Source organism: Schistocerca serialis, chromosome 9 (genome assembly GCF_023864345.2).
Source record: "Schistocerca serialis cubense isolate TAMUIC-IGC-003099 chromosome 9, iqSchSeri2.2, whole genome shotgun sequence".
In the NCBI taxonomy this organism is placed as follows: domain Eukaryota; kingdom Metazoa; phylum Arthropoda; class Insecta; order Orthoptera; family Acrididae; genus Schistocerca; species Schistocerca serialis.
In genome coordinates, this window is record NC_064646.1 from 90,400,056 (window position 1) to 90,529,567 (window position 129,512).

A 129,512-nucleotide genomic window follows, 5' to 3' on the forward strand; every position below is an offset into this window, starting at 1 on the left:
GACGCAGTTCTACTACTGCACACTCGTACATGATTTACGAAAGCACAGCAGCAAATTATACGTTACAGTTGTGTGAAATGATGCAGTTGTGTTACGTGTAAGCGTCAGCAGCCTTACTTACAGTTGTACGAAGGACAATCTACGAACTTGTGATTATGAGCCTTGTTGACATTAGCATGGCACAAATGAAGTGGGAACCTTGTTGTGTTGATTTATCCAGATTTTAACACATTAATTGTCTTGTGTTATTAATTTTTCATCTTATTCTCTAAAGTGGCTCACGGTTTTCCATTTCTCACTGTTAAATATGGTGATTTGTATGTAACGGAGTACTGTGTAGAATGACGAACGATTTGTTAGTAGGAAATAATAAAATACAGCTATGATACACGTGGGTAGTATAAATTGAAGACTTCACTAGTTTCTGGGACGAATTTCCACTATACAGAGGAAAGCAAGCTGATTTGAAACAATGTGGCTGTTTAAAACGTTGTGGCTGATGCCGGTTTGTACCTGGGGTTAGTCAACTGTTTCCAGAGTGAATTACCACTTTTCTTGTGAGTGTGTGCCGATTTAAAACTTTCAAATAGACTAAAACCATGCGGCGGTGCTGGGACTTCGGTTTCGAACTTTTACAGATGTCTCAGAATCGGATCCCGGTTCGGAACATCGGCTCAATCTACACGAAGGTTTCTGATCAGGGCTCATTTAGCTGTCTAGATCCGGGCTAAGCTACACTACGTGATCAAAAGTATCCGGACACATGGCTGAAAATGACTTAGAAGTTCGTGGTGCCCTTCATCGTTAACCCTAATATTCAATATTGTGTTAGCCCACCCTTAGACTTGATGACAGATTCCACTCTCGCAGGTGCATGTTCAATCAAGTGCTGGAAGGTTTCTCTGGGAATGGTAGCCCTTATTGAAGGAGTGCCGCACTGAGCAGAGGTATCGATGTCGGTCGGTGACGCCTGGCACGAAGTCGGCGTTCCAAAACATCCCATAGATATTCTGTAGGATTCAGGCCAGGACTCTTTTCAGGCCAGGCTATTTCAGGGATGTTTTTGTCCTGTAACCACTTCACCGCAGGCTAAGTATTATGATCAGGTGCTAGATAGTGTTGAAAGATGCAATCGCCATCCCCGAATTGCTCTTCAACAATGGGAAGCAAGAAGGTGCTTAAAACATCAGTGTAGGCCTTTGCTGTGGTAGTGCCATGAAAAACAACGAGGGGTGCAAGACCCCTCCGTGAAAAACACGACCACACCCTAACACCACAGCCTCCGAATTATACTGTTGGCTCTATACACGCTGGCAGATGACGTTCACCGGGTATTCGCCATGTTCACACCCCGCCAACGGATCGCCACATTCTGTACCATGATTCGTCAATCCACACAACGTTTTTCCGTTGTTAAATTGCCAAATGTCGCTAATTACACCAAGCGAGGCGTCGTTTGGCATTTACGGGTGTGATGTGTGGCTTATGAGCAGTCGCTCGACAATGAAATCTAAGTCTTCTTACCTCCCGCCTAACTGTCATAGTACTTGCAATGGATTCTGATGCACTTTGGAATACCTGTGTGATGGTCTGGATAGGTGTCTGCCTGTTACACATTACGACACTCTTCAACTGTCGGCGGTCCGTGTCAGTCAACAGACGAGATCGGCCTGTACGCTTTTGTGTTGTACGTGTCCCTTCACGTTTTCATTTCACAATCATATCGTAAACAGTGGACCTAGGGATGTTTAGGAGTGTGGAAATCGTATGACACAAGTGACATCCAAACAGGTGACCACGTTAAAAGTCTGTGAATTCCGCGGAACACCCCTTTCTGCTTTCTCACATGTCAAATGACTACTGAGGTCGCTGATATGGAGTGCCTGGCAGTAGGTGGCAGCACATTGCACCTATGAAAAACGTGTGTTTTTGTGGGTTTCAGGATACTTTTGATCACATAGTGTATTTCTGTACAATCTCCGTTCTTCTGGGAGTGGTGGTCCCGAAAGTTATGTGGACGTACTTCTATGAATTTTTTGAGGTAGGAGATGAAGCGCTGGGCGAAGTGACGCTTTGTTGGCCGGTTGTGAGTCATCCTTATCCAACTTAGCTGGTAGAGCAACATGCCGGAGAATTGCAAAGGTCATATGGTCGAATCACGGTCCAGCATTCCATACAGTTCCCAGGAAATTTCCGCCTCGTCAATGTTTGCAGTACATAAGGATAGCAGAATGAATGAATCTGTAATGACAACGTTAAAGAACGAAACGCCCCGTGTTCTGCACGACAGATAACATCAAATAAATGGAATCATTTGAAAATCAATACTTTCCCCATAGTTCCAAATGAAGCCCTTTCGCAAATGTTCCCATGTAATTATTGTGGAAATTTAAGTGTTTCTGAATAAAAAAAGAATTTATCTAATATCAAATGTTTATCTGAGTGGCATTTAGACTTGCAAAACAATGCGTTGGATATGTACACACGTATCAAACCATTAACAAGTAAGTAGATCTCTTGTTAGATGATACTGTAACCATTCGCATTATATTTGTATTTGCTTCTAACCGTACAACTAAAGAGTTATCATGTTCCCATCGACAAAGTGGTTGGAATATTTCAAAATTTTGGAATGGTAACGTAAAGGTTGAAGCTGAAATCAGTACCGAAACATGTTACTGACATCGAAAGGTCAACAACAATTTACATTAAGAATTGTTATTCTTGCAGCTTATGTAGCATCTACAAAGAGGAGGAAGGCACTGTATCGATTTCCCAACAACTTTCAACATCAGCTTTTGGTTTATATGCATTTAAATTTTAGTTACCCTTAATAATGTAAATTCACATGCCAAAAGAGATATTTTCGCATACTGCACTACGACAGTACAGAAAAAATGTGTGTATACAAGTAACTATTACTTCAGTCCAACAGGAAACTGTTTAGACTAACGAGACTTCATTAACAGGTTAAACATTATGTTAAAATTTTTTTCGCATAGTCTTCACTTCGAGTTTTACGTCAGACTGTGATAAACATACATGAAATATAGTCGCAGTTGCGAATACGGGACAACCATCAGTGCTTAAAGGAGTCTCGACACTGAAAAGTTGTACCAGGCCGGGACTCGAACCCAGATATTCCGCTGTGGACGAGTGGTTACGTCAAATGCTTTGGCTATCCGTGCATGACTTATGACCAAAGACAAACTCCCTATACTCGTACACACATTCAGTAATTCCCGTACGGGGGAGGACATTTTAGTTGAAAGTCTCCGCCTCGTATCGGTGGATAAATACGATACTACAATGCTTGTGTTGTTAAGAAGAATGGTGCATTGTTCGTTTGGACATGCATACAACCATGTCCGAAGGAACATTGCACAATTCTTCTTAACAACACAAGCACTGAATATAGTATAGTGTTAGGAATATCACTAAGACTAAAACGCACTTATCCTAAATGTACTGAAGCTCCCGCGTAGCTAAAGTACTATATCTTTGCTTGACAGGTATCGAAACTGGAAAGCATCTAAACCATGACGCTGATGACGGGCAGTTGGCTGCTGGACGCAGTCTTGCTGTTGGTACCCCTGCTGTACTGGTACATGACGCGGAACTTCGGCTACTGGAAAAAGCTGGGAATCCCTTACTGGAAGCCCACTCCCTTCGTAGGCAACATGGGCAGTGTGGTGCTCGGCCAGAAGCACATGGGGGAACCAGTGCTGGAGTGCTACCACATGGCTGGTGACGCCCGCTTCATGGGCATGTTCGCCTTCGACCAGCCGCTGCTGATGGTGAAGGACCCAGCGCTTGTGGGGCGCATCATGTCCACAGACTTCTCCACCTTCTACGCCACCAACGCGAAAATCGATCCTGTTGCCGACCCGGTCATTGGCATGTCGCTTTTTGGCCAACACGGTCCTGGGTGAGTTTCATCGGAAAATCTCTACTATGTTCACGTTGTCTCTATCATGGACTTGGTCGAGTGTCTGCAAACTGCCGGCAATATAATACAGTCTCTAATTTTTAGAATGGTGTTAATGTTAAGAGTAATACACAATCTGAAACCACAATCTTTTTTTTTCTTTTTAAACTGAGCTGATCAAAAGAATGACAACAGCGTTTGAGTATAGAGTGCACATCTGTCACACGGCTATAGCAATTTGTAATGGGCTCCGTCACGTTGAAAGTACCTGCTTAAAAGAGTAGCATTTAGTTGTAGCACCCTTACATGATCAACGTTATGGTCGATGTTACGTTTACTTTCTTTTAAATCAATGCCACTTGTTGCGTAACACTTCCAGGATTCAAAACGTTCAGTACTCGTAGCCTGTTAGGGACAAGTAGCACACAAACTCTAAAAAAAACTTCTGTGTGCACGAACTGCAACTAAAATTTTACAGTGAGTGAAAAAACATGGATCAGCTTTTTGCAAATGTAGGGATATCGGTAGTATCGCGTACGCAAGGTATAAAAGAGCAAAGTGTTGACGGAGCTGTCATTTCTACTCAGGTGATTCATGTGAAAAGACTTCCGACGTGATTATGGCCGATCGACGGGAGCTAACCGACCTTGAACGTGGAGTGGTAGTTAGAGCTAGGCGCAGGGGACAACATATTTCGGAAATCGTAAGGGAAATCATTATTCCGACATCCACAGTGTCAAGGCTGTGACGAGAACACAAAATTTCAGGCATTACCTTTCACCACCTACAACGCAGTGTCCGACGGCTTTCACTTAACGACCGATTGCAGCAGAGTTTGTATGGAATTGTCAGAGCTGACAGACAAGCAACACTGCATGAAGTAGCTGCAGACCTCGATATGCGACGTATAACGAACGTAGCGGTTACGACAGTGTGGCGAAATCTGACGTTAGTGGGCTATGGCAGCAAGCGACTGACGAGAGTGTCTTTGCTAATAGCTATACATCTCTTGCAGAATCTCTCCTGCGCCCGTGACAATATCATTTGGACCCTAGACGACTCTAAAGCCGTGCCCTCGTAGGATGTATCGACTTCAGTTGGTAAGAGCTGATGGTAGGGCCCCAATATTGCCTAGACCTCACGAAGCCAAGCTGTCAAGAAGGCTCCGTGAAAGCTTGTGGTGGCTCCATATTTGTGTGGGATGTGCTTACATGAAATGGATTGGGTCCTCTGGTCCAGCTGAGAAGATCATTGGGTGGAAATAGTTATGTTCCGCCTCTCGGAGGTCATTAGCAGCCATTAATGGACTTCAATGACAATGCTCCATGTCACAGTGCTACAACTGCTCGCGATTAGTTTGAAGGATGTGATTCTTGAGTTCCTCCCGGAGTATTTGATAAATATCCACGGGTGTACTGCCGGTCTACAGTGTCCAACGGGCACAATATTTCGGCGATCATACATGTCGCCATCATCAGGTGAACTGACGGACTGAGCTCCTGTGAACGTGCCGGTACAGAGATGTGTACGCTATGGCTGCTCAGGGGGAACTGGGTTCGGTCGCGGCGGCGGCCGATTTAAATACCCTCCGCCCGCAGCGCACTCCCTCCGCCGTCCGCGCCCCGAGCCGCGGTCGCGCGGTGGAACAGATGGTGACGGCGTCTGAGATGACGTCGGTGTGATGCTCTGTCCGCCGTGGTCGTCACAGCCATATGTTTGCTCGATTTACTCTTGATTAGCCCAATCGCTGGTTCCCAAGCCTTGCTAAGATTATAGCCACAGTCACGGTTTATGAGGTCGTCATTGGTGCGAAATGTTGTGCCCGTTGGACACTGTAGACCGGCGGTACACCCGTGATTGTTTTGATTAGTTTGAAGGATATTCTGAGCATTTCGAGCGAATGACTTGGCTACCCATATCACCGACAGGAATTCCATCGAACATTTATGGAACATAATCGAGAGATTGGTTCGTGCACTAAATCCCGCACCGGCAATATTTCCGTAATCATGGACGGCTATAGTGGCAGAACGGCTCCTTATTCCTGCAGGGGCATTCGAGTTAGTCCATGCCACGTGGGGTTGCGGCACTAAGCCCGGAAAAAGGAGGTCCGACACGATACAGCAAGTATCCCATGAATTTTGCCACCATAGTATACCTTAAAGACAAATTATTATTATTTAATGTCTTTTTTACATTAAAGCTCCGTGCTTTGAGAATGTCAACTATAGTGAGCAATGCTGTTAACTGCCAGGTGTCCTTAAGAAGTAACTATGACTACTGTACTGCTCATAGTAAATCAGTACTAGTTGCTCAATACATACTTATAGCTGCTTGTGTACATCTAAGTTGTCTTCAGAGATCTCTAGATTTATAAATCATCTTGTTCTAGAAAAGCATTTAGTAGCATAAACGATCTTTGTTTCTTTATAGATGGAAGAAATTACGTACTGTTCTAAGTCCAGCTTTCACCTCTGGCAAAATCAAACTCATGTTCCATCTTGTAAATGAAGTTGGACAGAACATGACTCGCCTTCTTGAAACCGAAGCCTCTAAAGGTAACGAACTCTTCTTTTCAGACTGAATAATTAAAACATTTCAAGCTAACAGAAGAAACTTTTGACGCATAATCGTCACTTTGTATTATGTTATTTCTTGTACTTCTTTAAAGACAGGAAAAAAATTAGAGAAATCTCCAGTAGCATTGTTATGAAGTTTCTGTCACAAGCTGTATTTTTTGGGAGTTTAGAAAGTGAACACTTCCAAATTCTCCCTCCCTCTTTGCTCCGAAGTGTTGTCATATCTACGGTGATAATGCCGATAAGTCTTACGAATAAATGACGATGGATTTTACCGAATATAGTAAATAGGTCACTTTCATAATTTAATATGGCAGTACATTCAGAAATTGCCAATAATACAACTTCAAATGGTGGAGAAACTACAGGGTTGACGACGACGCTACCTCTTCTCCCCACCCATACCCCTTCCCTTTACCCCTAAGGTGTAGGAGCTATATTGCAGTAAGCTATTTCACACAGGCTTTAATATAACATTAAGTGGAACATCTACATAACAGTCATTCAATGGCAGTTTTCATTAGCAGCTGTAATGTACATAGCATAGTAATATCTTATTCCCTGTTACTGACACCTCGCTGTAGCAGCCGTTGTTCTCAAATGTTCTACAGCAAACATTTTTTTTTTAATTAAATAGCAGTGGTGTAATAAAAGAGGCAATTTATAGCAAATGTAATGGTTGGTTCAGGGATGGTATCTTTTCGACCACAGACAGAGAACACGTCACACAAACGAAGCTACATACAGTGATTAGCGAAAACGTTATGATCGCTTGTTTAATAACATTTTTGCCAGTCTTTGGGACAAAATCCATCACTGATTCTGCGTGCCAGTGTCCCTACAGTTTGTTGATAGCTTTATGGACATATGTGGCGTTCTATATCTACCCTCAGGTCATGTTCGCGTAAATGACAGGCCGCTGATTTGCGGATAGCAACCCATATGCCCATAGGATTTATGTCAGGCGAATTTGGTCCCTGAGACATCAACGTGAGTTCACTACATGCTCATCAGACGACTGTAGTACGGTTCTGGCTCCGAGATACTGAAAGTTATACTGCTAAAAGATGACATCACCGCCAGGGAAGACGTCAAACGTGAAGAGCTGCAGGTGGTTCGCAGCTGTCAGAGTATCTTCGATTACTACCACAGGTCCCATGCAAGAGCAGAAGAATGTCTCCCGTAGTAAAATACTGCTCACACACCAGCCTGCCTCCGTGGGGCGCTGCACTTTTCGAGCGATTAGCCACATCGATGAAGGCATTTGTGGAGACGACCCTCGACCTAGTGTTGCAGAAATGTGATTCACTCCAAGACCCGACACGTTTCCACTGATCGACGGTCGGATCCCAATCGTCCCGTGCCCACTGCTATCCTAATGATGACGTCATTAGGTCAACACTTAAGGGTGGTGTGCTGAGAAGCTCCACGTTTAACAATGTCCCGAAACACTTGTGCGTGCGCCAGCACTGTGTTCTTTCGTCAGAGCTGCCACCGATCACCATCCAGCCTACTATACAGCGCAGACAAACCTCCGAATCCTACGATCAGTGAAGAGTCGTGGAAGTCCAACCATTTTGCCCCTAGCCCTTCTACCTCTTTTCATAGGTGCTCACGACAGTAGCACGTGAACGTACAAGCAGTTTCACCGTTTTCGAGATACTCGTTCACGGCTTCTGCATAATAATAACCTACTCTTCGTATTAATTCAAACATGTCATAATTTTTTCTATGAAGAACATAGTATTTTGCTGGAGGGTTGCCAGATAAGTGGATAATGATTAGTGATATGTGGTTAATTGTTGTAAGAACTCCATTTGCCTTTTAGCATGCAGCGTGCGTGTGAAGAAAACGTGATTTATATTTCCTGTTTCGTTTCCACGTGTCCCTCAGGCAGCGCAGTCGAGCTCAAGGACGTCATGGCGCGATACACGACGGACGTGGTCTGCTCCATCTTCATGGGCGTCAACGCTGGCTCGCTGGAGGACCCCAACTCTCTGCTTCGAGTAAATTTACGGGATATCCTCAGAGAGAATCTGGTGGGACGGACCATAACGACATTACTTTTCTTCGCTCCTAAGCTGATGTCCTTCCTCCATATCCGGGCTGGCAGCAAGAAAATAGAGGACTACTTTGTGCAGAACACAGGAAAGGTTCGTACTTACACACTACCAGTTTACTTAGATACGAGTATTTCCAGAAGGCAAAAACCTACATTTCTTTATTTCGGTATTTATCCTACTCTGATTTTGTCGTGCAAGAAAAGCCATTTCTTACACTAAACTATTCATTTCTTTTAACAAGTCCTGTAATTCTTCCCTCATTTCACTTTGAATTCAGCTTCTGGTCATTGTTTTCTTTTTTTGATTTTGATCGCTCGTTGTACGATGTAAAGGTTCATCATTAAAGGAGGAGGACTGTATCCCTGCGTTATGCCTCTTTGACTGAGAGCTGTATAACTGTCAGGCCTATTAAGCCCTCTCGGCTCTTGCACGTAATGTGTATTGTACATCATTCCATACATCGTAAACATCTTTTTCGTTTTGATATTTGAAACATTTTTTGGAGGCAACCGGTTGCACACAACTTTTTTAAAAACACATTAAGCAGGTTTCGATAGCTCTAACACTATCTTCAGCAGAATGATAAAAGTTGCATGCACTCACATAACAACTTTTAAGTTTAAAATTTTCAGCAACAGTGATCTCTATATATATATAAATATTTTCAGCAACATGTTCCGTGAGTCAAGAATATGATCATATATATATACGGAACATGTTGCTGAAAATCTAAAAGTTATCACGTGAATTCATGTAAAAGTTACAATTCTGATGAAGATAGTCTTAGAGCTATCGAAACCTGGTTAATATGTTTTTAAAATCGTCGTGTGCAACCGGTTGGCTCTTACATTTTACGAGGGCTGGAACATTAATAGTGGCAACTATTTATTTACAGCTTGTACAGAACAGATACGTGTTGCAAAGTTTTACTGACCTTTAATGTAGTCACCAGCATTGTCTATAACCCGTTGCCAGTGATGTGGATACTCTTAGCAATGCCAGTTGTGTTGAGAGTTCGAGCGGCACGGTCTATTACCCGACGAATTTGTAGCAGTTCTGAAGCGAATTCCGTGATGTTTCCTTCAGTTTAGAAATCGAGTTGAACTCACGAGGGCTTAAGTCAGGTGAGTGCAGTAGGTGATATAGCACTTAGCAGCCCCATCAGCCAAACAAATCAGTAACAGCTTGCACTGAACGTGCTTGAGCATTGTCCTGCAAAATGATGGTCAGGTCCTGCAGAAAGTGTCACCATTTCTGTCTCTACGCTGTTAATTTTTGGAACACAACCTGCGACCAGCTTAGAGACAGATGACTACCCCAGCACGTCTCCTTCCCCAGTCCAAATTTCTATTTACTCCTCAACCCACTTGGTATTCCCCCTAAACTCCAACACAATTGCTGGGGTTTTCCATCACCAATTTTTGAGAATTGAAAAGGTCACTGGAACCACTTAGCTTCATTTGATTAATGCACCAATTCCTGGTTGTCGAGCAGGACCCCCGTTTCGTCCAATGCTAAGATGCTATTTCGGCTCTGCTGCAGAACCTCTCAGATGGTATTCGAGTTTGGGGAGAATACCAAGTGGCATGAGGAATGGATGGGAATTTGGATTGAGGAGGAAGGAGTGATAGGGTAGCGCATCTGCCTAACGGGCGGGACACTTGGGTTAGAAACCTGGCTTACGCAGAAATCTTCATTCGTCGCTTCAGTCTGCATATATACACCAAAAGAGAGTCATATTTGGAATTACATGATTTCATTTGATTGCATCTTTGCTAGGTGAAGCAATGACCGGTGTTTTCATAGTTTTCCCTGTTGTGCACTATAAACGCACTACTTCTGTCCACAGCTCATCGAGCACAGGAAAGAACACGGCATCGTACGGAACGATGTGGTTGATCTGCTCTTGAAAATCAAGGAAGACAGACTTTCTGATGACGAGGACTCTAAGGAAGATATTGCAAACGAGAAAGCGAAGGCAGGAGACAAAAAACTCAGTAAGTTACAATTTTATAATTTAATAGCCTTGTTTTCGATTTACGATTACATTCATTTACGCAACATTTGAACTACCGTCAAGCCTTGTAAACAGTTTTATGTGAGATCCCTGAAGGGAACCTGACAGTTTAGAAAATTTTTCTTAACTTCTTGCAAGCTGTGTCTCATCACTTGCACGAAACACACTAAGATGGCATAAGCATGGGGTAGCGCCTAATATAACGTTTGACCTCTTTTTGCCCGGCATACTTCAGCATCTCCACGTGGCATGGACGCAATAAATCGTTGTAAATCCCCTGCAGAAATATGGAACAAGTTGCTTCTATAGCAGTCCATAATTACAAACGTAATGCTGGTGCACTATTTTCGCATTAACTGACCTATCGATAATGACCCATAAACGTTCGACGGGATTCATGTCGGGCGACTTACGTGACCGAATCATTCGCTCCAGTTGTCCAGAATGTTCTTCAAAACAACTCCGAACAGCTGTGGCACTGTGAAATGACACATTGGCATACATTAAAATTTCATCGTTGTTTGGGAACGTTAAGTCCATGAATGGCTGCAAATTGGCTCCAAGTAGCCGCAAATGACCGTTTACAATCTTTGATACGTTCTGTTCGACGGAGAACCCAGTCCATCCTACGTAACAAAGTCCACACCACTATCGAGCCACCACCACCTGGCATAGTGCCTTGTTGACACCTTGGGTCCTTGGTTTCGTGGAGTCTACGCCATGCTCGAGCCCGACCATCAGATGTTACCAACTACAATCAGGACTCATGTAATCAAGCCACCGTCTCCCGGTCGTCTAGGGCCCAACCGATATTGTCACGATTCCTGGAGAGGAGCTGTAGGCGATGTCGTACTGTTAGCAAAGGCACTCACATCGATTGTCTGCCGCCATAGCCCATTACCTCCCACATTTAGATGCACTGTCCTAACGGATATGTTCTTCTCACGTGCCACTGATTTCTGCAGTTATTTCAAGCAGTTTTGCTTGTATCTTAGCAATGACGATTCTAACAAACGCCACAGCTTTCGGTCACTAAGCGAAGGTCGTCGGCCACTGCGTACTCTGATGAATGATGATGATTATCATGATGACGGTCATCAGCGCACGTACAATGTCCCAATGATTATTCAGTCCATTTTTACACAGTCCAACCCAGCCAGTGTCACGAATGATGATGGTGATGATGAAATGATGAGGACAACACAAACACCCAGTCCCCGGACTGAGAAAATCTCCAACCCGGCCGGGAATCGAACCCGGGACCCCGTGATTTGATGAATGAGGAGGAAAGCCTGAGATTTGGTATTCTCGATAGACTCTTGATCCTGTGGATGTTGGGATATTGAATTCCGTAACGATTTCCGAAATGCGATGTCCCGAGCGTCTAACTTCGACAACAATTCCGTGTTCGAAGTCTATTAATTCTAATCATGCGGCAATAACCACACCGGAAAGTTTGTCTCGTGTATCACCTCGGTACAAATGAGAGATCCGTCAATGCACATTTTCTACCTTCTGTACACAATACTGCAGCCATCTGTATATGTTCATATTGCTATGACTTTTTTGTATATTAGTTTGGATCCATTAATGCGCATTACTGATTGCAGTGTACTTGCCTTGCAGCGTAACACAAATCTGGTGCTTTTTCCTGTAGAACTTACGAACGAGCTCATCGCAGGCCAGCTGATGTCTTTCCTCAACGCCGGGTTCGACACTTCGTCCTCGACTATGTCCTTCTGTCTGTACGAGCTGGCGCGGAACGCGGAGCTGCAGGAAGAGGTACGCCAGCACGTGCGGCTGGTGCTGAAGAGACACGGCGGTCAGCCCACGTACGAAGCCCTCAACGAAATGACGGACCTCACCAACGTCGTCAATGGTGAGTACTACAAAGTGGAATGCACCCACTGTAACTCTCATTATGCAATGTCGCCTCAGATACGCCAGTAGGCCTTTCGGTAAGAGTATTGGAGGATCAGTCATTCAGGGTACGTTGTCACCATTCCGAAGACGTCTGCACTGCAACATATCCTGCACTAGCCTCTTCATTTCTGTGTAACTACTCCAACCTGTACCCGATTGAAATCACTTGTTCGAATTTGACCCTTGCCGACAACAGGCAATAAAACACTTCCCATCCGTATTCACGCAGTTTTTGGGTTACAACACTGACGATATGCGGGTAAGCATGGAGAATGAGTGGCCAAGCCTCGAGCAACTGATATCGGGTTTTGTGCATTTTTATGCACAGATTTTGCATGAAGTTGCGATTATACGCCGCTGTGACACATGTTCCACTTGGGATTCTTACTTGTCGTGGTGATCCCTCGTTATTCATATGCAAAAATCATATGCCTGAGCTCTGACTGATTGCGTCGAAAATTTTTTTAATGTGGAGAAACACAAGCTCTCAACTCAATGGACTGTGATTTCAACTCGTAATCCATATGTAATGAATAGCATAAATTCGACACAAGAATCCTTGACCTTCATGATCTAATCGTTGTTTGAAAAAAGTTGCTATGTCCAGGCGTTTCTGCTTCTCTTCCGCAGTCAAACAGTGTGTGACCCATCGCTCACAAATATTTCTCTTCTTAAAATCATTGGTGAGAATGCGGAATACTGACGTTGCGGGAATTCCCGTGGTTTCAGAGAAGTTTCTCACAAGTCGCACTGCGATCTTCTTCGAGAATATTTACCACGAGTTTCACACGTCATTCATCTATTGACGTTTTTGGCCTTGCGGGTCTAGGATTATGGTCTACTCTCCTACGACCACCACGAAAACGATTAACCAATCGTGCGACATCGCTGCAATCCACTGTAAACACGCCACAAACTTCACTTAACACACTGTGGGGCTTTCGACGACGCGTGAAGTTTTGATTTTGGTGTATGATCTCTGATCTTCAACAGTCACACTACCGGAGGCCCCTGCAGGGTCCATTCTCTACCTCTCGCCAATTCTATGTTAGAGTGTTTCTTCCTCAAGCTCCCAACTACATCTGAAGTAATTTTGTCGTTGCATCAAACAATCCACAGTAATACTAACCTGCGCATCATTTATGAAATGTCCCTGGTAGTAGTTACACACGCGAGAGACAAGCATATGACGTATTTTCGCTGTCCAGATAACAGGTTGTGATTGGGAATAATAAACGAACAGCAATCAGTACTGAAAAGTTCATAGAAACTAGTCTCTCAGTGGTTGCCGGTGATTCGTTTGCTCAAGAAACATCTAAATGAAGAGAGTGTGACGGTCACATTTCATTTAATACGTTTACAGATTTACTGCAGTCAAATACCTGTTCAATCACACCCATTTCTTTCGGGAAACTAACTCGTAATTAGTATAAGTACAGAAATAGAAATATAAGTAACTCGAAGGTCAGAAAACAGAATCCTGTCCGGATATAGTCTTTCGACGGCTCAGGCAGTGTATGAGTAGAAAAAAAAAACATTTTTCTGGTTGCAGAGGCGCTGCGGATGTACCCACCTGTCAACTTCCATGACCGCGAGGCGTCCCGGGACTACAAGATCCCTGGTACGGACATCGTCCTTCCTAAGGGGACCGGTGTCATCTTCTCGGTCACTGGCCTACATAACGACCCACGGTACTGGAAGGAGCCCCACAGGTTCATGCCGGATCGCTTCAGAGAAGAAAACTCGAAGGACAGGCCGAGCTACACATTCTTGCCGTTCGGCGAGGGACCGAGGCTGTGTATAGGTAAGAACCAGATCGCAGTGTTTTCGTCTTATCTCCAGATCAGCCAGTCAGTTAACTCAGTGGTAAACCACTTTTATAGCAGTGGATAGCTTTCAGTGTCCACTTCTGTGGCGTTTTCAATGTCGTGAGGACGCAAATGCATGCAGGACACAACAACAGCAGGGAATCACTGGACTGTGTTCGTTCGCAGCTCCAGGACTGACTGAAAACGCTAAAGAAGTGACCGCGAACGTCTTTTCACTATAGCGCGTGCTACGTGACTCAGGGATAGTCACATTGTCCTAACTTACCTAGATACGTTACAAGATTTCCATGGTAATAACCTACAACAGATTGTGTGTAGAAAAACGAGACTCCGATATTACCGACTTTTTAAGTATTGATATTTTTGTTCGATACTATGGTATCGGTATTGGTAGCACGTAATGCAATAATTTAACAGTCTTAGAGAGTCGATATCAGAAGTATTGACATTGTATTGGAGTAAATAACAATTAAATGGATATATTTCAATATGTAAATGAGATGGAGATGTATTTTTCCATAGCTCACAAAAGACATCTTAGAAGCTGCAAAACTAATTAATAAGAATCTAAAGTGATTACTCTCAACCATATTATGGAGCAGATTCGTCTAAAAAAGTACGCAGACCGGGAAAACCACAAAATATTCAGTATCTAACCAAGCACAAGAAGGGTTTTGCTTTTGTAACACAATGTTTGTTGTAGGAGTGCGGGAAATGCCAGTGGCGAATGCCGTCGAGCGAATGTGACGTACCTTTCCTTGTACGTATCCACAGTGTACTGTCAATGGAAAAGCTGCCTGTATTTCGTAACGCACAGCGCACAAATTTGAAAGACATGGAGGTACACCTGACGCGGGTCTTTAGAGATCCACGAATGGCTTCTCGATACAATACATGTGACCTCTGAGCAGGTGCACACCGCTTATTTTGACGAGTACGTGTTTTACGTGAAATTTATTTTTATTGTCGCGACATGGTTGCCAAGTCCCGTTCAAACATCGCGAGAATTCTGTTAGTATGGTGTCACTCACCGAAGTCGAAATTGACTATACCAATGTTCGAGTATTCAACCTTTCACCGAAGGTTGATGACAACTTTCTAAAGGACATTTTGACCCCATATGGCAACGTGAAAAACCTACGTCGTGAACGTTGGTCTACTCAACACAGATTACAGTGTTATTGTGGAATTCGTTCCGTGGAAATGCATATCAGACGCTATACTCCATCACATTTTCTAGTGTGTGGTTCTCGTGTTCGTGTCCTGTATACTGTCAAGAGAGAACCTGCTTCCTATTCAATGAAACTACACACGTTCGGTCTAACTGCCCGCGGAGGGTTTTTGTATTAAAACCGTCATTAATGCAACGTCGCAAATTGACAGTTGCTGATCTTGTTCCTTCCACTCCCGAAGCCGGACCTACTTCTCCTTCAGATCATAATGCACAAAAAGTCAGTTCTAATAATCGTGTAATTGAATGTCCACCTTTACCTCCGCGACAGGTTCAGAATCCTATTGCCCCCAGGATAGAACCCGTAGCAGTGACAAACAAGCGACGTCACACTCAAGATGGTGAGTGAGGATATAGCTGTGCCTTCTGCCCCAAACTCCTCCGAAACGATGGTGTCCCATGCTCCTCTCGATGCTACGATGCCTCCCACACGTGGTACAGTGAGTGGCGAAGAAGTTACCTCCGGCATCCCTCCTGCTCGCGATGTAGCCTACTGAGCTGCCTCTGTGGAGAGGGAGCGGAGTCCCCCCTCCCCCCCCGTCTTAGTGTCCAACGTTACAGTATGCGACAGCACAATGTCCTCCTGATCCTTCGTCTTCAGACGTCAACGGTTTCCAGGATTTGCCCCCTACGACAACTCTTGAGAAGAATAAAATTAGGGACCAAGTATCACGTGTTGTATTGGTAGTTCCACAGAATGCTCCCCCCTCTCTACCTGCAGTACATGACCTTTGTTCTGTGGGCAAATTAGGATGCAGCCTTTCGCCCCTACTTCCAATCTGTACATCGCAGAAGCAATGATGGAAATAAAAGTAAGGTTAAAGAGTGGAATTACAATTTAAGGTGGAAGGATATCAATGATACCATTCGCTGATGACATTGTTACCCCGAGGGAAAGTGAAGAAGTATTACATGATCTGCTGAACGGAATGAACAGTCTCATGAGTATAGGGTATGGATTGAGAGTAAATCGAAGAAGGGTGAGGGTAATGAGAAGTAGTGGAAATGAGAACAGCGAGAAATTTAAGATCAGGATTGATGGTCACGAAGTAGATGAAGTTAGGGAATTCTGCTGCCTAGGCAGTAAAATAACCAATGACGGACGGAGCTAGTAGGACATCAAAAGCAGACTATCAATGGCAGAAAGGGCATTCCTGGCCAAGAGAAGTCTACTAATATCAAATATCGGTCTTGGGGAAGAAATTACTGAGAATGTACGTCTGGAATACAGCATTGTATGGTACTGAAACATGGACCGTGGGAAATCCGGAAAAGAAGAGCATCGAAGAATTTGGGATGTGGTGCTACAGACGAATGTTGAAAGTAAGCTGGACTGATAAGGAAAGGACTGAGGAAGCTCTACGCAGAATCGGAGATGAAGGGAATATGTGCAAAACACTGATATGGAGAAGGGACAGGGGTTAGATTATCTGTTAAGACATGAGGAAATGACTTCCATGGCAGTAGAAGGAGCTGTAGACGGCAAAAACTGTAGAGGAAGACAGAGATTGGAATACATCCAGCAAATAATTGCGGACGTAGGTTGCAAGTGCTCCTCTGAGATGAACAGGTCAGCAAAGGAGAGGAATTCGTTGCGGGCTGCATCAAACCAGTCAGAAGACTGATAACAAAAAAAAAAAAAAAAAAAAAAAAACCAACACGCGCTGCAATGTTGTAGAGGACAGTGTGGTGGTTACGAGACCGTTAGAATGGCACATACAGGCATCTAAAGTGTACAGTCCTGTATATGGTACAGCGCATATCAATCCCTATAACTTTCTTATCTTGTATGTAACTGTACTACCATTGCTGTTCATGTGAAACAGGCGAATGGACTATACTTCGTTTATATATGTTGTTGATAGTGAGGCATCTGGTGCCACCACTCAAATAAAAAATACGGATATGAAAATAAAAATATTTTTTAATGCAGGAACAAAATCATGATTGTTATTTGTGCGCTGTTTGCAGAAAATGACATTTGTTCCCTTGTTTCTAGGCATGAGGGTGGCATACCTGCAGATAAAACTGGGCCTCGTCCACATCCTCAACAACTTCGAGGTGCTTCCAGCGCCAGACACGCCCAGCAGTCTGCGGTACGAGCCCACCAAGTTCATTGGAACTCCAGCTGGGAAAGTGGCTCTGCGTTTCAGGAAAATCCCCGCTCCTTGAGGATCCTCCAATGTCTGCTGGCCTACAGTCGCCACACCGTTCACCATTAACAGAAAGAAACGGCAGTAACTGCGAAGACTGATGTGACTTTACGACGGCAGTTACTTGTGTTTCGATCTGTACGAGCTACCCTTCTGTACGTGTAGTACAGTAATACGAATACTGTGTTGTTTTTGTGTTGTTTATTATATGTCAATAAATTATATTAATAAAACTTTGTAATAAACAATTTTGTTTTATATTTGTTTCTGTTGTTGCACTCATCCTAGTAACAAATAACTGAAAAATCTTCAAGGTCGAAAAGCATGTCATAGAGAAAAATTCAGTTTAATATACACAGGGAAAACAGTACAACTTCTAGTCCAACGTGGCATCCAAGATACCCGTAACGTAGGTGTCCATAATTAAAATTACAGTTTCGAAAGGCTGTGAAAGGATACACACTGCTCAGAATGACGTCAAACTTGAACTGTATATTATCGACACACAGAGATCTGCATGGACCCGAAAAAAATAGGAAAATTTTACCAATAGACGACTCTGTAAGCGTCTTGACGTAAACTGGGTCGGCTACAAATGGCAGATGAATCGCAATACTACGATTATGGTTTTTTGTTGCACATTACACCATCCGTACTGGTGGATATGACATTACACCATCCACACTGTTGAATGTGCATGACTGCATAAGTTTGGCAGTCAACAGTTGTGGTTCTGTTAGTGGCGTACGCCCATACACCACGCCAGTAGTGCAACACATCCCTTGTAAAACATGGGTTTTTAACTATTCTGAGGCCAAAAATCGCATAAAAAGCAAAACTGAACCGTTTTCTAATTGTCCTGGGGCCAAAACTAACGTCAAACGTAACTTGGCATCGGCTTTAATTCTCCTGGGGCCAAAAACCGCACAAAAACCAAAATGAAATCTGTTTCTAATTGTCCTGAGGCCAAAAACAACATAAAATGCAACTTGGTATCGCTTATAATCGTCCTGGGGAAAGACATCGTATAAAAAGCAAACTGTCATCATTTTTAAATTGTCTTGCGCCGAAAATCCGCATGAAAATCAAAATTACGTCGGTTTCTATCGTTAGACTGACCGCAAGACATGTTCAATATGTTGTCCACCGTTTTCTGCCACATTCTGAAATCGAGAAACAGCATGTTCCACAACTGACAGGTGAGTCCGCCCCCGGTAGCTGAGTGGTTAGCGTGACAGAATGTTTTGAACCAATGAACATTTCTGAACAATTGAACGGAACACATCAATTTCGAGAAGAAGTGACTCAACATATTACCAGCGGGGCGCAGAATGCATCTGATCAATTACACAACAAAAATAAACAAAAAATAAAATAAAATTACACCAAAGCTCTAATGCTCTATTGATTTATTTTGCCTTTTGTTTTGGTTTAATGTTATAACATTGAGCTTATGTAAATGTGTTTGAATCGATATCACAAAAATGTATAATTCTTTCTTTGTAACAACTTTGATGTCATGATTTGATTCTATGTAATGTAGTGTATCTGTTATTTAAATTCTTTGTCCCAATTGGAGGGATACAAAACTTACTGTATATATTTGAAATTTGTTTAAATAATTTTGTTTACAACTACCTATATGTGCAAATGATATGTTTTGTTTAAAATGATTGTTTGCTGTTATGTAAACTGCTGACCTTCACTTAGAATTCTTAGTTATGTTGTTGTGTAAGAGGTAGTGGGGTCCCCACGGGAACGGAACTTAGTAGCGCACGCAAGTTGTGGTTGGCCTAGGCAGAAAAGGTGGAACAAGAGTCAGTCGGGGACGAGCTACCAAACTGTATACTGCCCATGTAAAAGTTGTGTATTGTGCTGGTTCCGAGAGAGGCTTTCCCTGCCGCTTACCAATGCCTCGGATGGATGGATAAATAGCTGGAACTATTCTGGAATTGGTATCTATCATCGCCACCAAGAAGGGACAGAGTCCAGCAATTCTGCGTGCAAATCCACCTACCAATATGCAGCTCCCACCACATTGCGCAATCATTATAATGGAGCACTATAGTAATGTACAGTGAAGGATTAGCTTATTGGATGTTTTAGTGTGCACAAATATAAGGTAACTGAATTCATGTACCTGCCTTGATTTTTTCCCTATCACAACACGTCTCAGGTTCCTCTCCATTTGAACTATGATTACCGAGTGTCCTAGTTTGAAAAAAAATGAAAGCCTCAAAGCCGATTATTTAATCAAATAATGTTGTTTGATCGTTGGTAAGAAGAGAGTATTCAGATTTACTGTGCATTTAGTGAAATTGTGGGAGGTAGTAAATGTAGTCTTGTGAAAGCCTCCCAGCAATGGAAACAGACCAATTTAAAGTTTTTTTTGAGTTTCAAAGTCACCTATTTAGTCATGTACACGAATGTAGAAGACTGTGGTAATAAGGACAATTTGCTGTTTGTTTTAAAGATTAAAAGTTCTTAAAAGTGATGCTTATAAAGTTTTGCTTAGTTAATGATCATAGTGCTGCTTGTAGTAAATTTTAAAAGGTGAGTCAGTTTCTTGTAAATTTGTCAACATTGTGTCTCACTGCAGTAAAAGTCGTGAATTTCAGTTGTGAAAAGTTGGATGCTTGTTAAGCACTTGTTTCTTTTGGGTACTGAAAGTGCATATTAATAGTGTAATAAGATCCACAGGTTATCCTTTACCACTATTTATGAAAACAATAATTTCTTTATTCAGAAGACAGTGAGAAGTAACCTGTTAGTGAATTCCATTTAACTTTCATTCTAAATAGAATAGTATTTAGTTGAGAGATATTTAACCTTTGACCAGTTGATAATTCTGCTGTCAACTACATTTATAATTTTATGTCTACTAGGGAAAAATTTGAACAATAATACTGAACCTATGTCCAATTAAAAATTCTGCAGTGAATATTAATAGTAATATTATAAAGACCATTTAGTTAGAATAAGCCCTGAAAGTAATAGTGTATTTCGTTATCTGCTATATTTATGCAAATAGTTTGTTCTACTCTGTTAGCTTCCCATCTTAACCGTGAACATATGCAGGTGTCAGAGTTCATTGCACTCGCGTGTGGCAAAATATGGGTTGTGTTTGTCCGTTAAGGTTACTCATACTTAATTTCTTGAACAAGAATGTCATTCATCCTCTTTCCTAATTTGGCTGGCCACCGTTTTCCTTGTTCTTTGAACAGTGTAGATAGGTAAAATACTGTTTGTACTGTTCAAATATTTACGTAACTCTGACTTTCATTTCCGATAAGCCACCCCGTTAGGTACAACATGATCAACGTAACAAACTTCCTCTCAGAGGGTAACACTGCTCTGTTGCTTTATACCATAATTGCTTTAACTAGATAGTTTTATTTCACGACCTGCCTCCTACATTAAAGTGATGGTATAGCAGTAGCATACAGTAGTGTTATACGTTCACCGGTGCATGCGCAGCGGCCAATTCTATTTTACATTAAGTTTTAAAATAAGCGCATTACTTTCAATCTCCAGTGCGGACTTGGTCCACTTGGTTCCAAAAAAATCTTCCCTGGGAGGCACCGAAACGCCGTTCCGGCGTGTTCAGGCCCAAATTAAGACCTGTACTCCGCTATTTTGTTCACATTTTCACGATCCTCCTATGTTCTGAAGGAATCCCGCCGGTGATGTTTAGAGCTTTTCGTGCGGCTCTGAAACATCAGTCAATTTCAGTTGCGCTGCAGCATCAGTTACGTCGTGTATATTTTATTGTTGGAATTATTGCTTTGGTGAGCGGGAAGTTGAATTTATGGTATTACTAGATGGGTGAAAACGTTTTCCTGTCGCAGTATCTATTACTTTTTCAACGCCTTAAGGTCACGTAACAGGATTGTATAAGTTTTAGAAGTACCGTATTTCAAATGTCAGTTTGTTCTCACTCATGAAGTTTCTGTGTCAGAACCGGCTTACTTTAATGTCACATTCTTTGGTAGAAAAATGTACAACGTATCAATATCAATGACTCTGCAAAGAAAGTGCTGCAACGAAATATCACTTGTCGAAACTCCACCATAGCACTCATGAAGCACGCCTGTAAAGTGGTGTGTGGGTAGGTGTGTACCCACCGTACCGTTGTTCATCCACCTTCTGCACTTCGCAAACCCCACACCGCAGCGATCTTAAGACTGCACAGCCCGATTTAACGTTGCACGTTATCAAGGAGCCCCGTGAAAAAATTTGGGTTCGCCGGACATGGATTAAAGGTTAATTATAAAAATTAAAGAATTGTTTAACGGTGTTTCAGTTAGAAGCATTGTTAGACAATGTACATCTAACAATGAAAGCTCACAGCAGCATATTAACGCTCTATCTTTAAATAAATGGTAACAAGGTAATACCACGGATACTTTACAGTGAAGTGAAATCAACAGTAACATTACTTTATGATGAGATGTATTGCATCGTGTTATTAATATCATAATTACTTTAGATTCATACAGTTTACCTTTAAAAGGACATAGTTCCGAATCTGGAAACTTCATGTCAAGTATACGTTTCCTATCGAATTATGATCCTATTTAAAAAGAAATTTATTTAAAGCCAAAAGGTGAAAGAAACTACTTAAGCCTCACGATTCAAAATGAGTTAGAAAAAATACTATTTTATAAATTAAAAAATCTACATTTCTGGCGATTATTTTAGTTACCCATCAAAAACTGAGCAACTTTTTGTAGTTTATCGACACGTCTCGATAGCAGAAAATGATAAAAATTGCGAGTCCTTTATGGTATTTGTATCAGTAGCTGATTATAGTGGAGAAGGACTTCAAGCCGAAATTTTTAATACTATGAAAGAATATGGAATTGATTTGTCAAAATGAAGAGGGCAGCGTTAAGATGGAGCAAACGTTACGTCGGGTGCGTATGTAGGATTACAATCCATTACAAAAGAATATGCATCAAATGCCGATTATATTTATTATGCGGCACACGAATTAAACTTAATTTTAAACGATGCTGCGAAACTTGTTCCAGAAGTGTCCATTTTTTTCGATAATTTGAAAAAATATACATTGCTTGGCAATAGTATAAAATGCTGAGTAACGATAAGTATTTAAAATATAAAATTACTCTTAAGAAGGTATGCCCCACTTGATGGTCTTCAAGACACTACACTTTAACGGCTCTAAAGAAAAATTATTGATCAATAATGAAATCTTTGTAAAAGATAAATTTCATTTCCACTAAAAAAAGACGAGCGTGACGAATATAAAAGTATAATTAATATTTTAGAGAACAGCGATTCTATAGTGCTTGTCGCACTTTTTAATTCATCATTTTAAGTTTATTAATCAAGTTTCTAGGGCTTCACACATTGAAAATAATGACTTACAGGAAGCTAGTATTTTACGAAGTAATGTTTTGAATAGGCTGAGCTAAATGAGAATTCAAAACTCATTCCATGGTTTGCAAACCCAGTGTAGAGACCGAGCAAAAGAGTGGGAGGTAACAACTGTTTTTAAAAATAAAAGACGGAAAATGACGAAGTGATATTTTGATGGCTTATCAGAATATGAAAGAACTTCAGACCCGAGATCGTACTTCAAAGTCAGTGTGTTATTATTGCTGTTTCGTTCTATTAATTTCTCAAACTAAACAAAGATTTCAAAGCCTGTGCAAACTTATTAATACACTGAAGCTTCACAATCGAAGTAACACTTATTATTTTGAAATGAAATAAGAAGTAGGAAAACTGACTGCTAAATACAGTACAGACATATCATTTGATTTGAACGAGCAATTATTTTTTTTGGAAGTATGCTTAAAAATAGAAATTCAGAAAATCCATTCCATTAGGGAACATACGAAATTATTACTGATTATATTCAGTAGCCTTGCATCCAGTTTCCAGGAGGTAATAATAGCATGCTTCCTACTTTTGACCCTTTCTGTAACGAGCCGAAGGGAGGTTTTCGGAATGAAAACTGATTAAAAACTGTCTTAGGACTTCTAAGGGCCAAGAACGGCTCAGACTTGTCAGTGCAGTCTATAGAGGCAGAAAAAAATCGGGGATGGAGGTAGAACATCTCGAAAAACTGAAGTCGTCTTAGGCTATGGACGATTTACACTCCTGGAAATTGAAATAAGAACACCGTGAATTCATTGTCCCAGGAAGGGGAAACTTTATTGACACATTCCTGGGGTCAGATACATCACATGATCACACTGACAGAACCACAGGCACATAGACACAGGCAACAGAGCATGCACAATGTCGACACTAGTACAGTGTATATCCACCTTTCGCAGCAATGCAGGCTGCTATTCTCCCATGGAGACGATCATAGAGATGCTGGATGTAGTCCTGTGGAACGGCTTGCCATGCCATTTCCACCTGGCGCCCCAGTTGGACCAGCGTTCGAGCTGGACGTGCAGACCGCGTGAGACGACGCTTCATCCAGTCCCAAACATGCTCAATGGGGTACAGATCCGGAGATCTTGCTGGCCAGGGTAGTTGACTTACACCTTCTAGAGCACGTTGGGTGGCACGGGATACATGCGGACGTGCATTGTCCTGTTGGAACAGCAAGTTCCCTTGCCGGTCTAGGAATGGTAGAACGATGGGTTCGATGACGGTTTGGATGTACCGTGCACTATTCAGTGTCCCCTCGACGATCACCAGTGGTGTACGGCCAGTGTAGGAGATCGCTCCCCACACCATGATGCCGGGTGTTGGCCCTGTGTGCCTCGGTCGTATGCAGTCCTGATTGTGGCGCTCACCTGCACGGCGCCAAACACGCATACGACCATCATTGGCACCAAGGCAGAAGCGACTCTCATCGCTGAAGACGACACGTCTCCATTCGTCCCTCCATTCACGCCTGTCGCGACACCACTGGAGGCGGGCTGCACGATGTTGGGGCGTGAGCGGAAGACGGCCTAACGGTGTGCGGGACCGTAGCCCAGCTTCATGGAGACGGTTGCGAATGGTCCTCGCCGATACCCCAGGAGCAATAGTGTCCCTAATTTGCTGGGAAGTGGCGGTGCGGTCCCCTACGGCACTGCGTAGGATCCTACGGTCTTGGCGTGCATCCGTGCGTCGCTGCGGTCCGGTCCCAGGTCGACGGGCACGTGCACCTTCCGCCGACCACTGGCGACAACATCGATGTACTGTGGAGACCTCACGCCCCACGTGTTGAGCAATTCGGCGGTACGTCCACCCAGCCTCCCGCATGCCCACTATACGCCCTCGCTCAAAGTCCATCAACTGCACATACGGTTCACGTCCACGCTGTCGCGGCATGCTACCAGTGATAAAGACTGCGATGGAGCTCCGTATGCCACGGCAAACTGGCTGACACTGACGGCGGCGGTGCACAAATGCTGCGCAGCTAGCGCCATTCGACGGCCAACACCGCGGTTCCTGGTGTGTCCGCTGTGCCGTGCGTGTGATCATTGCTTGTACAGCCCTCCCGCAGTGTCCGGAGCAAGTATGGTGGGTCTGACACACCGGTGTCAATGTGTTCTTTTTTCCATTTCCAGGAGTGTAATAAGTAAGGATGCCGAAAAAAGCGAGACAAGTATATATATGAATTGTTCGCCTAACTTGGCTCCTAGGAGCATTAATTGGCAAATAACTACTTACCTATGTAACCTATACCTAATCAACAAATATTCATTTTATTCCAAATGATTTTTCCTTCTTTTGCAAGCTATGCCACTGAACTGTGCCATGTTTCTGACGCCCGTACTCCTGTCTGTTTGAAGAGGGAAATAACTGCCCTCACGCAGTTATAGTAACAACATTTCTTCGATATTGGAAGACAATCTTCAGCTCTCTTTGTTCGAATATTGTCGGATTATTGGCCGCTCCCCCTAACCCCTTCCCACCCCCCCACCACCCAAAACTGCATAGACTACGTATGTACCTGTGGGCACATAGAGAGACTCAGCAGTTGTGTGAAATTTTCGTTTGTTTGCCGTTATAAAACTAGCCACGTATGAGGGCTTTACTAAGCTGGTTCCACTATTAACGAACTTTGCCACGGATTTAGTTTTATTTTTTCAGAGTGGTTAGAACTTCGTCGACGTTTTAGTAAAGAACGTTTCACAATTTCATTGAAAGTGCTTCTATGCATAAGCATACAACACATTGGAGATTAGGTTATCAGTGGTTTCTGTAATGGCCTTTACTGTAGAGTCAAATTGTAAGTAGCTCTCATCAAGCTTATGGTTAGTGGTCTGTTTATCTTTTCTAACTGCATCCTTGCAGGTAGACGAAGCTTCCTGGGTTAAAAAACGCTTTATGGTTGATTTAAGCACAATCATTTGTAAGTCACACAATAAAATCAGTAAACCGTTCATCTGCATCGAGTAACAAGTTCTGCAACGGCACACATTGGTACGCAGCATATGTTCGCAGCTGCACGAAAACTTTGGCATAACCACCGACAAGACCCGGTCAAAATATCACTAACGTGAAAATCATTCTCGCCCAAGGCAGGAGACGGGTGGAGGCCGTACAGTCCGACCCTGCGGTCTGCGTACAGTCCGAACGAAACATTCCGCGGTAAATCGATTTTCTGTAAGGTTAAACAAATGCTACTCTCAATCGTCAGTTTTGCACTATCATTCATCTTCAAAAATAAAATACCGTAACGGAAAAGAATAATCTTACTTATGTCAGTACGCGCTTTGTTTACTTCTACACATACCACCTGAAACGTTTTTGCGTGCCACTGTATGGGAATCCCTGGCCTACAGAAGAGAGTAGTGAACACATATTCACCTGGACAACTAGCTTACGATCGATCTGTGTTGTGTGAAGTACAGAAGTGTCGACGCTTTTATCTCTCTGTTCAGTATTTATTGCACTGGGAGAAATTAATTTTGGGTTATAATCGGATTGAACACAGCCACTATTAAAGCACTTCGTGGTTTGGCTTAATGAACCGATAACATGTCGATAATTTCTAAACATCCCACCACCAAATGCCCATCTGCGCCGCCCTGTTTCTGTTTCCTGATGTTGCTGTGGTTTTCTGTGTGTAAATTCCACTCCAAGCAACATGGTCTTTGTTTCAGAGAGCTCTTCAACACAATGTACTCTGTTTTATGTAGCCAGTTACCACTTAACATTTCTGTTCCAAGAATTAACCCCCCCCCCCCCTCCTATAAGTCTCACATAATTATTATGATAGCCGAGAGGCATCGATTATTTTTCAGTCACACAGAAGGAATTATTTAGATGTTGGTATGACGTGCAGTGCCATATACGACATTCTACAATGACTCAGAAGGAGCTTCCCATTAATATGAAACCACCAGTCCATAGGTTAAGAGCAAACTGCAGCAGCTGTAAGCTAACACTTGGAGAACGTGCCCTGCACCCTATAAGGTGAACCTCTAACTCTTTTTTCAGTCTCAATGTGTTACACACTGATAGCTTTGGAATCAGCACCGATAGTTTTGTAATTATTATAGGCAGAAACTTCATACTGCTTAAGAAAACTTACTAAAATTTTTTCATTGTGTTCCTTTTTTACAAAGTATAATTTCGTTGCTTTACGCCTTCTCAGTATGTTTTCTTTTCGGATTCAGTGCATTATTCCTTTGCACAGTTCACTTCAGTTATAAGTAACTTTTCATTATTAGTAGTTAAATGGAATTTCTCTGTAGTTTTAACATTTCGTAATAATTGCTGTGTTGCTGTCGGTTCCCTTCTGTTCCTCCATTTTACGGGTAGCTTCTATGACAATGTTCTTCAGTAAAACCACTGAACATGCTCCACAAAACTTCATGGTATCTGGTCAATGACTTTCTCAGTTTATAATATGGTTGAGACTGGAAACCTAAAATACTTTACGTAGTTATTAATTTATGATGTTACGCTTGCATCTGATGCATCTGCCGCAGCCTCTATGTCTATTTAAAAAATAGAAACTCATAAACTGATATTTTCTGTATTCTGGCTATTGGCATTCACAATCTCACTTCCGATTCCAGAAACGCAGTCTTACTGTCACAAGTACAAACTAGATATGACACCAACGCAGATTGGCAAATCTATAAGCAACGAGTTAGTTTCTGGGTGACACAGAATTATCGTGCTAAAATCTTTTGATATTCTCTTGAAATATGATGTGTGATATTAGGTCACCAATTTATCGTTGTGAGTTGAAGAAAGTCGTCCCATGCAGAAAATTCAGAAATTCGTCTTCTCAGATGTGAATTATCTTTCTTAGGCACCGCTGTGTCATTGAGTAAGTGACATATACGACCGCTCTTCACTGACTCTGAATCTCTGCACTGGGATAACCTATGAAACAGAAAAGCGACTGTTCCCAAACAGCTGTGTACTCTGATTAAAATTGTGGTTTTAGAGCACGATAGTGCTGGTTTACTAACCAGCTACATAGTTTGCACAGGCAGTTTTTGAAATGTCGTGTGAAGATGGTTATTGAGACTTAAATTTTTAAGACTTAACAGTCATTTGAGAGCGTTACATATACGGACATGGCCAAATACACAAGGTGCTTTTTGATAGTAAATGTTTTATTTCTGACAAAGTTTTGTACAATGCGCTATTTTTTATACACGAATATGAGAACTTGTCAAGAGGCTTTCTCTCACAATGAACATGTTTCGTAACAAAAATATTTGAAGACTAGAAGCTGACATCAATGTCTGTCGAAACAGGTTGTCGGAAATAAAGAAGTATCCATGTGATGTTGGTTATTAAAAGTTCTTTACCAAGTAAAACAGATCGTTTCTTCTCATTTATCAACATGAGAAAGTCAAAGTTAGGTTCATTGTTACAAGTTTTTTATTATATTTTAACTTCCCAACAAACTTTATTGGTAATTTGTACACTATAATTTTAAAATTAAAGTGCCAATTTTTCATAAGTATTAGTTTCAACTACTTGTTACTTTTTTAAACCATAATATAGTTATTCATAGCCACAATAACACACTGAGTTCAGTAGCTTAATTATTTCAGTGCTTTTATCATTTTTAGTATCATGACTTCATTACATTAATCGTTAATTATTTATGTAATGGTTTTGAAATTAATTAATAAACTTTAAATGTTGAGTACATGCTTTTCATTTAAAAATTGTTTCAATATGCACTTTTCCGTTTCATTTGTAACAAAATTACCCACAGTTTTAGCCTGTGTATCTATAGATCGTAAATAAAGCTCTGATTGCTGGAGTGCTAATTTTGATGTTATGTGCAGGGTGCAACGTGCATAAATGTACTCGTTAGCGAATGAAAACTACCACTATATCACCTCAGTGTGAAGGATAAGGCAAACATAACAGCTGGGAGCTACTCATAATATTGAACTTAATTCCGTTTCGTGCACTTCGGATGAAAAAGTTGTAGAGCGTTAGTTGACAATAACAAGAAGACATCGAATATAACATACAGGTACAATTCATGTTTACTGTCGTTACATTTTCTTGCAAGAAATACATGCTAGCTCCAATGGCCAAAACTGAAATAACGAATGATTCATCCACATAAACTATACAGGTGAAGTCCAAAGGTGAATGTTTGATGATAATTCACCATCAATTGCGCTCTCAAAGTCATCGTTTCTTGCACATTCTAATCTTTGCACGTAGGTTTTAGATAAAAGATAACGTGTACTTGTGCAAACGCTCACATAACAATGACACACTCAATTTCTATTTGCTTTATCATCAAAATGTGGCTTTTATCAGCATCTACATCTTATTTTCAAGTTCCTCTCTGTATCTACAACTCAAACTCCTCATCGCAATGATTACCTTTGCAGTTTGTTTTACGTCCTATTTTCTGTCACGTGAAAATCTGTTCAGCAACGAAGTTTCATTGCTTCAATAGCAAGCGGCACGCAGAACTGGCAACCGTATTTCTTAATGTGACTGAGAGTATTTTACTCTATGTAACTACCATTTCTTTCTTTTATGAACCCTCCGCTACATGCGCAATAATCCCTGACACTATCACTCTCGCTGGAGATAGGTGTCATCCACAATGTAAACAGTGTATTTGAACTCTTTGAAAGGTATACATGAATAATTTTAGCTGTATTTTACTAAAATCTAAACGTAATATACTTCATACAAAAATACATTAGTATATACACTAGATGATAAATAGTTTTGGCGACAGTTCGTAAAGAGTTCGAGTACCTCTCTGGTAGCACCCAACTTGTTATTCTCTCTGCAAACACCTCTATCAAGGATAGAATCAAACCTCAGACTGCTCAAGCACAGCCTGAATCGCTTTTCACTCATGCATAAGTAGCATGATTCAAATGCGTTGCCCTTTGACTTACCTCAGAAATGTGATAATCTCTTTCTTTCTAGACCATCTGAGAGATTCAAAAAGATACTGTAAACCAATGAAAGCTCAGATCTCTGTAACATCTATTTATTTAGGATTTGTTTCCTTAGAAACGTTGCTACGAACTTCGTTGATGTAAATATTTGCTAACGTTCCACTGATGGATATTATATTTTCACCTAAAGAAACTTTGTAATATCTATTTCTTTGTTATATGAGCTTCATTTCTCGGTCCAGGTAAATACGTAATAATATGACAAGATCTTATGCTGACATTGGTAGGATATTTATTTTTCTCCATTTAGCTATTCCATCCTTTCGTAAATGTGTTTCATATTCATTATTTTCTGAAAGTACTTGTTCAGTTCCACATCATGACCACATTCATTTACGCAATTCTTGGTCTCTGAGTAACATATATCACTTTCAGGACCTTCATCAAAACTCTGTGCTTGGTGTTCTGACCTTTGACGTTCATTTCACACACTGAAGGTGTATAGCACATTTACTTTTCGTAGGTAAGTATTGTAGGTAAAAACCAAACTGACTGTAATTGGTTTCGATGCGCCTAAAATTATGCACATGAAAGCTGGATTAAACCTAGGAAAGCAGTAAAGTATCATTCTTCATATGTGTGGCCGCAATGTTCGTACTTGCTTTAGAATTCCTGAGGGCGTTTTCGTTCTATCATTACAACAGGTAAATGTGTGTTTTTTTCGCCTGACACGTTTCGCTTTTTTGGGGTGAGGCATCGGTAGTCTGTGATTACAGATGTTTACAATTGGATTTGTTTTTAAGATCGAAAAATAGTTCTTTATCAATATGCCACTTTCTACGCATGGTGATTTTCGCTTGGTTTCTCGCCTACATCGGGGAAATCGTCTGCTAGCACATCTTTTGGGTTTTTCTTCATAGGAACTGACATTTGTTGTCTAATTTGTAGTTGCTCTGGAGGACTATGCATTTCTTATGTTTGACACTGCACACTTCTCGAGCATCATTGTTTTCTGTTTATTTTTATATTTCTAAGTGTATATTACGTTTGTATTTTGTAGTGTGGCCAACATAATATATAAACTACTTTGTCCTCGATCTACACATTTTTTAGCATTTTGGTTAACTGTATGTGTGTAATTCTACTTAATTACGATGCTGTCTATTTGCGTACTGTGTAAGAGTACCGAAAGAATAGTGATGGAACGCTTTTTTTTAATTTGGGGAGAATTCATAATGAGTGGTCATAAGCATATAGCAGTGTGATGGAGTTTGAGGTGGAGGATAAGGTGAGGAGCAAGAAGTGAAATGAAACTGAGAGACAACGGGTTGGGTGGGAGAAGGTGAAGAATGGAAAAGGCTCTTTTCCTTTTCCATGTAGTTTCTTCAGCCATTTTATGTAGTCTCGGATTTCGAATATTTATTTGGTCATTGAGCAACTGTTTATTTTGTTTTAATGCTTAGGACATGTGGAGATATTCTTGGAAAAGGAGGAGGTTTTTGTCTTTACTTACTCTTACGGTGTTCTTTTTCAATATAGCTTGGCCTGTGGTATTCTTGTTTAAAATTATCTCAAATAATTAATTTCAGTGTGGTGCAAACCATTCAATATTTGCTGATCATCTAAAATTATAATATTATAGATGAAGCAATAGTGAAAATGATATGAACATCACAAGAATCAGTAAAGACAGAAACCTCCACCCTTTTCAAGGAAATTTCACATACACAGAGGATTAAAACAAAATAAATAGATGCTCAATGACCAAATAAACCAAACACTATTAATTGAAGAAACTACGTGAATAAGAAAGGAGCCTTTTCCTTCCTTCACCCCCTCTCACTCTCCCACCCAGTCCCCTCCCCCTCCCAATATCATTTCACTTCTAGTTCCTCACCTTCTCCTCCAACTCACATTCAGTCACACTACTATACACTTACTACCACTCATAATGGCTTCTCCCCCTCACCTAAAAAATACACCCAATCACTGGTCCTTCGCTACTCTTATACAGTGTATAAATACACAGCATAAAAATGGCTCTGAGCACTATGGAACTTAACTTCTGGGACCATCAGTCCCCTAGAACTTAGAACTACTTAAACCGAACTAACCTAACGACATCACACACATCCATGCCCGAGGCAGGATTCGAACCTGCGACCGTAGCGGTCGCGCGGTTCCAGACTGTAGCGCCTAGAACCGCTCGGCCACCCCAGCCGGCTAAATACACAGCAACCAAATTAAATAGAATTTTGCACATACAGTTAAAAAAATACAAAAAATATGTAGGTTAAAGACAAACTAGTTTCATTATTATGTTGCCTGCACTGCAAAACACAAACGCAATATACACTTAGCAATACAAAAATAAACAGATAATAGTTTTGTGCGGAAAAGTGTGCTGCGACATACATAAGGAATGCATAGTTCTGCTGAGCAACTACAAATTAGACTAAAAGTGTCAGTGCCTATGAAGAAAAACCCGAAAGATGTGCTAGCAGATGGCATTACTCGATGTAGGAGGGAAACTAAGCGAAAGTAAAGTAAAAAGCATCATTATGTTAACGAACTGTTTTGCTATCTTAAAAACAAATCAAATTGTAAATATCTTAAATGACAGATCACTGATGATGCCTCACCTCAATAAAGCGAAATGCGTCTGGTGAAAAAAAAAAAAAAAAAAACAATTTTCTTGTAGTTGCATCGACTGAACTAAAATACCTTCAGGAAAGGTAGAGTCTCATACAATTACTTTGTTTCAAATTTTAGCATTAGAGCTCGCGAGGATGACAAGTGTCCTCCAAGCTATAACAATGTTTCATAAACAGTACAATCCTGTGTCGCTGAAAGCCAATAATTGGTGCGGGTAACGGATTGAGAGTTTAAAAATGAACAGTCAAGATAGCAAAAACATTTTTTATTAACAGGTTTCAGATTATCTACAAGCCATCCTCAGAATTTTTTTACCCTGCAAGGGTAGGAACAGCAAAGCTACAAACTGTACTATTACATATGGTCTTAAAATAAGGTACAGTAAAGGTGTAGTAAAAGTTAAGGACATTGCTGTTGTATATGGCGTTAAAAGTAGAGAAAGGCTATAGCGTTTACGCCTATGGCTGGTGCTGGCGGCTCCGCGGATTTTTCTTGATGCCACAATCGTACACTTACTGATGGCTGTGGAGGCACAGGTTAAATAGTGAGCAATTGGGGCGCCGACTATGACTTACGTCATCACCTGCCAATGACAGAAGTTTCACAAGAGCTGCGTGCAATTTGCACAGTGACTTTCTCGTAGCCCACGTACGAGTACATAAGATTTTAAAACGTTGTCAAGCATAAGGTAAGTAGTCATTTATGTTAAAATAAAATAAACAAACTTACAAAACAGCAGAAGAAGCAGTGTAATCTATTATCACTGGTGTGACAGGCAAACACGTCGTTCTTACAATGGGATGTCGATAAAACGAATAAATAAGAGAGTAGTAATTGTACGCAATGTAATTCTATTTATTACATAAATAGATAATGAGAGCTAAAAATATATTACAAGATAAAACCATTAAAATACACTACTGGCCATTAAAATTGCTACACCAAGAAGAAATGCAGATGATAAACGGGTATTCATTGGACAAATATATTACTACAACTGAAATGTTATTACATTTTCACGGAATTTGGGTGCATAGATCCTGAGAAATCAGTACCCAGAACTATCACCTCTGGCCGTAATAACGGCCTTGATACGCCTGGGCATTGAGTCAAACAGAGCTTGGATGGCGTGTACAGGTACAGCTGCCCATGCAGCTTGAACACGATACTACAGTTCATCAAGAGTAGTGACTGGCGTATTGTAACGAGCCGGTTGCTCGGCCACCATTGACCAGACGTTTTCAATTGATGAGAGATGTGGAGAACGTGCTGGCCAGGGTAGCAGTCGAACATCTTCTGTGTCCAGAAAGGCCCTTACAGGACCTGCAACATGCGGTCGTGCATTATCCGGCTGAGATGTAGGATTCGCAGGGATCGAATGAAGGGTAAAGCCACGGGTCGTAACATATCTCAAATGTAATCTCCACTGTTCAAAGTGCAGTCAATGCGAACAAGAGGTGACCGAGAAATGTAACCAATGGCACCCCATACCATCACGCCGGGTGATACGCCAGTATGGCGATGACGAATACACGCTTCCAATGTGCGTTCACCGCGATGTCGCCAAACACGGATGCGCTCCTGTCTGTGATGCAGCATCAAGGGTAACCGCAACCATGGTCTCCGAGCTGGTAGTCCATGCTGCTGCAAACGTCGTCGAACTGATCGTGTAGATGGTTGTTGTCTTGCAAACGTTCCCATCTGTTGACTAAGGGATCGAGACGTGGCTGCACGATCCGTTACGGCCATGCGGATAAGATGCCTGTCATCTCGACTGCTAGTGATACTAGGCCGTTGGGATGCTGCATGGCGTTCCGTATTACCCTCCTGAACAAACCGATTCCATATTCTGTTAACAGTCATTGGATCTCGACCAAAGCGAACAGCAATGTCACGATACGATAAACCGGAATCGCGATAGGCTACAATCCGACCTTTATCGAAGTCGGAAATACGAGGCATCACAACAACGTTTCGCCAGGCAACGCCGGTCAACTGCTGTTTGTGTATGAGAAATCGGTTGGAAACTTTCCTCATGTCAGCACGTTGTAGGTGTCGCCACAGGCGCCAACCTTGCGTGAATGCTGCGAAAAGCTAATCATTTGCATATCACAGCATCGTCTTCCTGTCGGTTAAATTTCCCGTCATTGGCAGTGCCCTCCGGTAGGAATTTAAAACGAAGGCGTTGCCTAGACAACGTGAAGGTTGAGATAGCTGCCGTGATATCTTAGAAGTGTGTACCAAAAAAGGACGCAGTTATCATGGTAACGTAACGGTCGTTGTGGTAGTCGAGAAACGAAAGAAGTACGCCTGGGGACGCCGACTATGATCAAGGTAACGATACAGGTCGATATCATCATAGACGTTTGTGCCGACGACCCATAAATAATCGCTGTAGAATAGCTAGTTATTGAGACTTAACGGAGAGGTACTGAAAATGGACCGAATTCAGTCGAGCCCACTGAGACAAAACAGAATGGGAAAATCACGTGGATGGCGAGTGCCATCTGCGAGGTTTAACAAGGTGAGGGGCTGACTGGGTTGCAAAGTTTCTGATGCTTGTGCCAGTGAACAGCGCGTTAGATATGAAACGGAAAGTGGTGAACAAGACGGTCAAACGGACCGGATGGGGCTAATAATTCGCCACACGGATGGTCAGTTCTCTGAATGGGGGCCAAAACATGCGTTCCGTGTGCGATGCACAGTCCAGTGTCCGGTCGGAGGTTAGTGCAGGAGATGCGGGGGCCTTTCCACGTTCTGCAGACTTCCTTTGAAGAAAGCCAACTACTGGTTGCAGAAAGCGTGGCCTACAGGAAGTGAAGTATATCCTAATAGGGGCTCTTGCTTTACTTCTCAAGCTCAGAGGTGCGAGGCTAACTGCATAGGCAGAGGAACGCAGAATTGGGGTAATAGCGTGTGACGTCAAAAGAGCTGTTCTGAGGACAAGGGTTTTTGATAGAGCAGATGTCATTGTAGTTTTGGCGAGATTTTACTGCTGGACAACTAGGAGGTACATCTCTCCCCAATGAACTCAGATACCATATTACGGAGTGTGCACCGCAGATTTAAGTGGCCCTACTAAATGAGCTCTGGGTGTTGTGATTCACGAAATTATTAATCAGACACTGCATGGAAAAGGGAGGCCCTAACCGCAGAACTAAAATATTGGTCCAAGTGAGTCGAAGTTCATTATAATCATTCTCATGGTGTACAAGTCAAATAATGAGGTAAACACTAAATTTAATTAGCCCCACAATACTAAGGGGAAGGGAGGAGGTGTACACTATGCCCACCGTTTGAAAATATTGTAATCTAATCAGTTTCTTGATACTGTAAAATTCTTAAAAACATAAATTACCGTTTTTAATGAGTTCATCTATCTGATTCCATATATATTTCAAATTTTTCAGTTAAAATTGACCCCAAAATTTTTGTTTTAGTAGTAGATGTAGATGCCAATTTCAGCGAACAATGTCATATTCAATATTTTTTGGTTCAGGAGCCTATTTATACATAATTAAATTTTTAAAAATTATATTGTGAATAAAAGTCATCTACATTGAAAGTATCAGGCCTTTTTAAAGTTTTGCTGGTGGTCATGAAGTTCCCACAGCTTATTGATAGAGATAATGTGTTGACATTACTAATAGTCTGTTAAAAGTAACCTTCAGTTTTTGGACAATATTTACACTCATAAACTCTTTAAACAAGTATTTTATTAATATAAGTCAACAGCCATTACGAGTTTGGTTTCTTTCCTCTTACCCCCCCCCCCCCCCACCCCTCGCCCCCCCACCTATCGTAAAGGCTGGTATGGATAATGTGTTGCTTTTGCTGGGGATAAACACACGAAAAGAACGAAATTTAACTATAAATGAGATTCAGATAGCACTGATTAATTAGTCAAAGTTTTCAGTAAAATAATTAGGGTTCAGATAAGTTAGTCATCCTAACAAGTTAACCGCGTGAAACATAGCAACACCTGAATACACAGTGATTGTAGGTCGTACAGTCTGGAGAAGAGAAAGAATAAAATAATGGCATGGACTTTTTGTCTGGGAGACCCTATGTGGTGTTATTCGTCCACGGGGTAAAAGTATCTTTATCCGACACCACTTCAGCGACTTGTCTAATGCTGATGGTGAGTGCAACACATCATCCAGACTCCGAGCACATAACATCTCTGAACCAGCCGTGCATCGAACGAAGGTCACCTTGTAACACGAAATGTCGAAATTCTCTACAATTACCTCGCATTGCTTATTTATATCCTTTTAGTTAACGTGACATCTGCATAACCATTTCTTTGATGTAACATCTATGTAAATGGCTTATTCGTTATATGTGCCTGTATGACAACGTAATTTGAGCAAGTATTGGGATGTTTTGGATATGGAGGCAGAATTGAAGAAGAGGAAAGACTCCTGGATTTGTGCCAGAGGAATGGAATGAAAATAGCAAACAGCTGGTTTATGAAGAGAGAAAGTCATGTTATCACCAGATACAGTTGGGATGAAAGAACGAAGAGTGTAATTGATTATATTCTAGTAGATAGGGAATGGGGAGAGAAAGTAACAAATGTGAAGGTAATTCCAAGTGTGAGTGCAGATGGAGACCATAGATTACTGGTGGGCCAATCGAAAATGAATTAGTGTGTGAAAAATAGAAAACAGAAGAAAGTGATGAGGATACAGGATTGGAAATTGAAGGAGAGCGAATGTGCTGAGAAGTACAGGGAATTAGTAAAACAAAAATTTCCAAAAGAAGTTTTCTGCGATGTAGAAAAAGAATGGAGTTTATTCAAAGACACTTTAGTCGAAGCAGCACAAAAAGTATGTGGCAGAACATCTGGAAAGTAAAAAATAAGACAGACAAGTTGGTGGGATGATACCACAATCCAAGCAGTTAGAAGAAAAAATGGAGCATGTAGAAAATGGTGGAAAACTAAAAATGATGAAGACCATAAAAGATATATAGAGGAAAAGAAGAAGTGCAAAGAGATAGTGGAAACAGCAAAGAAAAAGGCATGGGAAGAGTTTACAAAAAAACTTGAAGAAGATATGAAGAGCAGTAAGAAAATGTTCTATAAAATGATGAAAAATAAAAGGAAGGCTTCTGAAGTACCAGTAAAGATGGAAACAAAGGACGGTACCATTATTGAAGATCCAGGGAATATAAAAGATCTCTGGAAAGAACATTTTAAGAAGCTGTTAAACGCTGAGGAGCAGGTACATAAGGAAACAACAAATAATGAAGAAATTGAGAGAAGTTGGGAAGCAGAATTACACGGGAAGAAATGGAAAAAGCTGCGAAGAAGATGAATGGGGGGAAAGCCCCAGGACCTGATGAAGTATCAGTGGACATGATAAGAGCAGCAGCTCCAGTGGGAATGCAGTGGCTGTATAGAGTACTAACAAGCGTGTGGAGAAGTAGTAAAATACCTGACGACTGGAGAACAGGAGACATTGTTCCCATCTTCAAGAAAGGCAATAAAAGACTTTGTAAAAACTACAGAGGAATAACCCTCATGAGTCATACAGCCAAGATTTTTGAAAGAATTTTACTAAATCGAATAAGTGAAAAGATAGAAAAGGAGCTGAGTAAAGAACAGCATGGGTTTAGGAAAGGAAGGAGCACGATCGACCTGATATTTTCTATCCGTCAACTGATGGAAAAAAGTTGGGAGTATAACAAAAGGGTGATAATGGTTTTTATAGACATAGAAAAGGCATACGACTCAGTTGGCAGGGAAAGACTCTGGGAAGAGCTGAAGAAGATAGATATAGAAGATGGATACATTAATGTTATAAAGACAATGTACAGAGGCCAAAATTGTAGAATTAGAACACCATTGGGGAACTCTGAATACTTCGGAATAAGACAAAGACTTAAGCAAGGAAGTATTCTATCTCCTGCGCTTTTTAATGTTGTGATGGAGGGAATGAATAGGGCAGTTAAAGATATAGTAAAAGAAAAAGACAAAAAGATGATTTTTGCAGATGATATGGTAATATTGGGTGATAGAAAGGTAGATGTACAGTTACAGCTTGATGCGTGGAAGGAAATAATGAAAAGGTATGGATTAAAAATAAATAAAGATAAGAGGGAAGTAATGGTATTTGGAAGGGAGAAAGGAATCGACGGAAATATTACCTTGAATGGAGAACCCCTCAAAGTGGTAGAAAGTTTCACTTATTTAGGGAGTGAAATATCTAGGGATGGAAGAATAACTAACGAAATTAATAGGAGGTTACAGAAGGGAGGCAATTTCTACCAAACAATAAAACATCTGATTTGGAACAATGAAGTTTCAGGAAGAGCAAAACTCCATATGTATAAGAATTATTACATCCCTATTGTCACCTATGGTGGAGAAACATGGACAATGACAGAAAGGGATTGGAGCAGACTGCAAGCAGGGGAAATGAAATTTCTCAGAGCAATTAAGGGAAAAACAAGAACGGACAGAGTAAGGAATGTAGAGATTAGAAAGGACCTCAAACAAAAAAGTATGAGAGAAGAAATTGAAAAAAAGAGATTAAGATTGTATGGGCATGTTAAGAGGATGCATGGTTAGAGACTCCCCAAAATTATGGAAGAACTAAAGATGGATGGGAAAAGACCTAGAGGGCGCCCAAGAACACGGTGGAAAATGGGAGTGAGAATATCTGTTGAAAGGAGAGGTGTGACCTGGCAGCAAGTGGAGGAAGAAAAGTGGTGGGAGGACCGAGCCAAATGGAGACGACTCGTCAGCACCCAGACCCGGCAGTAGCTGGAGCGGGATTCGGATATAGATAGACAACGTAATTAATCTTTTGCTCAAATTTTAAACAAAATGTCCTGTAAAAGAATGGAAATGTTAAAACTTTAATTGTGATACTGGCTCATGCATAGGGTACTTACGCTTATAGCCGTTAAAACATGGAAGGAAGTCCCTCTGCAAAGAAATCGGCAAGGCGGGAATAGAAAAGGTGAATTCGGCTATCGAACTACAAGTCCCCCTTGTGGCAAGCGTTAGTCGTTGGCTAGCATGTCACACATTAGTTAGCTCTGTACCACTAAAATCCTTTTTCAGAGCTTGTTACACAGCATCAGCCATGGATACGCATGCCGCCTTTTTGAGTACCAACAGGAAATCGCGACAGTCACCATCTTCGTCTCAAGTAATCAGCTGAATAATGTATAGTAGCATGGACCAGTTATTTCGTTTCTTATCCAAATAATAATGCAATTTTGTTTAAACTTTGTGCCGAAGACCTATTTTAATCCCTTGCCATTTACCTAAACAGTATCAGTTCCCAGTTGCCGCAATGTTTCCAAATATACTATTTCACTGAACTGAAATGTAATTGAGTTCTTCTACTATATTAAATAAAATTTGTCGAATAGTCAATTTCATAATTATTCAGTAAGCCTTGTTTATGGAGTACTCTACGTGTTTTTCACAACAGGAAACTTAAAGTTTCAGCAAAGCGCAACTGCTAGGAAATGCTCTAAAATGTTTTGCTTAAATGTCCCTCTGTTTGACACGTTAGTACAGCATTTAAACTATTAGCATAAAACTGTGCACAATCAGACTGGTACAGACTAGTTACGTTGAAAGGTCAGTTTAAGGAACAGTTACTGTAAACGTCTGTAGTAAAATTTATATTTCAACTGTTGGAAGTTAACGGAGTTATTTTTTTTTGTGTCTTGGCAAAACTAATCAACCCCTGATCGAAATCTCCTGATAGATTTATGTCTATGTCCCCTTGCTAGCTGTTGACCCGGTTTTGTATTTTTGAGTCATCAGCCTACAGACTGGTTTGATGCAGTCCTCCACGAATTCCTCTCCTGTGCCAACCTCATCTCAGAATAGCCCATGCAACCTACTATCAAATATTTGCTGGATTTATTCCAATTTCTGTCTTCCTCTACAGGTTTTGCCCTCTACAGCTCCTCCTAGTAGCATGGAAATCATTTACCGATATCTTAGCAGGTGTCCTATCATGCTGTCCCCTCTACTAGAGAGTTTTTTCCACATATTTCTTTCCTATCCGAGTCTACGCAGAACATTCTCATTCCTTTCCGTATCAGTCCACCTAATTTTCCACATTCGTCGGTAGGACCACGTTTCGAATGCTTCAATTGACTTCTGTTCCTGTTTTCCCGCAGTCCATGTTCCACTACCATTCAATGCTCTTCTCCGAACGTCCATTCCTCAAATTAAGGCCTATGTTTGATACCAGTAGATCTCTCTTGGCCAGGTATGACCTTTTTGCCATTGCTATTCTGCATTTGTTGTTGTCCTTGCTCAATCTGTCTTTAATTATTTTGCTGCCTAGTTGTAGCAAAAAACTTCATCTACTTCGTGACCATCAATCCTGATGTTAAGCTTCTCGTTGTTCTCATTTCTGACCCTTCTCATTACTTTGGTCTTTATTCGATTTACTTATTCCGTTCGACAGATCAACTAATTCTTCTTCACTTTCACTTGGGATATCAATGTCATCAGCGAATCATATCAATGATATACTTTCGCTTGAATTTTAATTCCACCCATGAACCTTTCTTTTATTTCCATCATTGCTTCTTCGATGTACCGATTGAACAGTATGGGGGAGAGACTACATACCCATCTTCCACCTTGTTTAATCCGATCACTTGATTCTTGTTTGTCCACTCTTCTATACTGCGGATAGTAAAAGTATTAACGAAGTGAAATTGTCATTTTACAACATTTATATGCTATAATAAGTAACTGGTTACGACTATTCAGACTAATCAGGATTCAGGAATCACCTGCTTCCTTTGTGCTCTATGTGCGTTAAAGAAGTGAATGATCCTTGAGAAAACAAATACAGAATATAATTATCATAAAACCTTTCCAGTGACAGTACTTCCCTATAATCAAACTAATCAAACTGATAAAAGATACTCATGTCCAAGTTAGTAGTGTTACACCATTATTAATGTAAACATTATTAGTCATTTACCTGTAATTATCATTAACTTTCTACTTTTAGACACATATAGCAAAAGTTACTGAGAGACAGTTGTTGCAAAAACGGTTAATATTCCAGCTTCGTTATTCACGCCAAACCACTGTCACATAGCTTGCTTAAGTGGACAACTGTCTCATGTCATATAAGCAAAATGGAATTCCAGTAAAAAATAAATACCACTAGTCAACAGTGCCAGCATTCGGTACAGCGTTGCTAATTTAGGCTGACGGCCGTAATCCTTGCGTAATTATAAATTACTTGTAACTAAATGACATTGGTTCGAATGCCGTTTGTGCTGCTACTGTTTCCTTGCTACTCTAATCTTTCTATAAACTGAATTTAGTCCGATAGGTTACTCACAGCACAGAGTCATCGTCAAATTAAAATCCTTTCAGGGTGAAATGATATCGACAAATTGCTGATTTAGTTACAGCCAGTAGTGTTGTGCTCTGTAGAGCACTCAGTCCCACTGACCACACGTTCAGGATAAAAAGAAATTAAGTGAAACTAAAACTGCTTCACTGATCATGGACAACCCCGCAAGAAGTTTAAGGTTTGCAAAATGCCGAGCATCGCTCCACCCTAGCCAGATAGTTTTTTTTTTTTTTTTCATCAGTCTACTGACTGGTTTGATGCGGCCCGCCACGAATTCCTTTCCTGTGCTAACCTCTTCATCTCAGAGTAGCACTTGCAACCTACGTCCTCAATTATTTGCTTGACGTATTCCAATCTCTGTCTTCCTCTACAGTTTTTGCCCTCTACAGCTCCCTCTAGTACCATTGAAGTCATTCCCTCATGTCTTAACAGATGTCCTATCATCCTGTCCCTTCCCTTCATCAGTGTTTTCCAAATATTCCCTTCCCCTCCGATTCTGCGTAGAACCTCCTCATTCCTTACCTTATCAGTCCACCTAATTTTCAACATTCGTCTATAGCACCACATCTCAAATGCTTCGATTCTCTTCTGTTCCGGTTTTCCCCACAGTCCATGTTTCACTACCATACAATGCTGTACTCCAGACGTACATCCTCAGAAATTCCTTCCTCAAATTAAGGTCGGTATTTGATATTAGTAGACTTCTCTTGGCCAGAAATGCCTTTTTTGCCATAGCGAGTCTGCTTTTGATGTCCTCCTTGCTCCGTCCGTCATTGGTTATTTTATTGCCTAGGTAGCAGAATTCCTTAACTTCATTGACTTCGTGACCATCAATCCTGATGTTAAGTTTCTCGCTGTTCTCATTTCTACTACTTCTCCTTACCTTCGTCTTTCTCCGATTTACTCTCAAACCATACTGTGTACTCATTAGACTGTTCATTCCGTTCAGCAGATCATTTAATTCTTCTTCACTTTAACTCAGGATAGCAATGTCATCAGCGAATCGTATCATTGATATCCTTTCACCTTGTATTTTAATTCCACTCCTGAACCTTCCTTTTATTTCCATCATTGCTTCCTCGATGTATAGATTGAGGAGTAGGGGGAAAGGCAACAGCCTTGCCTTACACCCTTCTTAATACGAGCACGATTCTAGTCGTTCGATTTCAGTCACCAGAATGCCTTCCCTTATAAGAATGGCTGTACCGATAATGGCTTCCGTGGAAACATTAACAATTTCAATAAAGCCTCGGATCCGAAATTCCGTTATCGCAAACTTCTTGTAGCAACGCGATATATGTCCCAGACTGGTACAAGAATTCTTTTAGTGCTGACAATTTCAAGGGTGACTGTATTTTATTAATGTTAATAGTAGTAATGCTATGAGCTTGCATCACAGACATACCAGAAAAAGCTATTTGGGATGAGGATCGGTATGATTATAGCATCAACGTGCTTCTCTACAAATCACGATCTTTACAAGCTTTGTGCCCATTACATGTACTAACTTCCTAGAATAATTTTCACTGCTTTTAAACAAAGTGCTTGAGAAGAAAAGAATCCTGAAATCATGACAATGCACTGCTATGTCACTGTGGCCCTTCTCTTTCTCCTCTTCAGTGTTGGTCCATATTTAATATTCTTTTTCTTGATGTCTTTCTTCTCTGGTGTGGCTTTCGCTTGACGACGCGTGACAGCAAGACCCGGTTTCGGTCGCGGCCGCCGGCGGTGGCCGTCTGGCGCAACGGCGATGGCTTGCGAGTCCTCAATATTTGGTTCCGGCGTTGTGTCTGTTGTGTTGTCTTGCTGGCGAGGCGGTGATGCTTGTTTATTTCCTCCTTCGGCGCGGCGTTGCGCTTCGGAGTCAGCAGGTTGTTTACTTGGTACTTCCTGGTACTGTTCGCACTGTATGGGCTGTGCACTTCATGCGGTTATTGCAGTTGTGACCTCAGACTCAGGGTCACATTTCCGTGAAAGGTCACTACCAGCTGCGTCACTATCTGGTCGTGGGGGTATAAGTCCTTGTGTGGAAGTGCGAGCCACATCGATCTGCATTTAATCTCCTTTGTCCAGTTCCAACAGATCTTCAGGACTGGGCTTCGGCTTCCTGGCAACGGGTGTTTCACAGGAAGAGTCCTCATCAACATTTTTTTGAGTGTCCTCTAGAGGACGCTTTTTAGTGGGAATCTCGCTGTCACGGGACGGAATTTCAGCAGTTAATGAAGGTTTTAAAGGCTGAAAGTCATTAACATTAAGCGCAACATTTTCAGAGGTAGTAACGGGATCCACGACAGCCGCCGGCTCTGTTGTATTACTGGCTGGCAACAAATCGTTGAGTGTTAATTTCCGGCGTTGCGTAAGGTTATTTGTTAGCACAAAAACACGGCGAGGACAGTCTTGACGGAGGTGACCAGACTCGTTACATACATGACATGTAGGGGTTTGCTCTGAGTACATAACATGCACCTTGTGCCCGTCAACAAAGATGTGGGAGGGAATGTTTGCCTTCACTTCCATCTCCACGGAGCGAATGCCGTTAACGCACTGCAGCTTGAAATGCGAAGCCCACCTTTCATTGACTATTTGCCTGACAACCCCATTCTTTGAAAGGACATCTTTAATTTTCGAGTTTTCTACTTCTATCGGAATATTCAAAATCCTAACATTCCTAATTACAGACTCGGAATTCCGGAGTTTTACAGTACTTTTAGTACCATCACGGTGTATAAATTCCGTTTCATAACCAAATTTTTCCAGAAAGCGGTCGACACTCACGGAATCGTTAAACTTTACAAAAATGCAGTATTCATCAGAGTCTAGCTGCATGGTGTGAACAGATTCAGAATGAAGGCCAATTACCTCGGTAATCCAGTCTTGTATTCCAAGTGCAGAGGGCTGTACTCGACGGGTGTACTTGTCGAAGGAGAAAATCACGGTGTATCTTCTCACGGAGTTTGCCATGGTGTTCTGCAGCGAAGAAATCTCGGACAACGCCGAAGTCCCAACGGCACTACGTAGAAAGACGACACGAACGAAGACCAAATGCTCAATTGATAACGCTTAATTCACGTGCAAAACGCCAATAGACGATCACGAAACACGAAAACACTGGCGTAAACACTGAACGTTCACGGAGCAAACTTCAGGAGCGTGCGACCGCTTCAACAGATAAAGCCAGACTGTCACTCAGCTATCGGGGCGTACACTTGTAACGACAACTGTACATATAATAATTTTTTTTCTTTATGAATTTAGATAAATTAATGTAAGCAATGTTTTCAACCTTTTTTTCGGTTCGTATCGTTATGTTAAAGAGTCTGTGAGCAACTTTGAAATGAATATTATTATTTATGTGGGATTTCAAATAATGTGGTAATCAAAGGAAAGTGTATTTAATGTTAAAACTATTGTAAGATGTGAAAATTGTAATTTATACACTTGGTCCATACGTAGGTAACGCATTAGGATATGTGTAGTAGAAAACCTGTGGTGAATACCCTACCTGTAGGGGAGCGGGAGAAGGTGGAGGCAGGCGAGGCGGGAAAACGCACACTGGCGCGGTTCGGCACAACGGGCACAGTATTACAGTCGGAGGCGAGCATCAGTTGGAGTTGGGCATCGTTCGGAAGTACACGTACTGTACCGAGGAGGCTACCCAGGAAAAGTGGAGTCCATTGAGCCTCGGATGAACCGATTCCGACGACTACTTGGCATGGCTATATTCTGAGGCACGAAGTTGGAAAGATAACGACGCTAAGAAGAAGGAAAGTGCCGCTGCAGTGAGAGCCTTAGCCTATTTGCATGTGTGCCGTGCTTCTCGCTATCTCGCTGCCCGCCATCCGCCGCACCGACTTGCACAGGTCAAACATTTATTTTATCTTTAGAAGTGTATCTGTGTGGACCAGTGTCGAAAATGTTTCTGACTGTTCAATAATAACGTGACTTTTACCAGCATTGCCTTAGCCGTGACTTATCCTGATCACTGACCTAGACAGGGTCCGTACCTCGTATTGTGCAACCCGAGTATCCTGAACTGAAAGTTTAATGTTAGTGTTAATGAAAATTATCGGCAGATTAATCTATGCCATAAAGGAGTCTAAAGTTCTGTGTGTTATTGCAAATGTTGGTAAAGAACAAAAGCATGACTAAATTGGAAGAGAGTTTTTTGAATTGAGTTAGCGATGTTATTTAATTAACTTGAGACAGAAATGAAGACAGTTAAACTATTCAGAAGTAAGACAAAAGAGTAGTTACCCATAGATTGATAATTTTGAGTGTTAATTTGCCTTCAGTACTTAATAGTTTCAGTTTAACGAACATAACAGTTTCAGGGTCCCCCCCCCCCCCCTTCTCTTGTCCATTCTTTCAAACCTTGAAATGTGTTGATCAGATTTGACCAGTAAAGCTAAGTCTATATTAATCCTAAGTGTATTAGCGTTTTTCCATCATTAATAATGATATTGTATGTGTACTTTCAAGATTGTCGATGGTAGGGCAATCTATGTCCGATTTCAGTTTGCTCAACATACAAAATGCAGTTCGTAGTAATCATTACTGTGTGGTGTTGTGTAATTTTAGCTCGTCCAAATTAATACAAAAGGAGAAAACTTTAGTTTAGTGGGTTTTTTTTGGCTCCAAACTTTGCCATATAACGCAACGTTACTACGTGTAGTAATGCTTGTACATGCACCCACTTGTACAAGGAAAAACTCACTCATTGCCTAAGTAGGCTGGCGACCGAACTATAATTATAGGTAGCATCTACTGTGGGTACTTCTTGTCCATGCGAAAGAGTAATTATACTTTACATTTGCTTGATGCATCACTGTAGTTATTGACTGAGTATAAGTCCGATCTTGCTTCTATTAGGTACGCGCGGTCAACTAATGTACTAAAATCCTTGTTTATAAGTTGAAGCCCGTGAACTTATTACAGTACAGGCTTTATAGAGCTAACGTACGTCCGAGCAGGGCGGTAGCGTTACAAGTGGCTTCCCGGTGACAGGACATCCAGCTGTTGTCAGTTACAAATTAATGTAAAGATCGAACAGTGGATGTTCAGTGGCACGAATAGCAATAAAATTCAGTAAAATAAACTGCAGTGGGAGTCAAGTATAATAGTGTGGTGTAATTGGTATTCAATATGGACAGGAACGTAGGCAGGGTAGATGCGCCAAGCGAAATGGAGAATGCGGCTGGCAGTAGCCGGAGTTTACGCGGCCAGATAACAGATGGCGTTAGCGGAAGACAAATGGCGTACATACAATACCATGAACACGTCAACGAACAGATTGAAATGTCGAGATCGTCTCGAACACAGCAAGGGACAAAACAGAAAGAAGAGGGTGACTTTGTAGATGATAGTGGGTACGTGAACGAATCCACTGACATGTTTGATTCACCACAGATAAAGAAAGAACCGAAAGAAACTTCTGAAGTAGAATCGGAACAAATCGATCCTGTAGAACAAAACAGTATAAAAATTTTAAGTATGAACGACTTATTTGAACAATTAACCAAACAAATTGCAGGACAGATTGAACAACTTCAAAAACAAGTCGGCAATCAGGTTAATCAGCTCAAAACACACGTTGACGAGCAACTCAAAACACAGGGACGTCAGCTCAAAACACACGAGGATCAAATTAAAGCACAGGTCGAAGGACAGGGAATTAAAATTAGTAAACAAATAGAACAGGTAGAACAAAAAGTGGGTAATTTAAGTTCTGTGGTAAATACTCTGAAATTTGAAATTGATACCATTAACAAAAATATGGATACTATGCAGGAGGAAATTGGAAACATTAATAGTAGATTCGATGTTGAAATTCTCAACATCCAAGAGAAAGTAGAACCTCTGGTTGAAACTAAGGTAGACGAAAAAGTTTTCGGTCTTAAACTGAGATCGTAAACGAATGTCAACACGGGATATCGCAATTGAAAAAGGTAGTTTTAGACACTGAAAGGGATTTAAGTAAAAAAGTATCCGGATGTGTTCAAAATTGTGAACAAAATACTACGAAAATTCAAGGCAGAATTTTCGATCTGGAGAGCAAAATTAAAGATAGGCCTGGTGTTGTCTGTAATGGCACACCAATTACGAAGCTGTTAGAAGGCGAGGAACGCTTCGATCCAGCCAAGAAACATAACGGGTGGCATCCGTTAGATTTTGTTAAAAATTGCGAGAGAGTATTTCCTGAGCACTTGTCTGATCAAGAAAAGATAAACGTTGTAATTAGCGTCCTAGCGGGTGATGCTAAGCGCTGGGGAATAAATTTAAATACCGAACGAATGACGTTCGAAGAATTTAGGCAAAGATTTACGGAAGAATATTGGTCTGAACAAAAGCAGGACCATTTATGGCGGGAGTTCATCATGGCCAAACAGCATGATAACAGGGGCAGCAACTCTTTGAAAGATTTCTGCGAGCATTGGTACCGGAAATTAACGCATTTAAGAGGCCGTAGGTCAGATTCAGAAATTATCTGGGAGTTATATAAAAAGCTTCCAGAAGATTCAAAGAGGTATGTAGGAAGCAATCATCGCAGCTTCCAAGCATTTCTTGAAAGAGACGAAGACGAAGATCATTGGCGCGAAAGTCGTGCCAATTATCAAAATTTTGGTAACCGTAATAAACGAAACAATGACGAAAGAAATGACGGCGATGGATTTCGCGTCAATATAATACAGAGAGGAAGAGGCAGAGGAAGAGGCAGAGGAAATAATCCAGGTCGCGGTAAAGGGTATACCGCGCAAAATAATAACGACGCGGGAAACTAATTACCGCGAACGTTGCGGGCCAAACGGAAGCGGACAATACATACCGGCCCGATTTAAGAAAAGATACCGTACCGACCGTAATGTAATAAGACAGGCTAGGTACGGACATGAAACGCCGCAAAGTGTTGTGGCGAAACAAGCGTCGGGTGCGAGCCAGAATGAGTCATCTCTGCCGCACAGAGCGCTACATGTTAACAGGCGAGTGGAGCATCAGAGGGCAACGGCCCAGCCTAGCAGAACATCTGTTCGGAAAGAAGCCGCTAGTAATACGGCAGCAGTAGATACGAACATAGCCGTCAGAGCTAATGAAAATTTTACGAGTGATAATTCCGTGGCAAAGGAAACAATAAATGAGACTGTGAGTACACAGAGAGGGGCGGTTAGCAGTGTTTGCGATAAGATAAAAGGCGATAATGAATTAGCAGAAGTAACTGATTGGCGTGTGCAGATCGACGATCTGTACAAGGGCCTAAAGCAATGTGAGTGGGAGGATTTTAAAAGGGAGTATGAGGCGAAAAAATTAGTTAATAGGAAAGGAATTGTTAGGGACGTCAATAAGGTGACGTGGCCCGAATTGGAAGGGGAGAGAATAAATAGCGCCGCGCAAAGTACGCGTGCCGCCAATAGGACGCAGATTAATGATAGGAAGGATTTGGAGGATGAAATCCTCAGCATTGGCGAAGAAATAACTTCTGCTAACAGTCCGCCAATAGTACAAGCTGCTACCGAGAGGCACCGTGGAGAAGGGGTAGATGATTACCTGAAAGTAATTAAAGTCCACGAGGATTACACTGAATATGAAGTCACAGTAGATGTAAATAAAGCTGATGATGAGGCCGTTTTGCCAAAAGAGGAAATTGAATTAAAATCTAAGCCTGACGACAATACAGAGGAAGAACTTAGTGCCTGTCTCAGAAAAGCTTTTATGTTAGAATCTGAAAGCGATCCGGAATGGTCGGATTCCGACGATAGTTCAGATGAGGAAAGGTACGCAAATACAAACAAAATTGAATATTCTAACTTTACCTATTGTGCAAAAGTAGCGTACTTAAGTGAATCTGATGGTGAGGAAGAGAGTAGTGATAACTCTAGTGTAGATGAATTTTCAGGTGTAAAGGAAAATGAATATACTTTTACTGAAAGAGGATATGGGAAAATCAATGAAAATAAAGGGGATGCAGTTAATTGCGATATTGTACCTAATGATGAAGAAAGTTCAAACAAAATCCAGACGTTGAGACCGAACAAAGAAAGAAAGAACCACCAGACGACTCAGGGTTTATTTCGCAAAGAGTTCAGGTAATTAATAACTTTGAACTCCCGGAACCCAAGAAACCGCCAGATATATGTGAAGTGAATGTGAAAAGCATATCTTGGGACGATGTTATCGTCGACCCGGATTTGCTCAAGGAAGACCACAGTAATGAAAAACATTCGACTGTTAAACAAACTATAATACCAGTGGAAATTTATAACGTGAAATTGCAAGTACTTCTTGATACTGGGTCTCAGATAAGTGCAATTTCTCAGCCATTTTTCGAACACATTTGTGATAAGCCTGGGCTAGTAATTATGTCAGTAACAGGTGTAAAAATTGTTGGGGCGACTGGCAGGGCTAGCAAGCCGGTAAAGAACCAGATTTTGGTTGAATTTAGTATAAAAGGACAAAACTTTGAACACGATTTTTTGGTTGTGCCAGACTTGAGTACTGAAATGATATTGGGGATAGATTGGTTGGATAAAGAAAAGGTTATTATTGATTGTAGCCAGGGAGTGATCAAAATAAATAGTACATTTAGGAATTTGGAATTAAATTTTGAGGAAAGTGGGAAAGTGTTTGATTTAGAAATCGATTCTTTGTTGTTGGAGATCGACCAAGGGGATGATGGGTCGACAAACAAGTACGAGGTGTACCATGTCCAGAGAATATTAAATGAGAGTGACGAGCAGGGGCATGAATTTAAGGGAATGGTGGAAAATTTAGAGGGAATATCTCCCGAACAGAAAGCAGAATTGCTTGAAATTTTAGATAGTAACAGCCCCGTATTTTCGGACAAACCTGGCCTAGTTAAGAATTTTGAATACCAGATTGAGACCGTAGAGCATAAACCTTTCTTTGTAAGACCGTTTTCGATACCCATATCAAAGAGGCAGGCTGTTCAAGTGGAAATAGATAAAATGATAGAGTGGGGGGTAATCGAACGAAGTAGCAGCGAGTATAATAGTCCCCTTATCATAGTGAACAAAAGGGATGGGGGAGTGAGAGTAGTTATCGACGCCAGGACTTTGAACAAAATTGTAAAGAAGGAAGTAGATAGACCTGAAAATCTGGACGAAATGCTCCAAAAATTTTACAACGTGAAATATCTAACCAGTCTGGATATGACCGCCGAATACTGGCAAATCCCATTGAGTAAAGAATCCCGCAAATATACCGCTTTTCTATTCGCCGGGAAATGCTATCAGTATAAAGTAGTGCCGTTTGGGCTTAGCACTTCCGTGGTAGTATTTATTAGGGCACTGGACTTTGTGTTAGGGAGAGAACTGAGTTCCCGGCTAACCATTTATGTAGATGATTTACTGATTGCTACAGAAGAATGGCAAGAGCATTGTGAATTATTGCAAAAAGTTTTCGTTGCTCTACAAGTAGGTGGCATGACGCTTAAGTGGAAGAAATGTGAATTTGTGAAATCAGAAATAAAGTTTCTGGGGCACATTATTACTACGACCGGTATTGGCAAGGACCTGGAAAAGTTAAGTGCAATAGCAGAGTGTCCAGCTCCTAGAAATAGAAAACAGTTGAAAACCTTTTTAGGTTTATGTGGGTTCTATAGAAAATTCGTCAAGGGGCAAGTTTTAATAGTCCTCATTTGAATAATTTACTTAAGAAAAATAGTGCGTTTGTGTGGACTGAAGGGTGTATGAGAGATTTTGAAAAATTAAAAAACGAACTTTTGAATGACAATATTTTGCATCACCCCATACGGTCAGAACCTTTCCATATGAGTACTGACAGCAGTGCTTATGGAATTGGTATAGAAGTTTTCCAAGATATTTGTAATGAGAAAGGAATCGAACACAGGACTATCGCATTTGCAAGCAGAACTCTAACAAAATACGAGAGAAACTACACTATTTTGGAAAAGGATGCTTTAGCCATTATATTGGGGCTAAAGAAATTTAGAAATTATCTGTGGGGCCATAAGCTCATTATACATACCGACCACAAAGCTTTAACTTTTCTTAAAGATTGCCGTTTACTTAATGGTAGGCTGACTCGTTGGGCTTTGTACCTACAACAATTTGATTACGATATTTGCTATGTTAAAGGTACTGAGAATTATGTGGCAGATGCTTTATCTCGATTGCCTAATGGTATGAGTGAAGTGCCAAATGAAAATGGTGAAGAGGGTACTTTTCAGATAAGGTATATGAAAGAGGTTTCAGGAAAGAGGAAAATTGAGCAGATATGTAAAAATATGAGATACCATCAGAATGAGGATTCAACCTGGAAATCAGTGAAGGTAAATTTTGACAGTGTGCAGTATCCTCAAATTAAGAAGGACTACAAGATCTTTAAAGGCATTTTATATAGGAGGAAAGATTTAACCACTGAGGAATGGAGAGTATGTTGGCCACACCAGTTCGATACCGAGGTCATAGACTATTTTCATTTAGCATTGGGACATAGTGGGCCAAAGAAGTGTTTGGATAAATTGAATAATGTAGTAGTGATTGTTGGTAGTGTTAGTAAGAAGGTAAAGGAACGAATTAAGTCATGTGATGTCTGTCAAAAGGCCAAAGTGCCGTACAAAATTAGTAGGGGACCAATGCAAAGTACGTTGCCTGAAGACACCCTAGACTTATTATCGGTAGATTTATATGGTCCCCTCCCAAAGACTTCGGGAAATTGTGCATATATTTTGGTGATTTTGGAAGTATTTTCAAAATTTGTGAAATTATACCCCTTGAAAAAAGCAACAGCAAAAGCTGTATTTAATAGGATGGTCGAATACTTCAGGACCATCGGGAAACCCAAAGCAGTACTATCTGACAATGGACCCCAGTTCATATCCAAAATTTGGAAAGAAGGAATGGAGAGAAATGATGTGGAGGTTAAATATATTGCCGCCTACCATCCTGCTAGCAACCCGGTTGAAAGGTACATGCGAGAAATCGGGAGATTGTGTAGAACATACTGCAGTCACAATCATAGAGCCTGGGGCAGGTTTATATCGGATTTTGAGAATGTCATGAACACATTACATCATGAAACTACAGGATTTCCACCGGAAGAAATTTTGTTAGGCAGAAGTAGTAAAAGTTTAATTGAAGAAAAACTAGAGTTTCCACCTTGTACAAGTTTGGGATTGGATCAAAAGAATGAATTGGTGATAAAAAGGGCAAAGCAAAAAGCTGAATCTAGATCTAAAAGACACAATAAAAATTTAAAAGTTTCAAAATTTAAAATTGGAGATTATGTTCTTTTAAAAACCCACGAAAAGTCTAGTGAACTAAACCATGAAATTTCAAAATTTAAACATATTTATAATGGACTATATATAATACAGAATATTCCACACGACAGTGCTTACTACCTGATCTACCCAAAATCCAAAAGACCTTTAGGTGTAAGAAATATTGTGGACCTGAAACTGTATGTTCCTAGGAACGAGTAAATGTGCTGTATCTTATGCTGAACCCAAGTTATTCTAAATGTATCTAATCTTTGTAAATGTCTGTATACCCTTGAAAGTGTGCTAATGTAGTTATGTGACTTTCAGATTACCAATTGTACTGTAACTGTAAAAATGTATGGAGAAAAGGACTGAAAAGAAAGGATAAATGCTATCAGCCAGATAAAAGATGGGACTGCCAAAAATGAAAATGGGCAGTGTATGAACCATAATATGAAGGACTGCCAAATACCAATGAGGGCAGATAAATAATCGATGGAAAATTGTAAATGTGATCCAGGAGAGGTGACAATATGAAGTGAAAAGGACTACCCAAATCCGCATAATAGGCAGCAAATATGTGTAGTTAATTTTCTGAATATATGTGTGTGTGTTTTGTTTAGTAAGTAAGAAAATGGACTGCTATTCAAAGCAAGCAGCGACAAATTATCTTATAGTGTATACAAAATATGCAATTGTTTTGTAGTTAAATGTTTGTATTCCAGAATTTTAAATTATTTCTTTGAGAAATTTAGAAAAAATGATTAAATTGCTATTTTAGTGATGTTATGATGGGAAGTTGGACTGTGCAAAAGGCACTTGAGTAAATGACAAGTAATTATTCTTGATGTGTTAAAAAAGTGTAAACCTATATACAGTGAGTAAAAGGAAATATGTAGTGTAAATCTTTTTGGACAATTAAGTAAAGATTCGGAACCACTGTATAATTGTAAGATTTAGTGTTCCCAAAAAATTTGGACTTAAGAAAATTTTCTGGGAACAGGGGCATGTGTAACGACAACTGTACATATAATAATTTTTTTTCTTTATGAATTTAGATAAATTAATGTAAGCAATGTTTTCAACTTTTTTTTCGGTTCGTATCGTTATGTTAAAGAGACTGTGAGCAACTTTGAAATGAATATTATTATTTATGTTAGATTTCAAATAATGTGGTAATCAAAGGAAAGTGTATTTAATGTTAAAACTATTGTAAGATGTGAAAATTGTAATTTATACACTTGGTCCATACGTAGGTAACGCATTAGGATATGTATAGTAGAAAACCTGTGGTGAATACCCTACCTGTAGGGGAGCGGGAGAAGGTGGAGGCAGGCGAGGCGGGAAAACGCACTCTGGCGCGGTTCGGCACAACGGGCACAGTATTACAGTCGGAGGCGAGCAACAGTTGGAGTTGGGCATCGTTCGGAAGTACACGTACTGTACCGAGGAGGCTACCCAGGAAAAGTGGATTCCATTGAGCCTCGGATGAACCGATTCCGACGACTACTTGGCGTGGCTATATTCTGAGGCACAAAGTTGGAAAGATAACGACGCTAAGAAGAAGGAAAGTGCCGCTGCAGTGAGAGCCTTAGCCGTGCTTGCATGTGTGCCGTGCTTCTCGCTATCTCGCTGCCCGCCATCCGCCGCACCGACTTGCACAGGTCAAACATTTATTTCATCTTTAGAAGTGTATCTGTGTGGACCAGTGTCGAAAATGTTTCTGACTGTTCAATAATAACGTGACTTTTACCAGCATTGCCTTAGCCGTGACTTATCCTGATCACTGACCTAGACAGCGTCCTTACCTCGTATTGTGCAACCCGAGTATCCTGAACTGAAAGTTTAATGTTAGTGTTAATGAAAATTATCGGCAGATTAATCTATGCCATAAAGGAGTCTAAAGTTCTGTGTGTTATTGCAAATGTTGGTAAAGAACAAAAGCATGACTAAATTGGAAGAGAGTTTTTTGAATTGAGTTAGCGATGTTATTTAATTAACTTGAGACAGAAATAAAGACAGTTAAACTATTCAGAAGTAAGACAAAAGAGTAGTTACCCATAGATTGATAATTTTGAGTGTTAATTTGCCTTCAGTACTTAATAGTTTCAGTTTAACGAACATAACAGTTTCAGGGTCCCCCCCCCCCCCCCTTCTCTTGTCCATTCTTTCAAACCTTGAAATGTGTTGATCAGATTTGACCAGTAAAGCTAAGTCTATATTAATCCTAAGTGTATTAGCGTTTTTCCATCATTAATAGCGATATTGTGTGTGTACTTTCAAGATTGTCGATGCTAGGGCAATCTATGTCCGATTTCAGTTTGCTCAACATACAAAATGCAGTTCGTAGTAATCATTACTGTGTGGTGTTGTGTAATTTTAGCTCGTCCAAATTAATACAAAAGGAGAAAACTTTAGTTCAGTGGGTTTTTTTTGGTTCCAAACTTTGCCATATAACGCAACGTTACTACGTGTAGTTATGCTTGTACATGCACCCACTTGTACAAGGAAAAACTCACTCATTGCCTAAGTAGGCTGGCGACCGAACTATTAATTACAGGTAGCATCTACTGTGTGTACTTCTTGTCCATGCGAAAGAGTAATTATACTTTACATTTGCTTGATGCATCACTGTAGTTATTGACTGAGTGTAAGTCCGATCTTGCTTCTATTAGGTACGCGCGGTCAACTAATGTACTAAAATCCTTGTTTATAAGATGTAGCCCGTGAACTTATTACAGTACAGGCTTTATAGAGCTAACGTACGTCCGAGCAGGGCGGTAGCGTTACACACTGACTAGAAAAGGAGGGCTTAAATCACATGCAGCCTCTACCACATCCAGCATGTTAGTTCACGCACTTCGCGATTGCTAATATGCCAAACATCGCTGCCACCGAAGCAGTTAAGAAACTAATCTAACTCGCTCCCTTCAGGAGCTGAGTACGCGATCTGTAAGTAATTGCTTCCAGCTTGTTGCTCTCAGTGAACATTGGTGGCAGTCTTGCGGTGTTTGCATCCATCTCTCTGTGGGTTAACGACCTATGCTGTCGCTGGCCATGTTCTCGAATTATTAACGTAACAGTGTTTAATCCTTCCTGCCCACCCTTGCCGAGGTTATACATTGTGTTGAATCACCTTGTCCAGTTATTGGTTCAAATGGCTCTGAGCACTATACGACTTAACTTTTGAGGTCATCAGTCGCCTAGAACTTAGAACTAATTAAACCTAACTAATCTAAGGACATCACACACATCCATGCCCGAGGCAGGATTCGAACTGCGATCGTAGCGGTCGCTCGGTTCCGGACTGTAGCGCCTAGAACTGCACGGCCACTCCAGCCAGTTGTCCAGTTATTAATGATTGCTTTGAAGATGTCAGTGGGTAGCTTCAATGTTCAAAGTCAGTAAATTTATATGTTAAAATGTCCATTTGTGTACATTCATAGCTAGAATACGCCTCCTCTCATTGATATATCTATGTGGTTTGTGTGGTTCCCATTTGTTTCGTGCCAATCCAACTAATATTCATTTAAATAAGACGCTTTCCGTTGTATGATAGTATCCATGCTTCAATTAATTTCTATACTCATTTGGTGTGATTCCTCATTCTGTTGGACACCAGAATTTAGTTTCTTGCATTCTATATTTATGTTCCTACCACAGCCGACTCCCCAAAGTCAATTAATCACAATTACAGCCAGGTTTCGATACCTCGATTTATGCTTGTTGTTAATCACACTAATGATATCAGTAAAGATGAAGTTATCTTCCCCTTCTCTGCTATGATTGGGGAATTTTGCATATGGAATAATTAATAATCTTTTCTATGTCGGGATTACAGCCACTTCAGATTTTTTGGGGAAAGTGCTGTCCTGGTGGTAAAGAACCCAACACGTGTATACGTCACCAGTTGGCACAGTTCACATTAACTTTTTCGCTGTTCTTATTTCTTTTACTTCTTATTACTTTGCTCTTTCTTTGATTTACTCTGGCTGATGATTCAACAGATACTGTAACCCTTCACTTTCACAGGGGGACCAACGTCATTACCCAATCCTATCGTTGATACCCCTTCATCGTGAATTTTAATCCCAGTGTTGAATCTTTCATGTATATCCGCCATTGCTTCTTCGCTATACAGACTCAACACAGAGGGCAGAAGAGCACATCCCTGTCTTACACCCTTTTTAATCCGAGCACTTCCTTCTTGTTCTTATACGCCTATTGGTCCACTGTGATTCTTGTATATGTTGTGTACTACCCGTCTTTCTTTATAGGGCACCCTTGCACCCTTACTTTTCTCAGAATTCCGAACATCTTGCACCATTTTACATTGTTGAATCCTTTTTCCAAATTGACAAAGCCTTATATTATCAGCTGTAACATCAAAACTGTCTCTCTGGTGCTTTTGCTTTCCTAAAGCGAAACTGATCGTCATGTAACCCATCTTCAATTTTCTTTCCCATTCTGCTTTCATCCCCGTTCGTAACAGCAACATACTTCAGTATCGAAAGTTGCTTTTAATGTATTTTTTCCTGTGGTATGTCTCCAGTAGTCGAGTACAGTAAATCTTCTTGTGTGATTCTGGATGGCCTGAGCGTTTGCTTCAAAACTAAGAGAAGCCTATGCTGGTGAATGATTTCTCTCAGTGTAATAGTTTGTGAGCGAGGCATGGTCTGCCTGCCAGCACATGCTACCAAGTGGCTGCTGGCTAAAGTCCCTGCTGAGATGCCTTCTAAGGCTGCCTATTCACAGCTTGACAGGTTAGCTAAATCCCACCCTCCCTCTCCCTCCCTTTGGCTGAGTGGGTCGCCCATCTGTATGTATATGGGCGCACTACAATTGTGTGGCTGACCCTCCCTGCCTGCACTAACGGAGTGTGGCATGGCAGCGTGCAGTCGCGCAAGCAGGTAGATGTCCGCCAGCAAACCTATGGATATTGACCATGGTCCCGACCGTATAAAATCTCTGACACATAGGTGAACAGTTGGTGGCTGAGCGACTCGTTGGGAGGATTCTGCCGACTGGGGATCTTAAAGAACATGAACTGACTTCTGAGAAATCTGCCAATACTAGGAAGATTAGCGTCTCCAGTCAGCCAGGGTGCAGGTATTCAGCTGATTGACATTGCTATGACGGTCACTGTTCATGGTCACTGTTCCAGAGGCCACACAAATGTTTCCCATGAGTTCATGCAGCATGGGTTCAGAGAATAATGAGAATAATAAGTTACAGTGAGACTCGACCGCCGCGCGGGATTAGCCGAGCGGTCTAGGGCGCTGCAGTCGTGGACTGTGCGGCTTGTCCAGGCGGAGATTCGAGTCCTCCCTCGGGCATGGGTGTGTGTGTTTGTCCTTAGGATAATTTAGGTTAAGTAGTGTGTAAGCTTAGGGACTGATGACCTTAGCAGTTAAGTCCCATAAGATTTCACACATTTTTGAGACTCGACCAAAGCAAATAGCTAGTCCTTTTCCGACCAGATCCATCTCGATTGCAGTACTTCTGCTGAGGGCGTTATATTCATCCCAGTGACACCTTAGAACGTTTGTGAAGTGGGAACAAATTTGAAAGATCCCTATCCTCTGCACATGTAACGCAAGCCACTCTATTCAGTTTTGTTTACTGCATTTCGTGAATAACAGTGAGAGCGTTTAGTGTCAGCTAGACACCAGCTGTGGTACGATGAGGAATTATTCAACCAAATGTGGGAGATGTTGCCTTTCGTTGGGCATTCTTGAAAGATACTAGAGTGTGGAGGGCGGGGCTATAAGGTGATGTTCTAAAAATTTTGTGTATGGGAAAAGAATAGATTTTTGAGGTGAAACAGACATCAATGATGTAGGACAGCAATATACACTCTCCAGTCACAATAATGTGACTACCTGTCAAAAGTCTGGGCAAACCACCTTTTGCAGTGCGGTATGTGCGTAAGAGAGTCTATTTGGTTCTGGAGCCGTGCTGAGTTGAGCGCTTTGGTCAGCTGCACTAGGTTTCTCAGTTGAGGATCCATGGCGTTGAACAACCCGACGTGTTGATCCCACCGACTCTCGACTGGATTTAAATCTGGGGAGTCTGGTGGTCAGGTAAGTTAGGTAAATGCAGCCAGGTGTTCTTCGAATCACGCAAGTACACTGCTAGCTGTGTGGCACGTTGCATTGTAGATTCCATTGAGCCGAGGAAAAACAGACTACATGTGGGAGTGCTCCCCAAGAATATATCCATTGTGTCTATCACAAGGATGAGATTAGCCAGGACATACCACGAAGACATCTCCAGACCAAAGCTTACTCGTAGTTGCAGGGCATTTGCTTCAGGAGGTTCCATGCCATACACGCCAACGGCCTTCTGTCAGATGGAATAAAAAGTGTGATGCATCCTAGAAGGTGCAAATTCCAACATTCGCCGTCGCTGAACGGCAGTCAGCACACGTGTATGAACGAGGCGCCTGCTGCGAGGTCCAGTACCCAGCAGTGCTGACTGAACAGTCGTTGAAGACGCTGTCGGTATCCCCTCAGTTCCTCTGGGCTGTCAGTTGCTCAACAGTTGCACGTCCATTCGCCTATACATATCTCTGTAGCCGTCTTTCACCTCTGTCATCTATGGACCATCGTGCCGGATTTGGAGAGCGCCATTTTGCTATGCATGGTATATTAGAGTCAGACAAACTTAGGTGCTTCGGAAATTCTTCCAATCGTGACCTGAAATACAATGATCGTGCCCTTTTGGACTTCAGATAAATCGCAAGAAGCAGAAGTTCAGACCCGGAATACAGTCATGAGACGGAGCGCCAAACATTACAGATCGGATTCGACACACGTCAGATGACGAACACGACCCCAGAGGATGCCCCGTGCGCGGTCGGAACACCAGTGACCAAAGAGGACGACTGGAGCCGCGCCTTGTGGAAGCGGATCGCCCATGTAACACTCGGCGCGGACTGGTTACTGAGCACCCAGCACTTTCCAGGCATAAATCCCGGACTCGATCCACCCAAGGACCACTCTCGGGTATCACCTGAAGAAAACAGCTAGTTACTCTGTCGAAATAAAGTGCGAGAACGACTCGAACATCCGGCAGAAATGCTATACACTGTTGTTTAACCCTTTATTTGGCAGTGTTGCCCTCAAGTAACATCAAATTTACGTTGGTCTCATGGAACAACAAACACTTCCCGGTCTCTTTTACTGGCATTGTTGCCTCCAGGCAACGTTCCTTTACACACTGCGAATGCCAGTTGTCGTAATAGTTCAAGGCTTTCCACACGAGATGGCAGTTTGTGCAGTGGTGTTACAGAGATCTCCTCGTGTGAGCAACAGAGGTGTCTTATTTTGGTTCTGAAAGAGTGGATTTCAATAAATTGGCAGTAATCTTAGCAGATTTTCTTCCTGACATACCCAGAGGTGAGTTTACAGCAGAAATATTTCAATCTAATGTTTTTTGAATTACGTAAATAGTATAAAACTTTAATGTTGCCTGTGAGCAACATTGCCCATAGTTGGTACATGTGCCATTAGTAAATTACATATGCTTACGGCAGATATTCAAAACAATAAAATCGTGACACTTGAAAGCTCATTTTGTGGTGTCCAACCACTCTCAACAGTAAAATGATGGGACAGCAATGGAAAAAGAATAATTGATGTGCCCTGTCCCAGTATTGTACGTCAGTACAACAAGCATGTGGGAGGAGTTGATCTTGCTGTTATGCTGATAGAGCTCTACACAGTATCAATGAAAACTAGGTGTTGGTACATGCGACTAGTTGGATTTATGCTAGATCTGAGTGTTGTAAATGTCTGGCTGGTATTTCGAAAAGAATATCTGGACAAGAAGACCACACTGAAGTCATTCAGGGCAGATTTTGCCAATGGTTGGATGTTTTCAGGGAAAAGGAAAGTAGGAAGGCCCTCAATAGACATAACACCACCACAAAAGAAGAGGAGGAAGCCAACAGCTCCGACTGTTACACAAGATATCCGATTTGATAATATGGAGCATTGGCCTGTATACGGTCCCAAAGGTCGTTGTCATTATTGTCCCTCTGGATTTTCAAAATGCGTTCTAGTGTTGTGCTTCGTTCCAAAGAGGAACTGTTTCCAAAAATTCCATTGCAAGAAGAACTAGAAAGGCAAATGAAACAGGTCTATTACACAGCAGAAATGCATAAATGTGTTTATAAATTAAATTATTCATGTAAAGGAAACGTTTTGCTTGAAGTTATTGGAAAACACTTTTCTTTCTGTAATACGTATAAATGTGGTCTACTGCTGGCAATGTAGCTTGTAAGCAACATTTCATAATTTTCATCACTTTTGTCAAAAATTTCTAAAACTGTATGAATTGTATTTCTTTAAGCATAATAAATAAATATAAGTACTGAAAAAATTTTTTTGTTTTTATTTTCACCATTTGCCAAATAAAGGGATAAAGGGTTAAAGAAGTATACAGAAATGACCAAATATTTATTAAAATGTTGTCTTAAAATCTGAAGTAAACTGATCAACAATTTATCGATGTATTTGCTTTTATTGTTTCTCTATTATAAACATCTTTATCTTCATATCATATGTAATGGAAAAGATGTAGCCTTTTGCGAGTCCAAATGTTTGTTAGCGTTTAGTGTAAAAATATGAAGTAAATCGATGAAGAACTTCGCAAGACTTTTGCGTCCGAAAGTGCTTTAGAGTATTGTGTGAAGAAAATCGGTCAGGAGATGATAGAAATTATTGCCAAATGGAAAATATGTAGCATATGTTCGTCTGGACGTTAATTAGAGTATCGAGTAAAATTTGACACAAATCGGTTAATAAATTCTCGAGAGATTTGCTAAATAATTTTTCCACTATACTTAAAAGTGTGTAGCCTGTGTCTGCCAGAACACTTGTTACAGCAACGTGTAAAAATCTGAAGTATATAGGTCAACGACGTTTCGAGAGTTTAGGCAACAACGTTAAACTACGACGTCTTGTCTTTATATAGTAGCATAGATCCCTGAACTGGTGATTTTTCAGTCACTCCCATTTATCATACTTACGATACATCTACATGTAATAAGAGCTCATACCATTGTCAGATGTTGTAGAAAATGCACACAATCACATCAGCAGCAGATTATTACATGCACTTGGCCGTAGAAATATAATACAATTTCTACAATGACGTACGACGTTGCATCCAAGACACATATAACGTATATACTGTTGGGTGGTACTTAAGATAAGTAAATAAATTAGTGAAACCGATTTGAAGTAAAGTAGAAATTAGAAAATAAATGAAAAACTCAGTTCAGTTTAGAAGAGTTACCACTAGCAAATAGCGGGCAGAGCAGCAGAGGCAATGACCGTGAAGTCAGCACGTTCAGGAGAAGCCATCGCCCTCCCCACATAAGCGGAAGATGTCGATTCAGCCGTCATGGCATCGCCCGACCGGCTCACGTGTTTCTCAATTGTCACATGTGCTCAAAGGCCCTCGCCTACATTCCAACAGCCAATGACCGATATTAAGAAGATTCTTCAAGAAGCTTTTCAACGTGACAGAAGAGGCAATGACCGTGAAGTCGTTCACCTCCAGTGAACTGAAGTAAATAAATACGCGAGACGCAGTGGGCCCGTCAGAAGTTTTCAGAGTAGTTTTCAGTTCCAGTACAGTTCAGTCGGTGCTGAAGACCGTCTTCCAGGAAGAGACTACATCGTACACAGAAGCACCAAGTCAACCACTGTAATGGAATAGCAAGCAGCAGCCTCGCCGCCGGAAGACAGAAGGTATTTGAAGACTGGTTTTTACGTACCCGGGTGACTCGTGAGGATGGGAAGGAGACGGCCTCACATCAGTAGTCACCTGTGAGCTGATGATGAAGATCTGACAGCCGAAGACTGGCAAGCTGGCGTCCGTTGTTCGAGTCCGGGACACTGGCCTTCCCCCGCCACGCCGCTCCGCTGGCTGACGCACAAGACTGTCACACGCGGCCGCATAGAGATGAGAAACACTTGGACGCCACATGCAAGGTATCACCATCCGATTCACGACTTCGTTCTCAATAATTAAATGGACCATCTCACGATGCGCGTCTCCAGTCAACCGGGCGAAACAGCGACACGAGATATACACCGCCAGGCGTAATCAGACGCCGCCGCTCACGCATCAGAGGCTTCGCAAACGACACAGCTGCCGCTCTCCCAGCCAGAACAATCCAGTAAGGGAACCATTGTACAAAACTTTCAATAAAAGTTATTTTATGTAAAAATGCTGTTTCATTCTACCTCATATACGAGCCAAGGAAGAACCCACCCTGCCCAAATGTTGTTAAGATAGAAAAAGTAATTTATTTAGTGTTTTTTTCACCCTGACATAATGCTTTAGAATTAAATGCCCTTTGCAGTAATGCTCATCGTGACAACTGACTAGCCGGCCGGAGTGGCCGAGCGGTTAAAGGCGCTACAGTCTGGAACCGCACGACCGCTACGGTCGCAGGTTCGAATCCTGCCTCGGGTATGGATGTGTGTGATGTCCTTAGGTTAGTTAGGTTTGAGTAGTTCTAAGTTCTAGGGGACTTATGACCACAGCAGTTGAGTCCCATAGTGCTCAGAGCCTTTTGAACCATTTTGACAACTGACTAGCATCAAAAGAGGTTACCCAGTTACAATACGTCAGACGATTATTTCTGTATAATTTGCTATAAAAGGCTGCAGATATTTCTGTTAACTGTTAGCTGGATGAGTACAACACCATAAATAGATGTGAAACAAAATAATTTATTGGAAATTTTGAGGTACAGTTTAATGGCTCTTAATACATAACAACAAAGTAACACATCCTGGTATAAATATGTACATTAGTGAGCTACACGCACAGCTGTGTAGCTCATACAAATATAAAGATAATTAATTGCCTTTGTTAAGTCGTATCAATCGCCGTAAATACAGTTACTGTCTTTTCTTTCTGTAAATTGTAAACGTGATGGCGACTCTCTGCCTGCTGGCAATGGAGGACGCTCAGCACACAGGAATTTTTCTGAAACGCAGAGCCACTTTTCCAGCTGGAGTTCCAATTAACTTGGAAGGTTCGTACCGCAGACTGCTGGGCGTCTCCGGTGTTGGCAGCACCTCGAAGTTGTTGAGGATGTGGATGAGGGCGAGCTTCACCTGCAGGTACGCGACCCTCATACCTGGGAACATTGCAATAAATTACATTTTCTGCAGACGGGACACTAAAAATTTACGGTTAGATTCATTCATAAAAGAAATTACTCATAGCTTCCGTCAGACATTAGTTCCTGTTCAGATAGCTTGAGCGCAAGTGGAGTTGGCATGGGAGGACAGCTAACTTTCTGAGGGAAAACTGGAATCACGAACAATCAATACGTTCAAATAGTCCTGATTTTGTGCCATATTAGTGTTGCAGTATTCATTTACTGTTGACTGTAAGCAGTCACCCTAATTATTAGGTTGTCTAAACACTATGCCTGTTCTCAGTGAAACTTTCAATACCCTGATATTTTATCCATTGTTTCAGAACACTGCCTCTACACGTTCGCCTATGTGGAGATAAAGTAGCGCCCCTTGGGCTGGCGTGGAGGACTGTGCTTTAGCCTGGATCACCCACAACATTGCCCCCAGTGGTGCTATTCGCCAGATTTCCAAGGCAGTACGTCTGCTAGCAGTGATCAGTAACCATAGGCAGAAATAGTGATAATGAAAATTATAGCCAGGCCTGGTGGCAAGTTGAGAAAAGATAATGTTTAAACATCGCAAAATCAAATGAGAGGGGGGGCATGGTAATTAATGCCCACTTTTTGAAAGTAGTTGAGTGTACTCAGTTTTTTACATTTTAAAATTATTAAAAACTATTTGTTTGTTATGAAATCTTCAACCAGATTCCATATAGGTTTCAAATTGTTCATTTAACCTAGCCCAAAAATTTAATTCTCAGTATAAGATGTCACTTTCCACTAACGTGGCCGAATTCAATATTTACAGGTTCAGAGCCTTCGTTACACATCTACATCTATTGAAAATTATTGACGGTAAAAGTCAAGAACAATAAATGAAATGTACATTTCTTACATTTTCGGTGGTTATAGAGTCGGTAATAAATGTTATTGAAAGTGTACTGTGTAAGTAGGCTGTTTAGGTTTTTTATTGGTAACGCCACCTCTGTATGAAAATCACTGGCTGTGCTGTGTGCAGTCTGTGGGTAGTTTGCATTGTTGTCTGCCATTGTAGTGTTGGGCAGCGGCAGCTGGATGTTAACAGCGCGTAGCGTTGCGCAGTTGGAGGTGAGCCGCCAGCAGTGGTGGATGTGGAGAGAGAGATGGCGGAGTTTTGAAATTTGTCATGAACTGCTATATTTATATATGATGATATCAAGGTAAATACATTGTTTGTTCTCTATTAATATCTTTCATTTGCTAACTATCCCTATCAGTAGTTAGTGCCTTCCATAGTTTGAATCTTTTATTTAGCTGGCAGTAGTGGCGCTCGCTGTATTGCAGTAGCTTGAGCAGCGAAGATTTTTTGTGAGGTAAGTGATTTGTGAAAGGTATAGTTTAACGTTAGTCAGGGCCATTCTTTTGTAGGGAATTTTGAAAGTCAGATTGCGTTGCGCTAACAAAATATTGTGTGTCAGTTTAAGCACAGTCATGTAAAATTGTTCAAAGGGGACGTTTCAACTGTTATTTCTATGTCTGCGCTGAAGGGTACTTTCAGATGCCTGACCATTTCTTAAAAAGTATCCTGTTAACATAATTCAACAAGAATTAACGAATTTTGTTTTTCATGTGGGCACATAGTAGCCCCAGCCCCCCCAATTCTGGTAAGGCTTATTATGGAAATTGCCTTCATATTGCTGGTATTAAAGTGCCTGCTCGTGATAAGCAGTTAACTTGGATTCGTGTCCTAGACTGCGACATACTGTCTATTGACACAATCTCTTAATTACATTGACAATGAAAACTTGAGTAATACCTGGTCGCTTACTTAGCAGAGTAATAGTTATGGAACCTGCTCATGATAGGCGGCAAACCTGGGTTAACTGACTTCCAATCAACACAACCTGTTAATTACATTGCTGAGATCAGTGACAATGAAGATTTCAGTAAGGTCTGGGGTGTACTGAGAAAGGCTAATGGTTAAGGTATCTAATCATGATAGGCAGTAAACCTGGTTTACAGTCCACGGTTGGCACAAACTTTCAATCGACACGATCTGTTTATAACATTGTGGGGGCAGAATTCATATCAATTCGCGTTAATGCATCTTTTCTGATTTCATCTCCGTCGACCATTTATTTTATTTCTTTGCATCTAATTCTTTCCATGCAGAGGGACTGTGGTTTCAAAGATGAAACTGTGATCTCGTTGGAGACTATAATACTCTTGGATTGTGTAAATCGGAATACACAGGGGTATTTAAAAACTAACATGGAATAATTATAAACAATAAAGACATACACATGTAAGAAACTGAGCTACAGATGGGCGTTCTCGTCCACGAAGGCCAAGTCTGAACCGAGTGCCCTACTGAAGAATCTTACATGTGGCTGTGGCACCGCATAAGTGCAGCGTTAGCCGCCATAACTTGAACTATTCAGTGATTGAAAGGAAGATTTGTCTGTGAATAGGCTAAGGCTCCATTATTCATGATGCAATCTCTTTGCTGCTGCCTCCGCAAGTAACGATAGTTAGTTTATATCCAGAAGCTACCCAAAAATGTTTCGAAGCTAGTGAATGGAACCAAACAAATATGTCAGTATCTGTTTGGCTGGGACAGGAAATTAAGACATTTTTATCATTAACTCCCACACAACTCTTTCATGAAATTTATAAATTTAAATGTGTTCATTTAATTCTTAGTTACTCCATCATCATTCTATACTTATGATACTGACGCTCCATCATTCGATACTTCTGATACTTGCGGCGGCGCTGTTCTTTCCGTCCCTTTTACGACGTACCTGCACCTACCCGTGAACATTGTCTGAGCAGATCATCAGTAGTAAAGCCGAGTGAAACCTACTGTACTTCGACGTGAACCAGGCTGCATTTTAAGTCACTAATCTACGTTCCGGGAGAAAGTTTTCACACAAACGAAACTTTGGAAATTTTATCCTCAATTAATACATTCTGAAACTAGGTGAACAAGTATCACTACCAAGCCTGTGCTACTCTTAACATAGTCACTCACAATCCCTTTCACTCAACGTTAGCAACTTTATGGTGTTGCATTTCCCGAAAACGTAATAGCTACAAAAATACTGATTGTTTTTGATTGATAATGCTCGTCAAATATTAAGTCTGCCGGTACCAAATACAGCCACAGTTTTTAGCCACCGACCTGCTCAATACGCCACGCTGAGTATATGTCTTTTTTCGTCAAAAAATTCACTTAAAAATTCCGAAATTGCTACACACACATCGGAATAATTATGCCGTCACTTTCCAACACTTTTAATGTATGAAACACTGCTAGATCCGGCAACTTATCATTTCCATGGGAACTACTACTACACACGTCCGATCTGTTTCATGGCTAGGCTTCCACTCTTCTTCAGAATACTCTTTCTCTTACCAGCAGAGAAAGGCACGCGAAGAATATTGCTTTACCCTTGGTCAGTTTACTCAATAGCCAATAGTAAAACAACACTCTCACGCGTCAGTCTGCGCTTTCCATCCATAACCAATCGCAAAATAGTAAACCTAACGACTGCACTTTTTACCGACGTAATTATCTAATACGCTGAAGTTTTGCTTATGCAGAAAGTTATTTACTGTTGTTATTTATACCCTAATTAACTTTCCCTTTACCATAAACTTTCTTTACAAACCTATTCTACAAAAATCCCCTTTTTCCACATCCATACTTCTTCGAAATGTTCCCACACAAAATCCTACAACACACCTCGTTGAACAATTATTTTTATATTAACCTTAAACTACACTCACGCATCATTCATACTGCTAAAACACAATTATAACATTTTACATACACAAAAAGACATAATAACACATTATGAAAATACTAGGAACAGTTTATGAAAAACATTCTATTACTTTAGTGCACTCTAGTGGGCACAATGGCAACTAAGATCACGGTCCCCCTATCCAATATTGTCCTCTATCGTCTGATACATAAACTACGTGCGTGTCCAGTCTCGCGTCACCATCTGTCACTATCCAGCTCTGAGACACATCTCCCACTCAACCGCCTCAAAGACAGGATCGTTATACGGCGCTACGCCTCATTTTTTTTTTTTTTTTTTTTTTTTTTTTTTGTCATCAGTCTACTGACTGGTTCGATGCGGCCCGCCACGAATTCCTTTCCTGTGCTAACCTCTTCATCTCAGAGTAGCACTTGCAACCTACGTCCTCAATTATTTGCTTGACGTATTCAGATCTCTGTCTTCCTCTACAGTTTTTGCCCTCTACAGCTCCCTCTAGTACCATGGAAGTCATTCCCTCATGTCTTAGCAGATGTCCTATCATCCTGTCCCTTCTCCTTATCAGTGTTTTCGACATATTCCTTTCCTCTCCGATTCTGCGTAGAACCCCCTCATTCCTTACCTTATCAGTCCACCTAATTTTCAACATTCGTCTATATCACCACATCTCAAATGCTTCGATTCTCTTCTGTTCCGGTTTTCCCACAGTCCATGTTTCACTACCATACAATGCCGTACTCCAGACGTACATCCTCAGAAATTTTCTTCCTCAAATTAAGGCCGGTATTTGATATTAGTAGACTTCTCTTGGCCAGAAATGCCTTTTTTGCCATAGCGAGTCTGCTTTTGATGTCCTCCTTGCTCCGTCCGTCATTGGTTATATTACTGCCTAGGTAGCAGAATTCCTTAACTTCATTGACTTCGTGATCATCAATCCTGATGTTAAGTTTCTCGCTGTTCTCATTTCTATTACTACTCATTACCTTCGTCTTTCTCCGATTTACTCTCAAACCATACTGTGTGCTCATTAGACTGTTCATTCCCTTCAGCAGATCATTTAATTCTTCCTCACTTTCACTCAGGATAGCAATGGCATCAGCGAATCGTATCATTGATATCCTTTCACCTTGTATTTTAATTCCACTCCTGAACCTTTCTTCTATTTCCATCATTGCTTCCTCGATGTACAGATTGAAGAGTAGGGGCGAAAGGCTACAGCCTTGTCTTACACCCTTCTTAATACGAGCACTTCGTTCTTGATCGTCCACTCTTATTATTCCCTCTTGGTTGTTATACATATTGTATATGACCCGTCTTTCCCTACAGCTTACCCCTACTTTTTTCAGAATCTCGAACAGCTTGCACTATTTTATATCGTCGAACGCTATTTCCAGGTCGACAAATCCTATGAAAGTGTCTTGATTTTACTTTAGCCTTGCTTCCATTATTAGCCGTAACGTCAGAATTGCCTCTCTCGTCCCTTTACTTTTCCTAAAGCCAAACTGATCGTCACCTAGCGCATTCTCAATTTTCTTTTCCATTCTTCTGTATTATTCTTGTAAGCAGCTTCGATGCATGAGCTGTTAAGCTGATTGTACGATAATTGTCGCCCTTGTCAGCTCTTGCCGTCTTCGGAATTGTGTGGATGATGCTTTTCCGAAAGTCAGGTGGTATATCGCCAAACTCATATATTCTACACACCAACGTGAATAGTCGTTTTGTTGCCACTTCCCCCAATGATTTTAGAAATTCTGATGAAATGTTATCTATCCCTTCTGCCTGATTTGACCGTAAGTCCTCCAAAGCTCTTTTAAATTCCGATTCTAATACTGGATCCCCTATCTCTTCTAAATCGACTTCTGTTTCTTCTTCTATCACATCAGACAAATCTTCGCCCTCATAGAGGCTTTCAATGTATTCTTTCCACCTATCTACTCTCTCCTCTCATTTAACAGTGGAATTCCCGTTGCACTCTTAATGTTACCACCGTTGCTTTTAATGTCACCAAAGGTTGTTTTGACTTTCCCGTATGCTGTATCTGTCCTTCCGACAATCATATCTTTTTCGATGTCTTCACATTTTTCCTGCAGCCATTTCGGCTTAGCTTCCCTGCACGTCCTATTTATTTAATTCCTCAGCGACTTGTGTTTCTGTATTCCTGATTTTCCCGGAACATGTTTGTACTTTCTCCTTTCATCAATCAACTGAAGTATTTCTTCTGCTACCCGTGGTTTCTTCGCGGCTACCTCCTTTGTACCTATGTTTTCCTTCCCAACTTCTGTGACGGCCCTTTTTAGAAATGTCCATTCCTCTTCAACTGTACTGCCTACTGCGCTATTCCTTATTGCAGTATCTATAGCGTTAGAGAACTTCAAACGTATCTCGTCGTTCCTTAGTACTTCGGTATCCCACTTCTTTGTGTATTGATTCTTCCTGACTAATGTCTTGTACTTCAGCCTACTCTCCATCACTACTATATTGTGATCTGAGTCTATATCTGCTCTTGGGTACGCCTTACAATCCAGTATCTGATTTCGGAATCTATGTCTGACCATGATGTAATCTAATTGAAATCTTCCCGTATCTCCGGCCTTTTCCAAGTATACCTCCTCCTCTTGTGATTCTTGAACAGGGTATTCGCTATTACTAGCTGAAACTTGTTACAGAACTCAATTAGTCTTTCTCCTCTTTCATTCCTTGTCCCAAGCCAATATTCTCCTGTAACCTTTTCTTCTACTCCTTCCCCTACAACTGCATTCCAGTCGCCTCATACTGAAGCTCTAATACTTCTGATGTTACTACAAAAGTGTTGCATAGGTGTTGATTATACCGACTCCGCAGGGTTAGTATCAGAATGTCCATTTGCACGCTTGGCCTGTTGCACATTATTATCATGTATACCGTGCAACTGATCTAGGGAATGGGTTGACCTAGATACAAGAGGGAAACTCAGCGCTGTACTCACCTAGGCAGAGCCTGGGTCCCTCGCCGAACGGTAGGAAGGTGTAGCTCGGCCTGTCCTTGGAGTTTTCTTGTCTGAAGCGAGCCGGCATGAACCTCTGGGGCTCCTTCCAGTACCGTGGGTCATTATGCAGTCCAAGCACTGAGATAACGACACCGGTGCCCTTCGGGAGAACGATGTCCGCGCCCGGGATCTTGTAGTCGCGGGCGGCCTCGCGGTCGAGGAAGCTGACAGGTGGGTACATCCGCAGTGCCTCTGCAACAGGGGAAGCAGGGCACTGTATGTTTTGCTCATGCCGTGCCCGAATGGACGAGAAGGGCCTCGTCGACATATTCGGATCCTGGGGACCATATTTCACATCTGTTTGTATTATGAACAGTATTCTAATCTTTAAATTCCTAGACAATATCCGTGATGAAAGTAATCTATTCAATGAGAAGTAGCACGCATTTCCCGCCCGTAATCTCTTCTTCAGTTCAGATTCAATCTCATTTGTCGAAGTGATGTCCACGCGTAGATACTTAAATGTGTTCACTTTTTCAAAATGCATGTCTCCAACTCTTAACATTTCCTGATCTACTGCTGTTGGCATTCTAGTAGTAACCAGGTATTTAGTTTTGTCTTCACTTATCCTTAGACCTACATCTTCAGTAGCCTTGATTAACGCATTCGCATTTGCTGTTATAGATTCTTTCCTATCGCTAATGATGTTTACTTTATCTGCATACCCTAACATCTTAATAGGGATGTTTAGATCATCTGCATACCCTAACATCTTAATAGGGTATGCAGATGATCTAAACATCATTAGCGATAGGAAAGAATCTGTAACATCAAATGCGAATGCGTTAATCAAGGCTACTGAAGATGTAGGTCTAAGGATATGTGAAGACAAAACTAAATACCTGGTTACTACTAGAAAGCCAACAGCAGTAGATCAGGAAATGTTAAGAGTTGGAGACATACAGTTGGAAAAAGTGAACACATTTAAGTATCTAGGCGTGGACATCACTTCGACAAATGAGATTTAATCCGAACTGAAGATGAGTTTACGGGCGGGAAATGCGTGCTACTTCTCACTGAATAGATTACTTTCATCACGGAAATTATCTAGGAGTTTAAAGATTAGAATATACAAAACTATTAGTCTACCAGCTATGCTGTATGAGTGTGAGACTTGGTCTATCACTGTGGAATATGAAAAGCCGTTTCGAGTATTTGAAAACAAAATTTTGGGGAAACTTTTCGGGGCAAAAAGGGATGACATTAGCGGAGAGCGGCGAAAACTGCATAACGAAGAGGTTCACGAACTCTATTCAAGCCCTGACATAATCAGTATTATTAAATCACGTAGGCTGCGATGGGCGGGTCACGTAGCTCGAATGGATGAGGGCAGGACAGCGCGCAGAGTACTGGTAGGGCAGCTAGAAAGAAAACGTCCTGTGGGGAGACCGAGGCGTAGATGGAAGGACAATGTGAAGGCTGATTTGAGGAGCCTAGGTATTGAAGGTGAATGGTAGGAAATAGCCCAAGACAGGGACAGATGGCAAAAATACGTTGCTGCAGTAATGGACTCTCGGGTCCGGTATGACCAGTGAGTAAGTAAGTAAGTCATTCCAAGTGCGCACTGTTTCATAAGAAAGAGATCAGTTTACGCCACTTCTTTGCTTTTACAAATTACGAGTTAGTTTCCGTAACGACCGTGTGTGCTAAAGTAGCTATTTTCCTTGCGCAAATCTGGACACACATTAACGAAATGTGAGTAATAATCTCTCTTACTTCAGGCGTTCGATGTATTTCGTTATTTGGGCAAGAGAGGCACTTGGAACTTATGAGACACTATTTGCGAAGAGATATTTTTTAGTATTGACTGGTATTTTTTTATTTATTCATCTTCATTATAGCCTGTTATACGATAGCTAAAATAGGTTATTCTCAGATAAAGCATGTGTAACAGTTATGTGTATAATATGTACCACTATCTGCTACGTACTGGTACTGCAAAATGTGAAACAGACCAAGAAAAGAAAAATAGTAAAAACTAATTTCCTCTGAGAACAGTTGCTACGATTCGCAGATTTGTACGTCCATCGAGGTCACCGTATTGTGCACCTTATATACTGTGCTCCGCTTTGTTGCTAATCAGACAGCTACTTCTATGCCTTCAAAATAGAATCAGTGTAAGCAGTTTTATCACTATGTGTTGTAATTAAGAAAGCGGTTTTTGAGTTGTGTCCACTCTATCGTACCGGCACAGGAAGGGAGCCATTTTGCTCTTCACTTTCGTTTGTACCATCATTCGTGAGCGACAAGTGAAAATGACTCAACAGCGGAGATGTATTATATATATATATATATATAAAATGACTTTTGAACACTATTAAGGTAAATACATTGTTTGTTCTTTATCAAAATCTTTCATTTGCTAACTATGCCTATCAGTAGTTAGTCCCGTCAGTAGTTAGAATCTTTTATTTTGCTGGTAGTAGTGGCACTTGCTTTATTGCAGTAGTTCGAGTAACGAAGATTTTTGTGAGGTAAGTGTTTAATGAAAGGTATAGGTCATTGTTGGTCAGGGCCATTCTTTTGTAGGGATTTTTGAAAGTCAGATTGCGTCGCGCTAAATATATTGAGTGTCAGTTTAGTGTTGATCAGAATATGTAAAGAGCGAAATGTCTGAGTACGTTCAGTTCTGCTCTGCTGTTTGAAAATCAAATAACGTAAGGAGTATACCAGCACAGTAATTCACGAATTTTTCTAAGGGAACGTTTCAAAGCGAGCGCCTAAACTGCGGTATATCGCAGCAAGAGCAGCTGTGTAATATGAGAACCGTTTTTTTTTTTTTTTTTATCCAGCCATGAACTACTGATGGCTATTTTCTGCAATCGGATACACCCTCCAACTTTCCCGTTCAGCAGCCATTGTCTGCTGTATTGCTTGAATACAGGTCGGCGCGTCAGCAGCGTCCCCACTGTGACGTATCAGCTCAAACAGAACGACATCCCCCTTGTCGATGCTCGAAACATGTATGCATGTTTGCAGTGCACATCGTCAGTCAATAAATCGTTCATTTTATTCCCCGGATCTCGTTTCTTGTCGGCTTTTATATGCACAAAATTACTTTAAGGGAGAAGATATAAAGACTTCGAGGTTTGCCAGAGACATCGTTATTTGGCGTGAGACAGCAAAGGACTTGGAAGGACAGTTGCACGGAATGGACTTTATCTTGAACATACGTCGACAAAATCAAAACGGGAGTAACGATATGCCGTAGTATTAAATCAGGCGATGACTATGGAACTAGATTAGGAATTGAGACACTAATGATGATAGATAATTTTTAGCTATTTTGGCGGCAAAATAACTGATAGGGCTTAAGTAGGGATAGTACACAGTGTAGTCGGGAAAAAGAGAAGTCTGTTAACATACAATATAAATTTGATTGGTACAGAGTTTTTTCTGAAGCTATGTGTATGGAGCGTAGCTACGTACGTAAGCGTAATGTGAACGCTAAACAGTTCATACAAGAAAACAATAGAGAAATTTGACATACAGAACCACACAACTGAACTGGAGAAATACCAGGCGGTTATAATCAAACTGAAGGCGTTCCGACTGCTGCTATGCGGGATGTCATCCATAACATGACGCTGAAAAACTGTAGGAATATAAAAGAACGTAGGCTTCCGCGGCCGGTGTCATAGGGATTAAAATTCTTCTGGGTATTATGGCGCGTTATTGCTAAAAACTAACAAAAATAATAAACTAAAACCAACATTTCGGTCGAATTGCAACGGCCTTCCTCAGGGCACGACTGGTTTTTGCATGGGGAGAGGTGCTTCTATTTATTACAGACTATCGATGTCTGACGTCACTGTTGTAAAACTCTTATTTGGCCCTCTAATATGATTGACTAGTCTTGACGTAACGGAAGATAGAAGGAAAAAGGCTATTCATGGATGTCCATGTCGTCAACGATTGGTAGCTGTCCGCCAATCAGCTTTCGGCTTCTGGCCTGCAAGTTTTCCTCCTGGTGTGCGTGGAAGTGGACTGACAGTTGCTCTACAGCTGTTTGTGCAGATACGTCTGTGTCCCATGTAGCTTCTGCCCCGCGACCGCTCGCGGCCCGTTGGACTGGAATGGCCGGCAGCCAGGACGCCGGGAGTTTGAAGCCATCTTCTCTGTCGATATTGTCAGGCTGCTTAATAATTTCGATCGCCTCCCGTATTTTGCGTCCTCGCATCCACGATCCTTTCTCCAGTACTCGGGCTTCCTGGAACCTGATAGGTTGTCCACAGTCACGGTGGTGGTCCGCTATCGCCGATTTATTATGTTTTTGTAATCGTACATAGCGTTCGTGTTCTGCTACTCGTAATGTGACAGGTCTCCCTGTTTCCCCTATGTAGGCAGCTCAGCACTCACACCGTAGTTCGTAATCACCTGCAGTGTTAAGACTGTTGACCACAACCTCGGTGGAACCTATCATTTCGTGGATCCTGTGACCGCTTCGAAAAATCGGTTTGAAACCTCCTCGGCGGAGGACGTTGCCTAGCCGTTCACTGACGCATTTTACATATGGTAAGTGTACCAGTGGAAGCTTCTCTTCTTTGCCTTCTTCTCGTGTTCTGCTCCCTTTGGTTTTAGATACCTTTCTTATGATGTAGTCATCATAGTCGTTGGCGCGAAACGTGTGTTGTAGCTCCTTTAATTCTTCTTTGATGTTATTTTCATCGCTTATCCGGTAGGGTCGGGCAGTTAACCCTTTCGTGGGCAAAATTATTGAGCAGTTTTTTTTTTTTTTTTTTAATGAATGGAGAGCAGATAGTAGTTAACAGATAGGTATATTTATCATACAGAATATCAAATTTGCTCCAACTGTGAAAGTGAGGTCACACAAGGTGAGAAGTATTCTTCCCACTGCCCTGCCTTGGAGTCAAATGACAAAAACAACTTTTTCAATATATGTCATATTTATTTGATAAATTTACTTCTCTTGTTACAATGATTGTTCACAATTACTTGCCATGAAATTTTCTGAAACATGGGTCTATGCAAAGTGGTATTTGACAATATGTACAAACACAGCGAGTGCTCTTTTCCGCAACATTGGTACTACAATGACGGCACGTCCAGTAGGTTTCTCCTAAAATGGGTTGATGCTCTCCTACAGCAACATGACGAAAATCTTCAGGTACTTTAGCCCTTTTTGACAGAAAGACAGATTTTTGTCCACGCCTTTTTTGGGATGAGAAGCCATCGATCAACTGTCTGGCTAGATGGATCCTGTATGTGAGCTGATCGTGCTGTCCACTTTCTTTTTTACTTATTTTCCACAGATAAAACTGTTCACTGCAGCAACGTCCACGAGGAAATAAAATATTCTGTGCCACCATTTTACAGAACGTCTGCCAATGGCATAACTTTCTCGTAATTGATCAAAATTGCCGACACCACCCATTATTTTGTTGAATTCTTCCACAACTTCAAGACAAAAAATCTCTGTATTAGTACCATCCTTGTTTTTCCTTTTTACTCTTGCTGTTTCTCATGGGTCATGAATTGAGGACAGGAAAGTGACTGGACGGTTATCCATCCATTTTACTGTAGAAATGGCTCCTTTTGTTTCAAACTGGAATTCTCCTCGTTCCCATTTTACGTTTCCCTTCATAAATTTGGGTAAATCAAAAGTATTTACCTTATACTATGGCTTTGAGGAAAAAATCACAAAATGTCACGCAAACAGCAGTGAAAGGCTCCTCTACAGAGCAACACTCAGCTATACAATGCCTCTGCGCGAAGGTACAGCAAAAACGGCGGGAACTTCCGATTGGAAACAGTACCCTATACTGTTCACTGGGTGGTAGCACCGTACAGAGATGGGAACTGTGAATCCCACGGGACTAGGAGCGAGTTCATTGTAGTGGGAAGCATGTTTCCCAAGGCTCACGAAAGGTTTAACGTATGCCGAACAGAATACTTTTGAGCTGGGTGGTGGTGGCTCTCTGCGTCCAGGTACCGATTAGTGTGCATTGGTTTCCGGTACACTTTGTGTCCCAGTTTCCCTTCGGCAGCTCTGTATACTTCCACATCCAGAAATGGCAAGGTACCATTGTAGGTACGATCGCTAATCTGAGCGCACACGGAGTATGATATTGTGTAAATAGAAGGGGGAAGAGGAGGGAGGGAGAGTGAAGGGCAGGAACTCATGACGTCAGCTCCATCGTGATTTTATGCGGAGTCAGTGGAGCCGAGTAAAAATATGCGACGGGCTGGAATTCGAACCCGGGGGACTCCTGCTTACTGGGTAATTGCGTCAGCCACTGCGCCACCCAGACACAGTATTCATCGCCATTGCGCGGACTGCCTCAGCCGCCCCACATTCCCATCTAGCGCCCCTTACCCCCATCGCCGCTGGAAGTCGAACGTAATCGTGCATTCACACTGAAACTGCTGGAATTACAACCCATCGAGGCGACTCAATTACATGAATACGCTACGCCTCTCAAGCCGCAAGCAGTCACAATGCGAAATGTTTCACGTTTTGACATTAGTATGCTGTTTATCGCTTGGCGATGCGTGTTTGTTTCTTTTGCGTAGTGAACGATGGCGTAAAGCATTAAGGATGTTCAAGTTTTCCATCCGACATGCAATGGCTGTTGAGAAGAAAGGCCGTGCACTGTTGGTAAAGTTGTTTTATCTGAACAGCAGCAACGGTAGTGCTCCATTTCGGGAATGCTGCCGACAAAACAGCTGTGATGAGACCTCACGTCAATAAATAGTCTAAATAATATGATCAAGTATTTGAAGAAATTTCTGAATGAAGTGGTTGGGCAAGGAGACGGAGACGGCCTATTCTCATAGAAATTGTTGATGAAGTTGCTATAGCTATAGCTTCCCGTCCAGCACATGCTTCAAGCTGTGTAGCCAGTGGTCAAGCTGTGTCACGGGAACTGTCTTTCCCCGGATCAACAGCTCAAAACAGTTTGCGGGCCGTTTTACACTGGTGTCCCGACAAGATTCAGAACGTTCACCTAGTGAAACCTCAAGCTGAGAAACAACCACAGGGCTTTACCCTCCGCTTTTTGTCACGCATGTAAATGGATGACATGTTGCTGGGGAATATTCTTTGGACGGACGAGGCACATTTTACTCTACACGACATCGTGAATCCACATAACTATCATATGTGGGATTGTGAAGAGCATCCTCTGCACTCAGTTGGTTCAAATGGCCCTGAGCACTATGTGACTTAACTTCTGAGGTCATCAGTCGCCTAGAACTTAGAACTAATTAAACCTAACTAACATAAGGACATCACACACATCCATGCCCGAGGTATGATTCGAACCCGCGACCGTAGCGGTGGCTCAGCTCCAGACTGTAGCGCCCAGAACCGCACGGCCACTCCGGCCGGCTCCTCTGCACTCATCTCATGTGATTGTGTAGTGTGGTTCCACATCTTCCTTCATTTGTAATCCGTTTTTCTTCGAGGAGATGACACTTCGTGGACTTGTTATGTGTAGAGTGACATCTACACGTTATAAGGACCTCCGTGTGGAACGTATGCGTCGATCTTCGCAAATATGAAACAGTGTCTACAAAAATATTTTCATGGAAGATTGGGCAGCAATACATGTCACCAAGTGAAAGATTAGCTTCGAAAAACCTTCGGTAATAACTAAATAATCTCTACTCAATTTCAACAATCTCCCGACTTAAAGCCATTTGTTTACTGGTTGTGTGGGTATATGAAAGTTAGTTTCTATCAAGGACGTACCCGGTATCTTCCAGATTGAAGGACAGCGCTCTGATTACATTGGATATGCTACATAACATGGCATGTTATGGAAGCAGCATGTTGCTGAGTTGGGAGACCATACTCAACACATGTTGTAACTTGCGTCCATATCCTAATAAATGTGGCAGAACCACAGTTATCATGTATTTGATCGTTCCTCCTCTTTTCCTGCACCAAACACACATTCTGACACTTTACAGCGCCATTTTTTCACCTGGTGGCAGAAAGTGGAACACTTACTTTTTCGTCATACTCGGCGAGCGCTCCGATTGACGAACATACCTACGATGTTCCAGCGTCCTGCTATGTATACATCCAGCACTGCACCACTCGGAAAAGAGTTCAATTACGACCACCCAGTGTGGTTTTATGACACAACTTAAGTAAAATGAAAAAGAGAAAAAGAATAATAAAATTAAATTTTGTGACCGAGGGCTGTAATTGCTTTAACTTTAAATTAGAAAAGAAGAAGGATCAGTTCATAGAGCGCATCCTAAAGCGTTTGGACATCATCCGTACGCAACAGAGATAAGTGTGAGTGGTAAAAAGTTTTAGTGGAATGGTAAGGCTCGAACATACAAGCTGGTTGAAATGAGTGTAGGCTGCGGTGCTTATTTAGAGATGAAGATATTCGTACTGGACAGATTAGCGTGGAAAGGTGCATCAAATCAGACCTGGGAAGGTTCAAATTGCTCTGAGCACTATAGGACTCAACATCTGAGGTCATCAGTTCCCTAGAATTTAGAACTACTTAAACCTAACTAACCTAAGGCCATCACACACATCCATGCCCGAGGCAGGATTCAAACCTGCGACCGTAGCGGTCGCGCGGTTCCAGACTGAAGGGCCTAGAACCGCTCGGCTACACCGGCCGGCACTTGAGAAGGAAGGTAATATCAAAAACGAGAATGTGGGCAGGAAGACTGAACCTCGAATTGACCTACCTGACACAAAATCGTGTAGTGAAAGTTGCCGCGTGCTTTTCGTTTTGTGGTACTCACCGTTGACGACGTTGGTGAGGTCCGTCATCTCGTTGAGGGCTTCGTACGTCGGCTGACCGCCGTGCTTTCTCAGCACCTGCCGTACGTGCTGGCGTACCTCTTCCTGCAGCTCGACGTTACGCGCCAGCTCGTACAGACAGAAGGAAAGGGTCGAGGACGAGGTTTCGAAGCCGGCACCCAGGAAGGACATCAGCTGGCTGGCCAAGAGTTCATTCGTCAGCTCTGCAGGAAAGCGTATTACGTTACTGATTCAGCTTCTGAGAATATGGGCAAAGAAGACGTTTTCCGCACCGCCAAACGCTGCTGATAAAAAAAATGTTATTTACTACGGATTTAGATCTCCAGATGATCTTCAGGAACGGCACATGAAACAATTTACTACCTCTCGTGAGTACTTGAATACTACGTAAATAAAAACAGCCATAAATCGAAAAAGAACGCTACTAAAAGAGTGACTGTAACGAATGGCGAACTTACTGAGTGTTTTGTCTTCTGTCACCGCTTTTTGGTTTTCCATCTCTTGCTTAGAGTCCACGTCACCAGATAGTTGACTTTCCTTGATTTTCAAGAGGAGATCAACCGCATCATTCCGTACGATGCGCTTTTCCTTCCGGTCATCCATGAGCTGTTGATGAAAATAGCACACTTGTAATATAGAAATTATACGAGTATGAAAGCGTTCATCATTACTTCATCTAGCTGCAATAATAAAAATTCTTATTAACGAAAATACGCTCCATTTACTAAAATCTTCTCAATTTTGCCTACGATCGGTTTTAACATTCCTACTGGAGACAGTGATTTCAGTTCATAAATCGATATTGGCGGTCTCTCTCTTTCTCATTCCTGGAAAATACAAATACATACTTTTGTAACAATTATAGAAGTGTATTTTCTTAACTGAAAACTGGAGTCCCGACATAATCCTTTCCTTTTCACTCGAGTTACTGAGTTTCTGTTGCAGAAAATCTTTATTTGTTAGGTATATTGGCTACGTCTTGACAACTACGTTCCTGTCACAGTATTAATTGGCATTTTTAATTTATTAGGCATTTCTAATGCAGCAAATAAAGTCAGAGCTAGCTTTGCTAGATCATGTGTATCTATCATTAAACTAAGAGCATTATAGTTTACAGTAGGAAGGTCTTGCATGCCTTAGTAAAAGGAATGTTATGATCTGTGGCTACTTTAAGAATGCGTTGCGTAGAAATTTGGCTCTGACCCGTCTTTCTTCAGACGTAGAGGATTACTTAAATTTGTTTAATGGAGAAAGACACCTGATACTAGTATAAATATAAGAAGCTTCTGGTTGTCTCATCACCTTGGTTTCTGTTTCGAGTCATCAGTATTCTGGCTTGTTTGCTGCACATGGCTACTAGTTCCTCCCGTAAACCATCCTCTTCATCAAAGAGTATCGCTGGCATCCTACGCCCTGTGTTTTGCTCGATGTACTCCCATCTCTGTCTTTCCCTATTGTTATCACTCTCTACAGCATCCTCTAATACCACGGAAGTTATTTCCTATTAACTTACTACATGTCCCATCATCCTGTTCCTTCATCTTGTCAGTATTTTTCCCGCATTCCTTCGCCTATTCTGTAGGGAACAACCTCGTTTCTTATCTGATAAATCAACCTAATTTTCTACATTCGTCTACAACACCAGATCTGAAACATTTTTTTCTCATCTCTCCCGGTTTTCCCGCAGTTTGTGTTTAAATATCATACATATATTAGTTCCATACATACACTCTCAAATTTCTTCCTGAAAATACGGCCTTTGTTTGATACTAAGATCCAACAATTCGATGTTGTAACTTCTCATGCTGCATTGTACTTCTCCGTACTTAGTAATAATATTGCTGGTACTGTAGTTACGAGAGGAAAATTTTCGACAGAAGGAGCTAGAAGTTAGGTTGGAAAAATACTTGTATTAATGTGCTTACGCGAAGAAATGTAGGTGTGAAGTACGAAAATATTAAAAGCAAATGAAACCGGCTGTTTTAACGGGATATGTGTTATAAGACACCAGGAAGTAACTTCCATGGTAGCACAGATAGCCGTAGAGAGCAAAAACTGCAGAAGAAGAACAAACAATTTGTGATATTTTTTAGGCCAGATTTGACCAGTTAGAATATCTATTACCACAAAAAAATAAAATATCTGCTTTAATTTCGGATTGACCTGAGATTTTAGTGTGCGTGGGTGGGGGGATTTGGGGGGGCGGTAGCTGTAAGTTTTATTTTACACGTCGTCGCCTCATCCACAACAACGCGAAACAAAAATACGTTCACAAGTGAAGCAATCCAAAATTACCTGCATCACTGCCAGCGTGGCACTAGATCTTTTATGAGTAAACTACTTACATCCACTTTAATGTTAGTCCCTACAACGTTTATGGATTACAGCTACAATAACCCTTGCGTGATTTCAACATTGGATTATGGAACTGTCACATCACGTCAGACAATTAGTAGTACTTCATTTCTTGAAATAACAATAGCCCAGATTCGCTTCTCACCTTTCGTGTGTGTGAATAACAGCGATCGACAAAAATTTAATATCTGATACCAATAATCTTAAAAATATTACATCCGTGTTCCTCCTCCTCTCTTCCAATTTATTCTCTTTCATTATTCTCTAATAATAGCGGTACAATTATCATAATACTTGGTGCAATCATGTGTACCTCAATGGATTATTACGGGCCAGTGCGTGTATTTTCACTGTAACAAATGACATACCTCACACGACAACCTGAAGGCCGTAATCGGAGCGGTATAAGTACTCAAACAGTTAAATGTTTATACATTCTAGGGCAAACAAACACCCTCCGAAAAGGCCATGAAAGCCCGTCGGTACCGACCTGTCACCGTGTCATCCTCAGCCCTTAGGTGTCCAATGATGCGGATTCGGAGGGGTATGTGGTCAGCAATTCGCTCTCCCGGCCGTTGTCAGGTTTCGATAACGGTGCCGCCACCCCTCGATCAGGTAACTCGTAAACTGCCCTCGCGAGGGCTGAATGCACCCCGCTTACCGACAGCACTCGGCAGACTCAGAGTGTGACCCGCTTAAGTTGCAGCCAAACCCCTAAGCGCTTAAACGCTGTGATCTGACGCGAATAGGTGTTTTTTACCACTGCGGCAAGGCCGTTGGCTTATACCTTCTAACTCACGCATATTTAAGTAAATAAGCAGTGCGTTAAGTACAAACCTGTCCTATGTTTTGTACAAAGTAGTCTTCTAATTCCTTTCTGCCAAGCCGGACGTGGAGGAATGATATCAGTTTAGGAGCGAAGAAAAGTAATGTTGTTTTGATTCTTCCCACCAGATCCTCTCGACGGAGATCCCGTAAATTAACTCGCACCGTAGAGTTGGGGTCCTCCAGAGATCCAGCGTCGACACCCATGAAGATTGAGCAGACCACGTCGGTCGTGTAGCGAGCCATGGTGTCTTTCAGTTCCACGGCATCACCTGATGGATACGCAAAAAAGAAGACAGGAGAGACAAATCACATGTTATTCACTTGTAGGCTGTACACAAACCTGCAAACGGATTTGTTGGAACATTTAATCACACATCATCTTACTGGCAATTTTCCAAAAATTTTCGTGTTAAAACTAAATATAATCATGAGACGTTTGAAGAAATTTAACAATACAAAAGTTGACCAAAAACATAAACATTAAAAAGAATTTACAACATAATTCCCCACTTAAAGAAGTAACTCTAGCTCAAATTTTTTCTCTCTGGTCCGAAAGGGTAATAAACGATAAACAACACGTATCTGTCACTGCCCTCCAATTTGACAGCGCTACAGAGATGTGGAAATGAAACTTGGACGATAAATAGTTTAGACAAGAAGATTCAAATGGTTCAAATGGCTCTGAGCACTATGAGACTTAACATCTATGGTCATCAGTCCCCTAGAACTTAGAACTACTTAAACCTAACTAACCTAAGGACATCACACAACACCCAGTCATCACGAGGCAGAGAAAATCCCAGACCGTGCCGGGAATCGAACCCGGGAGGACAAGAAGAGAATAGAAGTTTTCGAAATGTGGTGCTGCAGAAGGATGCTGAAGATTAGATGGGTTGATCACATAACTAATGAGGAGGTTTTGAATAGAATTGGGGAGAAGAGGAGTTTGTAGCACAACTTAACTAGAAGAATGGATCGCTTGGTAGGACATGTTCTGAGGCGTCAAGGGATCACCAATTTAGTACTGGAGGGCAACGTGGAGGGTAAAAGTCGTAGAGGGAGACCAAGAGATGAATACACTAAGTAGATTCAGAAGGATGTAGGCTGCAGTAGGTGCTGGGAGATGAAGAAGCTTGCTCAGGATAGAGTAGCATGGAGAGCTGCATCAAACCAGTCTCAGAACTGAAGACCACAACAACAACAACAGAGATGTGGCAGTTATCAGAGCTATGCGTGACTACTCTATTGATGGGAAAGTAATGTCTTATTATACTGTGTATATTCTAGCGCCTGGATTTAATTTTCTGTTACATTATGCCGGCTGTGACTGCAGTGTTTGATACCATGGACTGATCTGATGTTAAACTAGTGATCTTAATCTGTATTTGTGGCTGAAAATAGGCAAAAATGCGATGGTAATCCCTTAATCTCTAATTTCTTTTTATCTTTTAACACAGTACTGATAATTGTATCATACCCCATAAGTGAAATGTCCACAATGTGGTTAATTGAAGTAGAAGTAATTTCTGCTCTGAAAACCTGGATAACCTTTTGTTTAACCTAATGCAACAGAAAGATCAGCGCAGTATGTCCCTATGGAGACAATCACAATTTTTAGCCGAACCTCATATATTACTAACTTTGTTGCCTGAGTAATCTGATAATGACCTAGGAGGCTCGAAGTAAAAGACTTAATACAAACATTAGGAATTACTAAAAGTTTCTTCTGCTTGAAGGGCATTTGAAGTGTGCGATAAGCAATGTTCTTAAATCCTAATGTCCCTTACGAATTGAAGACTTGGAAATAACTTACCAGATAAAATCATCAGCGTGGGTTATGCCTGCCTCTATGAGGAAAAGGGAAAGGATTTTATAACACTGTTATTTATCCAACGTGCTGCAACAGAGATAAGCGCTACTGAGGGTAAAGAACAAGAGATGTAGTTGCTATTATCGATTCGCAGAGGTTCACAGGACTGATAAAGGTACAGTTTCGTTAACTGATTTAACGGGACAAGAGCAGAGCAGGAGAAGAGTGGATATGATTTACAGTTACGGAAGCAAGAGAACGAATGTACTCGTCAACCTAAAACAGTGTGGTGTGCAGAATTTGATTTAGAACAAACGTGACAAGGATTTCAGCAATTGGGAAAGATTTTTATCTAAATAATTATGACAAGCTCTGATCGCGACCTAACTAATAGTACGCCAGCAAGCAGCTCCATGGCTTCGCACCGTCATGGCATCCTGGTACAGCTGCAGAGCGGGTCCCCATCGGCCAACGGCGTCTCCAGCGCGTCGAGGCTGTAACTCGACCCGTCTTCTGCTGCCACCTTTCGCTCCTCAACACCCCCGAGAGGACGCTCTAATTGGCGCGCAAATTAAGGCTAAACACTGGCCTAGCTTCCACGCTCAACACATCGGCTGAATCCGCTCGCGACAAAAAGAGCGCCCTATGGATCCCCTGTCGTTTTAACTAACTGAATTTCTAGAAACATCTCGAACTTTCTACCGCTAACTTCCAGCAAACAATGGAAATACTCGCTTACGAATTCAACGGGGAGGGTCGTTCCATCCTGTGCATTCCAACGGTTCAGACCGTTTCTAAGCTCCGTAAGGGCGAAAAATTCGATTTAGCCCACAGCCAAACTAACAGAATGGATTCCATGCAAGACATTGTCAATGAAATAGACGCTGATGATCATAAAGGGAGAGTCAGATCACGTGCTATAGGCGTTGATCCGAACAGAATGTGATGACAGGTAAAAATGATAAAATTCCGTACCTGGATGATAGGATGCAATCTAATGAAAGATGTACTCAAACACAGTACGTTCTTTTGTATAAATATTGATCCAGACCCCCACTAATCATTTCTGTACGAAAGTTCCACACTCGGTGTTGCTTAAATTCTTCGGTGAATGAAGTTGCATAAAACTGTAGCTTCTTTTGCCTGCAATTGAAATATTTACGAATTGTTATTCACGCTTCCGAAAAGATACCTTCTCGTAATTCCGAAATGCATTTGTTGAAAGTTGTTACTGCAATTGCATCATTGTCGTTTAACGTATACAGAGGTTTATACTAGAAGCTTTAAAGTTACGGGAGTTACAGGATGAGCCAGAAAGATGGGATGAATGTAGGATAATGCTACCTTTTGAACAGTACTGGTGGTTCATGAAAGTTCCTAGTGAGCGACTGATACATCTTCCCCTTCTCTTTACATTTAAACGCCTAGAAATAGTCTTCTGGACTGCAGTTTCAACACACTGTGGTAAGGGGTGGGGGGGAACAAGTGTGTCATCAGTCGTCTTGAAGTTATGGAACTGACTTATCTAATTTCGCCGTTGTGTTAAAATTGCAAATTAGACAATTTACGATGTGCAATAAAATCTCTCAACATTTATTCACAAGAGTATTGACACTATCTGTAATCCCCGTCGATGAGAAGATGAGGGACAGTAAGGAAGTGATCATATTTTCAAACTGCCTACAATATAGCTTACTCTAGAATTTTCATAACTATACTACGATAACACTGTGTCGAATTTTCCTCTTTAAGAAGTATAGTAAATAATGTTTCGATTAATGGGGTAATTACATTTTACTGTGTCCTTACCTGGCGTGAGTTTCAGCCACAAATATATTTTTGTGTTTAATTTTAAATGTATTAAAGATTTAATTCTGAGAAAAACAGTTTTGTACCTTTCGAGCCTTCGGTTTCAAGATGGCGAGCCAGGTTCTGACCAACTTCGTTTACTATGTGAAACATGAGTTTGATTTTTCCAGACGTGAAAGCTGGACTTAGCGCAGAACGTAATTTCTTCCACCTGAAAAGAAACAAATAACTTGTAATAGTGCCGAACGTTACACTATAGCAATATAATTCTGAAATCTAAAAATCAGTGAACGATATATAAAATCAGTCGTAAGTATGTGTTGGGCAGCTAGTCTGGATTCAATGCCACCAGTGTTCTTAGCCATAACTCGTTACTGATTCTAGGCAAAGATAATATTTCACAGAGTCGCTGCCGCGAGGAGTGGCCGCGGGTTTGGGGCGTCATGTCACGAATTGAGCGGCCCCTTCCGCCGGAGGCATGGGTGTATGTGTTGTTCTTAGCATAAGATAGTTTAAGTGGTGTGTAAGTCTAGGGACCGATGACCTTAGCAGTTTGGTCCCTTAGGAATGCATACACACACAGAGTCGTTAAGTAAGTAAGGTTTCTTTCTTAAACCAGTACAAGGCCCTGTCCATAGGTATATTGTAAGTGGGTACTGCTAAGTGTTTTTAATGTATACTAACTTGCGGCTCGGCAATACTTTCGGACTTCACGAACTTCATGTGCATTGGTCTATGAGTCTATCATTATTTAATGTTATCAATACTGAAAGAGGGAAAAAACTTGTGAGATAAATTTAAAACAAGGGAAACATCACAGGGATCATAATCTTGATTGTGTAGAGGGTGCTAGCTGATGCCGTTGCATGTAAATACACTGCTAGAAAAAAGTTAGTACACCTTTTTGGAGGTTTCCAATTCACTCGAGGGTTTATCTTTGCAACTGTGCATATGGAGTACTTGAAATGATTGCATTTACAGATCAATGGCACAAGCGGTTCTGAGGTGCCCGGTATAGACCCATGCTGAAACAATCCATATTAGTATGTGGGATGTAGCCTTCATGGGCGGCAATGCAAGCGCTCAGTCTGGTATCCAGACGATCGTGTGGGTGGCGATCACTGTCCTGGAATACGCTGCTCGACGTGTTTACATAGTTCTGTAAGAGCTGTTGGTTGTCGTGTAGCAAGAATCACTTCTCATCTCATCATATGCCACACTTGCTAAATTGTAGACAACCCGTGAGAACGTGCTGGTCAGTGAAGCCGCTGCACATCATGCAGAGCACGGGAATTGTGTGGACGAGCTTTTTCCTATTGGAACAGCACATCACCTTCCAGATGCAACAACAGCAAAAGAAAGGGTCCAACAACATTCCACGCGTATCGAGCGCTGGTTAGTGTCCCCTCCAGAAACAACAAAGTTAAGCGAGGGGTGTAGCTTACCGCATCCCAGTCCATAAAGCCTGGATTGCGGTCAGCGTGTCTTGTACAAATGCACCCTGCGAGACGGCTATCATCAGGTCTACATCATACGCGCCAATGATCTCTTTTGTGCAGGCAGACTCTGTTTTCTTCGCTGAATACAATGGCGTGTAACTCCAATGATCCTCTGACAGCACCATTCGTGCTGTGCACATCGATACTGTGATGTGAGTAGAATATGGGTGAGCCGTGGCGGCTCATATCGATAGTGCCACTCTGGTGGTTTATCTTTCCTGCCACGGTCAGGGCGGTAAGCAGCGCCCTCTAGGGCCTACGCGAGGGGTAACGAGGCGAGGTCCTGAGGGGGGGGGGGGGGGGGTCCTCCTGGACGTGGTGGTAGACGGTTGTCTGGTTGACGCAGCGAGTATGGGACCGGACTTATCGCATGGAGATATACAACTTGGCTCTGAACGAAAGGCGCCGTAGCAAGCAGCGGGAAGCGAGCGTCCTGTAATTTGTGTGAAGGAGTAACGATTTTTGCATTGGATGTCCCAGTGGTTCCCGAGAGTAACGGTGGCTGCTTTCTAAGAGAATTAGTAAGAGCTTGCGTCTACGCTCTTTTTCGTACGATGTTGCTGCCTGCCGTTATAAACGGGTGAAAATCAGGCGCATGTATAGACTATACGGGAACTGGTGATGAAAAATTATATTTGTGATTGAGTCTCACTTGTACTGTGACAATTTAGAGTTGAAAACTGTGGTGGTTTCATTAGGTCTGGTTCTTTGTTGTGCAACTAAGGGAGTCAGTTATTTGGGTAACTGAGGGAGCACCATTATGTTGGTCTAAGTGATACGTTCTCCACGTTTTGTCTGTGGCTTTGCGGATCGAAATCGTGGGGGAGTACACGTGTGAGTAATTTGCTATTGTATTGATGGTTATGTTGTAAAGACTGTTCTCTGGTGTGTTAAATCACGCGCTGATTTGCAGCCAATCTAAGCAGAAGTTACGATTGCTACTTGCTTATGTGCTACTGTCCGTATGATTGGTATTGTTTGTCTTTTGATTGTGGCAGTGATCACGTTTAAAAAAATTGTGGCTACTATTCATAAGGAAATTGCTTAAGCTTTTATGATATGTTGGTCTGTTTGCCTATCGCATTGGCTTTCTATGCAGTAACTGAAGGAATGTGTATGGTGGTTCAAGATTGTAGGCTGACTAGTATCTGAACTGGTGTTGAGGTTAAGGGCGAGATCAGCAACCCGCAAACCTGCACGCTGCGTGTGGTTAAATGTTCCGCTATTGGGGAGCCGGCTCTCTGTTCTTGGATTTTGTAAGGATACGTGATGAGTGCATCGCTGTAGTTTTTCGCGTGCTAAATTGCGGGGTGTCGGTGCCGTCCTAGGGCTAGACTTGTGATGTATGTTATGTTGAAAGGGAATTAACTGTACCAAACTTAAGAGAGCTTTTAGTTTCTTTTAGGTCTGTACATGGAATGATGTTGATATTTTGTCGATTGCGGCAATAACTTCCTGTGTGGGGAGATCCTCTGAGGGACTTGTATTGTACTGTTGCAGTGCAGTCCATTTGAAACGTGCTGCTTAAAACTTGGAACTGCAGCTCTCTGATGTTACATATTACTGTTTAATCTTAAATGTCTTGGATGTAATATAGTTGTTGAGGATTATGTAATTAATTTTGATCGCTGGTTCCTTAAAGGAAGTATTTAGTTTTAAAATATGCGCGCGGTCGGAGCTTATTTAAATATGATTTTAACTCACCATTCAAATTTTCTGCTCTTGCTTTCTTAAATGGCTTTCTGTTAAATGATTGCTAATTGCCTGTTTAAATGTTTGAGTGACTTAAAGGAAGAGAATATTATTTGTAATTGGTACTGATTGTTCCTTTTGGGTGATACCTGACTTACGTGTTCAATGAATGAGTGTATAGTCAATGGTGATGCACTGTTCTATTGCTAGCCTACCCCTTCCACTCCACAGCCTATTGAGCTGCTTTGTGTCGAAATTGTATTCAGAACACCCTTCTGACCTGACACCTCAATGGGTTAGAGGTGTGCGTGCACGTAGTCTCACTGCTAATAACCAGATTGCAATTGTTCGTGTTGGGCGTGTCTGGCCTCACAAGGCCTCTATCAGTGCTGAGGTAGTGGCTCTGAGCACTATGGGACTTAACTTCTGAGGTCATCAGTCCCCTAGAACTTAGAACTACTTAAATCTAACTAACCTAAGGACACCACACAACACCCAGTCATCACGAGGCAGAGAAAATCCCTCACCCCGCCGGGAATCGAACCTGGGAACTCGGGCGTGGGAAGCGAGAACGCTACCGCACGACCACGAGCTGCGGACCCTTCATTCGCTACCTGATGATATGACATTTCTGTGTCTTTATATACTGTAATTGTTTTACTATATATTTATGCATTTTATGTCGATCTATAATTGGTTTGTTTTGTAAATATTATTTGTATTTTTACGATGGGTCTGGCCTAGGGAAAACTATGCTATCGAACGATTACATCGATAGGTCGTGTGGAGAACCAAAGTGTTTAGGATCTTTGGTAGTGTTAACTCTGCCACGTGGAGCGCGGGAAGTGTGGGGTCTGGCGGGAGTAGGGCAGTGGAGCAGGTGTGTTGTGTGACGCTCCCGCGTGTTGCCGCGCTTTCGGGGTTTGGCAGCATGTAATTGCGCTCGACTTGCTATGTTAGTTTCTGACACGGTGTCGCGGACGGGAAGCGTTTGCTGGCACACATCAAGAGCCCGTTTCGGCTGGAGACCGTGTTGAGAAGAAGGCGCGCCAGCATCCAGCTTCTGCAACAGCGACGGCTGACAATGAGTGACTGTCGCCACCTCCTCGACCGACGACTTCAAACCTTCAATCAACCAACAAGGAAGACTAAAAGCACGTAAAGTTTTAGAACTGTACGGCAGACCTCAGCTTTTTAAATTGTTAAATTTTCCTCACTAAATTACAGCAACGTAGCATGAACCTTTGTTGCTCATTGTTCCAATTGCATTACCAATCAGGGTCCCTTCCTTTTCTGGAATGAACCCGAGTGTCATTGACAATCATACGCCAGCATTAAAGTAATATCATTCGATTTCACTGCTTTAATTTCAAAGTTCAGTCAAGGCATTCATAGCTGGCTACAATATTTAGGTTACACAAGCACAAGTTAAGAGTGAGAGTTTTGTTACCATATTTTAGCTTACCTGTGACTGCAGGTCAGCTTGGTACGTACTAAATTTTTCTATTGTTAATTGTTCTGAATCATTTAATTCAAGTTCAAAGTAAAAACTCTTGTTTCTTAATTGCGTAGATTCAAGTAGCTTTTGAAATGATTGTTGAGGTAGCCCAAGACTAACCTAATTATATTGAATTTCGTAGTGCTTCAGAAACAAAGTTCACTACTAATTTCAGTCACTAAATGAACTTTAAGTTTTCCGGTTTTATTAATTCTTTTGCTAAATTAAGTCAGAGTGTTGCGAAATTTATTACTTCTGACAGCCATTCAGTTTTCACACAATACAACAGTTTTTCACACAACAGTTTTCACACATCCTTCAGTTGCCACACTTTTAGTCCTAATTATATGTGCATTAATCTTTCATTTTCAGTTATTATACTAGTTGTCCATAGGACTGGCGACCGTAATTTCCCCCAAATCTAAAATATATAATTAACGCCAATTAATTGTTAACGTAACGACTGCACATTTACTTTCTTTATTAATTTTACCCTTTTCTCAAAATTAATTTCCACCAATTTCATTTGCATTTCTCCTTTCATTTAGATGTAACCCTTTCCTCCCTCTATCGACAAATTAACTTTGGTGACGACTGCTTTTCCCACATTTCCATTAGGTGCACGCGGTTTAATTTTTCATTATCATTAAGGTCGATAAGTGAGGGGGAGATTACAATACCACTATGTATCTGTTGGAGGACGACCTTGAAACCATTATCTGCTATTCCCTAAGTGGCACATGCCGACATCGGATCAAAATCGATGTCATCTTTGCTGGTGAAATTTTTTTTCCAGCGGTGTATTTGCAACTTTAGGGAGTGCATTAAAAATTGACGTTTTCGTCAGACAGACTGAAGCAGTCCAGGCCCTCTGAACCACACAGGTATTGCTAGGCAGGCACACTGACAACATTTTTGCAGAAAAAGCTTTTCACAGTCCCTTTCTCAACACAAACTTTTAGTGGCTGAATAAGTGCTTCAGAGAAGGAAAAAAATATGAACATGGTCTCTGCTTACTTACTATTGTGAAAGTAGGCAGTAGAAGGAGACAGATGGAGTGCTAGATAATGAAATGTTCAGCAGTGAACTTATTCTGTTTCGAACTGTATATAACTTCCTCAACTTATTGCAGGTGTTTGTATGCTATAAAGGGCTGCAGGTGTCATGCTATAGATCAGCTCAGGTAAAAAAAATTAGGGGTTTGCAAATTTTCTATTACTGAAAACATAAATGCCATTCTAAAGAACAGATACATTATTCTATTTTTAGGAGTACACAAACGCTTAAAAGTGTCATGTTCAGGTAAAATTGTAGACAGCGTGAACATTATCATTAAATTATCTCAAGAAACTCACCCAGGACCGTGCTGGCCAAAGAGAGACATGGCGAAGAGTGGGTCAGACACAGGGTCGAATTTTGCGTTGGTGGCGTAGAAGGTGGAGAAGTCTGTGGACATGACGCGCCCTACGAGCTCTGGGTCCTTCACCATTAAGAGCGGTTTGTCGAAGGCGATCATGCCCATAAAGCGGGCGTCACCGGCCCTGTGGTAGCACTCCAACACCGGCTCCCCCAAGTGCTTCCGTCCGATCAGCACGCTGCCCACGTTGCCGACGAAGGGAGTCGGCTTCCAGTAGGGGATTCCCAGCTTCTTCCAGTAGCCGAAGTTCCGCGTCATGTACCAGTACAGCAGGAGTACCAACAGCAAGACTGCATCGAGCAGCCAACTGCCCGTAACCAGTGTCATAGTTTGGATGCTTTACACTTTTGATAGCTGTCAAGCAAAGACATGGTATTTGTGTTAAACAAGAGCTTTTGGGCATTTTCGATAAGTAATATTAATCTTAGTGAGCTTCATATCAGTCTGAGGTAAACTTAAAAGTAAAACTATCACAAAAAATTTGTGTCAAATTAATGTAGGTTATTCTAAGGCATTGCCATACGGACTGAAATAAGAGTTACTTGTGTAGACCCATTTTGATTACGCCATCGTCATGGGCATGTGAAAATTTTTCATTTCAACGCTCAATTTACAAAATGAAAGATACTTTAAAAATGAAATCAGTTGTGAATGTAGTACGTCATTGGGAAATCGATACAGCTCCTTCCCTCCCTTTCATACGTGCTGTAACAAAAATTCTTTATGCAAAAATAAGGCGAAAAATTTGGAAAAGAACGATATTAATATCGAAAAAATCAGGATATATCAATATTTAACGAGTTCGACAATATTTACATCGTGCTGTTGCCTACAGGCTTCATAGCTATAAGTTCGTACATGGCCGTTCGTCTTACGGTACGCAGTTTGCACCACGGTGGGAGATCGTGGCAGAAAGAAGTGGTTCCACGTGCTGAGTTCTGATTTCATTTTGTAGCCTTCAAGCTCATATCGATATTCCTCTTAATGATTGCTACTCGAAATCACTGTGGGGTGATTTTTAATTAGTTTCATATTGATGTCTCGTCCATAAAGCATGGACTTTGCCGTTGGTGGGTGGCTAGCGTGCCTCACCGGTACAGATAGCCGTACCGTAGTCCAACGACAACAGAGGGGTTTCTGTTGAGAGGCCAGACAAGCGAGTCTTTCCTGAAAAGGGGTAGCAGCCTTTTCAGTAGCTGCAAGGGAAACAGTCTGGATTACTGACCTATCTGGCCTCGTACCACCAACCAAAACGGTCTTGCTTTACTGGTACTGCGAAAGGCTGGAAGCAAAGAAAAAATACAGCCGTAATTATTCCCGAAGACATGGAGCTTTACTGGACATCAAATCATAATGGAATCCTCTTGGGTAAAATATTCTAGACGTAAAATAGTCCCCATTCGGGTCGCCAGGCAGAGAATACTCAGGAGGATGTTGTCATCTGAAAAAACAAAATTGGCATTCTCTGGTGCAGAGAGTGGAACGTTAGATTCCTTTATCGGGCAGGTAGTTTAGAAAACTTAAAAAAGGGAAACTGATAGGTTGAAATTAGATGTAGTAGGAATTAGTAAAGTTCGGTAGCAGGACGGAAGGATTTCTGATCAGGTGACTCATGATCAGGTGATACAGGGTTATCAATACAAAATCAAAGAGGGGTAATACAGGAGTTGGTTTAATAATGAATAAGATGATGAGAGTGTGGGTAAGCTACTATGAACAACACAGTGAACGCATTATCGTAGCTAAGATAGATACGAAACCCATACCTACCATAGCAGTAGAAATTTATATGCCAACTGGCTTCGCAAATAATAAGAGACTGAAGAATTGTATGATGATATAAAAGAAATTATTCAGACAGTTACTGGAGCCGAAAATGTTGTTGTGATGGGGGACTGGAATTCGATAGTAGGAAAAAAAGAGAGTGAAAAATAGTTTGTGAATATGGACTGGGGGAAAGGAATGAAACAGGAAACCTCCTGGCAAACTTTTAAACAGAGCGTAATGTAATCATCGCTAACACTTGGTTTAAGAACTATAAAACAAGCCTAAAGAAAAATCAAGATTCGTTCATGGGATTTGCGGATCTAGAAAAAGCTTTCATAAGTGTAAAATAGTGCAAGATGTTCGAAGTAATGAGAAAAATAAGGATAACTATAGAGAGAGACGGGTTACACACAATGTGTACAAGAACTAAGAGGTAATAATAAGAGTGGACGATCAAGAATGAAATGCTCGGATTAAAATGGATGTAATACAGGGACGTAGTCTTTCACCCCTATTGTTCACTCTGTACATCGAAGAAACAATGATGGAAAGGAAAGAAAGGTTGAGAAGTGGAATTAAAATTCAAGGTGAAAGGATATAAATGATACGATTCGCTGATGACACTGCTGTTCTTAGGGAAAGTGAAGAAGAATTACATGATCTGCTGAATGGAATGGACAGTCCAACGACTATAGAATATGGATTGAGAGTAAATCGAATAAAGACGAAAGTAATGAGAAGTAGTAGAAATGAGAACAGCGAAAAACTTAACATCAGGATTGCCAATCACGAAGCAGATGAAGTTAAGGAGTTCTGCTCCCTAGGCAGTAAAATAACGTAGCAAGAAGGATATCAAAAACAGACTAGCAAAGGCAAAAAGGGCATTCCTGGCCAAGAGAAGTCTACTAATATCAAATATAAGCCTTAATTTGAGGAAAGGATTTCTGAGAATATACGTTTGGAGCGCAGCACTGTATGGCAGTGAAACATGGACTGTAGGAAAACTGGAACAGAAGAGAATCGAAGCATTTGAGATGTGGCACTACAGACGAATGTTGAAAATTAGGTTGACTGATAAGGAATGAGAAGGTTTTGCGCAGAATCGGAGAGGAAAGAAATATGTGGAGAACACTGACAGGGACCGGCCACGGTGGCCGAGCGGTTCTAGGCGCTCAGTCCGGAACTGCGCGACTGCTGCGGTCGCAGGTTCGAATCCTGCCTCGGGCATGGATGTGTGTGATGTCCTTGGGTTAGTTAGGTTTAAGTAGTTCTAAGTTCTAGGGAACTGATGACCACAGATGTTAAGTCCCATAGTGCTCAGAACCATTTGAACCATTTTTTGAACACTGACAGGGAGAAGGGAGAAGATGACAGAACATCTGTTAATTCATCAGGGACTGACTTCCATTGTACTAGAAGGAGCTGTAGAGGACAAAAACTGTAGAGAAAGACAAATAGTGGAATACATCCAGCAGATAACGGAGCACTTAGGTTGCGAGCGGTAGTCCGATATGAAGTGTTTGGCATAGGATCGAAATTCGTGACGGGTCACATCATTGCATCAAATCAGTTAGAAGGCTGATGACTGAAAAGAAAAAAATGTTCATGCGTGAAATAGATCCGGAGACACTGAAAGTTTTCGGATTTGTTACTTAATGGTAAGACCGCGATTTCGGAACCACATTCTAAATTCCGAGATGTTTCCTGGGATGATGTGGACCCTGAACACAATTTATTGATTATGAACTGTAGATTGAAGAAATTGCAAACAGGTAGGAAATTAAGGAAATGGGACCTTAATAAGTTGAAAGAACCAGAGACTGTTGAATGTTTCAGATGGGGCATTACAGAACGGTTGACTAGAACTGTGGAAAGGAACAAAGTGGAAGACGAATGGGTAGCTATAAGAGATGAAATACTGAAGGCAGCAGACGATCAAACAGGTAAAAAGGTAAGGCCTAACAGATATCCTCGGATAACAGGGGAGATAGTGATAAAAGGAGAAAATACGAAAATGCAACAAACGAAGCAGGCGAAACGGAATACAAAAGTCTAAAACATGAAGTTGACAGGAAGTGCAAAATGGCTAAGCAGGAATGTCTAGAGGACAAATGTAAGGATCTAGAAGCATGTTTCACTAGGGGAAAGATAGATAGCGCCTACAAATAATGACAGGAGTTTGGAGAAATGAGAAGTAGCTTTATGATTATCAGGAGCTCACCTGGGAAACTAGTCTTCAGCAAAGAAAGGAAAGCCGAAAGACTGAAGGAGAATATAGGGAGTCTGAAAACGGGAGACAAATCTGGAATGCAGTGTCATAGAAATGGAGGAGGTCGTAGACGATGATGAGGTGGGACATATGATACTGCAAGCAGAAATTGACATGGCACTGAAAGGTCTCAGTCGACACAAGGCCCCGGGAGTAGACGACGTGGATCACAACTACTGGTAGTCTTGGGAGAGCCATCCATGACAAAACCCTTACATGTGGCGTGCAAGACAGAGTGATTATCAAAAATGGTTCAAATGGCTCCGAGCACTATGGGACTTAACTTCTGAGGTCATCAGTCCCGTAGAACTTAGAACTACTTAAACCTAACTAACCTAAGGACATCACACACATCCATTCCCGAGGCAGGATTCGAACCTGCGACCGTAGCGGTCGCGCGGTTCCAGACTGAAGCGCCTAGAACCGCTCGGCCACCAATGGCCGGCCAGAGTAATTATCCTCGTGCATGAAGGAGACTGTAGTAAATCCAATTTCAAAGAAGCAGGTGATGACAGGTGTAAAAATTACCGATCTGTCAGTTTAATAAGACATGGCTGCAAAATATCGACACGAATTCTGTACAGAAGGATGGAAAAACTGGTAGAAGCTGACCTCGAGAGAAATTCCTTCAGCATCAATTGATGCTGAAGGAATTAGATTAGGAAAAGAGACACGTAAAATAGTATATGCGTTTTACTGTTTGGGCAGCAAAATAATGATATCCAAAGTAGAGTGGATCTAAAATGTAGACTGGCAACGGCATGAAATGCGTTTCTGATAAAGACAAATTTGTTATCAATGAATATACACTGAAGTGTTAGGAGTTCTTTCCTTAAGGTATTTGTCTGGAGTGTAGGCATGTATGGAAGTAAAACATGCACGATAAACGGTTTAGACAACTAGAGAATATAAGCATTTGAAATACGTTGCTACGGAAGAATGCTGAAGATTGGATCACTTAATTAATGAGGAGCTACTGAATGTAATTCGGGAGAGAAGAAATTTATCGCACAACCTGACTGGGAGAAGGGACCCTTTGGTAAGGACACATTCTGAGACACCAAGCGACCATCAGTTTAGTATTGGAGGGAAGTTTTGGGTGTAAATATCGTAGACAGACCAAGAGATGAATATAGTAAACAGATTCAGAAAGACGTAAGTTGTAGCGGTTATTGGCTGCTGAATAGGCTTGCACAGGACAGAGTATCGTGGCGAGCTGCATAAAACCAGTCTTTGGACTGAAGACAACCACAACCCCAACCTGTTGAGGTATTGCCACGAGCACAGAATACCACTGTCCGAGTACGCCAATTGCCGCCGCACGTAACGCGATTTTAGCGTCCCACATTGCTCTAACGTGTGAACTACTCTAGTTATCTCTTAACTCACCTACGAGCATACAGAAGCAGTGTTGCGTTCAAAGTCCATAAAAGAAGCTGAACGCCGCTTTGAAATTATATACTGTGGGCAACAGTTAAACACGGCAGGAATCCATCATAATACAAAAAATTTTAGCACGATGTTTAAGAAAGAGCGCCCAATCTAAATCAGGCACTAAAGAGAGCGTGAAACCTCAGCAAGAAGTAACGGAAAACGTTTCTTACTGTACAAGATGCAATGCCCAAGGGCTTCACTACTTGTTGCAGTAAAATCGTAGTGTAGAGTGTCCATCTCAAAACCTCAAGTATTTTGTTGTAACTTGAAGTAGTCTTTTGTTGTACCGTCTCGGCTTAGGAAACGCATCAAATGCAGTTGACACTCTGGTACAACAATAAGTTTCCTACTCTTATATGAAACACAAAAACAGGAACAAATGTGAAAACGAATGTAAAAGTCCTCTCACAACTAAATGCACATATAACTGCTAAGAAAAATGAAAGGGCGGGGAGATCCCTAAAGCTCGACAGCTGCTTGGCAACGACCGAATACTAACAGGTTTAGATACAGAATTAATAAGTGAGACTAAATGGAAGCTTAACCGTACCTCTTGCGGGGACTCTGAAGACTTATAGGTCTCTTCCATTTGCCGGAAAACCGTTAGAACTGATTCACGAAACTGCAGTCCCATCGGACTAGTCTCGCTCTCTGCAGGTGAATTCCCGAACTAAGTCAGTCGTAATGATATAAATAAAATAAAATTAAGTTCCTAAGGACAAACAACACATATACCACGGAGACTTCCTGGTGAACTTAGCACATGGTGCCATGGATTGGGGTAGCCATGAATACTGAAGAGAATGTACATCCACAGAAACAGATATAACTTTGCGTCCTCCACAATCAACTCTGGTAGGACAACTAGCATTCGTGTTAGCCGCGCGGGGCAGCCGCGTGGTCTAGGGCGTCTTGTCACGGTTCGGGCCGCTCCCCCCCGTCGGAGGTTCGAGTCCTCCCTTGGGCATGGGTGTGTGTGTTGTCCTTAGCGTATGTTAGTTAAAGTTAGATTTCGTAGTGTGTAAGCTTAGGGACCGATGACCTCAGGAGATTGGTTCCGTAAGACCTTACCACAAATACCCAATATTCGTGTTATCAATGATTGTTACGTGCATCTTCAGTCAAGTAGGAGATGAGTCCTCAAGTGACCCTACCCCCCCCCCCCCCCAAATAAAAAGGAAGTAAAATCGAATCAGAATTTTACGAAATCTGGTACAATTATTAACAGCTAACTCCTAATAAAGAGAAAATTGTGCTCTCCATGAAACGTAGAAACGTCATGTCCTTTTAACTACATACTTTTTCAATTACATTCGACAATCGATAATGTAGTTTAGGTATTTGACAGCTACGAGGGTATGCTGAGAAATAATGCCTCCGAATTTTTTTTTTTTTTGTGAAAGCTGTTTGAATAAAGCAAACATTATTAATATTCTGCGTCTTTATTCTTCCTGTCTACATATTAATTGTCTTTATTCTTCCTGTCTACATATTAATTTCATTTTTTTTTGTTTTGTGAAAGCTGTTTGAATAAAGCAAACATTATTAATATTCTGCGTCTTTATTCTTCCTGTCTACATATTAATTTCTGAGCATAGCCACCCTGGCGGCAAACACTTTTCTCTCAACGAGAGGCCAGTTTGCTGACACCGTCACTGTAGAATGGTTGACTATGTTGAAAGAGCAACAATCTCAATCTCTGCATGCACCGCTATCGAAGTGAAGCCCTCGCAGGTGTTCATTAAGTTTTGTAAGCAAATGAAAGTCGGATGGGACCAACTCGGAAGTGTACAGGGGATGATCGATGACAGTGAATCCAACGGTTCGAATTGTTGCAAGTGTAACAGCGCTGGTGTGCGATCTGGTGTTGTCATACTGAAGGACAGGGTGCCCCACTTGCGGGTGAACGCTTCGAATACGAAGCTCGAATGCAACGCTGTTTCTCACGCACCGACGTAGTGTCTTACCTTCAGAGCAGTAGGAAATCCTAAATATGTCTACGAAGTAGAATGATTACCAATCATTTGTATGGGCTGCAGTGGAATATTGTTAATGTATGTTGGAAGCGTATCAGACTGAAACAACGTTGACGGAGAACTAATAACAGAAGGGCAACGCGAGTGAGTCGTAAGTATGATCGACTCGCAGTACCGTGTAAGAGAAATTACGTTGTTAGCATTCGGAGATTTATTTTCGTCACTTACGAAACATGTTTCACATGATAATTTTAAACCTTCTCACTCCTCTATAAAGCAAATGGTGCTAATCATTTTCTTAACAACGTAAATAAGGTTAATTTCAGGTCAACCTAAAATGCTGCTATGAAGCACTATGTGTCGCAAAACTAAATATTTATGGATAAGCAAACAAATTTTTTTCAATATCTCTGTAGACCGCTGAAGATGCCTAAAGCAATTAGGGACAATTCTTGGTAACAAAAAAAGAAAAAAATATCTTGAACGGTCTCTGTTGGATTCCTTTCATGCTAGAATCTTAAAACTGTTGTCATTTACGGCATACATTTAAAAAAAATGGTTCAAATGGCTCTGAGCACTATGGGACTTAACATGTGAGGTCATCAGTCTCCTAGAACTTAGAACTACTTACACCTAACTAACCTAAGGACATCACACACATCCATGCCCGAGGCAGGATTCGAACCTGCGACTGTAGCAGTCGCGCGGTTCCAGACTGTAGCGAATAGAACCGCTCGGCCATCCCTGCCGGCGCATACATTCAACTTCTAAATTTACTGTGGTGTTTCTGACTATCTGGGAGGAGACTGAGCGGTGGAACGTCTTACTTTTCCACATAAAGAAGAACGATCTGTCACACTACTACACATTAAAACACAGTTTATATGTAATTCATGTCACACCGTCTCATATGAAACCTACATCCGCTTTTTTTTATATACTGTATATGATAAGATACTGTCATCTCCCTTCCCTTCTGTGTGAAAGGATGAATGAGCAAATGTATTTCTAGCTGCATGCTCGATGGTAGCAGACAAACCTGCCTGCTACAGAACAGTAGGACCAACGTCGGAACAGGTAGCTACGCTTTCTAAAAGCAAAGAGGTTTCTATCCTTAGTATGGTCCTGTCCGTCCCTTGTCATGTTGGTATAGGAAGCTGCCTCTATGGGCACTTCCGTTTGTACCTGTGACGTACCCTCGGTTGGGGCCCAGGCCAGTTTGTCCATGGCGCGCTTCTGAAGTGGTAAGATCTCCAGCTAAGCGCGTCTCTGCTAAGTCCATAGGACAATGGATTTCTTAAGTTCAGCCTAACTGAAAATTTAATCACCTTTATTTCAGGTTTAGATCTAAAATATCTAATGTTATCTAAAATTGCAACGCAGTGTAATTCGAGTGTGAAATTCAGAATATCTTCCAGTAGTTGCTTTGTCACTACTTTGTGAGTAAAGTGGAATCACGTGTTGATGATCCGTAACTCTAACTAAGATCATCAATCTTAAGTGCGAATGAGTATGAGATTAAAACGTCTCGTCTTGACAATGTTTTTCAATATAGCAACTTTTCTTTATGTTCAACCCACGTGGGATGTACTTTGTGAGACCAGTACCGCGTGCTCATACAATTGTTTGGCCCATCAGGTTAATAGTAAGACGATAGTAACCAGTTCGAGATTTTTCTTTTGTAAATTGCGTTTCGATGTAATTTCTTTTAATTATCAAAATTATTGTGGAGTTACACTCTTTGTGTAAACCAAATTGACCACGTGAAGCATGTGGTGTAATCATCAAAGTAGCTCTCAGCTATTCTTTTCGGGAAGATATCACAGAGAGTTAGTATGAATTTAGTATACCAGTGTGTGGTAATTTCATGATAGACAGGATTGCGCTACGAACCTAACTTCTTTGGGTGAAAATTAAATCGGTTGATTGTGGTTAATTTCCTGTTGCATATGTTTCAACGTTCTTCGTGTGTAATTTTGTGAATGCAGTGTTGTATGCAGTCTCCCAAGCTTGGCTCCATATTTGATGTGTTCCGTAAGATTACAAACTCACATTTTCACAATCCTAAATAAGGCACTAGTTTAGTTATGAATCAAGTTTATTATGCTGAAATTTTAACGGAACAATGATCAATGTTAAAGTAAATGTCCAAATATAAAAAGATTTATTTATTTTTTTTACATTCTCTTTTTATATATATGTATATCACCGGTTGTCATAAGATGACTATTAAAATATTATAATTAATGTTAGTCTGGTTGGGAATTTTGTAAGCTAGACTGGATACCTGGTGAAACAGTTCCTCAGTAATGCAAGTTTAACTTCCCCTGATAGCTCACAGGTTTTAACCCGCCTTTTGTTGTCTTGAATGTCAGCACCGCTTTCAGAACAACTTAATGCATCAACATTACAATCTTGCAAAGGACGAGTAATACTTGGGCTTATATAGGAGGTAAACAGTTCTGTAGTTAAAATGTGGAACTGTTTCTTGTAAGACAGTCAAATGAAGACGTAGAACATTTCGAGAAAACGTACTTACACAGTCGCAAGCAATGGCTTCCAGGTAGGAGTGAACATTGTTCTGCTCCTATGTATCGCTTCTGTAGCATCCGGGAGGGTAAAATTACGCTAATAACAGGCAAAGTCATAAGGCACTTAAGCGGCACTCTCCGGCCGTAAATAACATTACAGCCATTTTCAGAATATAGGTGTGGTTATAAATTGCAAAAGACTTCGAAAAGTTAAAACAGTGCTGAGGTATTGTGGCAGACCCACAAATTACATTGAGAGGTAAAATGCAACATAGACGCGTACTACGTACCACAGCTATAGAATGACGAAGCAGCACCGCATTTGTTATTAAGAAAAAACTTATTTCTGTACTTCAAACTTAGGACACAAACATGCAACACACACACACACACACACACACACACACACACACACACACTAACACACTCACACACACACACACACACACACACACACACACACACACTAACACACACACACACAGAGTATTGTCCCGACAGAGGAATGAGAAGTACCGGTACGAAGACTTCTATACATTTGCTTCTAAAGAGAACAGAGTTGAATATGAGTTGTTATAGATTCATCTACTTTCTGCCAGACATGAAATACCATCAGCGCGTTCTTTGTAGACAACAGAAGAATTATACGAGGAGACTTACCGCTACTGGCAGCTCGTGCGAGAGATTCGCTGTGTTGTTGCAGTCCACTGCGCTTGTCTTATATACGATTCAGCAGTAGCTGATAACCTTGCCAGTTACGTAGTAATGACCGTGTGTCCACGCCCTCAGGGACAACAGTGACGAAGCTTTTCAGGGACTCAGTTGCAATTTACAATTTGACTTTCGAACTGAAGAGCATTTCCTTATCAACAAAATTAGGGCAGAGACCACGAGAGAATTTTGGACAAAATCCCCTTCATAAGACGTAAGAGGTGTTTACCTTGCAGAATCAAGGCACATAATGGGATATTCTTATTCTGTGTAGTTTTTTTCTCTTAGAACAAACTGTTTTTACACAAAAATGTATCGTAAACCTTAATTTTATTCCGTCCCGAAAGTGAAAGGTCAATATTCAGGCTGAGACAGATTTCTCCTGAGTGAAGAGGTCGACGAAAAAAACTGTTTATCGACGAGAGGGTTTTTGAAGTTCGGTTAGATTATAAAACAAGGACATAAACGCAATAAGACAAAAAATATGTGAAAGCACTTTTTATCGCTGCAGACCCAAAGTTTTTCAATAGTGGGAAGCACTTTCTACAGGTGCATATAATGAAAGAAGGCTGTATGCTACTGGTTATCGGATATACTGTGAAGAGCTAAATAAACTGGTACACCTGACAACTTTCGTGAAGGGCGCACACGAGCACGCTGAAGCGCCACAAAACGACGTGGCATGGACTCCGTTGATGTCTGAAGCAATGCTGGACGGGAATGGCACCATGAATTCTGCAGGGCTGTCCATAAATCCGTAAGAGTACGAGCTGGTAAACATCTCTCCTGAACAGCACGTTGCAAGACATCCCAATAATGTTCATGTCTGGGGAGCATGGTGGCCAGCTGAAGCAGTAAAAGGAAATATTAAAAAAGATAGGAAAATTTTTCTGTTTAGCAAAAGTAACAAAGAACAGATTTCAGAGTACTTGACGGCTCATCACCAAAGTTTTATCTCAAGTACAGATAGTGTTGAGGATCAGTGGACAAAGTTCAAAACCATTGTACATTTTGCATTAGATGAGTATGTGCCAAGCAAGATTGCAAAAGTGGGAAAAGAGTCACCGTGGTACAACAAACTTGTTAAAAAACTGCTACAGAAGCAAAGGGAACTTCACAGCAAACATAAATATAGCCAAAGCCTTGCAGACTACGAAAAATTACACGAAGCGAAATGTAGTGTGAGGAGGACTATGCGAAAGTAAATTCTATGTACTGAATTGGCAGAAATCCTAAGAAATTTTGGGCTTATGTCAAAGCGGTAGGTGGATCAAAACAAAATGTCCAGACACTCAGCGACCAAAATGGTACTGAAACAGTGGATGACAGACAAAAGGCCGAAATACTAAATGTCTTCTTCCAAAGCTGTTTCACAGAGGAAGACTGCACTATAGTTCACTCTCTAAATTGTCGAACATATGACAAAATGGTAGATATCGATATAGAGGGATAGAGAAACAATTAAAATCACTCTAAAGAGGAAAGGCCGCTGGACCTGATGGGATACCAGTTCGATTTTACACAGAGTACGCGAAGGAACTTGCCCTCCTACTTGCGATGGTGTACCGTAGGTCTCTAGAAGAGCATAGTGCTCCAAAAGATTGGAATAGGGCAAAGGTCATTCCCGTTTTCAAGAAGGGACGTCGAACATATGTGCAGAACTATAGACCTATATCTCTAACGACGATCAGTTGTAGAATTTTGGAACACGTATTATGTTCGAGTATAATGAATTTTCTGGAGACTAGAAATCTACTCTGTGGAATCAGCAGGGGTTTGGAAAAAGACGATCGTGTGAAACCCAGCTCTCGCTATTCATCCACGAGACTCAGACACGGGTTCCCAGGTAGATGCCGTGTTTCTTAACTTCCGCAAGGGGTTTGATACAGTTTCCCACAGTCGTTTAATGAACAAAGTAAGAGCATATGGACTATGAGACCAATTGTGCGATTGGATTGAAGAGTTCCTAGATAACAGAACGCAGCATGTCATTCTCAACGGAGAGAAGTCTTCCGAAGTTAGAGTGATTTTGGGTGAGCCGCAGGGGAGTGTCGTAGGGCCGTTGCTGTTCACAATATATATAAATGACCTTGTGGATAACATCGGAAGTTCACTGAGGCTTTTTGCGGATGATGCTGTACCATATCGAGAGGTTTTAGCAATGGAAAATTGTACTGAAATGCACGATGATCGGCAACGTATTGAAACATGGTGCAGGGAATGGCAATTGAATCACAATGTAGACAAGTGCAGTGTGCTGCGAATACATAGAAAGGAAGACCCTTTATCATTTAGCTACAACATAGCAAGTCAGCAACTGGATGCAGTTAATTCCATAAATTATCTGGGAGTAGGCATTAGGTCTGATTTAAAATGGGATGATCATATAAAATTTATCTTCGCTAAAGCAGATGCCAGACTGAGATTCATTGGAAGAATCCTGAGGAAATGCAGTCCGAAAACAAAGGAAATAGGTTACAGCAAACTTGTTCGCTCACTGCTTAAATACTGCTCACCGGTGTGGGATCCGTACCAGACAGGGTTGATCGAAGAGATAGGGAAGATCCAACAGAGAGCAGCGCGCTTCTTACAGGATCACTTACTATTCGCGAAAACGTTACGGAGATGATAAATAAACTCCAGTAGAAGACTCTGCATGAGAGAGGCTCAGTAGCTCGGTACGGGCTTTTGTTGAAGTTTCGAGAACATACCTTCACCGAGGAGTCAATCAGTATATTGCTCCCTCCTACGTATACCTCGCGAAGAGACCATGAGGATAAATTCAGAGAGATTAGAGCCCACACAGTGGCATACCGACAATCTTTCTTTCGACAAACAATACGAGACTGGAATAGAAGGGATAACCGATAGAGGTACTCAAGGTACCCTCCGCCACACACCGTCAGGTGGGTTGCGGAGTATGGATTTAGATGTAGATATAGAAGAGTGATCCTGGAGCCAGTCTGTAGCAATTCCGGACGTTAGACGTATCGGGGTCCTATATCACTCCAACAGCACACTCCCCACACCATTACAGAGCCTGTAACACATAGAAAAACCCCTGCTGATATGCAGATCTATGGATTCTTGAGGTTGTCTCCATACCCGTACAAGTCCATCCGCTCGATACAATCTGTAGCGAAATCATCCATTCCATTTTCCCAACGTGAACATTTCGCGAGATATATGTTGGACGAAGTGATATGTTGCCCGACTCTTCCAGGAAAGTGCTCTTTCGAAATTTCGACAGTAAATGCCTCCGTGAGGCACACGTCTTTCTTGAAACGTTTGCCATTAGTTTGCCGGGCACCTTGGTAACGCTCTCGCACCGACTAAATGATCCCGTGGCAAAATGAGCCCTTCGTTGGATGTTGTCTGTATCTTATATCAGTCTTATCCTTGTAAGGAACTCAGACAGATGTACAATACTTTGTCCTACTGGGGGACAAATTCACTATCTTTAGTCATACGTCAAGGATTTGCAGCATTCAATTTTAATTTACATGACGGAAACGCAACATTAGTTTATTTGAGTTTTGGCCAAATGCGTTTTACATTAATAGCATCTGAATGACAGTGTGGGAATTGCTTGAAAAGTAGAGACATAGGGTTTGCTTAAGATATCACGAATCAAATTTATTTTCAATTCCAACAGAAATGGAAATTTTCATGTGAACTCAATACTGGTAAGGCAATAATGTGCAGTCATAATAAGATTAAACATAGACGTGGAATTATGGGGAATGTCCTCCGGTTTATTTCAAATGGAAACTGGAACCACTGAATTCTCACGTGAGGGCGGGGAAGAGAACTCAAGGATTCATAAGGAAAACGATTAAGTACGATATCAAACACCTGATCGTTCCCACAAAAATAGGTCAAACAAGAGAGAAGTTTGCACACCACTGTATCAAGTGAAACTACTGCTGACTGGGCAGGGAAGCAAGTCATCATAACGAACGGGTTTAAACGTCTAGAAAATTGGTCACATTGAAAAATAAAATAAAATTAAATAGAATCCCACTACACATAAAGGTTCTCATAGTGCATCAATGATAGAGAGCAATCAATTACCGAAATCTTTAGCCAGTCACAGTGTAATCTGACTAGCACATGGGCACGCACAAACAATCACCTAAAAATGACGGAAATAAGGAAAGGTAATATTTAACTACACGAATTGTTATTCATTTTATAAAGGCGATGTGGCACAGTTTAATAGTGTATACGAATAAGCATTTCTATATAGTCTAGAGAACAAACACATGGTTGAACTCTGCCAAAATATGCGGACTATGAAACACCATTACTTAGGCAGAAACACCACATCTTAATGGAATATTGCGTGAATTCCAGACAAGCAACAAAAGTGCGAATACTGACGAAGGACTACTAAAGCAAAATACAGTGATTAGCGAAAACTTGAGTGAAACAATGATGTAATTAAAAGTCCATTTAAAAAATCTGAAAGTTATTAATTCGAAAGCCTCACCAAGCGCAAGTAGAACCCTTCAATTTATCTATAGCACTGAGGCTGAAATAATTTCATGAAATACCTAACTAAGTATGGTTCCTTCGTGTTACCAACCCTCTTGGTAGGCAAACGGCCTAGTGACAAAGTACCATTCATGAAAAAACCTGAAACACTCGACTACATACTAAATTTTACTCTAAAAAATAAGGTGAAGTTTCTTTTAGCATTTTTTGCCCGAAACCCCACTATAAAACGAAGTATACCAGCACCATTCCAATACCTGTACTCACTTCTCAGAGTATCTACAACAGACACAACCTGACTAACCAAGAAGTTGAACAAGAGTCAAGCGACTGTTGTGACCACCTGACACGCAAGCGAGAGAGGGGAAGAGCTCTCAGCTGAAAACCATTGCTATCCGATACCAACCCTCGTGTAAAATCTCATACGGAAACAACAGTCCCAACCTGCTAGTAAACCTCTTCTAACTTCTATGTAACCAAGCTACATTTTGAGGACTGTCTTCGCAGGCAACAAGTGCTTTTCATACAAGAGAAAACACTCGTCTCGCGCACTCAAACCAGACGCACCGAATCAAAACACAACAAATGGGAAAAAAATGATTAGAATAACAAAATATATAGGCAATGATTGAAAGACCTGACTGATTCCTGTCGACGAAACCACAGGTTACTATCAGTATGACAGATGAACTGATTATTCCAACTGCATCTGAACTGAGGCTTATTACTTACTTCCACCGACCCCAGGAATTCAAAAATATACTCTCAGACAAGAAAAAAGGACGCACCACGTGTAGATTAACCAAATGGGACGGAAATCGGTATGTGTGATGAGGGCAATTTCAGAACAAATATATGATTTATACTTGAGGAGGAGCTTAACAATCGTTATGCAAGCAGTTATTAGGCTTGGCATTCATTGATAGAGTTTTTGAATGTCATTCTCGCGGATATCTGTCATATTATGCCCAACTGCGGCGTTATATCGTCAAAAACTCGAGCTTGTTCGAGGGCCCTGTCGATATTGCTCCAAACGTCCTCAACTGGAGAGAGATCCGGGGAATTCGGTGGCCAAGATAGGGATAGCAAGCACGAAGACATACTGCAGAAACTCTGGCCATGGTGAACTGTACGACTAGGATGACAACAAACCAAGGCATAGAACGTCGCCGACATATAGCTGCGCTAGCATTGGCAGTCGAATCCACCCTGCCTAAGAAGTCGCCGTCATTCTGCCAACGGCCTTGTCACAGAGAGCAGCGGATCGGACAGAGGTTCACGGCACTCTCTAGTCCTTGCGGTGGGAAACTGCCCCTAAAGGTACAAGAATCAGCAATGAACAACGGCGTGAGGATTCAGAAGGCAATGGAAACCACTGCATTAAAGACACATAATGTGTATCCACAAGACATGCGGCCTGTAACTGGAAAGGTATCGTGATGATCTCCCCATTGGCAAAAGTTTCCGTGATAGTCCCCCATTCGGATCTCCGGGAGAGTAGTGGGGGACTGCCAAGGGCCTCGTGACTACAAGAAAAAGACTGAATAACAAACGAAAAGATAACGTTCTACGTGTTGGGGCTTGGAATGTCGGAAGTCTGAACGTAGTAGGGAAGCTAGAAAATCTGAAACAGAGAAATTCGAAGGCTGAAGCTGGATGTATTAGGGTTCAATCAAGTGAAGTGGAAAGAAGACAAGGATTTCTATATGTAACTCCATATTCTGGTGGAGTATGGGACTAAGGCTGTTCAATGTTCAATTGAAACAACACCAATCACCGTTATATAGATTTAATTCTAGGCAAGCAATTTCGACGTTACACTAAGTCATCTTCAGGCCAAAACTGTTCCAATCCAGTAACCTTAGAGTTAAAGGCACTGCTATATTTGTAGCACGAAGGTTACTGTGTTGGAGCAGTTTTTGCATGAAGATGACGTAGTGAAAAGTCGAAACTGGTTGCCTCGAAATAAACCTGTATAACGGCAATTGATATTGTCTTTGTTGCTTGGTACTAGGATGATAGAGTCGAAAGACTAATTGAGTTCTGTAATAAATTTCAGGAAGTAGTAGCCAGTACTCTGCTCAAAAATCACAAGAAGATCAAGTACCTGCAAAAGACCGGAAGATACTGGGAGACTTCAGTTAGATTACATCACGTAGAGACTGGATTGTAAGTCGTTCCCAGGAGCAGATAGAGAGTCTGATCACAAAGTAGTAGTCATGAAGAGTAGACTGAAGAGAACAGTTAAGAAAAATCAGTGTATAAAGAAGTGGGATACGAAGGTACTAAGAAATGAGGAGATATGCCTGGAATTCGCTGAGGCTGTATATACTTTGATGAGAAATATCTAAGTCGACAGTTTAGTTGAAGAGAAATGGACATCACGAAAGGCAACAATCACAGAAACTGGAAAGACCAACACAAGTAGAAAGAAGATATCTGCGAAGAAAATACGAGTAACAGAAGAAATACTTCAGCGATCGATGGAAGAAGTACGTACAAAAATTCAGGAATACATAACTAGATTTCAGTTAGGATTGATATAAATAGCAATTGCAGGGAACCTAAGGCGAAATAGATTTAGAAAAAATGTGAAGAAATCGAAAAAGAAATGATTGTCGGAAGCACTGACTCAGCAAATAGAAAAGTCAAAAGAACCTTCGGTGAACTGAAAAGTAAGAGTGGTAATATTAACGTGAAATGGGAATTCCACAGTTAAATACAGAGGACAGAGTAAATAGGTGGTAAGAGTACATTAAATACCTCTACGAGGGGGAAGATTTGTCTGATGTGATAGAGGAAGGAACATGGTACGGTTTAGAAGAGATAGGGGAGCCAGTATTAAAGTAAGAGTTGGAAAGAGCTTTAGAAGGCTTAAGATCAAATAACACAGTAACATTCAATCAGAGTTTCTAAAATCATTTGGGAAAATGAGAACAGAACGCTTATTCACGTTGGTGTGAAGACTCTAAGACTCCAGCTGTATACTGTCCGACTTTTTGAAAAATTCCGAAGACTGCGAGAGCTGACATGTGCGGGGAGGACTCTGATGACGACTGGTTTGGCTTTAGGAAAGATAAAGGCAATTCTGACATTGCGGCTCATAATGGAAGAAAGGCAAATGAAAAGTCAAGGCACGTTTGTAGGAATTGTCGACCTGGAAATGCGTGCGACAATCCTAAATGGTGCAAGATGTCCGAAATTTTGAGAAAAACAGGGATGAGTTACAGGAAGGTATGGGTAATATACAACATGTACAAGAGACGAGAGGGAGTAATAAGAGTGGAAGACCAAGAACGAAGTGTCCCGATCAAAAACGAGGTAAAACAGGGATGTAGCCTTTCGCCACGCTGTTCAATCTGTACATCGAAGAAACAATGACGGAAATAAAAGACAGGTCAGGAGTGGAATTAAAATTCATGGTGAAGAGATATAAAGATATGATTCGCTGATGACATTGCATCCTTAGTGAAAGTGAATGGAATGAATAATCTAATGAGTACAGAATATGGATTGAAAGTAAATCGTCGGAATACGAAAATAATAACAAGTAGAATAATTGACACCGGGTTCCCGGGTTCGATTCCCGGCGGGGTCAGGGATTTTCTCTGCCTCGTGATGGCTGGGTGTTGTGTGATGTCCTTAGGTTAGTTAGGTTTAAGTAGTTCTAAGTTCTAGGGGACTGATGACCATAGATGTTAAGTCTCATAGTGCTCAGAGCCATTTGAACCATTTTGAGAATAATTGACAACAGCGAGGTACTTAATATCAGGTTTGATGGTCACGAAATAAATGGAGTTAAGGAATACCTCTACCTATTCAGCAAAACAACGAACGACTGACAGAGAAAAGAGGAATCAAAAGCCCACTAACACTGAGATCAAGGGCATTCCTGGCTACGGCACGTCTACTAGTATCAAACATACGCCTTAATTTGAGGAAGAAATTTCTAAGAATTTACGTTTGTAACACAGCACTTTATGGTAGTGAAATATGATCTGTGGAAAAACCTGGACTGGCGAGAATCGAAGCCTTTGAGATGTGATGCTATAGACAAATGTCGAAAATTAAGGTAATGAATGAGGAGGCTCTTTGCGGAAACGCAGAGGAAGGGTATATGTGGAAAACCCTGACAAGGAGAAAGGTCATGATCATAGGGCATCCTTTAAAATATCAGGGAATAACGTCCATGGTACTAGAGAGAGCTGTAAAAGGTAAAAAGTGTAGAGGAAGACAGAGATTGGAATACGTTTAGCAAAAAATTGAGGACCTGGGTTGCAAGTGCTACGCTGAGATGAAGAGGTACGACAGGACTTATTGGTTAGCCACATCAAACCAGTCAGAAGACTGATGACTCAAAAAAATGGCAGCAGTATGCCATTTTCGTCACTCGCTTTTAGTTGAAGAAGAGAGACAGTAACGTCACTCAGAATCAATCACTGCTGACTCAGCTACACCATTGTGAGCGACTTTACTACTCGAACAGCCGAAAGTAGTTTACTAAGGACACAAAGGAGATGAGAATTAAATTTACCTCCAAAAACATTCTTTCAGTGCGATGAATCCTCTTTTCCTTTACAACATTTTACAGATACACGAAGTCGAAACAGAGTAACAGCTGCTGTCATCTTTCACTAAACAATCACTGGAAGACATCCGGCTGAAAATCAGAAATCCCAAAATATTCAAAAGTAACTAAAAGAATACCTTACCAGCCACTCCCATATTTTATCAGCACCTTTGGATTTAGGAGTGTAACTTCCAGTACACACTATTACTGATATTAATTAGTCAATTACTCGTATTCCAGAGTGTAGACAGATGATGATGGTTTCTAAAGTGAGTAGAGTTGCCTAAATACTTAGTGTGAAGTAGTAAATGAAAACGGCAGCTGGATATTACGAAAGTAATCCAGTGACTTTCCTTCTTTTCAAAGCAGCTACCCTTCTACTGCCATTATTTGATATTTGTGAATAGCCTACAGTGCCTCCACCTGGTTGTTAATGTATTCCTGACTTGTTCAGCAGAATGAGACTTATGGAAGATGATGTATCAATGAATGAATTAAGACAATAACACGAAAACTACCTAAAACTCAGCAATGTAAGAAACCCACTCATGAAGTACAATTATACCTTCCAGAATCAGTTTTCATCACAGCAAAATATGTAGCAGCGGTAAGTGACCCGGTGAAGTCTCATTAGGTATAGAATATTACACAAAAAGAGTCAATAATCAGTCTGTCGTTTCTTGGCATTCCAATTATATACCCACAAAAAGGGTTATAATTAACGAAACATTAAGTGCTTTTCAAACAGCAGAAGAATGGGAGCGGGATTACAGGAAATGATAGCAGCTGCTGAGTTTCAAGGGTTCTTCCAGACCATTAAAACCAAATACGACTGTATCTATCCACGGAAATGTCTTGCAAGCATGTCGTAACACAGGTCAAACTACTGCAAGAGTAAACGTGGCGTACTAATGAACTGAAAACTTGAAATGTATTTTATGGCAATTACATGAACACTTCAATGCACAATCGGGTCCCCCTCAAAGGAAATGTTTTATAGAAAGAGAAAATACGGGACCACTTAAGCAGTTCACAAACCACAGTAAGCAGTCAAATGGTTCAAATGGCTCTGAGCACTATGGGACTCAACTGCTGTGGTCATCAGTCCCCTAGAACTTAGAACTACTTAAACCTAACTAACCTAAGGACATCACACACATCCATGCCCGAGGCAGGATTCGAACCTGCGACCGTAGCGGTCTCGCGGTTCCAGACTGTAGCGCCGAGAACCGCACGGCCACTCCGACCGGCACGAAGCAGTCAGACCTGTAGCTGTATTATTGGAGAGGCAGGTAAAAAGGAAATGTACTTGGATGAGCCATTAACAAGTTTCCACATTCCATCACGAATCGATAAGTAGGGTGGAGAACTAATTTGCACAAGAGAGAAAAACAGCAAGCCCTGTGATTTGTATCTTTGTGTCTGAGGCCTTACAAACTGAAAAATAGCCATTATTATGAGTGTCTTCTGTAAGCATATCTAGAATATCTAATAACTTATGTTTATCTTCAAAATCTGAAAATGAACAGTCTTCAACAGACTTCAGTATACTTTCAAGTATTATGAAAATTGAAATAGAAAATTTGTATATGATTCATTGTATACACGAGTTCCCTTAAAGAAACTGGAATTTTCAATTTTCCAGTAGTAGCCATAGAGTAATACAGCTGAGTTACAGATCTTGGTTTGTATATGTTAAAAAACTTATGCTGTCTGTCTTTCTGATGACGGTCCAGAACAAAGAAAACTTGATTAAATGCCGCCGCCCACCCCCTCTCCCCCCCCTCCCCCCCCCCCAACCTCTACAGAGCTATACTCGAAATTTTATTTTCACTTCCACACTTCTCAGCTCATTTCACACTTTCATTCACAGCTTGCTGAAGATGTGCTGCTCCCAGAACACGTTTAATTTTCATCAGGCGGTTCCCGGAAAGCAAACTGCGAAGAGAAGTAGGACGTACAATCAGAAAATGTCGATGGAACTAGGTCTTCCTTGTCCTCGCTCATTCGAGGTTTACATTTAAAATTAATCCTGTTTCGTCGTAAGGGTAGCTTGCTGTCCCAACAATACTTTTCAGATAGGAATATTTGTGATAAATCTGTAACAGTACAACGAAAATCAATACTCCTATACTTTGTTGGTTCACCTACGTTAATGACCAACATTCTACAGCCAACTTCGTACTAATCTTGTCAGCTACAGTGTTGGATTAAGAAACAAATCACCCTTCTACTTCATATAAAATCGCTTTTAGAAACACCTGACAAATATGGAGCAATGTAGACAAATAAGCCTTTACAAATTTATCATCATCTACTTACACGATGTATAGGTGCCAGATCATATCTGGGTATTGCAGCGAAGCTGTGATTGCTCAGGTTCTTGTTTTTATAAAATCGTAACATTGCAGATTCATCTCTTCTTGGGATTTATAATTCCCTTGGCTACAGGAAACACAGCCATTGTATTTCACGTTTTAAATAAGAATTACAGGCGTATACTGTAGGAGATATACCATTCGGAAGTGGCGCACGCTTACCGTATCACACACTCGTCAAATGAAAATTCAAATAACAAGCAGTCCACAGCTGGAGACGTCAATATGGCCGCTGTACGTAGGCCTGTTTCTCTCGAAGGGGTTGGTTTGACGCGGGTTGCCACAGATTTCTTTCCAAGTCAGAGTAGCGCTAGCACCCCACTCCCTCCATTGTTTGTTGGATGTATTTCAATCTCTGCCTTCCCTACTGTTTTAACCCTCTACAGTTTCCTCTAGTAATAAAGAAATTATTCCTTGACGTCTGTACATTCCTTATCATCGTGCCTCGTCTTCTTGTCAGAGTTTTCAACATCTTTTTTCGCCTATTCCTCTGGAACCTCTTCATTCCTTACCTTATCAGTGAACATAATTTTCAATCTCCTACAGCACCACACCTTAAACGCTTCGATTCTCTTCTTCCTTGGTTTCCAGAATAGTCCCTAATTGTCATACAATGCTTTATTCCAAATGTTCTTTCCATTTATTTTTTCACGCGGTTCTCTTAAACTTCAATCTACTCTTGATCATTACTTAATTGTGATCCCAGGCTGTATTTGATCCTGCAGAGCCTGTGAATGACATTAATGCGAGAACTTATTTTATGGGATACATATTCAAAATGTCTTTGAAGGATAACTTTCTATCTATAATAACTGTAAAATACTTTGGATTTGTTCAAAGGGACTTCAGTGTTTTTCATATATATCTTCAGCTCCTATCCTGCCATTTTGTAGTTCGAATGAAAACAGCTGATATCAGTCTTGGTGGAATTTGGTGTTAGCTTCCTTTTAGTGAAATACCCGAGCATTTTGTGTAGGTCAAGAGTGAGATTGTTTTTAGAATCTTCGAACTGCTTGTTTTGGATAGATAGCAAGAGCCATATCTTCAGCATAGCTGAACTTTCTTCACACGGTTTCAGGTAGGTCAGGGATGTAGAGGTTAATAAACACCGACTGTAACGCTGATCCTTGAGGCAGTCCGTTATTCAGTTTCCTCTGTTTGCTTATGTTATTACCCTGCGTCACCTGGAAGTGCGTATGCGAAAGCATGATGCTGGTAAGCCTCAGTGTCGCTTGGCACGGGATTATTTTTATCAGTTTTGTGTACAAGCCTTATCTTTCAGACAGTGTCATAGGCAGGTGTTAGGTTTGTGAGAACTACCACTGTATATTTTTGTTTTTGAAAACTGGCCTCATTTTATACGTTTAGTCTCAAAAGCTCGTCTCTACAACTTCTATTTCGCTGAAATCAGCCTGCTGTTGTTGGAAGGCTTCTAGGATTCGTGGACCCATCTTATTCAAAGCAATCTTTGAAAAAGTATGTTTCAGCAGCTGAGAAGATCTATCGTGCCATAACATTCAGCTTTATTCACTGGTTTGTTTGATTTTAGGACTGCAATTACTTAAGTAGTTTTAAAAGCTTTTGGCAAACTACCCGATGCAAGACTAGAATTTGGTCAGCCATTTTTTAGTTCTCTTCTAAAGCCTCGTGAGGAATTCAGGGTGTATCCCATCAAAACTAAGCGCCTTACCCGTTTTAACATCACTGAGAGCCGTTTCTAGTTCTTCAGTAGTGAAGCTCCGAGAGTACTCAGTTTCCTCTCGTGTTACTCGTTGTGTACATCTGTATTCCCTCTTTACTACTTCTGTGTGATTTTTGTCTTGTGGTGGTCTGGTTAGTGATACAGTTTTACTTGCTATCTGTGATACTGGTGATACTGAACGGATGTTTCCCCTCAACTGCTTCCGTAAACTCCATGCTTGCCTGCTAGACTTCTTAAAACCCATTTCATTACTTGTCTAAATCAATCTGTTTCTTCGTGCTTCGTCCAATTTCTGTAGTCGCCATTCTTTGTGTAGGTTTCTAAAAGTTACTCACAACTTTGTTCCATCCCGGTATGTATTCTTTACGGTATCCGAGTGATACCTTTTTATGTTGTAATCACTGCACCTATGAATTCCTTGTAATTTTCAGATGTCGCTGAGAACCATCTTATAAAACTGTCAACCTTTTGAGAAAATTTTTCCCTATTTCTATTTTTGAAATTCCGTCTGGATATTGAATTGGATTTCATATAATATATGTTGATGTTGACTGCGTGGAAAATCAGACAGGTGATTTCTGGATATGCTTACCGATTTCCAGTTTTCATTATGGATTGAGAAGCAGAGATTCGGACTGGAGCTCTGTCCCGTGCTGCTTAAGTGGAAGTTCCCTTGTTCTCTGCAATAAATATGAGTTTTGGGCTCTTTTCCTACATACAGTGTGTAAGTACAAGGCCATTATGTTCATTGGTGTCGTATTTCCACGTTGTATGATGACTGTTGAAATTTACAATCTTGAGATGTGGGTATGTAGCTGGCAGTAGTAGCTCGAAAGGCCATTGGGTAAGTCATGGCTTGTAAACATTACTTATTGAAACCTCTTCGACTTTTATGGTCACACTGAGAATGTCATTGTCAATGCCAGATGACAGTGTTTGAGCGTTTTCTGCCGATAATATAAGTGGCACAGTCGTGTGCATGGTAGAATGTAGAACCTGGTATCTCTTGTCCTGGTGTACTGCATTTTGCCTTAAGATCACTCGCATTATTTATGTGCGTCTCTTGTAGAGAATTAAATGCGAAGTTTCGCATTTTGATCTAGTTAGTCTTTCAGTAATCAGTCGGCGACTACGGAGGCTATGTCCGATATATCTTGCCATACAGCTCTCAGGAGAGTGATTGTTTGGTAGGTTTGATTCAACGTGCGCGAAGTCAGGAGATCCTCTCGAGAAGGTATGTCTTGCGCCAGCTACCGTTCTTTGGCAGAGATATTACTTAACAGCTCAGCTCCATTTTTAAGTTATTAACGAATAAAGATTACCTCTGGGAAATGAGGCTATTAGAAAAGAGTGACGTCTAAAATTGAAGCTTCTTAATTTTATATCTACCTGGACTAGAGAATTGTGTATGAATGACGTGAACAACGGTATTTAACAAAACTTGTTAGGAGAAGTCACGAAACGAACGTGTAGATTCCTATCCAAGCTGAGACCTAATTCGAAGATGTTCTATCACATTCCACATAGAATAACACCAAGAAAAGACAGTCTCTTGCTCTCTTGCATCAAGTAAAAATATACGAGAGATAATTTCATTCTAAACTTGGACAAATACGTTTTCAGTTCCTGAAAATAACTGGTCAGTACTCAACCAGACAATCCGAAACTTCTTTCTACAGACACCAAAAAAGTTGTGCATCATCTCGGTTTCGAGAGTTCCATAACCTGTACAGAAAATTGGAATAGAGATCAGCATAAACATCATTTCCGCCCTTTTTATTGCTCATGAAAACCACACATTTCATGTTGTACCACCTTACAGAGAGAACTTCAGACGAGGTGGTCCAGATTGCTGTACACACCGGTTCCTCTAACACCCAGCAGCACGTCCTCTTGCATTGATGCATTCCTGTGTTCGTCGTGGCATACTATCCACAAGTTCATCAAGGCACTGTTGGTCCAGATTGTCCCACTCCTCAACGGCGATTGGGAATAGATCCCTCAGAGTGGTTAGTGTGTGACGTCGTCCATAAATAGCCCTTTTCAGTCTATCCCAGGCGTGTTCGATAGGGTTCATGTCTACAGACCATGCTGGCCACGCTAGTCGAGCGATGTCGTTATCCTGAAGGAAGTCATTCACAAGATGTGCACGATGGGGGCGCGAATTATCGTCCGTGAAGACGAATGCCTCGCCAATATGCTGCCGTTATGGTTGCACTATCGGTCGGAGGATGGCATTCACGTATAGTACAGCCTTTACGGAGCCTTCGATGACCACCAGCGGCGTACGATGGTTCCGCATAATGCCACCCTAAAACATCAGGGAACTTCCACCTTGCTGCACTCGCTGGACGGTCTGTCTAAGGCGTTCAGCCTGTCTGGGTTGCCTCGAAACTCGTCTCCGACGATTGTCTGGTTGAAGGCATATGCGACACTCATCGGTGAAGAGAACGTGATGCCAATTCTGTGCGGTCCATTCGGCATGTTGTCGGGCCCATCTGTATCGCGCTACCTGGTGTCGTGGTTGCCATGATGGACCTCGCCATGGACGTAGGGAGTGAAGTTGCGCATCATGCAGCCTATTGTGCACAGTTTGAGTCGTGACACGACGTTCAAATGGTTCAAATGGCTCTGAGCACTATGGGACTCAACTGCTGAGGTCATTAGTCCCCTAGAACTTAGAACTAGTTAAACCTAACTAACCTAAGGACATCACAAACATCCATGCCCGAGGCAGGATTCTAACCTGCGACCGTAGTGGTCTTGCGGTTCCAGACTGCAGCGCCTTTAACCGCACGGCCACTTCGGCCGGCTCGTGACACGACGTCCTGTGGCTGAACGAAGAGCGTTCTTCAACGCGGTAGTGTCGCTGCCAGGGTTCCTCCGAGCCAAAACCCGTAGGTAGCGGTCATCCACTGCAGTAGTAGCCCTTGGGCGGCCTGAGCGAGGCATGTCATCGACATTTCCTGTCTCCCTGTATCTCCTCAATGATCGAACAACATCGCTTTGCCTCACTCCATCTTTGAGTGGGTTTAGTGACATCTCTGAACAGTCAAAGGGCTGTGTCTGTGATACAATATCCACAGTCAATTTCTATCTTCAGGAGTTCTGAGAACCGGGATGATGTGAAACATTTCTTTTTAATGTGTGTAAACGAACCGTAAATTTTTCTAGCGTTCATTCATTAGGACGGACTATGTTGTAAAGCTGGAAAGGAGTTAACTCTTTATGAATTCACGCTTGTTTTGAATTTTAATTGGCTCACTTCAATCTAAATAACCTCATAGTATTTTAAGAAATGTTTCGTGTTTTCTTTTGCGTACAGTATCATAAACGTAAATTGCTAATGCCAGCGTACAAACAGGATGACTGAAAGATCTTATTGTGCCGTAAGTTAAATATAACAAAGAGTATGACACGCGACAAGGGACATTTTGAAGTGTACATAACACAGGCGCAGAAGTCCTTTTGAAAGTCAGAGACCACGAAAGTGCCGCACGGGTGACCATGAGACAGAGTTCAGAGATAAATCAGCTTACGATAACGTCGTTGCTGTTTTGCTGCTGTGACGGAGGTTCACGTGTAGGCTATCTGCCGTTATCTTCAATTGCATGTGGAGATTACAGCCTGCGTGAAGCAGTGACTCGAAGCATTTCAAAAAAAATTCAAATGGCTCTGAGCACTATGCGACTTAACTTCTGTGGTCATCAGTCCCCTAGAACTTAGAACTACTTAAACCTAACTAACCTAAGGACATCACACACATCCATGCCCGAGGCAGGATTCGAACCTGCGACCGTAGCAGTCGCGCAGTTCCGGACTGAGCGCCTTAACCGCGAGACCACCGCGGCCGGCTCGGAGCATTTCACTTTGACATAAAGAGGTCACGAAATTTACTACTCACGCCGACTCTGCTGTGTGTCTGAATTTTCAGTCATCGTGAAAAGTTGAAAAGTTTCTTTGTCCTTCGTTATGAGACTTGTGTTTCATGATGCACCACATTTCGTGGCCATGAGACTGCGTCCATACAATTCAGAACACTGTTCAGTGTTGCGATAAAAATCGCATAATGGCTCTTCCCTGACATTTATTGACCACTGACGTGACGATAGTGTTACAAAGAAAGACGTAGCAGGTGCCATGGCTTGTAACATAAATTCTGCATCTACATGTACATCATCTACATCTATACTCCGCAAGCAACCTGACGGACTGCGGCGGAGAAGAAGGAGAAGAAATATACTTGAAAAACAGTACGAAAATAATTGTATACTTCAACGGAGTGTTTATATGACAACTCCATCATTTCGCTGCGGCTATGAAATTTCACTATCGATTGTCATCATTTTTAGTTTGGTTACTGATGTATGGTACTTACAAACCAATAGCGGGCTTACATTGGCCACTCTTTTCTCAGACATTAGAAAATTATTTCCTGTGCTACCAGCGGGCTGTAGACGGGCTACGGATAAAACATAAAACTAGTTCATCTTGCTGTCAAAAGAATTATTTTTCTTTGTGCATCATTAGAACTACTGCTTCCACCTCGAATGACTCCTGGTAGGTTATTGTACTGATGATAATCTATTTAAAAGGAAACTGTCATTCGTCATATTACAGCTATCTTATATCAAACATTTAAACAAATGAAATTTTCACTCTACAGTGGAGTGTGCGCTGATATGAAACTTCCTGGCAGATTAAAACTGTGTACCAGACCGAGAGGTTTGGAAGGTAGGAGACGAGGTACTGGCGGAATTAAGGCTGTGAGAACGGGGCGTGAATCGTGCTTGGATAGCTCAGTTGGTAGAGCACTTGCCCGCGAAAGGCATAGGTCTCGAGTTCGAGGCTCGGTCCAGCACACAGTTTTAATCTGCCAGGAAGTTTCATTTAAACAAATGTTTTACTTGGTTCTTCTGTCGTAAATGTTAAAGGCTAATGGCGTAGCTAAGTAGCACGCAATCTTTCTTTTCGAGAAAACCACCAACGACCCGCCACAACAAATAACTGTCGCCTTCCTGGTACCTGAAAGAGCCGATAGGTGGAAACCGTCACGCAGACGGTCAGAAAATGATTGGGCTGTGTGGTACATCTACATCTACGTAGATACTCCCAAGCCACCGTACGGTGCGTGGTGAAGGGTACTCTGTACCACTGCTAGTGTTTCCCTTTACTGTTCCACTCGCAAACAGAGCGAGGGAAAAACGACTGTCGGCATGCCTCCGTATGAGCCCTAATTTCTCTAATCTTCACTTCGTGGTTCTTAGGCGCAATGTATGTTGGCTGCAGTAGAATCGTTCGGCCGGTGAGCTTCGAATGCCAGGTCTCTAAATTTTTTGAATAGCATCTCTCGAAAAGAGCATCGCGTTAGCTCCATGAATTTCCATTCGAGTTCCCGGAGGATCTCCATATATCTTGCGCCTTGTCCGATTTCGAACCTGCCAGTAAGAAATCTATTCTAATATTACAGCTTTGATCTTCCTACTCATCCACATTATCTTTCATTTTTATACAGCCGGCCGCGGTGGCCGCGCTGTTCTAGGCGCTGTAGTCTGGAACCGCGTGACCGCTACGGTCGCAGGTTCGAATCCTGCCTCGGGCATGAATGTGCGGGATGTCGTTAGGTTAGTTAGGTTTAAGTAGTTCTAAGTTCTAGGGGACTGATGACCTAAGATGTTAAGTCCCATAGTGCTCAGAGCCATTCGAACCATTTGAACCATTTTTCCACATTTAGGATTAGCTCGCGTCCATCACACCAACTATATATTTTGTCTAAGTAATCTTGTATCTTCCTACGATCACTCAACTTCGACACCATAGCATACACCACGGCATTAACAGCAAACAACCGCAAATTGCGGCCCACCCTGTCAGCCATATCATTTATGCGTATGAAGAGGATATAAAGTGTAGACTGGCAAGGAAAGCGTTTCTGAAGAAGACATATTTGTTAACATCGAGTATTGATTTAAGTGTCAGGAAGTCGTTTCTGAAAGGATTTGTATGGAGTGTAGCCATGTATAAGAAGTGAAACATGGACGATAAATAGTTTAGACAAGAAGAGAATATAAACTTTCGAAATATGGTGCTACAGAAGAATACTGAAGATTAGATGGTTCAAATGGTTGAAATGGCTCTGAGCACTATGGGACTTAACTTCTGAGGTCATCAGTCCCCTAGAACTTAGAACTAGTTAAACCTAACCAACCTAAGGACATCACACATATCCATGCCCGAGGCAGGATTCGAACCTGCGACCGTAGCGGTAGCGCGCTTGCAGACTGTAGCCCCTAGAACCGCTCGGCCACACCGACCGGCCAAGATTAGATGGGTAGATCACATAACTAATGAGGAGGCATTGAATAGAATTGGGGAGAAGAGGAGTTTGTGGCACAACTTGACTAGAAGAAGGGATCGGTTGGTAGGACATGTTCTGAGGCATCAAGGGATCACCAATTTAGTACTGGAGGGCAGCGTGGAGGGTAAAAATCGTAGAGGGAGACCAAGAGATGAATACACTAAGCAGATTCAGACGGATGTAGGCTGCAGTAGGTACTGCGAGATGAAGAAGCTTGCACAGGATAGAGTAGCATGGAGAGCTGCATCAAACCAGTCTCAGGGATGAAGACCACAACAACAACAACAGAAAACAATAGCAGTGCTATCACACTTTCCTTTGGCGCTCCTGTTGATACCTTTGTCTGTGATGAACACTCGTCATCGACGACTACATACTGGGTTCTATTAATTAAGAAGTCTTCGAGCCACTCACATGTCTGTTAATTTATTCCACATGCTCGTACCTTCGGTCTGCAATGGAACACCGTGTCAAATGCTTTCCGCAAATCTAGAAATATGGCATCTGACTGTTGCCCTTGACCCACAGTTCTCAGTATATCAAGTGAGAAAACAGTAAAGTCTTTGGAACACGGAGCGTGCTGCCGAACGTTAACGTTGAGCGTGCCAAGTTCAACGTGATGCTGCACGCTCAGGAACGATGCGACTTGTTCATAAGGGACGTGGACCCCAACGTGATACACGCGATCGCAACGTACTCCAGCGGCAGTTGAGGGATGTTTCTAGTTCGTAAACCACAATGTTTACTCAACGGGCGCGCGTAGAATTCTACGTTAACTCTATTAAAACTCACATTTCCTCCATCGTCCACCAAAGGAAAAGTACCATGTCCAATCAATAAGGACACAGGCGTATAAAAGTTCCATTACAAACAGTGCGGTACAAATTTGGAATACTTCTCCGCATAAAATAAATATTATTTCATCATTCTCACATTTTAGTAAAACCAAAAGGTCAGTCTTACTTGATCACTGTTCCTACTCAGTGGCAGAATCTTTGCAACATGTGAATTACGAAGCGTAAAAGAAAAAGGAGCAAAATATCTTTATACAAGTAGCGCAAGCTGTCCTGTAGATTAAACCAATCGAATAAAGTCACCCCGCGGAAAAAGGTGAACTTATATTAACATAACATCAAATATTATAGTATGTACTTATATTAAACTAATAATAAAGTATCAGAACCTAATAAAAACGCGAATGTTATGGGAAAAGATTCAGAAGTGTCAAAACGCGAACAATGGCCCCAACAGACAACTCACTACAGGACAGCGACGCTTCTCATTACGCGAAACCAACAACACTGCTATAGGATCTAATCATATTATTTTACCCTTCCTGAAAACCTTAATCGTAGATATGTTACTAATTGAAATTTTATTATAACAAATTGACAAATAACAATGCGTTTTGGGAGGATCTTCAGTGTGTCGCTGCCTTCAAATATCATACTCTCATAATACTGAATAATTCTTTTTCCACGAATATGATGTTTCTCATTATTTTATTGGAACAAATCACACAGTTAACAACGGGTTTTCCAGTGATTCTCAATTTGCTGGTGCTCAGAAATGGCATATGTACATATAAGAATGAAATGAATGCCAATATGGCGTCTTACAACTCTGTACTGAAGGGAGATGGCGTGCGTGTGACGTAGGTGGCGTTGTGCCACCTCATTGGTCAACGCTCAGACGCACGCTAAGAATATCTGACGGAAAGACTCCCGAACGTGCTACTCCACGCTATGACGTCAGAAACTCGGCACGCTCAACGCTCAACGTTCGGATGCACGGTCCGTGTGCCGACGGCTTAAGCTGAGATTCACATGAGCCATGCTTTCTAAAACCATACTGATTCGTGCACATAAGCTTCACATAAGCTTATATTCTAAATGAGAATATGTTCAAGGATTCTGCAGCAAACAAAAGTTCGGGATACTGGTCTGTAATTTGAAGGGTCCTTTCTTTTACCCTTCGTATATACTGAAATCACCTGCGCTTTTACCAGTTGCTTGGGACCTTATGCTGGACGAGAGATTCACGATAAATGCAAGATAGGTGAGGGGTTAGTGCCGTAGAGTACTCTTGGTAAGAACTGGGATTCCATCCGGACACGCTTATTAATATGTCGTCCATACCGTAGTCTGTCCGATGCTCAAATGATGGTGTGTTTTTACGATTCTCCAGTGCGAATTATTTCTTGAACGTGAAATTTAAAACTTCAGCTTTCGTTTCACTATCATCAACTGCCAAACCAGACAGGCCAACGGGGACTGAATGGAAGCGTCAGACCCGCTTAGTGATTTTACACAAGGCCAGGACTTTCGTGGGTTCTCTGCCAGATCTTTTGCTAAGGTGTGACGGTGGTAATTGTTGTTGCTTCACGCACAGATCTTTCTACAGACGCACGAATCTGTATTAACATTCGCTTGTCGTCATTTGGGCGTTCCCGTTTGAACCGATAGGACAACAGCTTCTGCATCCTCAGCATTCAGCGAATTTCGTTAGTAAACCCATGGGGGTCTTTCCCATCCATTATCCATTTACTAGGCACGTAGCTCTCTAGACCGCGATTTACAATCTGCTTAAGTTTTGCCCATAATTCCTCTGCAACCATCTTACTTGAGCTAAGTGATGGCAATTCGCTGTCTAAGTGAGATGTTAATAACTGCTAATCTGCTCTGTCTAGCGGAACTTACTATTCGTAACACAGGGTTTAGAGCAGCATGTGTCTTGTCGGCTGCACCAACGAATAAGGTTTCTTAGTACTAGTCTAGCTGCTTAAGGGCTATCGTTTTAGCGAAACTTCTGTGAATCACAAACGAGAGGAAACTTTTTTCAGCATTTTAGGGTGACTACCAAGTCTACACTACGTCATGTCATGGTTCTTTCAGCGACATGAAATACAGATAAAGAAATATGTCAACGAGTTCTGTCTCAATATTCTCTGGCGCTATCGTTGACGACTCTCCAGCGACGTACCGAACGTCCATCGCCTCGCTGTGTTGTGATCAAGGACACAGGAACTTGAAGCTGTGGTCACTAGTTTCACTAATTCCATGTAATGTAAGCACTGATTTATTTTAATGTGTAGAAAATGTCTGACTAAAATATCTGAACTGCGGTAACCCAGTTCCTCTCGCCGTCTCCATTCATGACAATGACGTAGAGAAACACGCGTCAGTCGTGAAGTGCTTACAACGCTGAGTGAAAAATAGTGTCTCAGATCTGTAAATCCGTTTACGAATTCCCTACTGTGTCATACAAAAAGGCAGATTAGGAGAAATTACGGTTTTCAGAACCTAAAACTTACTTTTGGAACATCGAACAGATTGCTCTCTTACGGAGAAATTACTGTCTTACGAAACGCAGCAGCTCTAATCACAAATTCGGATTACATGAAAAAGTCAGTTTTAAACTGTTGCCTGGCTGCTTCAGAGAAACGTTTACAAGCTGATGTGGCACATCGGGCATACAACAAGGATCAGCAATCACATAAGAACCGGGGATCGAAAAGGCACTAGTCGGCGCTTTAGTCACGAGAGGGCGCTCGGAGACAGTCGCCATTCACGCCGTGAAAGCGTTGGGAACAACAAGGGTAACTAGAGATGGCTGAGATGCATTTGATTTACGTCGCGGCCATGCGATTGTATCTTGGGAAAAATCCCAACAGAAAGTAGCAGTCCGCACATCATACGCCACCCTGCATCACTGATTGTGTGAAACCGGCTCGTTCCATGTGCACAAGCCGGTTGCTGGTCGCCAAAGAACAACACGGACAGTTACAGCGGAAGAAATCGTTCTCGAAAGGGTGGAGCGTACACTAGGTGCATCCCGCAACACTGATACCCTCCAAACCTCCGTGTGGTGCATTGTGCACAACGATGTACTGCACCCGTTTCATTTACAACGCGTCCAGGCACTGCAGCCGGGGGCTATAACAAGCGTATGAGATTTGTGCGGTGGTTTCTGCAGGAATCCTCTGCATGCCGAAACTTCACAGCGACTGTCCTCTTCACAGAAGAGGCTGCGTTCTCACACGAGGGTGTGATGAACATTCACAACATGTATAGCTGGGTGGACGTGAACCAACATTCTACAGATACGCATGCGTCACAACGCTAATTTACCCTTAAAGGGTTGGCTCGCATCGTCGGAGACAGATTAATTGGGCCGTACATTCTCCAGAGCCGACTTGATGGTCGTACTTACTTCGTATTTCTGCGAGAGGCTCTCCCCGACACGCTGAATAATGTTCCCGTACCTGTTCATCGCAGCATTCGATTTCAGCACGACAGAGCCTCCGCGCATTTCAGAAGACAAGTCAGGGAGCATCTGCAGACAACCTTCCCGGCCACTTGATTGGTTGGAGTGGGCCAGTCGCATGGCCACAACTTTCACCTGATTTGTCCCCAGACAAATCTTTCCCCTCATAGAGGCTTTCAATGTATTTTTTCCACCTATCCGCTCTCTCTTCTGAAATTCCCGTTGCACTCTTAATGTTAAACCCTTCCTTTTAATTTCACCAAAGCCTTTTTTTGACTTTCCTATATGCTGAGTCAGTCCTTCCCACAATTCTTGCCGGCCGGAGTGGCCGAGCGGTTCTAGGCGCTACAGTCTGGAACAGCGCGATTGCTACGGTCGCAGATTCGAATCCTGCCTCGGGCATGGATGTGTGTGATGTCCTTAGGTTAGTTAGGTTTAAGCAGTTCTAAGTTCTATGGGGCTAATGACCACAGCAGTTAAGTCCCATAGTGCTCAGAGCCATTTGAACCCTCAATTAGTTCTTTTTCGAGTTCTACCGTTCGTAGGAAAAATAGTTTGGTACAATGATCTAGGAGTTTCCCATAAGCCACACGTCTCTTAAGTCAGACAGTTGGCTAATCTTTTCAGCCAGTCACATCTCAACCATATACACTCCTGGAAATGGAAAAAAGAACACATTGACACCGGTGTGTCAGACCCACCATACTTGCTCCGGACACTGCGAGAGGGCTGTACAAGCAATGAGCACACGCACGGCACAGTGGACACACCAGGAACCGCGGTTTCGGCCGTCGAATGGCGCTAGCTGCGCAGCATTTGTGCACCGCCGCCGTCAGTGTCAGCCAGTTTGCCGTGGCATACGGAGCTCCATCGCAGTCTTTAACACTGGTAGCATGCCGCGACAGCGTGGACGTGAACCGTATGTGCAGTTGACGGACGTTGAGCGAGGGCGTATAGTGGGCATGCGGGAGGCCGGGTGGACGTACCGCCGAATTGCTCAACACGTGGGGCGTGAGGTCTCCACAGTACATCGATGTTGTCGCCAGTGGTCGGCGGAAGGTGCACGTGCCCGTCGACCTAGGACCGGACCGCAGCGACGCACGGATGCACGCCAAGACCGTAGGATCCTACGCAGTGCCGTAGGGGACCGCACCGCCACTTCCCAGCAAATTAGGGAACTGTTGCTCCTGGGGTATCGGTGAGGACCATTCGCAACCGTCTCCATGAAGCTGGGCTACGGTCCCGCACACCGTTAGGCCGTCTTCCGCTCACGCCCCAACATCGTGCAGCCCGCCTCCAGTGGTGTCGCGACAGGCGTGAATGGAGGGACGAATGGAGACGTGTCGTCTTCAGCGATGAAAGTCGCTTCTGCCTTGGTGCCAATGATGGTCGTTTGCGTGTTTGGCGCCGTGCAGGTGAGCGCCACAATCAGGACTGCATACGACAGAGGCACACAGGGCCAACACCCGGCATCATGGTGTGAGGAGCGATCTCCTACACTGGCCGTACACCACTGGTGATCGTCGAGGGGACACTGAATAGTGCACGGTACATCCGAACCGTCATCGAACCCATCGTTCTACCATTCCTAGAGCGGCAAGGGAACTTGCTGTTCCAACAGGACAATGCACGTCCGCATGTATCCCGTGCCACCCAACGTGCTCTAGAAGGTGTAAGTCAACTACCCTGGCCAGCAAGATCTCCGGATCTGTCCCCCATTGAGCATGTTTGGGACTGGATGAAGCGTCGTCTCACGCGGTCTGCACGTCCAGCACGAACGCTGGTCCAACTGAGGCGCCAGGTGGAAATGGCATGGCAAGCCGTTCCACAGGACTACATCCAGCATCTCTACGATCGTCTCCATGGGAGAATAGCAGCCTGCATTGCTGCGAAAGGTGGATATACACTGTACTAGTGCCGACATTGTGCATGCTCTGCTGCCTGTGTCTATGTGCCTGTGGTTCTGTCAGTGTGATCATGTGATGTATCTGACCCCAGGAATGTGTCAATAAAGTTTCCCCTTCCTGGGACAATGAATTCACGGTGTTCTTAGTTCAATTTCCAGGAGTGTAAGTAGAGATGGAGTGGAGTAGTCAGCTAGTGACATTGACATGTATAACCTGACA

General features: G+C 41.8%; 2 protein-coding genes across 4 annotated transcripts in view; one reads left to right on the forward strand and one right to left on the reverse strand.

Annotated features, from left to right (window-relative positions):
* Window positions 1–17,981, forward strand: part of LOC126418444 (cytochrome P450 6j1-like) — a 20,580-nt gene extending 2,599 nt beyond the window's left edge. For all 3 annotated transcript variants that reach the window (XM_050085207.1, XM_050085208.1, XM_050085209.1), the window contains exons 2-8: window positions 3,513–3,928; window positions 6,362–6,486; window positions 8,401–8,660; window positions 10,420–10,567; window positions 12,245–12,466; window positions 14,063–14,314; window positions 17,570–17,981. In XM_050085207.1, the coding sequence (XP_049941164.1) occupies window positions 3,540–3,928; window positions 6,362–6,486; window positions 8,401–8,660; window positions 10,420–10,567; window positions 12,245–12,466; window positions 14,063–14,314; window positions 17,570–17,742 (1,569 nt within the window). In that variant the 5' untranslated portion in view covers window positions 3,513–3,539 and the 3' untranslated portion in view covers window positions 17,743–17,981. The remainder of the gene's footprint in view (window positions 1–3,512; window positions 3,929–6,361; window positions 6,487–8,400; window positions 8,661–10,419; window positions 10,568–12,244; window positions 12,467–14,062; window positions 14,315–17,569) is intronic.
* A 46,218-nt stretch (window positions 17,982–64,199) lies between these two features.
* On the reverse strand, window positions 64,200–103,588 carry LOC126418445 (cytochrome P450 6k1-like). The gene is made up of 8 exons (XM_050085210.1): window positions 103,565–103,588; window positions 92,866–93,281; window positions 86,908–87,032; window positions 83,212–83,471; window positions 80,478–80,625; window positions 80,001–80,222; window positions 71,205–71,456; window positions 64,200–64,469 (listed from the first exon to the last, which is right to left on the reverse strand). The coding sequence occupies exons 2-8, from the start codon at window positions 93,252–93,254 to the stop codon at window positions 64,297–64,299; spliced, it is 1,569 nt and encodes a 522-aa protein (XP_049941167.1). The 5' UTR covers window positions 93,255–93,281; window positions 103,565–103,588; the 3' UTR covers window positions 64,200–64,296.
* Window positions 103,589–129,512: the final 25,924 nt, after the last annotated feature.

Coding starts and splice junctions, on each gene's coding strand:
- LOC126418445 (XM_050085210.1), bottom strand. CDS start 93,254: ATGACACTGGTTACGGGCAGTTGGCTGCTCGATGCAGTCTTGCTGTTG. Junction 83,472..86,907: donor TGAAACCGAAGGCTCGAAAG/GTACAAAACTGT, acceptor CGTATCCATCAG/GTGATGCCGTGGAACTGAAA. Junction 80,223..80,477: donor GACAGAAGACAAAACACTCA/GTAAGTTCGCCA, acceptor GCTTTCCTGCAG/AGCTGACGAATGAACTCTTG.